The following is a 144,179-nucleotide window of genomic DNA, read 5'->3' on the forward strand; positions in this document are numbered from 1 at the left end:
ACATGCAAGAAGTTTATACAGAAAATAACTAAGATGACACTTACAGAATAGAGAAGCTCTAATACTGTATTAGAAGCAGAGGAAGAAGCCATGCACGTGAATGCACAGTACACAGTCACACACTACAGAACTCCAAGCCATTCTTGACCTTACTTGATAATCCACTATATGAAAGAAACAAACAGGGGTATCCCGTGAGAGTACCTACTACCTACAGCAGTAGATTTAGGACTTTTGATCTTATACAATTTCCGGCTATATATGTCACAGATTTTATGCAGCATTCTTTTCAAACTAACCCCATTGCAAGCTTCATTGCCCATGATGTCTTACAACTTATTTGATTATTCTTATGTTGGAATTTATTAGAATACATACACAGAGATTCTAAGCTTTACCCCATTTAAGAATGCCATTTAACTGGTAATAATGAAAAAAAAAGAGAGACGATGATGATATTATTGAAACTGTCCCTGAAGTAGAATTAAGAAATAATGTAATAAAGTAGAGACTAAAATTGTAACTTAACCATGATCCCATGAAAATTCATGCAATATTAGCCTCCAATTGTGGATCTGTTACCTGCATAAATAAAAAGCTCGGTTGCCTCTTCATAAAAAAGAACAGCACGAATAACACCAACCAAATGAATAACCCAACTAATTGTCCGTGTCTAGGAGCAGTACAGAAACAAACAAGGAGCTTATCAGGGATCCATGTACCTTACACTGGAAATTTTGAGACATATATATCATATAATCAAGTATTCGTAACAAGAACAAAAATGGGTTATCACGCTCATATCCGGCTTCACGTGAAAGCACAAGATCATTGAACCCAAAAAAAAACAACATACATACACAGTCGAGGGAATCATGAACATATGTACACTCCTAAGACGGTACAGCAACGAGCACCGAGAAAGCATGAGACTACAACCACATATGGGCTTTAAAAAAGAAACTGATAAGAGTTACAACGTTGGGTGTGCATCATATGAACATAAAATAGAGAACCTTGAGCAGATTCAATGAGCAAACATCTCTTAACTGAACAGGGAGGCTCAAAGAACAAGAGTTACCAGTTAAATCACACAACTGGCTTCTCATTCATCACGAACTCTTCCGCCGTGGGTGACTCAGCGTTGCAGGCACTCCTTCAAACAAATCCAACAGATAGTTTTCCAAATCCTCCGGTGTATACTTTATATATTTATCCGCATGCCTAGAGCTCTCCAAATGACTCCTGAACCTCCCCATGAATGACCGGTACGCCGGAATAACCTTCTCCGAAATCGAAATCCGGAGCTCCTCTCTCAGCTGTGGGTCAGGCACGTTCCAAGCTGTCTGATTCCTGTAAATATCTTCAAACCCCATATTGAAATTCTTGAACCGCTCCTTCAAAGCGACCTTAGAGACTGAACCGCCAGAAAACGAACCTCCAGAACCACTCCCAATCCCTTCATCCTTCAAACATGACAGCACCTTATTCCAGGCTGCCCGCAGGTAGCCGGTTGCGTACTGCCGGACCTGCCCCCTCCGTTTCTTCACCCAGTGGTCACCCAGGAGCACACTGAGCTCCGAATCCTTCACCCTCTGAACAATGTAGAGTATGTTGTTCATCAAGAAGATGTACTGCATCGCCTTGTCCTTGTAAAGTATCGATTTTTCGGCAATGTTGGCCTCGAGCAAAGATGTCAACGAGAACAGCCTCCTCGCCATCGGTGAATTGCTCCCCGAATACTTGATCTCCTCGTCCTCCTCTGAGACATCGATGCTCTCGTCCTCCATCAACACGTTCAGAGTATCACTGTAATCGACCAGCAACTTCAGATAATTCATCACGTATCGGACCAGCGGGTGAATCGCGCCTCCCTGGATCGGCGTCCTCGACGTCTCCCTCTGGATCGCGTTCTCGAACTCTGCAAACGTCCCTTTAGCCGCTTCCCCTAGGCTCACCAGCAAGCTCCTCGCCTCCTCGACCAAGGGCTCCCCAGCATCGCCAGAAAATAGAGCCCCTAGTTCCGGCAAGGCCTCTGAGAGGGCATCGTACATGTCCAGGATCCGCGACAGCTTCTCCGGCGACCTGCGCCCGATCGCGACGGCCTCGCCGAAGTTGAGGAGCTGCAGCACTGCACCCTTCGCCGTTTCCACGAAGCAGACATCCCGGACGTCCCCGCCGAGCTCTCCGAAGATCTGGTCACAGAGGCGGTGCTCGCCGGAGCTGATGCTACCGATGGTGGCCTTCACGGCCTGGATCCACTGTCGAATATTCCCGTCGAGGGTCTTCCACTCCATCCTCTGCACGTCGTCGATGCTGAGCTTGTCGACGCCGAGGATCGAGAGGCACTCCACGAGAACGTCCCGCCGGACGCTGCTGTAGATCTGGCAGCATTCCCCCGCATAGCCCGATCTGACCATCCGGTGAGCGATATCCCGGAGATCGGGGACTGCCTCCGGCCTGATCAAGTCCAGGGAGACCGCGCCGCCCTCGTCGCCCCGATCGGCCGCGGCATCTCCCTCCTCGCTCCCAAACTCGTGCTCGCCGGCGCCTCCGGAGCACTCCGACCCGCCGCCGTCGTCGTCCCGACGGATCGAGACGCTACCGTTGAGCCGATCGGCGTCGAGCGGCACCGTGTTTCGGATCAGGACGTGCCGGAACTCGTCCTCCAGGCGGTCCATGGCGACCTGGAGCACGGACTGCGCCCGCTCGAGGAGCTCTCGCTCGTCGTCGCTCGCGAGCGAGAGCTTCCCCAGGCTCTCCGTCAGCGCGGAGACCTCGTCGACGGCGCCAAGGAAGCCCTGAGCCTCATCGGGGAGGTCGCCCCAGAGGAAGCAGTGGTGCCGGGCCTCCGAGTTCAGGTCCCACTGCAGAATTCTCGCCTCGGCGGCGTCGAGGCGCTCCTCCATCTCGCCGGCGCCGGTTCCAGAGAGGAGCTCCGTCATGGTGGAGAGCCGGTTGTCGAAGCTCGAGAGGATCATGATCATGTCCTTGGTCGCGTTCTTCGTCGTCCCAAGGCTCTTCACAATCTGCTGCGCCGTGGCTATCACCCGCTCGTCGCCTTCCACGGCCGCCATCGATCCTCCTCCTCAGCCCGATCGGCGAACAAAGGAGAAACCCCAATCCTCAATCGACCAACTGAACCCTGAACCTGACCCCAATTCCCCTTATCGAGGGAAGCGCAGCAAGCGAGTCGTCTCCCTCCTTTCCTCCTTCCTTGCTCTTATTCTTCGCCTTGGCTGGATTTGCTGCGGAACAATTGAAGAAGTCTCTCCCTCTCTCTCTCTCTGAACAGCTTCGCCCCATCGTCTGCGTCGGCCGGCAAGTTTTCCTATCAGCTTTTCTCGCGTGGGCCCCACACACAAATTCTATCCCTCTTTTTCTTAATTAATTAAACGTTTTAAAGAAAAGAAAATAGGAAATTTTTAGGGGACACTCTTTTATCCTTAATCGCAAAAAAGAGCCTCACGTTTCTGAATTTCTTGGTATAAGCTTATGATTTCTTGAAATTGCCAAAAAACAAAAACTTTTTTTTTTTTTTAACTAATGGCAAGGAAAAACCCTTCTATCACTGACTGCACATCGGCATGCCTCTAATTAGTAAAATCCTTTATGGTCTTTTCTTCCTACCAAGTGTACCTTGTGGCAAAGAGTGCCACTTGTGGATTTCGAACTCGTCACCGCCACCAAACACCCAACAACCAAAACCGTTAATCCCGCCTAGTGTGACAAATATCGCGAGATTTACGAAAATCTCGCGATAATATCGTGGGAAATTGCCCGAAAGTTTAAAACGGCAATTTCTCGTGAGATTTTCAAAATATCACAAAATTTATGAAAAAACATAAATACCGTGTTTTAAACGCGATATTTACGTTTTAAACTGCTATTTATCGCGAAAAAATCATGTATTTTTATTTTTTTAATATTTTTTATTAATATTTTCTTATAAAAAATGATTTTTATATATTTTTTATTTGTTTTTTATTGCCAAAAAAATGCAAGATTTATGGATTTTTTTCAATTTCTCGTGAGTTTTTGAAAAACAAAAAATTGCCGATAAAAACATTTGTCACTATGATCCCGCCCCTCATAGCTCGGTTGGTGACATTGCTAATACCATCCATCGTTTTATACAATCAACTTCTTATACCAAATGAGTGGAACCTTGTGAGCAAACTGAAACTTATAATTGAGCATTAACTCGGCTTAAATCTCAATTAATTTGAGTCAATTAACAAAAATACTTTCAAATGAATAAAACAAAGTAAATAAATATCTTTTAACTTCAGTCAATTGGTTATCCATGTGGGCTCAGGATCGAATCCCGCTGGCATACAGGGGCTGTCATTGCTTCATCACAATTATGGCATGTAAGGTTAGGTGGTCGTGACCTCGAAACCAAAGATTTACCTCTCAAGAAGGTGAGCTTATTATGTGAAAAAAAAACTTTAAAAAAAATTTAAAAATTAAAAGGAATTATGTTTTCCAAGATGAGATATAGGTTAACCAAATGTTGCTGTTTGGGGCCATTTGGCAGTTTTATAGGGTCATACGAAGAAATTCAATCTGAAGAATTAAGAGCAAAAGGTTGGACTAAAATAGAAATTTCTTAAGAAAAATATTATTAAATCGGGGTTAAAACGAGGGATAGGAAAAAGGAAAAACACAGAGCTTTTGTGCCACTCGCAAGCGTGACTAGCTCAAGTGATCTGCCATATCACTTTAAGAAAGTGATTTGACATCTTCATCGTCCATTGCACAAGGACTTCATGATCTTCATCTTGTGTACATTGTGGACGGTGAGGATGCCAAATTACTTTTAGACTGATGACTCTCCTCGCAAGTAACAAAATGAGGACTGTCCCTATCGAGTTGGACTTTGGATATGAGAAAAGGGCTGGTCCACGTCTATGTTGACGGGTCAGGAGCCCGACCCATCAGGGTGTACCCGAACTCATACGAAAATAATGATCAGATTCGGGTTTACATTTGACAAAATACATATAAGACACTCGGATCGGGTCAGGTATCCAGCAAAAAAGTCAGGTTGGGTGGAAAAATTATAACCCAAACTTGACCCGCATATTGCTCAGATTGAGTTGAACATGGATGCTATTTGGGTTGGCACTTTTTATGCTTGTACTGAAAAAATTCAGGTTCAGATCAGTTCGGGCACTCGATACAAACCCAACCCATTGATAGACCTAATATTTTAAGCTAAGATAGGGTGGGTGGTGATGTTTATGGGTCAGATAAAACCCATATCTAAATATGTAAATCACCGGATCCATCCATATCCAACCCGCGCACGATTCTCATTCTTTCCTTTAATTTTTCTTTTTCTAAAGGCCCGTTTGTTTCAAGGCTCTTTCAGACAGCACCACCCCCTGGGAAACGCCTTCTCCAATGGGGGTATTAAGTCATTTTTGTAGGAAACAAATTGTTTTCTATGAAAACTTGAGACCCGTGTCGTGTTTCATGTGGGCTTACGCTTTCCCCCCATCCCAAATCTCCATTGATAAAATAATTAAAATATTTTTAATAATGTAATAAAATTTCTTCTCTCCCTTTTATATATATATATATATATATATATATATATATATATATTCTTAATTTCTAACCTTAAAGATGAAAAGACCTCTTTCTTTGGATCGTCGTTTTTCCAGTAAGCTCTCCTTGGTTGGTGTGGTCGACCCTTCTGGTTGGTGTGGTCGACCCTTAGACTTCCTTATTTATGGATGGCAGTGGAGCAGGGAGAATTCTACCATCGATAGCATCAACTTTGACGAGCACTGTCTTTGTGACCAGATCTTCGAAGAGCTCGGCGGGGGCGTTCGAGATCTCTGCTTCATGAAAATGACGAAGGGTGCGATGCTGCAACTCCTCAACTTTGGTGAGGCCGGCGCGATCGAGTGCAAGTTGCTAGAGAAGCTATCACAGATCCTGAACATGTATGATGCCCTCTCAGAGGCTATGTCGGAGCTAGGGCCTCTATTTTCTAACGATGTTGGGGCGCCCTTGGTCAAGGAGGCGAGGAGCTTGTTGGTGAGCCTAAGGGAAACGACAAAAGAGACGTTTGCCGAGTTTGAGAACGCGATCTAGAGGAAGACGTCAAGGATGCCGATCTAGGGAGGTATGATCCACCCACTGGTCCGATACGTTATGAATTATCTGAAGTTGTTGGTTGATTACAGTAATACTTTGAACGTGTTGACGGAGGATGAGAGCATCAATGTCTCAGAGGAGGATGAGGAGATCAAGTATTTGGGGAGGAATTCACCGATGGCGAGGAGGCAAGGATAAAGGGTTTGATTTTGAGAAGGGGCGGGGGTGGAGATCTTGTCCCCAACCCCCGCCCCGATCCATTGTCATCCCTAACCAAACTATTAATCATGGTTACCCGAAATGACAATTGTCTAAAATCATCTAATTTTATCTAGGAAAGCAAGAGAAAATTAAAAATAGCAAGAAATTCTCTCATTTCAATTTGAACTACCAAAATCCAAGATTTGTCAAATAAGTATAGATGAAAAATTTATAATTATGAAAACTTTAAATAAGATAAGTTTTCAGTTTATAATTCCAAGTAACTACTTTATTTTGATAATTTTTTTTATAGGCAAGCTAGGGCTAAGCATACCCCTATCTTTTATAGTAGGATACCATTGGGATTTGAACTTGCAACCTTCCAACACAAGGTGACGTGCACTAGCTGCTCCCACCAAACAAGTGGAACCCCCCTTGGTACTATTTTGATAACTTTTCAATCAAAACAAACTTATCCTAATGATATGAATCACATAGTGACTCAATATCCAAATACAAATATTCAAATTTTAATCAGAAAACATGGATTTAAATTGTTCTAATGGATCTCGGGTTGTTTGGCTTTGTTGTTGCATCATAATTCAAGTTGAAATCCAAACTAGATGGATATTTGGATCTGGTACATGACACTTTATTTAAACTAGTAGAATCCATATTTAGTATTGTATCTTGGATTAAAATACAGCTTTAATTCCAATTAGACTAAGAGCATGTTTGCAATGCCCTATGATTCTTGGATTTCATTGTGACCAACAATCGCAGCTTATACTTTATAAGGGTGAATGTTCATCTCCACTTGTGGCCAAAGTAAACAAACTCAAAGATTTTCTAAAAAAAAAAAAAATTTAATTTATTCAGAGAAAATTTCTTCGCAAAAAATGCAAGCATGAAATTTGTGACTATAGTCTGGACCAACATTTTTGGCACTTGATCGTGTAGATGACACACCTAGTTATCGAAATTGATGTGCCCGAGTTCGCAAACTTCATGGTCACTTGTGAAGTTCATGAACTTGGTTGTGTTCTGTTTGTTTTTTTCAAGAATATAATGGGATATCCTATTTTGGCTTTTATTTTGTAATAACAATTTAGTCTAATCGAATCGGATTTGGTGGTTGGATGGTAAAGTCACCCCATATCATCATCCATGGGTCTGGGGCTGAATACCACATGGTGTGTTCCCCAAATTTTACTTATCAAAAGGCAAACGAGGAAAACCAATCAAATAGTATGATTTTTACCGTGAAGCATATCCAGTGGACTTGGACCACTTCGGGTCCAAACCAAAGTTGTCAGCACCAAATCGAATCGAATCGAATCGGCCTTATTTGGATTTGATTAAGGAGCAGATTCAAGCTGCCAGCAAAATCGACCAATTCAACAAATATCTGGATTTGATGGATATCTGAATCCAATTGCATATGGTACGAGCTTTTCACTATCTGAACCCCTAATCCCATTCACCCAACATCTGGTTAGTCAAATTTGGTATTGGCCACATCCAATCCGAATCCGAATCCAAACTGTTTACATCCCTAATCATGTCAGATTTAATTCAAGACTAAAGAAGTCTCAAGCCAATCCCCTAGTCTAATTTGACTCACAAACCAAGCCACATTTTTAAGAACATGGATCACAGTTCCAGAGTAAGACCCGACCCGAACCACTGACGTCCCAACTGGCCATTAATTATGACTCAAAAGGTGTTTTGTAAGAAAAGCAACCACCCATGACCCAACAGTAAATGCACATGGGAATGTATCAAAATGAGCCCAAACAATGTGAACCAGACAAAGTCAGATGGAATTGAAAGATACACAAACAAACACTAGTTGAGGTAGGGCACCACCCGGTACAGGACTACCCCAGTTTTGGCCTTTTACCAAGGGAATAAAAATGAGGACTCAGGCTTAGCTTGCTGTGGTGAAAAAGACACTCCAAAATCTTCACTAATATGGGTTTCTTGTGAGGTGTGTAAGGTATTGTTCCTTGCCATTTCATTTGTTCACATAACTTCCTTTGTGTACGGTCTGTCATTGCCTGTCACAAGTAACGTGACTGCACCATTCACCCAAACCTTCGGGTTGACCCGCCTAACCCGTTTAATAAACGGGTTGACCCGCCTAACCCGTTTATTAAACGGGTCGGGTTCGGGTTGGGGGTATGCCAACCCATCAACTCGGCTGACCCGTTTAATAAACAGGTTAGGCGGGCGGGTTAACCCGCCAACCCGCTAACCCGACCTACGGACCCACCATCCCGTCTGCCAACCCGACCCACCAACTCGCCCACCAACCCGACCTGCCAACCGACCCGCTACCCGCCAACCCGTTTTCCCGACCCAACCCATTTATTAAGCGAGTTGGCGGGTCAAGTTCGGGTTGAGGTATGCTGACACGCCAACCCGACCCGCCAACCCGACCCGATTGCCACCCCTAATATATATGTATGGTAATGGGCCCATGCTAAACCACACCTCAGCTAAATCGGAGTTAAAACGCATTGACTGTCCATTGCGTGCGTTGATAAACGGCCAACAAACAAAAAATACAAAATTTTATGTTTTTGATGAGATTTTTTTTATAGAAAGACTTTTAGTGGCCCAATAAAAGCACCAGTAAAGGTCGGGTTGAAGGTCTGGAACCTTTCCCTGCGCTTTTAGTGCGCCTTTAAAAGCCAAAGCATATTTTTGAAAAAAATCTTTAGTATCACACTAAAAGCGCCAGTAAAGTTTCTAACCTTTACTTTTACTGATGCCAGTAAAGGGTTTTCGATATATTTTTTTTTGGGTGTTGAGTGTTCATTAATGTGCGCGATGGATGGTCATCACCCTTTTATAACCAAATGGGATTAGCAATGTAATAACCTCAACTCATCCCCTTTGAAAATGCGATTTTTTTTTTTTAAAACAGTGCGGAAAACTTCCCAGAGACCCGGGGTCCTCACAGTTCCAATTCCAACTGGATAGCCACAAACCACAAAAGAACTTGCAATTAACATCCATAAACTAACCAATACCTTTATTCATGAATTAAGAACTAGTCTCAAAACAAAATGTTTGACTCAACCGAACGTAACGTAAACACTGATGAAATTAAGCAAATGTCAAGAATACTAGACTGAAAAACCAAAATAAAGAGCCACTCTGTCCACAAAGGAAACTGTCAAAACTCATTGTGACTCCCGCGCCCTCGCAGTAGCTGTCGACTTCAATGATCACCTGTTTCTGCGAAAAACCAATGAAGTAGGGTGTCAGAATTGAAATCCTGAGCACAACTACTTCTTAATGAAACAAGTGAGATAAAGAGTTAAGATGAGATATCATACAACAATTGAGGGAAATACATACAAGACAGTTTATAGCATTTGAGAATTTATTCATGCAACAATCATAAATGCTAAACATGCAAAGACAGTAAAGCAGTAGCATGTACTAAAACTTCAGCATGCAACAAGAAATAAACATTCAACACTTACCATCATGTAATGATTAAGGAAATCATTAAAGTATGCAAGCACTAATGCATAACAGGAAAATGCATGTCTTTTGTGCAATGCATGAATCATTTTATTATCTTCCATTTAAGTCTTTTGTTTCCTTATGCATGTCCTATTAAATGCATACAACTTTAAGTTTCTCTTTTTAATTACCGTTGCCCGCGGATACACCAAACGGGTACAAACCCCGAGGTCAAGTTAGGTTCCGAGGGTAGCTTAACTCACAATTTGCATTTTATTACTGGGTCCCAACTTAGCCCTCGACCGAATCACCTTCGGAACATTATACCTCCACATCTAATGTCGGGGACACAAGGGACACCCCACGCCCACAAGTGTCACTTCCTTGGTACAAAAAACAACAGTTGTGTCAAACACAACACTCCCGGGTAAAGTGGCGGACTCTCCCTAAAACCGTGGCCAGGAGAAAGAACCTCAATATCGGGTTCAGGGGACCAAATTAAGCACACAGAGTTTTGTATCCTCACAGTCTCCCCAAGACCGGATTTCTAAGATCCCCATTCTCCAGATGGGTGATCCTAGAAGATATATTACACTGTGCTTTATTATTTCTTTTTTTATTAAAATTTAATTTCTTAAGTTTTGCAACGTCATATGCAAAAAGAAAGATAAAAGCTCGCCTCTATCTCGCGAGAGCCATCACAGGACTCTGGCATGTGGAAACATATAGAACAGTGCAATAAAACTGAGATATTAATAAAACATGATCTTTGAGATGCATTGAAATGAATAAGGAAAAACAATTCCACAGCTCGGGTTTACCAAACCCTCGATGATTCACTATGATCACCGAAGCACCAATGCAAGGATCATAATCATATGTGTGCAGTGGTATTAACATGCCTGCAAGGTATAGTCATATATGTACCAATTTAATCCATTGACAATGAACATGAAATATGACATTCCCATATGCAAATTGCACAACACACGTTATACCCCTTTCCCTGTGCATATGCATGGTATGCGCATGCATGCATCTTTATGCAATTATTACCACATATGGTTCTAACCATGAATTGTATTGAGATGAACAAAAGAGCATTCATGTATTTATGTATATGCAACAACACATGTTAAGTCCATCAATATGTAAGCACTCAAAACAACTTTATCATGGAATAATGTGTAAGCATGTTCCAACACACATATGAACCACATCAACTCCTAACATATGTGGAAATCAAAATTTCAGGTACATGACGTATTCCCAAAGTTTATCATACATCAAGAGATTTAAAATTCTAACTTTACTAATCGCGCAACCAGGCCCTGTTTTCATAATTTAACACACTTATGTTACTAGCATGCTACAGTATCCACATGAGAAAAATTATGTATTTAACAGCCCAGCTCAGCCGACCCTGTCGGCTGGGTCAGCATATACGCAGGCCCAAAACAGGGACTGCGTATGCTGCCCGAAAACATATCACAAAAGGGAAGCCATATGTTAACATCCCTTTATATATATATATATATATATATATATATATATATATATATATATATATATATATATATATATATATACATATATATATATACATATATATATGTGAAAAGGATCAAACCCAGCCCAGGCGACCCTGTCGGTTGGGTCTGACAGCATATTCACAGGCCCAGTTTGGGCCTGTGTATGCTGTCAGGAAGCCCACTTATACAGAAAATTTCTGTATACAGTAAAAAAAATATTTTTCCAAAGCCAAGGCCCAGGCCAGCACCCCACTGGGCCTGCCCCAGCACTGCCAAAACCACCCACACACCTAGCCAAGCACTTGGCTGGGCCTGTCGGCTGGGCCAGCAGCTGACAGTCAACCGAGTACCACTCGGCTGGCTGCCAGCCAGCCAATCCAACAGCTGATACTTCAAACAAAACAGATTTCAAAATTTTATTTTTTTGAAAGGACAATGCCCAGCCCAGCCGACCCTGTCGGCTAGGTCCAACAACATGTACACAGGTCCAGTTTGGACCTGTGTATGCTGTCAAAAACAACAACATACCACAGATTTTGCAAAACTTCCCACTAGTAATATCATATAAATATATCTATATATATTTTTTCTAAAACAATAAAAATACAACATATGCGAAAAGGGGTAACGGTGGAAATCGAGGGTCCACTGTTCCTCTATGGATTTCCATCAAAAGATGCATGGAAAATCCAATCTTTACCCTATTTCTCATTTGTTTCAAGAAGGAGTACCTGTACCTTTTTGGAAAAAGAGAATAGAGGCTGTGGAGGGCGTTTGGGCTGAGCTCCGATGCCTCCAACCTTCTTCTTCTACCTCCTTCACTCTTCCTTTCTTTCTCCCCTCTCTCTCTCTCTCTCTTCTTCTCTCCCCTCTTTTTTTTTTCTAGGGTGAAAAGTGAGGGAGAAGGGCTGCCCCCCCCTCTTTTCCTTACTAATATAGCTGGAAACTCTTTAGAGAGTTTCCAGACTTAGGTCTTTCTCTCTTTTGGGGAGTTTCCAAATTTTTTTTGGATTCCTTTACTAATTAATACTTGTTTGACTTTTTGACCTACCTTTCCTAAAAGGTATGGAAACCTCTATAACCTTTTTAATTAGGGAAGAGGGTTAACCCTAAACCCTCTTAACCCAAATCCCGAAATTAATAATATTAATTAAATTAATAAATTTATTTTTTTGAATTTACCTATTATTAGATATTCAAAGGTTCCCAAAATTGGTCATGTTGACCATGGAGACTTTTTACATGCTAATAACCCCAATTTAAAGCTCCCAGCTGAATTTAAAGTCATAAAAATGTTAAGCTTTGATTTTGGATCGGATCCGGATCCAAGATCCAAGATCCAAACCCATACTCATACAAAATTTGGATTAGGACTTCTATCAACTCCAGATTTTTATAGGACCTAACTAGGACCCAAATCCATAAAAATTTGGATCCTACACCTTGGATTCAATCCGATCCAATTTCGGATCCGTTTCAACAAACTGCTAAAATTTTAGAAAAACGTGATTTCTGGGCCAACCGGAACTCGGATTTGAAAAAGTAAAATACCATTGCGCTCAGAATTTTGAGATGCGTCCAATGATATATTACATGAATATCAAATTCCGAATTTCACCCGAAAATAAACCAAACTTCGCTTGAATTTAAAGGTTGAAATTAAAACTCTTTGCCACACATCGATTGGCTTGTCTAGACCCTGATGATGAGACTTGGGTCAAACCCAAACTCTAAGACCTTGGTCTAAAACTCGAGCCTCAAACGATTTTCTTACCAGATTTAGCCAAATTTCAAAATTTTCATGAAGTGACTAAGATCCGAAAACATGAGATCTTACATCCCTACCCCCTTAAAAGAATTTCGTCCTCGAAATTAGAACGTACCAAATAAAAGAGGATAGTGTTGACACATATCTGCCTCAGGCTCCCAAGTGCATTCATCTAGCCCATGATGCTGCCAACGCACCTTTACGAACGGAATCGTCCTACTGCGTAGTACCCTTTCCTGGCGTTCCACAATCTCTATCGGCTTCTCGTCCGTTGTTAAGTCAGGTTGTACCTCGATTGCCTCATAGTGAATTACATGTGAGCGGTCAGGTACGTACTTTCTCAACATCGAGACATGAAAAACATCGTGAATCTGCGAAAACTGAGGAGAAAGTGCTACCCGATATGCAGTCTCTCCGACACGTCCAAGAACTTCGAAGGGTCCCACATACCTAGGACTCAACTTTCCTTTCTTTCCAAACCGGAAGATACTTTTTGTAGGCGAGATTCGAACAAACACGTGATTGCCTACCTCAAAACTGAGCTCTCTACGCCGCTGATCGACATAACTCTTTTGCCTACTTTGAGCTACAATCAACCTTTGCCGAATTAAACGCACCTGATCCGCATAGTGCTGGACAATTTCTGGAGACTCTACTGCTCTCACTCCAACCTCATCCCAACAAACCGAAGATCTACACGGTCGGCCATACAATGCTTCATACGGGGCCATACCAATACTAGCATGAAAGCTATTGTTATAAGAAAACTCTGCAAGCTTCACATGTTTGTCCCAATCACCTGCCCAATCCAAAGCGCACGCTCTCAACATATCCTCGAGCGTTTGAATCGTTCGTTCTGACTGCTCATCTGTCTGCGGATAGAAAGCAATACTAAACTTCAAGGTAGTGCCAAGGGCTTTCTGAAGCTGGCGCCAGAATCGAGATGTGAACCTCAGATCCCGATCTGACACTATCGAACAAGGCACTCCATGAAGCCTAACAATCTCCTCTACGTAGAGATCGGCCAAGCTTTCCAAGCTTTGACTAATCCTGATCGGAAGAAAATGAGCACTCTTTGTCAAACGATCCACAATCACCCATATGACATCTCGTTGTCGTCGGGTCTTAGGCATCCCTACGATGAAGTCCATTGAGATATCATCCCACTTCAATTCTGGAATCTCAAGAGGCTGCAAAAGTCCACCCGGTCTCTGGTGTTCAATCTTCACTTGCTGGCAAGTAAGACACCGAGATACGAACTCCGCGATGTCCCGTTTCATCCCATTCCACCAATACGTCCTATGAAGATCTTTGAACATCTTGGTGGAACCAGGGTGAACGGAATACTTCGACCTGTGAGCTTCACTCATCAACTCTTCCCGTAACGCTTTTGGAACCCACCATCGGTCTCTGAACATGATGGTTCCGCCCTCCTCCCGGCGAAACTGCGCTTCTGGCTTCTGAGCACTTTCGCACAACTTTTCAAAGTCCGGATCTTCTGATTGGAGTTCCTCAATTCGATCTATGATCTCTGGTCGTGCCTGTATCCCGGCACAAAGGATGCGTTCAGAGTCATCAGAAAAAGGTTGCCATCGTACAAACTCCTCGACCAGATTCCAACTGCGTCCAATCAAGCTAGATGTTGTGACTGACGCCTTTCTACTAAGCGCATCAGCCACCACATTCGCCTTACCCGGATGGTAAGCGATGGAGAAGTATTAATCCTTTAGGAATTCCAACCACCTACGTTGCCTCAAATTCAAGTCCCTATGGGTGAAGATATATTTGAGGCTCTTGTGATCGGACATGACCTCAAACGTTTTCCCATAAAGGTAGTGGCGCCAAATCTTCAGCGCGTAAACTACTGCCGCTAACTCCAAGTCATGTGTGGGATAATTTTTCTCATGCACCTTTAGCTGTCGGGAAGCGTATGTTATGACCTTTCCATGCTGCATAAGAACGCAACCCAGTCCAGTCCCCGACGCATCACTGTATACCACAAAACCACTCGTACCGGAAGGCAATGTTAAAACCGGCGTTGTGGTCAACCTCTTCTTTAACTCTTGAAAACTGTCTTCGCAGCGAGAGGACCACTCAAACTTCACTCCTTTCTGCAACAACCGAGTCATCGGAGCAGCTATACGCGAGAAATCTTGAATGGATCGACGATAATAACCCGCCAATCTCAAGAAACTTCTAATGTCTGTCACCGTCTTCGGTTGTTCCCATGACAAAACGGCTTCCACCTTGGCTGGATCAACCTCTACACCCCTCTCGGATATCACGTGAACAAGAAACATCACCCTATCGATCCAAAACTCACACTTGGAGAATTTAGCGTAAAGCTGATGTTCTCTCAGTGTCTGCAGCACGAGTCGCAAATGCTCTCGGTGATCTTCCACACTCTCCGAATATATCAGGATGTCATCTATAAACACAATGATAAAAGAATCCAGCCACAACCTGAAAACCCGATTCATCAGATCCATAAATGTTGCAGGGGCATTTGTAAGTGCAAAGGACATCACTAGAAATTCATAATGCCATATCTGGACCTGAACGTTGTCTTAGGAATATCTTCGGTTTTAATCCTCAGCTGATGATATCCCGAACGAAGATCGATTTTCGAGAACACCTTGGCCCTTCTCAACTGATCAAACAAATCATCGATCCTAGACAAAGGGTACTTGTTCTTCACCGTTACTTGATTCAACATGCGATAGTCAATACAAAGTCGGATTGAACCATCCTTCTTCTTAACAAAGAGGACCGGGGCACCCCAAGGGGATACACTCGGTCTAATAAATCCTTTGTCAAGAAGCTCCTGCAACTGCTTTTTCAATTCCCCTAACTCAGCAGGTGCCATGCGATACGGAGCGCGAGAAACTGGTGCCGTACCAGGCACTAGCTCGATCGAAAACTCAATTTCTCGATGCGGAGGCAAACCCGGCAAATCCTCGAGAAAAACATCCGGGAATTCGCGGACAACATCTAACTGATCCAAGGGCGTCGCCTGACTGTCTTGAGCAGAAACACTGTCCAATAATACCATGCAACCCTTCTTATGGTACTTGGAGACCTTCAACGCTGACACGATCCTCACCCCATCGGTCGGTCTCTTCGAATGACACAACAATGCAGACAATTTGGGGTGCTCCAAGATTACCTTCTTGCCCCGACACTGAAGGGTCGCATTATGCTTGGACAACCAGTCCATACCCAAGATGACATCATAAAATGTCATATCCAAAATGACCAAATCGCCAGACAACTCATGGCTTTCTATCACCACGCATACTGATGGAAAATACTTCCCGCAGGAAGAGGATGCACCCATAGGTGACATCACATCAAGAGCCCTCTCGAGGCTAGATGGAACTAAATCAAGCAACTTTGCAAACGAGGAAGAAATAAAGCTGTGTGTTGCACCCGAATCAAACATAACACGTGCAAAGTGTTCGGCAACTAAAAATATACCTTCGATCAGATCAGCCTGATCATCCTGGGAGGTTGTTGTCGCTGCGTAGACCCGTCCATTGGTCTTGCGCTGACCCTGCTGCTGTTGAGGCCTCTGCTGCTGAGGTTGCTGAGGCTGTCCACCTTGAACCGCAGGCTTGTTCGGACAGAAGGGGGCAATGTGCCCTGGCTGCTGGCACTGATAGCAGACTCCCTTGAACGATGGACAAAAACCTAGTGGATGATTCTTGCCGCATCTGTGACATGCCAGCTGGGCCTTCTCTTGTTGTCTCCGCGGCTGAGGTCGGCCCTGTTGCACGCCCTGCTGTCGCTCATCACGGGTCCGCTGCTTCTTCCCGTTCTGCACCCCCCCTCCTGTTGGAGGATTCTTCCTGGTCCCGCCTGAAGAACCCCCTCCGTTGCCACCCCTCTTCTGAAAGCCACCTTTGGATCGTTCCCAGTCCTCGGTCAGTACGGTGGCCGACTCGATCGCCTCGGCCAGGGTAGAAGGACGACCCCCGAGCACACGAGTCCGTAACCCATCCTTCAGCACACGCACGAATCTAGCCGCCCTTTCCTTCTCATTCTTGAAGAGGTTTGGGCTATACTTCTCAAGGCTCCGGAACCTGGTAGTGTATTCCACGAGACTCATGGTCCCGAGAGTCAAATCGAGGAACTTTTGTTGCATCTGCTCCTCGGCGTAAGGGGGAAAGTATGCATCCAGAAACTTCTCTCTGAACGTCTCCCATGGAATTTCATCCCAATCAGCAAATTTCACCCTTTGCAGGGTGTCCCACCAGTTCTTGGCATCGCCCTTTAAGCGGTACGTGCCAAAAGGTGTCTTTCTCTCCTCAGGGACAAGTAAGACGTCGAACACCCTCTCTATCTCCGAGACCCAGCTTTCGGCAGCCTTTGGGTCTGCCTTTTCTGAAAAGGAAGGTGGGTCCAACTTCAGAAACCTTTCGAAAGAAATATCGCCTGCGTTTGAAACAATATTGACCGGAGGGTCACGAGTCGCTGCCTGCGCGGCTGCCTGTGCAGCCTGTGCCGCTTGGGCCGTTTGTGCAGCTTGTGCCGCCTGGAGGTTCTGAGTCGCTTGCAGCGCCTGCGCTGTTTGAGTCGCCTGAGCCGTCAAGGTTTACGTCAGGATATGGATGACGTCCATCATGAAATCTCTTTGCTCCTGCCAGTTCGTGGGAGCAACAGTAGAAGACGAAGCGCCTCTACGGGTATAATGCGACATCTACAATGCACATCATTTTACAAATTAGACTCTTATTGATACTAACCCCTTAGGGTTAATCACGAACAATAATCATCCCCGTAATCACATTGGACTTTTAATTCACACCAAAGAACATGGAATTATAATTACCACAATCACACAGAACTTATATAAATTAAGTAAAAGCATTAAACAACCATACCAGTGAAGAAGACTGCTTTGGAGGACAAGTCACAACTTGTTGACGCTTCAGGACAGGGCTCACATACCAATTATGAAAATTAAACACTCAAAGACGATAAAATTGCAAGTAATTGTGGTGGCTCTGATACCAAACCTGTAACGACCCCAACTCATCCCCTTTGAAAATGCGGATATTTTTTTTTCACTATCAATAAGCAAAAGGAGATCATACATTGTCAACTGCTTCAAAAATGCTGCCGCGCGTACCCTTGCTTTCCATTACTTGTATTGCCCTCATAGCCTTCTTCTTTGCAAGGAACAACCCATTTTGACCAAGGTTGGATATTGCAGCTATATCCAAGATGTTTTGATGAGAACCTGAAGCATAGAGATGGAGGATTTGAGCTAAGGTCGCAACAAATTGCACACAGTTCTTAGTCTACAGAGTGCTAAGAAACCTTCTATCAAATATTCGGGCATATTTCCATATCTCTGCTCGATGATTGCCATCTTTATTTCTGAGTAGTTGATTATAAATTACTTGTATAGCATCTAACTGTTTCTCATACTGAGCACAGGAGAGAATATTCAGCAGTTCTATGTTATCTACATTCAAAATCTCCAAACATATAGAGAAAAAAGTATATGCATGTAACCCTGTATAAGCTAAGTAAATCCCAAACAAAAAGTCCTTGAGATTAGTTTCAATATCAGAAGTGTTCCCGGAGTATAACAACTGATATAACGTATTTTTTATGGTTGTACTTGTATTGAAATCGTGATGGATGACCTTCACTGTATCCAGTTCTGGTGCAAAGTCTTTCACAGCAAGTTCAAATGAATAGAAATTAGTAAATCTGTCACGTAGATGATCCTGTATCTTGACAAAATTTTCAGGAGATTTAGTGAACAACCTAAGATAAGAGCAGGCCAAGTAACTATAAGAAATCGCCAGTTGAGATGTTCCATCAGCATCGAAGATAGAGATTGTTTCACTGATGTGAGCATCTTGTGCTTTGGAAATTAATATGTTTTCTGAAAGTTCATCTAATTCTATCATTATCAAATCTACTACATCATCCAAATCAGTAGAAAAAACACTCCTCCCATCTTCCTCTGTTAGATTAAACGCTAAAACAAAAAGTTCACCAATCGCATATTATGTCTGGTTTGATTGCAGACTCAAAAACACTCGCCTCCCTAAGTCAACTACTTCTTCAGGGATATACCAACCAATTTACCTAACTGAGTGTCAGACCATTCTTTTAGACATTCATCTCCTCTAATGAATTTCTTAGTTTCTGAATATTTAGTTGGTAATTGGGCAGGGAGAGGCAAGGTCCTTAACTTCTGTAATATTTCAAAATCTTCCTGGGTTTTGTGAATTATAGTCCTTGGTATTTCCAGGATCGAAGAACTCGGTTGTTCAGGATCAATCTCTAGTGCTGATTTTCCAAGATAAGCATCCTTCATTTGTTTTTCAAAGAAAGTTCTGAAAGCTCCAACCATTGCAAGGAATTGAATTGTCTGAGCGTTAAACTCTCTCAAGTATTTTTAATGGCAAAAGAGCGCCCTCAAAAACCTTCAGGTCCTGAGTGGCTTTTTTAGTTTTAAGCCTTGGCCGAATCTGACTCACGTCTGATTACCCGAATAGTTACAGAAATCTGTATTTAGGATTTGAGTGATCTTGCTCTCCCCTATTTTTTTCTCTAGGGTGAAAAGTGAGGGAGAAGGGCTGCCGCCCCCTGGCTGCTGGCACTGATAGCAGACTCCTTTGAACGATGGACAAAAACCTAGTTGATGATTCTTGCAGCATCTGCGACATGCCAGCTGGGCCTTCCCCTGTTGTCTCCGCGGCTGAGGTCGGCCCTGTTGCACGCGCTGCTGTCGTCCGTCACGGGTCCGCTGCTTCTTCCCGTTCTGCACCCCTCTCCTGTTGGAGGATTCTTCCTGGTTCCGCCTGAAGAGCCCCCTTCGTTGCCACCCTTCTCCTGAAAGCCACCTTTTGATCGTTCCCAGTCCTCGGTCAGTATGGTGGCCGACTCGATCACCTCGGCCAGGGTAGAAGGACGACCCCCGAGCACACGAGTCCGTAACCCATCCTTCAGCCCACGCACGAATCTAGCCGCCCTTGCCTTCTCATTCTTGAAGAGTTTTGGGCTATACTTCTCAAGACTCCGGAACCTGGTAGTGTATTCCACGAGACTCGTGGTCCCGAGAGTCAAATCGAGGAACTTTTGTTGCATCTGCTCCTCGGCGTAAGGGAGAAAGTATGCGTCCATAAACTCCTCTCTGAACGTCTCCCATGAAATTTCATCCCAATCAACAAATTTCACCCTTCGCAGGGTGTCCAACCAGTTCTTGGCATCGCCCTTCAAGCGGTACGTTCCAAAAGGTGTCTTTCTCTCATCAGGGACAAGTAAGACGTCAAACACCCTATCTATCTCCGAGACCCAGCTTTCGGCAGCCTCTAGGTCTGCCTTTTCTGAAAAGGAAGGCGGGTCCATCTTCAGAAACCTTTCGAAAGAAATGCTGCCTGCGTTTGGAACAATATTGACCGGAGGGTCACGAGTCGCTGCCTGCGCGGCTGCCTGTGCAGCCTGTGCCGCTTGGGCCGTTTTTGCAGCTTGTGCCGTCTGGAGGTTCTGAGTCGCTTGCAGCGCCTGCACTGTTTGAGTTGCCTTAGCCGTCATGGTTTCCGTCAGGGTATGGATGGCCTCCATCATGAAATCTCTTTGCTCCTGCCAGTTCGTGGGATCAGCAGTAGAAGACGAAGTGACTCTACGGGTATAATGCGACATCTACAATGCACATCCTTTTACAAATTAAACTCTTATTGATACTAACCCCTTAGGGTTGATCACGACCAATAATCGTCCCCGTAATCACACTGGACTTTTAATTCACACCAAAGAACATGGAATTATAATTACCATAATCACACAGAACTTATATAAATTAACTAAAAGCATTAAACAGCCATACCAGTGAACAAGACTGCTTTGGAGGACGAGTCACAACTTGTTGACGCTTCAGAACAGGGCTCACATACCAATTATGAAAATTAAACACTCAAAGACGATAAAATTGCAAGTAATTGTGGTGGCTCTGATACCAAACCTGTAACGACCCCAACGCATCCCCTTTGAAAATGCGGATTTTTTTTCACTATCAATAAGCAAAAGGAGATCATACATTGTCAACTCCTTCAAAAATGCTGCCGCACGTACACTTGCTTTCTATTACTTGTATTGCCCTCATAGCCTTCTTCTTTGTAAGGAACAGCCCATTTTGACCAAGGTCGGATATTGCAGCTATATCCAAGATGTTTTGATGAGAATCGAGAGAATAGAGATGGAGAATTTGAGCTAAGGTCGCAACAAATTGCACACAGTTCTTAGTCTCCACAGTGCTAAGAAACCTTCTATCAAATATTCGGGCATATTTCCACATCCCTGCTCGATGATTGCCATCTTTATTTCTGAGTAGTTGATTATAAATTACTTGTATAGCATCTAACTGTTTCTCATACTGTGCACATGAGAGAATATTCAGCAGTTCTATGTTATCTACATTCAAAATCTCCAAACATCTAGAGAAGAAAGTATATGCATGTAACCCCGTATAAGTTAAGTGAATCCCAAACAAAAAGTCCTTGAGATTAGTTCCAATATCAGAAGTGTTCCCGGAGTATAACAACTGATATAACGTATTTTTTATGGTTGTACTTGTATTAAAATGGTGATGAATGACCTTCACTGTATACAGTTCTGGTGCAAAGTCTTTCACAGCAAGTTCAAATGAATAGAAATTAGTAAATCTGTCACGTAGATGATCCTGTATCTTGACAAAATTTTTAGGAGATTTAGTGAACAACCTGAGATAAGAGCAGGCCAAGTAACTATAAGAAATCGTCAGTTGAGATGTTCCATCAACATCGAAGATAGAGATTGTTTCACTGATGTGAGCCTCTTGTGCTTTTGAAATTAATATGTTTTCTGGAAGTTCATCTAATTCTATCATTATCAAATCTACTACATCATCCAAATCAGAAGAAAAAACACTCCTCCCATCTTTCTCTGTTAGATTAAACGCTAAAACAAAAAGTCCACCGATCGCATATTGTGTCAGGTTAGATTGCAGACTCAAAAACACTCTCCTCCCTAAGTGAACTACTTCTTCAGGGATATACCAACCAATTTACCTAACTGAGTGTCAGACCATTCTTTTAGACAGTCATCTCCTCTAATGAATCTCTTAGTTTCTGAACATTTAGTTGGTAATTGGGCAGGGAGAGGCAAGGTCCTTAACTTCTGTAATATTTTAAAATCTTCCTGGGTTTTGTAAATTATAGTCCTTGGTATTTCCAGAATCGAAGAACTCGGTTGTTCAGGATCAATCTCTAGTGCTGATTTTCCAAGAGAAGCATCCTTCATTTGTTTTTCAAAGAAAGTCCTGAAAGCTCCAGCCTTTACAAGGAATTGAATTGTCTGAGTGTTAAACTCTCTCAAGGATTTTTAATGGCAAAAGAGCGCCCTCAAAAACCTTCAGGTCCTGAGTGGCTTTGTTAGTTTTAATCATTGGCCGAATCTGACTCACGTCTGATTACCCGAATAGTTACAAAAATCTGTATTTAGGATTTGAGTGATCTTGCTCTCCCATCTTTTTTTTCTCTAGGGTGAAAAGTGAGGGAGAAGGGCTGCCCCCCTGGCTGCTGGCACTGATAGCAGACTCCCTTGAACGATGGACAAAAACCTAGTGGATGATTCTTGCCGCATCTGCGACATGCCAGCTGGGCCTTCCTTTGTTGTCTCCGCGGCTGAGGTCGGCCCTGTTGCACGCCCTGCTGTCGCCCGTCACGGGTCCGCTGCTTCTTCCCGTTCTGCACCCCCCCCCCCCTCCTGTTGGAGGATTCTTCCTGGTCCTGCCTGAAGAACCCCCTCCGTTGCCACACTTCTTCTGAAAGCCACCTTTGAATCGTTCCCAGTCCTCGGTCAGTACGGTGGCCGACTCGATCGCCTCATCCAGAGTAGAAGGACGACCCCCGAGCACACGAGTCCGTAACCGATCCTTCAGCCCACGCACGAATCTAGCCGCCCTTGCCTTCTCATTCTTGAAGAGGTTTGCGCTATACTTCTCAAGGCTCCGGAACCTGGTAGTGTATTCCACGAGACTCATGGTCCCCAGATTTAAATGGAGGAACTTTTGTTGCTTCTGCTCCTCGGCGTAAGGGGGAAAGTATGCATCCAAGAACTCCTCTCTAAACGTCTCCCATGGAATTTCATCCCAATCAGCAAATTTCACCCTTCGCAGGGTGTCCCACCAGTTCTTGGCATCGCCCTTCAAGCGGTACGTGCCAAAAGGTGTCTTTCTCTCCTCAGGGACAAGTAAGACGTCGAACACCCTCTCTATCTCCGAGACCCAGCTTTCGGTAGCCTCTGGGTCTGCCTTTTCTGAAAAGGAAGGCAGGTCCAACAACAGAAACCTTTCGAAAGAAATGCCGCCTGCGTTTGGAACAATATTGACCGGAGGGTCACGAGTCGCCGCCTGCGCGGCTGCCTGTGCAGCCTGTGCCGCTTGGGCCGTTTGTGCAGCTTGTGCCGCCTAGAGGTTCTGAGTCGCTTGTAGCGCCTGCGCTGTTTGAGTCGCGTGAGCCGTCATGGTTTCCGTCTGGGTATGGATGGCCTCCATCATGAAATCTCTTTGCTCCTGCCAGTTCGTGGGAGCAGCAATAGAAGACGAAACGCCTCTACGGGTATAATGCGACATCTACAATGCACATCCTTTTACAAATTAGACTCTTATTGATACTAACCCCTTAGGGTTGATCACGAACAATAATCGTCTCCGTAATCACACTGGGCTTTTAATTCACACCAAAGAACATGGAATTATAATTACCATAATCACACAGAACTTATATAAATTAAGTAAAAGCATTAAACAGCCATACCAGTGAACAAGACTGCTTTGGAGGACGAGTCACAACTTTTTGACGCTTCAGGACAGAGCTCACATACCAATTATGAAAATTAAACACTCAAAGACGATAAAATTGCAAGTAATTGTGGTGGCTCTGATACCAAACCTGTGACGACCCCAACTCATCCCGTTTGAAAATGAGGATTTTTTTTCACTATCAATAAGCAAAAGGAGATCATACATTGTCAACTCCTTCAAAAATGTTGTCGCGCGTACCCTTGCTTTCTATTACTTGTATTGCCCTCATAGCCTTCTTCCTTGCAAGAAACAACCCATTTTGACCAAGGTCGGATATTGCAGCTATATCCAAGATGTTTTGATGAGAACCCGGAGCATAGAGATGGAGGATATGAGTTAAGGTCGCAACAAATTGCACACAGTTCTTAGTCTCCAGAGTGCTAAGAAACCTTCTATCAAATATTCGGGCATATTTCCACATCCCTGCTCGATGATTGCCATCTTTATTTCCGAGTAGTTGATTATAAATTACTTGTATAGCATCTAACTGTTTCTCATACTGTGCACATGAGACAATATTCAGCAGTTCTATGTTATCTATATTCAAAATCTCCAAACATCTAGAGAAGAGAGTATATGCATGTAACCCCGTATAAGCTAAGTGAATCCCAAACAAAAAGTCCTTGAGATTAGTTCCAGTATCAGAAGTGTTCCCGGAGTATAACAACTGATATAACGTATTTTTTATGGTTGTACTTGTATTAAAATGGTGATGGATGACCTTCACTGTATCCAGTTCTGGTGCAAAGTCTTTCACAGCAAATTCAAATGAATAGAAATTAGTAAATCGGTCACGTAGATGATCCTGTATCTTGACAAAATTTTCAGGAGATTTAGTGAACAACCTGAGATAGGAGCAGGCCAGGTAACTATAAGAAATCGTCAGTTGAGATGTTCCATCAGCATCGAAGATAGAGATTGTTTCCCTGATGTGAGCCTCTTGTGCTTTGGAAATTAATATGTTTTCTGGAAGTTCATCTAATTCTATCATTATCAAATCTACTACATCATCCAAATCAGTAGAAAAAATACTCCTCCCATCTTCCTCTGTTAGATTAAACGCTAAAACAAAAAGTCCACCAATCGCATATTGTGTCAGGTTAGATTGCAGACTCAAAAACGCTCTCCTCCATAAGTCAACTACTTCTTCAGGGATATACCAACAATTTTCCTAACTGAGTGTCAGACCATTCTTTTAGACAGTCATCTCCTCTAATGAATCTCTTAGTTTCTGAATATTTAGTTGGTAATTGGGCAGGGAGAGGCAAGGTCCATAACCTCTATAATATTTCAAAATCTTTCCGGGTTTTGTGAATTATAGTCCTTGGTATTTCGAGGATCGAAGAACTCGGTTGTTCAGGATCAATCTCTAGTGTTGATTTTCCAAGAGAAGCATCCTTCATTTGTTTTTCAAAGAAAGTTCTGAAAGCTCCAACCATTGCAAGGAATTGAATTGTCTGAGCGTTAAACTCTCTCAAGTATTTTTAATGGCAAAAGAGCGCCCTAAAAAACCTTCATGTTCTGAGTGACTTTGTTTGTTTTAAGCCTTTCGAATCTGACTCACGTCTGATTACCCGAATAGTTACAGAAATCTGTATTTAGGATTTGAGTGATCTTGCTCTCCTCTCTTTTTTTTTTCTCTAGGGTGAAAAGTTTGGGAGAAAGGCTGTCGCCCCCCTGGCTGCTGGCACTGATAGCAGACTCCCTTGAACGATGGATAAAAACTTAGTCGATGATTCTTGTCGCATCTGCGACATGCCAGCTAGGCATTCCCTTGTTGTCTCCGCGGCTGAGGTCGGCCCTGTTGCACGCCCTGCTGTCGCCTGTCACGGGTCCGCTGCTTCTTCCCGTTCTGCACCCCCCCCCCCCCCCCCCGTTGGAGGATTCTTCCTGGTCCCGCCTGAAGAACCCCCTCTGTTGCCACCCTTCTTCTGAAAGCCACCTTTGGATCGTTCCCAGTCCTCGGTCAGTACGGTGGCCGACTCGATCGCCTCGGCCAGGGTAGAAGGACGACCCCCGAGCACACGAGTCCGTAACCGATCTTTCAGCCCACGCACGAATCTAGCCGCCCTTGCCTTCTCATTCTTGAAGAAGTTTGGGCTATACTTCTCAAGGCTCCGGAACCTGGTAGTGTATTTCACGAGACTCATGGTCCCCAGAGTTAAATCGAGGAACTTTTGTTGCATCTGCTCCTCGGCGTAAGGGCGAAAGTATGCATCCAGAAACTCCTCTCTAAACGTCTCCCATGTAATTTCATCCCAATCAACAAATTTCACCCTTCGCAGGGTGTCCCACCAGTTTTTGTCATCACCCTTCAAGCGGTACGTGCCAAAAGGTGTCTTTCTCTCCTTAGGGACAAGTAAGACGTCGAACACCCTCTCTATCTTCGAGACCCAGTTTTCGGCAGCTTCTGAGTCTGCCTTTTCTGAAAACGAAGGCGGGTCCAACTTCAGAAACCTTTCGAAAGAAATGTCGCCTGCGTTTGGAACAATATTGACCGGAGGGTCACGAGTCACTGCCAGCGCGGCTGCCTATGCAGCCTGTGCCGCTTGTGCCGTTTGTGCAGCTTGTGCCGCCTGGAGGTTCTGAGTCGCTTGCAGCGCCTGCGTTGTTTGAGTCGCCTGAGCCGTCATGGTTTCCGTCAGGGTATGGATGGCCTCCATCATGAAATCTCTTTGCTCCTGCCAGATCGTGGGAGCACCAGTAGAAGACGAAGCGCCTCCACGGGTATAATGCGACATCTACAATGCACATCCTTTTACAAATTAGACTCTTATTGATACTAACCCCTTAGGGTTGATCACGAACAATAATCGTCTCCATAATCACACTGAACTTTTAATTCACACCAAAGAACATGGAATTATAATTACCATAATAACACAGAACTTATATAAATTAAGTAAAAACATTAAACAGTCATACCAGTGAAGAAGACTGATTTGGAGGACGAGTCACAACTTGTTGACGCTTCAGGACAGGGCTCACATACCAATTATGAAAATTAAACACTCAAAGACGATAAAATTGCAAGTAATTGTGGTGGCTCTGATACCAAACCTGTAACGACCCCAACGCATCCCCTTTGAAAATGCGGATTTTTTTTCACTATCAATAAGCAAAAGGAGATCATACTTTGTCAACTCCTTCAAAAATGTTGCCGCATGTACCCTTGCTTTCTATTACTTGTATTGCCCTCATAGCCTTCTTCTTTGTAAGGAACAACCATTTTGACCAAGGTCGGATATTGCAGCTATATCCAAGATGTTTTGATGAGAACCGAGAGCATAGAGATGGAGGATTTGAGCTAAGGTCGCAACAAATTGCACACAGTTCTTAGTCTCCACAGTGCTAAGAAACCTTCTATCAAATATTCGGGCATATTTCCACAACCCTGCTCGATGATTGCCATCTTTATTTCCGAGTAGTTGATTATAAATTACTTGTATAGCATCTAACTGTTTCTCATACTGTGCACATGAGAGAATATTCAGCAGTTCTATGTTATCTACATTCAAAATCTCCAAACATCTAGAGAAGAGAGTATATGCATGTAACCCCGTATAAGTTAAGTGAATCCCAAACAAAAAGTCCTTGAGATTAGTTCCAATATCAGAAGTGTTCCCGGAGTATAACAACTGATATAACGTATTTTTTATGATTGTACTTGTATTAAAATGGTGATGGATGACCTTCACTGTATCCAGTTCTGGTGCAAAGTCTTTCACAGCAAGTTCAAATGAATAGAAATTAGTAAATCTGTCACGTAGATGATCCTGTATCTTGATAAAATTTTCATGAGATTTAGTGAACAAACTGAGATAAGAGCAGGCCAAGTAACTATAAGAAATCGCCAGTTAAGATGTTCCATCAGCATCGAAGATAGAGATTGTTTCACTGATGTGAGCCTCTTGTGCTTTTGAAATTAATATGTTTTCTGGAAGTTCATCTAATTCTATCATTATCAAATCTACTACATCATCCAAATCAGTAGAAAAAATACTCCTCCCATCTTTCTCTGTTAGATTAAACGCTAAAACAAAAAATCCACCGATCGCATATTATGTCAGGTTAGATTGCAGACTCAAAAACACTCTCCTCCCTAAGTCAACTACTTCTTCACGGATATACCAACCAATTTACCTAACTGAGTGTCAGACCATTCTTTTAGACAGTCATCTCCTCTAATGAATCTCTTAGTTTATGAATATTTAGTTGGTAATTGGGCAGAGAGAGACAAGGTCCTTAACTTCTACAATATTTAAAAATTTTTCTGGGTTTTGTGAATTATAGTCCTTGGTATTTCGACGATCGAAGAACTCGGTTGTTCAGGATCAATCTCTAGTGCTGATTTTCCAAGAGAAGCATCCTTCATTTGTTTTTCAAAGAAAGTTTTGAAAGCTCCAGCCATTGCAAGGAATTGAACTGTCTGAGCGTTAAACTCTCTCAAGTATTTTTAATGGCAAAGGAGCGCCCTCAAAAACCTTCATGTTCTGAGTGGCTTTGTTAGTTTTAAGCCTTGGTCGAATCTGACTCACGTCTGATTACCCAAATAGTTACAGAAATCTGTATTTAGGATTTGAGTGATCTTGCTCTCCCCTCTTTTTTTTTCTCTAGGGTGAAAAGTTGGGGAGAAGGGTTGCCGCCCCCCTGGCTGCTGGCACTGATAGCAGACTCCCTTGAACGATGGACAAAAACCTAGTCGATGATTCTTGTCGCATCTGCGACATGCCAGCTAGGCCTTCCCCTGTTGTCTCCGCGACTGAGGTCGGCCCTGTTGCACGTCCTGCTGTCGCCCGTCACGTGTCCGCTGCTTCTTCCCGTTCTGCACCCCCCCTCTTGTTGGAGGATTCTTCCTGGTCCCGCCTGAAGAACCCCCTCCGTTGCCACCCTTCTTCTGAAAGCCACCTTTGGATCGTTCCCAGTCCTCGGTCAGTACGGTGGCCGACTCGATCGCCTCGGCCAGGGTAGAAGGACGACCCCCGAGCACACGAGTCCGTAACCGATCCTTCAGCCCACGCACGAATCTAGCCGCCCTTGCCTTCTCATTTTTGAAGAAGTTTGGTCTATACTTCTCAAGGCTCCGGAACTTGATAGTGTATTTCACGAGACTCATGGTCCCCAGAGTTAAATCGAGGAACTTTTGTTGCATCTGCTCCTCGGCGTAAGAGGGAAAGTATGCATCCAAAAACTCCTCTCTAAACGTCTCCCATGGAATTTCATCCCAATCAACAAATTTCACCCTTCGCAGGGTGTCCCACCAGTTTTTGGCATCACCCTTCAAGCGGTACGTGCCAAAAGGTGTCTTTCTCTCTTCAGGGACAAGTAAGACGTTGAACACCCACTCTATCTCCGAGACCCAGTTTTCGGCAGCTTCTGAGTCTGCCTTTTGTGAAAAGGAAGACGGGTCCAACTTCAGAAACCTTTCGAAAGAAATGTCGCTTGCATTTGGAACAATATTGACCGGAGGGTCACGAGTCGCTGCCTATGCAGCCTGTGCCGCTTGTGCCGTTTGTGCAGCTTGTGCCGCCTGGAGGTTCTGAGTCGCTTGCAGCGCCTGCGCTGTTTGAGTCGCCTGAGCCGTCATGGTTTCCGTCAGGGTATGGATGACCTCCATCATGAAATCTCTTTGCTCCTGCCAGTTCGTGGGAGCAGCAGTAGAAGACGAAGCACCTCCACGGGTATAATGCGACATCTACAATGCACATCCTTTTACAAATTAGACTCCTATTGATACTAACCCCTTAGGGTTGATCACGAACAATAATCGTCCCCATAATCACACTGGACTTTTAATTCACACCAAAGAACATGGAATTATAATTACCATAATCACACAAAACTTATATAAATTAAGTAAAAGCATTAAACAGTCATACCAGTGAAGAAGACTGATTTGGAGGACGAGTCACAACTTGTTGACGCTTCAGGACAGGGCTCACATACCAATTATGAAAATTAAACACTCAAAGACGATAAAATTGCAAGTAATTGTGGCGGCTCTGATACCAAACCTGTAACGACCCCAACGCATCCCCTTTGAAAATGCAGATTTTTTTTTCACTATCAATAAGCAAAAGGAGATCATACATTGTCAACTCCTTCAAAAATGCTGCCGCACGTACCCTTGCTTTCTATTACTTGTATTGCCCTCATAGCCTTCTTCTTTGTAAGGAACAACCCATTTTGACCAAGGTCGGATATTGCAGCTATATCCAAGATGTTTTGATGAGAACCGAGAGCATAGAGATGGAGAATTTGAGCTAAGGTCGCAACAAATTGCACACAGTTCTTAGTCTCCACAGTGCTAAGAAACCTTCTATCAAATATTCGGGCATATTTCCACATCCCTGCTCGATGATTGCCATCTTTATTTCCGAGTAGTTGATTATAAATTACTTGTATAGCAGTTAACTGTTTCTCATACTGTGCACATGAGAGAATATTCAGCAGTTCTATGTTATCTACATTCAAAATCTCCAAACATCTAGAGAAGAGAGTATATGCATGTAACCCCGTATAAGTTAAGTGAATCCCAAACAAAAAGTCCTTGAGATTAGTTTCAATATCAGAAGTATTCCCGGAGTATAACAACTGATATAACGTATTTTTTATGATTGTACTTGTATTGAAATGGTGATGAATGGCCTTCACTGTATCCAGTTCTGGTGCAAAGTCTTTCACAACAAGTTCAAATGAATAGAAATTAGTAAATCTGTCACGTAGATGATCCTGTATCTTGACAAAATTTTCAGGAGATTTAGTGAACAACCTGAGATAAGAGCAGGCCAAGTAACTATAAGAAATCGCCAGTTGAGATGTTCCATCAGCATCGAAGATAGAGATTGTTTCACTGATGTGAGTCTCTTGTGCTTTGGAAATTAATATGTTTTCTGGAAGTTCATCTAATTCTATCATTATCAAATCTACTACATCATCCAAATCAGTAGAAAAAACACTCCTCCCATCTTCCTCTGTTAGATTAAACGCTAAAACAAAAAGTTCACCGATCGCATATTGTGTCAGGTTAGATTGCAGACTCAAAAACACTCTCCTCCCTAAGTCAACTACTTCTTCAGGGATATACCAACCAATTTACCTAACTGAGTGTAAGACCATTCTTTTAGACAGTCATCTCCTCTAATGAATCTCTTAGTTTCTGAATATTTAGTTGGTAATTGGGCATGGAGAGGCAAGGTCCTTATCTTCTATAATATTTCAAAATCTTCCTGGGTTTTGTGAATTATAGTCCTTGGTATTTCGAGGATCGAAGAACTCGGTTGTTCAGGATCAATCTCTAGTGCTGATTTTCTAAGAGAAGCATCCTTCATTTGTTTTTCAAAGAAAGTTTTGAAAGCTCCAGCCATTGCAAGGAATTGAATTGTCTGAGCGTTAAACTCTCTCAAGTATTTTTAATGGCAAAAGAGCCCCCTAAAAAACCTTCATGTCCTGAGTGGCTTTGTTAGTTTTAAGCCTTGGCCGAATCTGACTCACGTCTAATTACCCGAATAGTTACAGAAATCTGTATTTAGGATTTGAGTGATCTTGCTCTCCCCTCTTTTTTTTTCTCTAGGGTGAAAAGTTGGGGAGAAGGGCTGCCGCCCGCCCTGGCTGCTGGCACTGATAGCAGACTCCCTTGAACGATGGACAAAAACCTAGTTGATGATTCTTGCCGCATCTGCGACATGCCAGCTGGGCCTTCTCCTGTTGTCTCCGCGGCTGAGGTCGGCTCTGTTGCACGCCCTGCTGTCGCCCGTCACGAGTCTGCTGCTTCTTCCCGTTCTGCACCCCCCCCTCCTGTTGGAGGATTCTTCCTAGTCCCGCCTGAAGAACCCCCTCCGTTGCCACCCATCTTCTGAAAGCTACCTTTGGATCGTTCCCAGTCCTCGGTCAGTATGGTGGCCGACTCGATCACCTCGGCCAGGGTAGAAGGACGACCCCCGAGCACACGAGTTCGTAACCCATCCTTCAGCCCACGCACGAATCTAGCCGCCCTTGCCTTCTCATTCTTGAAGATGTTTGGGCTATACTTCTCAAGGCTCCGGAACCTGGTAGCGTATTTCACGAGACTCATGGTCCCTAGAGTTAAATCGAGGAACTTTTGTTGCATCTGCTTCTCGGCGTAAGGGGAAAAGTATGCATCCAAAAACTCCTCTCTAAAAGTCTCCCATGAAATTTCATCCCAATCAGCAAATTTCACCCTTCGCAGGGTGTCCCACCAGTTCTTGGCATCGCCCTTCAAGCGGTACGTGCCAAAAGGTGTCTTTCTCTCCTCAGGGACAAGTAAGACGTCGAACACCCTCTCTATCTCCGAGACCCAGCTTTCGGGAGCCTCTGAGTCTGCCTTTTCTGAAAAGGAAGGCGGGTCCAACTTCAGAAACCTTTCGAAAGAAATGCCGCCTGCGTTTAGAACAATATTGACCAGAGGGTCACGAGTCGCTGCCTGCGCGGCTGCCTGTGCAGCCTGTGCCGCTTGGGCCATTTGTGCAGCTTGTGCCGCCTAGAGGTTTTGAGTCGCTTGCAGCGTCTGCGTTGTTTGAGTCGCCTGAGACGTCATGGTTTCCGTCTGGGTATGGATGACCTTCATCATGAAATCTCTTTGCTCCTGCCAGTTCATGGGAGCAACAGTAGAAGACGAAGAGCTTCCACGGGTATAATGCGACATTTACAATGCACATCCTTTTACAAATTAGACTCTTATTGATACTAACCCCTTAGGGTTGATCACGAACAATAATCGTCCTCGTAATCACACTGGACTTTTAATTCACACCAAAGAACATGGAATTATAATTACCATAATCACACAAAACTTATATAAATTAAGTAAAAGCATTAAACAATTATACCAGTGAAGAAGACTGCTTTGGAGGACGAGTCACAACTTGTTGACGCTTCAGGACAGGGCTCACATACCAATTATGAAAATTAAACACCCAAAGACGATAAAATTGCAAGTAATTGTGGTGGCTCTGATACCAAACCTTTAACGACCCCAACGCATCCCCTTTGAAAATGCGGATTTTTTTTTTCACTATCAATAAGCAAAAGGAGATCATACATTGTCAACTCCTTCAAAAATGTTGCCGCACGTACCCTTGCTTTCTATTACTTGTATTGCCCTCATAGCCTTCTTCTTTGTAAGAAACAACCCATTTTGACCAAGGTCGGATATGACAGCTATATCCAAGATGTTTTGATGAGAACCCAGAGCATAGAGATGGAGGATTTGAGCTAAGGTCGCAACAAATTGCAAACAGTTCTTAGTCTCCACAGTGGTAAGAAACCTTCTATCAAATATTCAGGCATATTTCCACATCCCTGCTCGATGATTGCCATCTTTATTTCTGAGTAGTTGATTATAAATTACTTGTATAACATCTAACTGTTTCTCATACTGTGCACATGAGAGAATATTCAGCAGTTCTATGTTATCTACATTCAAAATCTCCAAACATCTAGAGAAGCGAGTATATGCATGTAACCCCGTATAAGCTAAGTGAATCCCAAACAAAAAGTCCTTGAGATTAGTTCCAATATCAGAAGTGTTCCCGGAGTATAACAACTGATATAACATATTTTTTATGGTTGTACTTGTAATAAAATGGTGATGGATGACCTTCACTGTATCCAGTTCTGGTGCAAAGTCTTTCACAGCAAGTTCAAATGAATAGAAATTAGTGAATCTGTCACGTAGATGATCCTGTATCTTGACAAAATTTTCAGGAGATTTAGTGAACAACCTGAGATAAGAGCAAGTCAAGTAACTATAAGAAATCGCCAGTTGAGATGTTCCATCAGCATCGAAGATAGAGATTGTTTCACTGATGCGAGCCTCTTGTGCTTTGGAAATTAATATGTTTTCTGGAAGTTCATCTAATTCTATCATTATCAAATCTACTACATCATCCAAATCAGTAGAAAAAACACTCCTCCCATCTTCCTCTGTTAGATTAAACGCTAAAACAAAAAGTCCACCGATCGCATATTGTGTCAGGTTAGATTGCGGACTCAAAAACACTCTCCTCCCTAAGTCAACTACTTCTTCAGGGATGTACCAACCAATTTACCTAACTAAGTGTCAGACCATTCTTTTTAGACAGTCATCTCCTCTAATGAATCTCTTAGTTTCTGAATATTTAGTTGGTAGTTGGGCAAGGAGAGGCAAGGTCCTTAACTTCTGTAATATTTCAAAATCTTCCTGGGTTTTGTGACGTATAGTCTTTGGTATTTCTAGGATCGAAGAACTCGATTGTTCAGGATCAATCTCTAGTGCTGATTTTTCAAGAGAAGCATCCTTCATTTGTTTTTCAAAAAAAGTTCTGAAAGCTCCAGCCATTGCAAGGAATTGAATTGTCTGAGCGTTAAACTCTCTCAAGTTTTTTTAATGGCAAAAGAGCGCCCTAAAAAACCTTCAGGTCCTGGGTGGCTTTGTTAGTTTTAAGCCTTGGCCGAATCTGACTCACGTCTGATTACCCGAATAGTTACATAAATCTGTATTTAGGATTTGAGTGATCTTGCTCTCCCCTCTTTTTTTTTCTCTAGGGTGAAAAGTGAGGGAGAAGGACTGCCGCCCCCCCTGGCTGCTGGCACTGATAGCAGACTCCCTTGAACGATGGACAAAAACTTAGTGGATGATTCTTGCCGTATCTGCGACATGCAAGCTGGGCCTTCCCCTGTTGTCTCCGCGGCTGAGGTCGGCTCTGTTGCACGCCCTGCTGTCGCCCGTCACGAGTCTGCTGCTTCTTCCCGTTCTGCACCCCCCCCTCCTGTTGGAGGATTCTTCCTAGTCCCGCCTGAAGAACCCCCTCCGTTGCCACCCATCTTCTGAAAGCCACCTTTGGATCGTTCTCAGTCCTCGGTCAGTACGGTGGCCGACTCGATCGCCTCAGCCAGGATAGAAGGACCACCCCCGAGCACACGAGTCCGTAACCCATCCTTCAGCCCATGCACGAATCTAGCCGCCCTTGCCTTCTAATTCTTGAAGAGGTTTGGGCTATACTTCTCAAGGCTCCGGAACCTGGTAGTGTATTCCACGAGACTCATGGTCCCAAAAGTCAAATCGAGGAACTTTTGTTGTATCTGCTCTTTGGCGTAAGGGGGAAAGTATGCGTCCAGAAACTCCTCTCTAAACGTCTCCCATGGAATTTCATCCCAATCATCAAATTTCACCCTTCGCAGGGGGTCCCACCAGTTCTTGGCATCGCCCTTCAAGCGATACGTGCCAAAAGGTGTCATTCTCTCATCAGGGACAAGTAAGACGTCGAACACCCTCTCTATCTCCGAGACCCAGCTTTCGGTAGCCTCTGGGTCTGCCTTTTCTGAAAAGGAAGGCAGATCCAACTTGAGAAACCTTTCGAAAGAAATGCCGCATGCGTTTGGAACAATATTGACCGGAGGGTCACGAGTCGCTGCCTGTGCGGCTGCCTATATAGCCTGTTTTGCTTGGGCCGTTTTTGCAGCTTGTGCCGCCTGGAGGTTCTGAGTCGCTTGCAGCGCCTGCGCTGTTAAAGTCGCTTGAGCCGTCTTGCTCTCCCCTCTTTTTTTTCTCTAGGGTGAAAAGTGAGGGAGAAGGGCTCCCCCCTGGCTGCTGGCACTGATAGCAGACTCCCTTGAACGATGGACAAAAACCTAGTGGATGATTCTTGCCGCATCTGCGACATGCCAGCTGGGTCTTCCTTTGTTGTCTCCGCGGCTGAGGTCGGCCCTGTTGCACGCCCTGCTGTCGCCCGTCACGGGTCCGCTGCTTCTTCCCGTTCAGCACCCCCCCCCTCCTGTTGGAGGATTCTTCCTGGTTCTGCCTGAAAAACCCCCTCCGTTGCCACACTTCTTCTGAAAGCCACCTTTGAATCGTTCCCAGTCCTCGGTCAGTACGGTGGCCGACTCGATCGCCTCATCCAGGGTAGAAGGACGACCCCCGAGCACACGAGTCCGTAATCGATCCTTCAGCCCACGCACGAATCTAGCCGCCCTTGCCTTCTCATTCTTGAAGAGGTTTGCGCTATACTTCTCAAGGCTCCGGAACCTGGTAGTGTATTCCACGAGACTCATGGTCCCCAGATTTAAATTGAGGAACTTTTGTTGCTTCTGCTCCTCGGCGTAAGGGGGAAAGTATGCATCCAGGAACTCCTCTCTAAACGTCTCCCATGGAATTTCATCCCAATCAGCAAATTTCACCCTTCGCAGGGTGTCCCACCAGTTCTTGGCATCGCCCTTCAAGCGGTACGTGCCAAAAGGTGTCTTTCTCTCCTCAGGGACAAGTAAGACGTCGAACACCCTCTCTATCTCCGAGACCCAGCTTTCGGCAGCCTCTGGGTCTGCCTTTTCTGAAAAGGAAGGCAGGTCCAACAACAGAAACCTTTCAAAAGAAATGCCGCCTGCGTTTGGAACAATATTGACCGGAGGGTCACGAGTCGCCGCCTGCGCGGCTGCCTGTGCAGCCTGTGCCGCTTGGGCCGTTTGTGCAACTTGTGCCGCCTAGAGGTTCTTAGTCGCTTGTAGCGCCTGCGCTGTTTGAGTCGCGTGAGCCGTCATGGTTTCCGTCTGGGTATGGATGGCCTCCATCATGAAATCTCTTTGCTCCTACCAGTTCGTGGGAGCAGTAGTAGAAGACGAAGTGCCTCTACGGGTATAATGCGACATCTACAATGCACATCCTTTTACAAATTAGACTCTTATTGATACTAACCCCTTAGGGTTGATCACGAACAATAATCGTCCCCGTAATCACACTGGACTTTTAATTCACACCAAAGAACATGGAATTATAATTACCATAATCACACAGAACTTATATAAATTAAATAAAAGCATTAAACAACCATACCAGTGAAGAAGACTGCTTTGGAGGACGAGTCACAACTTGTTGACGCTTCAGGACAGGGCTCACATACCAATTATGAAAATTAAAAACTCAAAGATGATAAAATTGCAAGTAATTGTGGTGGCTCTGATACCAAACCTGTAACGACCCCAACTCTTCCCCTTTGAAAATGCGGATTTTTTTTTTCACTATCAATAAGCAAAAGGAGATCATACATTGTCAACTCTTTCAAAAATGCTGCAGCGCGTACCCTTGCTTTCTATTACTTGTATTGCCCTCATAGCCTTCTTCTTTGCAAGGAACAACCCATTTTGACCAAGGTCGGATATTGCAGCTATATCCAAGATGTTTTGATGAGAACCTGGAGCATAGAGATGGAAGATTTGAGCTAAGGTCGCAACAAATTGCACACAGTTCTTAGTCTGCAGAGTGCTACGAAACCTTCTATCAAATATTCAGGCATATTTCCACATCCATGCTCGATGATTGCCATCTTTATTTTCGAGTAGTTGATTATAAATTACTTGTATAGCATCTAACTGTTTCTCATACTGTGCACATGAAAATATTCAGCAGTTTTATGTTATCTACATTCAAAATCTCCAAACATCTAGAGAAGAGAGTATATGCATGTAACCCCGTATAAGCTAAGTAAATCTCAAACAAAAAGTCCTTGAGATTAGTTCTAATATCAGAAGTGTTCCCGGAGTATAACAACTGATATAACGTATTTTTTATGGTTGTACTTGTAATAAAATGATGATGGATGACCTTCACTGTATCCAGTTCTGGTGCAAAGTCTTTCACAGCAAGTTCAAATGAATAGAAATTAGTAAATCTGTCACGTAGATGATCCTGTATCTTGACAAAATTTTCAGGAGATTTAGTGAACAACCTGAGATAAGAGCACGCCAAATAACTATAAGAAATCGCCAGTTGAGATGTTCCATCAGCATCGAAGATAGAGATTGTTTCACTGATGTGAGCCTCTTGTGCTTTGAAAATTAATATATTTTCTGGAAGTTCATCTAATTCTATCATTATCAAATCTACTACATCATCCAAATCAGTAGAAAAAACACTCCTCCCATCTTCCTCTTTTAGATTAAATGCTAAAACAAAAAATCCACCGATCGCATATTGTGTCAGGTTAGATTGCAGACTCAAAAATACTCTCCTCCCTAAGTCAACTACTTCTCCAGGGATCTACCAACCAATTTACCTAACTGAGTGTCAGGCCATTCTTTTAGACAGTCATCTCCTCTAATGAATCTCTTAGTTTATGAATATTTAGTTGGTAATTGGGCAGGGAGAGGCAAGGTCCTTAACTTCTGTAATATTTCAAATCCTTCCTGAGTTGTGTGAATTATAGTCCTTGGTATTTCCAGGATCGAAGAACTCGGTTGTTCAGGATCAATCTCTAGTGCTGATTTTCCAAGAGAAGCCTCCTTCATTTGTTTTTCAAAAAAAGTTCTGAAAGCTCCAGCCATTGCAAGGAATTGAATTGTCTGAGCGTTAAACTCTCTCAAGTTTTTTTAATGGCAAAAGAGCGCCCTATAAAAACCTTCATGTCCAAGGTGACTTTGTTAGTTTTAAGCCTTGGCCGAATCTGACTCATGTCTGATTACCCGAATAGTTACAGAAATCTGTATTTAGGATTTGAGTGATCTTGCTCTCCCCTCTTTTTTTTCTCTAGGGTGAAAAGTGAGGGAGAAGGACTGCCGCCCCCCCTGGCTGCTGGCACTGATAGCAGACTCCCTTGAACGATGGACAAAAACTTAGTGGATGATTCTTGCCGCATCTGTGACATGCCAGCTGGGCCTTCCCCTGTTGTCTCTGCGGCTGAGGTCGACCCTGTTGCACGCCCTGCTGTCGCCCGTCACGGGTCCGCTGCTTCTTCCCGTTCTGCACCCCCCCTCCTGTTGGAGGATTCTTCCTGGTCCTGCCTCAAGAACCACCTCCGTTGCCACCCTTCTTCTGAAAGCCACCTTTGGATCGTTCCCAGTCCTCGGTCAGTACGGTGGCCGACTCGATCGCATCGGCCAGGGTAGAAAGACGACCCCCGAGCACACGAGTTCGTAACCCATCCTTCAGCCCACGCACGAATCTAGCCGCCCTTGCCTTCTCATTCTTGAAGAGGTTTGGGCTATACTTCTCAAGGCTCCGAAACCTGGTAGTATATTCCACGAGACTCATGGTCTCCAGAGTCAAATCGAGGAACTTTTGTTGAATCTGCTCCTCGGTGTAAGAAGGAAAGTATGCGTCCAGAAACTCCTCTCTGAACGTCTCCCATGGAATTTCATCCTAATCAGCAAATTTCACCCTTCGAAGGGTGTCCCACCAATTCTTGGCATCGCCCTTCAAGCGGTACGTGCCAAAAGGTGTCTTTCTCTCCTCAGGGACAAGTAAGACGTCGAACACCCTCTCTATCTCCGAGACCCAGCTTTCGGCAGCCTTTGGGTCTGCCTTTTCTGAAAAGGAAGGTGAGTCCAACTTCAGAAACCTTTCGAAAGAAATGTCGCCTGCGTTTGGAACAATATTGATCGGAGGGTCACGAGTCGCTGCCTGCGCGGCTGCCTGTGCAGCTTGTGCCGCTTGGGCCGTTTGTGCAGCTTGTGCCGCCTGGAGGTTCTGAGTCGCTTGCAGCGCCTGCGCTGTTTGAGTCGCCTGAGCCGTCATGGTTTCCGTCAGGGTATGGATGGCCTCCATCATGAAATCTCTTTGCTCCTGCCAGTTCGTGGGAGCAGCAGTAGAAGATGAAGCGCCTCCATGGGTATAATGCGACATCTACAATGCACATCCTTTTACAAATTAGACTCTTATTGATACTAACCCCTTAAGGTTGATCACGAACAATAATCATCTCCGTAATCACACTGGACTTTTAATTCACACCAAAGAACATGGAATTATAATTACCATAATCACACAAAACTTATATAAATTAAGTAAAAGCATAACACAGTCATACCAGTGAAGAAGACTGCTTTGGAAGACGAGTCACAACTTGTTGACGCTTCAGGACAGGGCTCACATACCAATTATGAAAATTAAACACTCAAAGACGATAAAATTGCAAGTAATTGTGGTGGCTCTGATACCAAACCTGTAACGACCCCAACTCATCCCCTTTGAAAATGCGGATTTTTTTTTCACTATCAATAAGTAAAAGGAGATCATACATTGTCAACTCCTTCAAAAATGCTGCCGCGCGTACCCTTATTTTCTATTACTTGTATTGCCCTCATAGCCTTCTTCTTTGCAAGGAACAACCCATTTTGACAAAGGTCGGATATTGCAGCTATATCCAAGATGTTTTGATGAGAACCCGGAGCATAGAGATTGAAGATTTGAGCTAAGGTCACAACAAATTGCACACAGTTTTTAGTCTGCAGAGTGCTAAGAAACCTTCTATCAAATATTCAGGCATATTTCCACATCCCTACTCGATGATTGCCATCTTTATTTCCGAGTAGTTGATTATAAATTACTTGTATAGCATCTACTTGTTTCTCATACTGTGCACAAGAGAGAATATTCAGCAGTTCTATGTTATCTACATTCAAAATCTCCAAATATCTAGAGAAGAGAGTATATGCATGTAACCCCGTATAAGTTAAGTGAATCCCAAACAAAAAGTCCTTGAGATTAGTTTCAATATCAGAAGTATTCCCGGAGTATAACAACTGATATAACGTATTTTTTATGATTGTACTTGTATTGAAATGGTGATGGATGGCCTTCATTGTATCCAGTTCTGGTGCAAAGTCTTTCACAACAAGTTCAAATGAATAGAAATTAGTAAATCTGTCACGTAGATGATCCTGTATCTTGACAAAATTTTCAGGAGATTTAGTGAACAACCTGAGGTAAGAGCAGACCAAGTAACTATAAGAAATCGCGAGTTGAGATGTTCCATCAGCATCGAAGATAGAGATTGTTTCACTGATGTGAGCCTCTTGTGCTTTGGAAATTAATATGTTTTCTGGAAGTTCGTCTAATTCTATCATTATCAAATCTACTACATCATCCAAATCAGTAGAAAAAACACTCCTCCCATCTTCCTCTTTTAGATTAAACGCTAAAACAAAAAGTCCACCGATCGCATATTGTGTCAGGTTAGATTACAGACTCAAAAACACTCTTCTCCCTAAGTCAACTACTTCTTCAGGGATATACCAACCAATTTACCTAACTGAGTGTCAGACCATTCTTTTAGACAGTCATCTCCTCTAATGAATCTCTTAGTTTCTGAATATTTAGTTGGTAATTGGGCAGGGAGAGGCAATGTCCTTAACTTCTGTAATATTTCAAAATCTTCCTGGGTTTTGTGAATTATAGTCCTTGGTATTTCCAGGATCGAAGAACTCGGTTGTTCAGGATCAATCTCTAGTGCTGATTTTTGAAGAGAAGCATCCTTCATTTGTTTTCAAAGAAAGTTCTGAAAGCTCCGGCCATTGCAAGGAATTGAATTGTCTGAGCGTTAAAGCTCCCAGCTGAATTTAAAGTCATAAAAATGTTAAGCTTTGATTTTGGATCAGATCCGGATCCAAGATCCAAGATCCAAACCCATACTCATACAAAATTTGGATTAGGACTTGTATCAACTCCAGATTTTTATAGGACCTAACTAGGACCCAAATCCATAAAAATTTGGATCCTACACCTTGGATTCAATCCGATCCAATTTCGGATCCGTTTCAACAAACTGCTAAAATTTTAGAAAAACGTGATTTCTGGGCCAACCGGAACTCGGATTTGAAAAAATAAAATACCATTGCGCTCAGAATTTTGAGACACATCCAATGATATATTACATGAATATCAAATTCCGAATTTCGCCTGAAAATAACCCAAACTTCGCTTGAATTTCGCTTGAATTTAAAGGTTGAAATTAAAACTCTTTGTCACACATCGATTGGCTTGTCTAGACCCTGATGATGAGACTTGGGTCAAACCCAAACTCTAAGACCTTGGTCTAAAACTCGAGCCTCAAACGATTTTCTTACCAGACTTAGCCAAATTTCAAAATTTTCATGAAGTGACTAAGATCCGAAAACACGAGATCTTACAAGCAAGCACCCATTTAACTATAACTATGTATAAGTGGTAGCTGTGAGATGCACAATTGCACTATCCATCTATCACTTGATTTGACAGACGACCAATGCAAAAAATGTTAAAAAGCTAAAGTATTTATAGTCATGGTTTTTTACCGTTGTTAAAGGTCGTAAGTAGAAATTTAGACCTTTTAGCAATGATGAAAAACATCTTTGTTAGTCTTATGAAAAGTGAGAAGCTTGTTAAGAATTTTATTGCATCAAAACCATTTTAAGTTGGTTATGGAGTTATTCAGTTATCTAGTTTGATCATACAATCTAAGATTCTCTCGAGAATCATGACAAAACAAAAGCAAAATGCTTAATACGAAAAGCTGAAAGCACGAGTGCATGAAGAAGGTATATTTTTTTATATTGACAATGATGAAAGTATTCAAATGAAAGAATGATTCTGAGTGTCAGATAATTCGGAGTTAAAGAAAGAAATTCTTAATGAACTTCATAAGACCAAATAAATCATTCATTCTGGAGGTATCAAGATATTCAAGGACTTGTAATGAAAATAATGATGAAATGACATAAAGTAAGAAGTAGCGGCATCTCAAGATGTTCGACTTGCCAGTAAATTAAGATCGAACATCAAAGACCTGACGGGGCAATACATAAAATTGAGATTCCTCAATGAAAATAAAAAGACATCATCGCTAAAGAGGCAAATAAAGCATTTTTACCCCATTTTTCATATTTTTTTTGTGGTTGTTGTGAGGGTAACTACCACTCATTCTCTCTCTCTCTCTCTCTCTCTCTCTCTATATATATATATATATATATATATATATATATATATATATATATATAGAGAGAGAGAGAGAGAGAGAGAGAGAGAGGTTGCATTCTTTCCTACAAGAACAAGTTCAAGCTCTTACAAGCAGAATGGAGAGGTTTTGAACCCATGATAGTCTCTTCCTAGCCTACTTAGCAGTTAGTTCAGTACCAACTAATTTAAGGCACTGTCTTGCCATTTTTCCAACCATTAGAGGTAAGATTCTTTATGAACTCATTGAAACCTACCAAAAGGCCTCACATGCATTCCAGAAGTCAAGGTCATATTGTCTTGCCACACATTTATAATAGTTCAATTATACAGGAAAATTGTTCATGTGATGAGGAAGTGGCTCAATTCCTATGAAAAACTTTCCTATAAAAAATGTTCCTACAAAAAAAAATTCCACAATTAACATTCATAGAAAAAACATGTATTTTTTTCGGTGAAAAAATGACGCAGACTCAGGATGGGATTTGCAAGAAATCCATACGAACTATGAATTTATCTAAAAAATATCTAAAATTATCTAGCTGTATCTAGAAAAAGCAGAAAATTAATTGAAAACTAGAAATAACTGAAATAATTTGTTACCATACCCGCGACTAGGGCGACACAACGATCCGAGCTACTTGTGTAAACCCGAGTCAGATTTGTTCGAGTAATTAAACGATCTGAGCTTCATTAAGCTCGATTAGCAAGATTAAGCTCGGCTAATAGAGACATATGGGGACTGCTTTTAGGTTATGTAATGTTTTTGTTGTCTAATAATCATAAAACTTGCCTTTAGCTAAGTGGGTAGCGTGTTTGCTGTCTATGTGTGAGGTGTTGGGCTCAAAACCCGTCCTTCTATACAATTTCTATTATTTTTTTAAATGTAAGTTAGTGTGGCTCGCCCCACAACGATGGTAAGTAAGGCAGGTTGAGACAGTACAACCAAATGTTCATGTCAAGTGTAGTTTCAAACTTAGTGTGGCTGGAGTAGAGCTGAGTTAAGCTCGAGCTTCAACTCGAGCTGAGTTTGCACACAACCTTTCAAGATCGGCTAGATTTGAGCCAAGCTTTTTGAGCCTGAACGCGGGTCGAGCCTGGCTCGTGTGCACCCCTATCCATGGCTCTATTGAGACAAATCCAGTGACCGACCCAATATACCACTGTGCATGGTAACATAAATGGAAATCAACAATTCTCAATTTTCAATCTAGGTTGCCTAATTCCATGAATCTCTCCATTATTTATAGGAGATGAATTCTAATCCTAGCAAATTTGGCTTACCTATTTTAACAAACATTGATCAAGAAACATCTTAATTCTAATGAACTACTAATATGAGATATGGATCAACTACTGTGATCCAATGTATTCATAAAAAAATCCCCCCCCAAAAAATTAAACTCAAAATTGGATCCTAAAAAGATCCAACAAAGCTGAATCACTTTGCTCCTACATCAAATATCATGAGAGGTGAGGTGAGGGTAGGGAAAATAAGGGGTCCAACATGGAATTTTAATCATGCTTTGCCTTATATTGTTAGACATTTATGTAGTGAATCTGGCTTTTAATTGTTTGTTAATTTGCAATTTATGTCCTTGCAAAATGTGAACATTAACAACTTTGTTAGATTAAATTTCTTTGCCCGTAAAACTGCTAGTGACATTAGGACTCTGTCTGCCAAAAATGTTGGCTTTTTACATGCTTTCTACACTTTTTTTTTTTTATATTTACATGAAGAAACTGCCACCAAGATCCGAGACCTAGCAGTGCTGGCTCTGTCTGTCGTACTTATGATCGTTGTTCTGACAGTATAAAACTCCGTGGGCATCGCCCTTACCCGGAGAGTCGTCACACTTTGGCTTGTGCAAGGAATGACACCCATGAGATTTGAACCTAAACCGCCAGCCTAGCAGCCTAGGCCCCATCCCACTACGTCAAACGCCTTTGAGGCACAAGTAGAAAGCACTCATCATTAATGTTTTAATGGCAGTGAGATACATAAATTACTTCAACTAACATAAATTTTTTTTTTTAGTGCAGCAGATTTCTGTGATGCTTTTTAAAGGGTAAATTGTGTGTATAGTCTGTTGCAATGTTGCTATCAATGTTCCTGATAGCAACATTTTCTGATTGTTGTTTGCTAGTGGGATATTTCACATTCTTTGTACTAGTGGAGATTGGATATTAAGTGTTTAAGGGACAAAAATTATGTATGATGAGCCTCTTGGACCCGTGCATATGTTTTGGTGGATAAGTTTACTAGATAATGCACAAAAGAAGAGGCCACCATTGTTTTGCTCGTTTGGTAGGGAAAACTTGTGAATCATATCTGGTTCTCAGGATATTCTCGGCTAGGGAATATCTCGGGATATTTTTAAAAAATGTGTTTTCTCGGAAAAAAAATCAGGAAAATATTGGCAAAATAAAATTTTACATTTTGAACCAAAGAAAAAAATATTTGTTTGGATTGGAGATAAAGAGAAAGAGGATGGAAAAAAAATAAAGAGTTTGGAGTTTTGGGGTGAGTACTTGTGGATTAGTTACTTGTGGAAGACAATGGGTGAGAGAACCCTCCCACATATGCATAGTGACAAATATCGTGAGATTTATGATAATCTTGCTATAATGTCGTGAGAAATTGCTTGAAAGTTTAAAATGGCAAATTCTAGTGAGATTTTCAAAATATAGCAAGATTTATGAAAAACATAAATACCACGATTTAAATGCGATATTTCAAAATGAAGCCAACTCTTATCACTAGGGGTGTCAATGGGTCTGGATTACCCGAACCCGACCTGGACCAAACCCTATAGGGTCCGAGTATGGTGACAAATAAGAAAACCCGATTAAGACTCAAGTTCGGAATCGAAGGTCCAATTAATACATGGACCCGGGTATAGTTTATGAAATTTTATACCTGACCCGAGTTCCAATTAAGACCCGCAATTTTTCAATGTAAAAATTATAAAAAATATTATTTTATCGGGTATGGTTCGGGTCTGGTTCATATAGTTTTTGTCGGGTCTGGGTATGGTTTCTCTTATAACAAACTTGATTAGACCCTGAACCTGATACCATACCCAAAAATCTGGTTAAGTCTGGTTTCACCAGTGTCCAAACCAAACCAAACCCATTGACACCCCTACCTATTATGTAGGTAGGCATTAAATGCCTCCCTTGTTTTAATATGGTGGTCTTTAAAAACTCTTTCTTGTTTTGGAAGGGAATCAAGAAAAGGTTTATATTTTTTAATGTTTTAGTTGTTTAACTGTTAACATAAACATGAAATACATGTATAATATCATGAGGTTTTGAAAATCCTGCAATATTATCGAGAATACTACGTCTTGTGAATATTTTGTGATAATATCATGAGATTTTGGAAATCTCAGCAATATTTGTGACTTATTTGTGAATGTCACCAAGTTGATAGGATGTCATGAGTTCAACACCTAGGGCGAGCATCCCTTGCAGTAAGAAGCTAGACATACTTTTCAGTGGAGAGGGATGTAAGAACACCATTTTTTTTTTCTTTCCTTAATTTCTCTTTTTTGAAAACACTATTTTAAGATTTACTCTTTTGAAACAAACACAGCAGAAGACACTTTCGTTAAATTTTTTTTCTTTCGAAACACATGTTCCAAACCAAGATCTAAATTCACAAAACAATTTGCATACTTACGCAAAACATAAAGATCATTCAATTCACAATTGTTGAGTTTATAAAATACATTATATTTGTACACGGTAGAGTTCAAAATTTCAAACCAACACCTAAAAATAGTCGGAGGTCTGTCATCCAAAAGTTTGTCTAGTTCAATGCTTTTCGCTGATCCGTTCTGCCAAGACATATTTTAAAAAATAATTCAAATAGTGGAGTGAGACAACACATGTTTCAGCATCATCTAACACTCAACACGGATCACAAGACTAGCATAACAAACATCTACAATAAAAAAGCCCATCATGACCAAAACTTAAGTCCTAACATGAAAAAATTGATATTTCACAAACAGGAGTCTACCTTTAAGTTAACTCACCCTCAAAAGAAGAAACTCAAAGGATTCGACCTTGCCTATATAGGGGTCAACCCTCAAAACTGAACCAACTATACTAAGCTTGAGTTTGAAGAACAACCCATTGGCCCAATGAGACAATGTGAAGCGAGTCCGTCCAAACCCAACTAATTAGGTAAATAATAAACAATTAACAAGTTCTCATGTGCTCAACTAATTATTTTTTTATGTTTTCATAAAATTAATGTAATTAATTGGATAAATAATAATAGTTATCAAGTTACTATGTAATTAATTATTTAAAAATAATAATTATTAATAATTAATTAATGACTCAAGCACGTCAGACTGGCCTGGTAGCTCGCGGGTCAACCCGAACCCAGCCCACGTATGTAAAGGGTTAGGTTTTGGCCTAGTATTTAACGAGCTCGAACCTAAAACCTTGACCCAAACCCGGCCCATGGAGCCACACACCACATTATATATGATTTGATGTGTTTCCTTGTAATATTAATAGTTGCAATGAATAAGATTCAATTAATATTAATCGTTGCAATAAATGCAATTCAATTCATAATTGACAACTTACACAACCACTGTCATTTTTAAAGCAAAATATTCTTTCACAATTCCATATAACCACTTTAACTGTACCTAGCTCTCCAGAAAAAGTTTTACAAAGTTTGACTGCGTATAATATATGCATAAATCTATACTTATAAAAATAGTTATCCAAACACTATATATTGTAATCTACATGGATATGTATGAAACTGGTGTAAGGTATGAGGTGGTTGACTCCAAATTTGACAATAGTGTAGAAATCATTCTTCACAAATTTAATTTAGTTTAGAAAGGTAGTTAATGATAATAAATGGAAGATATTGGCCTCTATCTATAAGCCTTATCTTAAATTATTTGATACCATAGTGACAAATATCGTGAGATTTATGAAAATCTTGTGATAATATCGCGAGAAATTGCCTGGAAGTTTAGAACTGCAATTGCTCTTGAGATTTTCAAAAGATCACAAGATTTATGAAAAAACATAAATACCTCGATTTAAAATGCGATATTGAGTTCTGCATTGAAAGCTGGATCCAAATCTGACTAAAACCCAAACCCGATTAAGTGTAAATATCGGGTCTTAAGGTAGTTGGATCCAGATTTCATTTTATCTTTTTTTATCTGACTCATAATCCAAATATGATCAAGTGAGGTCTGATTAAGTTCGATTGGGTAATGCCTAGATCCAACCCTAGTCCGACCAGTTGACATCACCTAAAGTTTGGGCATTAATAAAAAAACACTAAGTTTTGATTTTTTTTTTGAAAAAGGCACCTCAGCTTTTGCACCGCTAATCAAAAACAAACTTTCACCCATTTAACCTAGGTTATCACCGATCCAAGATGAGTTAAGAGAGTTAATTTACTTAGTTAACCTTTCAAAGACTCCTTCCCTCTATTTTATGTGAATTTTTAAAAATATGATGTGAAGGGTAAGGTGGTAATTCCATATCGCATTTAATAACAAGCAGCAGGAAACTTCTTGGTCTTTTTAATTAACCGTGATATTTTTTAAGTGCATTTTTTTGAAAATTTTTAAAACTTAGTTACCGTTTTCGTTAATTCACAAACTTTATGTGCCTTTTTTTGAAAATGTCCCTTCAAATAAATTAAAATCGAGGATATAAAATCGGTTGAATGCTCACGTCTACGGGCTAAGGTGTCATATACACGTTCTCCAAAGGAGTGGGTTTCAACTACATAAAATCTTCTTATAATATTATATTTTAGGCAGCGTGCATAGGTTGGCCAACTACTAAGGCTTTAATATCTTACTCTCAACGTACAAAATTCTCTCTCTATGATATATATATATATATAAAAAGAGAAGTGGGTAGGTGCAAAATTGATACTTGTTAAATGTGTGTTTCTGCCATCATGTGTTTTTTATGAAAAAAAAATTATATTTGAAACCTCTAAAATTTACAAAGATTTTGAATAGTTGATGTTTTGAACCTTATAAAAACTCACCCATGTGTTGGAATCAAACACTTCAAGAGCTGATTCCTATAAAATCAAGTACATAGATCACATTTGTATAGTCAGTATTTAAAAAAAAAAAAATCTGAAAAACTCATTTAGTAAGTATTATTTAGCACCTACCCCATTACTCTCTCTCTCTCTCTCTCTCTATATATATATATATATATATATATATATATATATATATATATATATAAAAGATGATTTTGTACCATGCCATCATTGATACACATTGTTGTTTGTATAGACCTAACCACCAAATGGTAGATCTAATGGTGCATATGCTTTTAACATGGTTTATTTATTATAGTAGAAAGTTTTATCATGTTTAATACATCATAAGATCCTATTTTTGAGGTAGTGAATATCATAACTCACAATTCATGAAAAATGGTGGTCTAGGTATAAAATATAAGTTTTCTGTCAACTTTCATATTTAGAAATGGTAAATAGAACATGATAAACATAATCCTAAGGTTAGATTTTACATTTTGGAGCTTAGATCTATCTAAATCAAGTGTGCACCACCATACCTCCAAAAAAACGATGTTTAGAGCTTCGAAAATTTACAAAAATTTTGAACTGTTGATTTTTTAAACTTTATAAAAATTTACCCATGTGTTGGAATAGAAGGCTTTGAGAGCTGATCCAAATAAAATCAAGTACATGGATCACATCTTTATGGTCAGAATTTAAAAATGAAATGAAAAAAGCCTGAAAAACCCATTTAACACACGGTTTAGCACCCATTACTCATATACCAAAATGGGTCCGTGCTAAACCGTGTGCTAAATGGGGTTTTCAGCTTCTCTCGTAGTTTTTCGTGGTTCCAGCCCTATACCCATTACTATATATATATATATATATATATATATAGAGAGAGAGAGAGAGAGAGAGAGAGAGAGAGAGAGGTGTGTAAAGCCTAAACACACTTATCTCATAAACCATCTTAAACAGCTTAAAAAACTATGTCTTAATCTGATCTTACATATCATCAAAATCTCATTTGGTTTAATCAGATATAGTGCACACATTTCAGATTCAGATCAAGCATTGTCTGACCCATATCCATATCCCATTCATTTGCTTCCCTACCAAACAGGTCAGACCTGGATTTGGCTAGATCCAAGCCAAAGCTGTGTCAAGTTTCCCACTTGAGCAGGTCCATCCTTATCACAGCTCATCACTGCTGCCATCCTCCTCTCCCTCTCGGTCTCTTCTCTCTGTTTTTTTTCATGTGTTGTATCTCATAATTGTCCTCTCCTCCAATATGCTAGTCCTCCGTTCTCATCCGAACCACGTAAATCTCTTGTGTGCTTTGCTTTCCGTTGAGTTCTCATGACACCATTTGACAAGGTGTTTGTCCTTGTCAAAACTTGTTCGTCAAGTTGTTTAGATTTTCGCCAAAGGGGTTTGGCGTATGGGACCTAGGCCGTTAGGCAGGTGATCAAAATTCAAATCCCATAGGTGTCACCCCTTGTGCAAGCCAAAGAGTGGCATGGCGACTCCTTGGAGGCAAGAGGTAAGCTCACAAAGTTTTATGCTGTCATGACAGCGACCAGGTGTACCCAGTGTGGGTCTCTGATCCTGGAAGTAGTTTTTCCGTGTAAAAAAAAAATATATATATATATATATATATATACATATATATATATATATATTTATTTATTTGGTTATGACAAAAAAATGAGATTATTTGGTTGTTGTAACCACCCATTTAGTACCTATGTGCTGCCTCTTGTTATTCATACAATAATTCCTCAGGTGGGTGTATGTGATTATGTTGCTGGATCTATGTGCACGTCTATTGCTTGGAACTGTGACAAATTATTTATTTAATATTTTAATCCCTCACCTCTCAAAGGTTTCTGCCTAAATATTATTTAAAATTCTAAAAAAAAATCAATTCAATTGTTTTTTCCCATTAATAAAGAACTTAGGGTGCATTTGGATTTACGATTGACTAGGGAAATGTGATTTTATTATCCTTTCGATCTTAGGTGTGCCTAAGGAGTATTTAAATTTTATATAAGATTTTTAAAGTCTCTTTTTAAAAAAAAAAGAGTTTGAATTTGGATTCATATCTAGCATGACCCAGGCCTCTATCTGATTCATTTGCATTCCTAAAACTAGGGCTGAGAAATGAGACAAAACCCTTGTAGCTTTTTTGGGGATTTATAACCGAAACAACCTGCACCCGGCATGAAGACCTGGTCGCGCTAGCTCAACCTGCCATACCTACGGTCATCATGCTGACAACGTAAAACTCCGAGGCTAAGATCCCTGCCCCCAAAAACCATGTCAAAATTATAATCGGATGCGGATATGGTTTTGATTTTTTACTACCGAATCTCACAAATATGTGAATCTGTTTACATCGCAAACAAGCGGATCGGATATAAGCTTTTCGCAGTCTGAATCCATTTATTTGGCATCTGATTAGTCAAATACGGTATTGGCCACATCAGATCCGAATCCAAACCATAACGGGTAGCCATGAGTTACTCATGTGGGGGCTCATAAGAAATAATAAAAAACTCAGGTGGCCCATGGTAATTTCCGTTTCTTTATTAATGTGGAGCTAAAAGGAAATAAACGAAGAAAATTTTTAAATTTTTAAATAGAAATTTCATTTTTAGGCCAATCTTTTGCCTTAATTTCAAATATGCTCCACATTTCTGAAATTCCAAATATGGCCCCTATATTTGTTGTTGGCCTTGTTAAATCATAAACTAAATTACAACAGTGAGATTAGGAGTTCAAACGTTTACTTAAAAAAAAAATACGTTTTTCCGAGATGATAGATATTGACTTGAGCTGTTTACAAGAAAAATAACATATGTTTGAAAATTGAGAAATATAAGACCCATATTTACAATTGAGAAAAAAATGGGCCCAAAACGAAAAGTTTCCTTTTTTAAAACGCGGGAGACTGGTTTTTTGTTTCTTCTTCCTCCCTCTCATTCTCATCTCAATGGCGCCCTCTTCCTCCCCTTCCGTCTCCAACTCGAGAGTTGCAGAGAGTTGAGTTAAAAGAGTCTTCATAGGCGTCCATCTTTGGGTGAGGAGGAGCGTTCGCCGACATGAGCGTCGATCGGAGCGGGTACTGCGTCGCCTTCGGGTCGCTCTCGAGCTCCGCGATCACGCGGTTTTCCTATGGGTCGAGTTCCTCTTCCTCCGGTAATACTTCTTCTTCTTCTTCTTCTTCTTCTCTCTTTTTTTCTTGTTTCGACAATCAGTTTGGGGTTTTCTTTACGATTCAAACGATCGTGTGGTGCTCCGATCTCGTTCTTGTTTTTTCTCGTTTTCTGGGTGAGTTTTTTGAGTTTTTCGTGGAATATTGGGGATGATGATGATTTTTTTTATGTTGCAATTTTGGCTTTGGAAGTTTTATGATTTGTTACGGTTGAATGCTGTTTTTGGTGTTCTTCGATCTTGCGTCGAACCCTTTCTGTCTGTTGATGCGGACAAATTTGAGCTTATGGTTTTTGTTTCGTTATGCTTCGAACGATCTTGTGGTGTTTCGTTCTTGTTTCCTTTTTTTTGTTGGGGGTTTTGATTTGTGGAATTAAGGGAATGTTGGTGAATTTTTTATGTTACTATTTTGGTTTTAATACGTCTTATTTGTTGTGGCTGAATGTAGTTTTGGGTTCTTTGATCCCTCATCTTGAATTCCCTCTGTACGGTGATGTGGATGACTTTGAATATATGGATTTGCTTTTTTTTTTGTTCTTCATTGATGTTTAATGATTTCGTTATTTTATTTGTTTGTTTTATTTGAAGATCTTGAGAAGAAAGAGGGAAGAAGGATTAGACTTTTGATTAGTTATTTGTTGTTCGTTTACTTCTATTTGTGTTTTTTCTTTATCTTCAGCGATATTTGTTTTCTGGAAAGGGTTTAAGAGCTTTTTGAGCGCACTTTTTTGGTTATGTGAATGAGGGAAGTAATGATTCATTGGAAAATTATGTTCCCTTTGGAACTGCATGTTGTGATTAACAAATATATTTATATTTTAGATACATTTTCTGCTTTGAATTATTTTATTTTTATTTTTTTGGTGGAGGAGAATATTGCCGAATTTCACAAGTTGTACATAAGATTAACTGCCTTTCTGGTCTGTTATTATTGAGAATGAATTTCCTATCGCTTGTGTATTATGTGATCTTTGTAGTCCGTCTATTGGGATCAAAGGCGCTTGCAATTGTTTTGAGATGGTTCATGAAGTTCCGTACGAAATATGTACACCAGTTAATTTCCAGATCCTGTGAAGCGATATTTGAAGCATTGTGCTAGTTTTTACAAGTTTGGAGCATCACGCGGCAAGTACACTCAAAAGTAGATGTACATTATGGGAGTTATGTGCATGAAGAATTGATCATGCTTTTCCAATGTTGGGAGCTGGGGTGCCAATATCTTAGGAATGTGGATGCCTTATTGGTCCTAGGCGGTTTCATGAAAAATTACCAGCTATTTATCATGTTGCAAAAAAATGTTTATCATGCCAAGGTGCTGTTTTTCATATTATATGGCATGTGTTTTGGTCCAACATATTTTCTACATATGTTAGCATCAACTGAGGAACGCCTCTGTGTTTTATTTTCCTTTTGCAAAAAAATTCTTTTCTTATTTTTGTACTATTTTTATTCATTTCAAATTTTAAAACACAGATTTTCCAGCTCTTTTTTGGAGATTGATTGAAAAAATTAAAATATCCTGATTTGCTTGTCGAGATACAGTTGAGATTGATATATGTGACTGAATAAACCAAATGACATTGCAGATGCCTACACAAAAGAGATTTTTAACAATAACCAACAATCTCCAATGCACACAACTGCCTAAAAACTGATAGAATGTGAGGCTTTATTTACACTGAAACCATGTTTGATTGTTACAAGTTCACAGCTTAATTGAAAACCTAAGTTATTTGTGTTGCAAAGTACTGCCTGTAACACTGTTTCGTTGAAGAATTTATCATTCGGTATTCATTGTGGTCCACCATTGGTGGATGCAATTTTGTTTGTATTATGAAAATTTTCCATGATCCAGTGATCATCTTGCTGAGATACAGGAGGAACAGCAGAATCTTGATTTTTGATCTGAGGTTGAATTCTGTGTAAATAGATCGTGATTGGTGAAGAGGGTGATCGAGGTTGAGTCCTATGTGGACTCAGAATGGAAGGAAAAAATACAGAATTTGTATGAGAAGTAGTAAGTTGAGGAATGGAAAGAGGCTAGTATCTACCGATGTTCATAATCCCACTATTTCTGGATTTATCAGTTGTAGCATTTGATACACTTGTTTAAAGGGTTTCTCTTCACCTACTCATGCTCATTTAAGGCAAAAGGTGAAATGCTTCCACCCATGGTACTTCCTATTAGGAGTCTGTTAGAGGCCTTCAGAATATGAAGTACTAGGTGCGACTATAACCATTCTTCCATCAAGGTGAACCCCTTATAAGTAGGGGTGTCAACGGGTCGGGTTTGGTTCGGACCCAGGTGATACCAAACCCAGACCTGATTTGAGATGATGGTACTGGGTCTGGCTCCAGGTCTAATTGGACTCACCATAAGAGAAACTGTACCTGGATTCTATATGGATTCCATGAACCAGACCCAGACTATATTTTTTTTATTCTTTTTTACATTGAAAATTTGCGGATCTTAGTCAGAACTCGGATCAGGCCTGGGTCTGGACTCTGGTATGAAATTTCACAAACCATACTCGGATCCATATACCTAGATTCTAATCGGACCTTCTTGTTTATCACCAAACCCTGACCCTTCAGGGTATGGTACAGGTCGGGTCCGGGTCAAACCTGGATCCATATACCCAGATTCTAATCGGACCTTCTTGTTTATCACTAAACCCTGACCCTACAGGGTATGGTACAGGTCGGGTCTGGGTCAAACCAGATCCATTGACACCCTACTTATAAGTGGGATGGAGGACCTACAGCTGCTTCTACTTGATGGAATATTCTGGACACCACCTATGACAGCTTAGATGGTTGGAATAGCTGTATTGCCCAGAGTTTGGTTTGGTAACCCAGGACTGTTACAGAGCAGCATTTCTTGGACCAGGTTCTACTTTTTCACAAGTTGCAGTACAAGAATCATCTTGGGCCTTTTATTTGCGATGGTCCTTGTATTTAAGGCACTAGATACTGCTGAGGAGTGAGGAATTTTTGATAACCTTGAGTAAGAACACCCATGCGTTGTGGCATAATCTTTGTGGTCTTCTAGTTGATTGTTATTGCTATCCCAGGGTGTTCTTGACATTTGTTATATAAGAACAATACTATTCTAAATATGTGAAAGCTCCTCATGTTGAGTGGACACTTGTTTTTCTTTGAAGGAATGGGTTCTTCTGGTGTAGGGGGCAACTGGGCAAGTGACCTGGGATGGGGTATGTGAGGTAAGCTGGTTGTTGCATTTAATTCGATGGAGGCTATTGTGATAGGATCTATGTCACACGGACTCGGCTAGGGAGGTGCCGCACCCGAGTCGACACGCCCCGACACGGGTGCGGACACAGGTGCGGCTTCGGACTCGGCCCGGACTCGGTCAACGCCGAGTCGGACTCGGTCAACGAGTCAAGGCCGAGTCCGTCCACATTTTGGACTCGGTCAACTTTGACCGAGTCCAAAAATGTCCATTTTTAAGACAAAAAAACATTTTTTATATATCTTTTTTTTTAATATATAACCAGACTGTGCAATGCAGTTGCACAGTCACAGTGCAACTGCAACTGCACAGTCACTGCACACTGTCTGTGACTGTGCACAGTCTGTGTGACTGTGCACAGTCTGCACAGTCACAGACTGCATTGCAAGACTGTGTGCACAGTCTGTGTGACTGTTTCACAACTTATGTAAAAATATGTATAAAACACGATTAAAGGTAACCCAACCATTTGAGGTAGCTAAATAAATGCTTTTCCAGTTTAAAAAAATACTAGTTTCACAAGTATTAGAAAAGCTAGCTTAAGAACTACCATAAAGAAATGAGAGTGCCAAATTGAAACTTTCGAAAAAATTAAGGTCATAGTTTTGGCTACTTAATTTACTGCAGACTTGAAGTTTACTATTACAAGTCAATTTAAATTATATCTGTACAATGATAATATCCTTTTATCTTATATAGTTTTGGCTACTTAATTTTAATTGTTTACTAGAATTATTGTTATATATATATATATATATATATATAGCCGAGTCCCCGTGTCCAAAAATTTTGAAATTGCGCCGCACCCGTGTCGCACCCGCACCCGCACCCGCACCCGCACCCATGTGACATAGGATAGGATTTAATCATATACCACTTGTATGATCAGAAACTTTGATAATCCGAAATCCAGCCCTCTGGTTATTCTTATTGTGATTATGATCCAGTGAGAAGCATGTTCATCCATAACTTTTGCTAACTGCTTACTAAATTGTTCCTTTTTCAGTATTAGTAGATTGTAGTAGAGTAGGATAGAAATCATGTCTTTAATACCTAGTCACTTGCATTACCAAATTACTCCTTTTCCATCCCTAGTCGATCTTATAACAGTAGCATAGAAATCACAAGCATCTTTAACACCTAGTCATTTCCTACATGCTAAATTTTTATGCTTTCATTTAAAACCAAACACATTCTTGGTCAACTCAGTCGTTTCTTTGTCATTTTAAGTCGTTGTTTTTGGCTTCATATGGCTTTTTTATCTCACGTTTTTTTATGGATTGACACCGAGTAAACTTATCTTCTGGTTATCATTTGGGTATAATAATATATCATTATATTGCACCATCATATTTTTAGAATTTATAAGATTAAATGATTCTCACAGCAGATGCAACAAACGGGACATTGGCGTGGCGTGGTAAAGGTGTTTGGTGCATCTGTATGCAACGAAAAGGGACTTATGAGCGTATATGTATTAATTTGACTCCATTACAGGTGAGTTTTGTTTGCAAGCCGCACATGATTAATGAACAATAGAACTAGGATTACGAGACATGATTTTTTGAATTTTCAACAATTGTTATTTAGGTAAATTTTGTTATATTTTTTCTTGCAATTTCCATTTCCAATAAGTGCAGTGCTGGTTCTGTATAGCACTGATCTGTTATTGTATTCTTGTGTGCTATTGAATAATTTATGAAAATCTCTCTCTCTTTCTCTCTCCCTCTTACACACACTCATTAACATATCCTTTTGCCTTTCTCTGTGGTGACCACTCTTTGCCGTATCATGTGAGCTTTCTTATGCTTTTTTTCAAATTTAAATCATGGTTTTCTTTTCTATTGCCTCAAAAAGGAAAAGTTAAAAGCGGAGATTATACTGTAAGTTGGTTGTGTTACCCTTGGTACTTATTTTTGGTATGTTTTGTGTTTATGATTGCTTTTCCTTTTCCCTATGTTACTACACCTTCTTGTCTTCTTCGAGGAGAGATATATGTATCATATGACATTGTTATTGTTGGAAATTGAATTGTGTCAGGGTTCATAGCTAAAACAAAATATGCTGAAATAAATGCGGCGATTTAAAATTTTATGCATGCATATGATAAAACTTTAATTGAGGAAGCAATAAGAGATTATAAGTTAGATAGAGATGCCATGGGCCCCTAATTGCCTCTTGCAGTCTTGTCTGTGAGGTGGCACACATCTTTTATTTGAAAACTAATTAAGGTTAACAACAAAGAACATGTAACAAAGGTTACACGGTTACCATACAAATGGCATGCAGACATAATACACAAAATAAAGAAATTATATCAATGCCACCACTGAATACATCATTTGTCAGGAGGAACTTGTATGTTTTCATATTGTGTGTTAGCCTAGTGATTGGTCATAAATACTATGAAAAATTTGTTAAAATACATGTATATATATATATATATATATATATATATATATATATATATATATATATATATATATATATATATATATATATATACCAAAATACCCAATAGGGGTATTTTGTTTTCTCTAAATATTGTATTTTTTCTTAGGTTTTTCTTTTTGCTATTTTCTGTTTTTTTCTTTTTTGTTTTTTGTATTTCAGCTGGAGCCTGGGACCATTGGGGACCCCACACTAATAGACGTTGGGGGTCCCCAGCGTCTGTAGTGGGAGCCCCAATGGCCCCCTCTCAATAGCTCTCCTCTTGTATAAATAGAGGACTCTCCCTCTAACATGTATAGTGTTCTAAGACTCCTTTTTTCTCAATAGAGTTCCTATTTTGCCTTTTGTCATTTTACCCCTTAGTGGGTTTTGTGTGTTGTGCACATTATGTGCTTATGCGTTTTGGTTCTTCATTGAACCCTTTTTGTGATATTTCTTGTACCTTGTATTTCTGCAATTCTCATTACAAAAATGCTGGCCATCAGATGCAACTATGGCACCATATCGTGTGGTAGCCTAGTGACCAAGGTTGTTAAATGCGATGAGGCGAAGCGAGGCGTTGAGCCTGTTATGAAGCGAGGCGTTGAAGCGTAAGCTTCATGATCAAAATAATAAAATATATAATATTAATAAAATAATGAAAATTTTAAATAAAAACTAATAATAAATAATAAATGACAGTATAAAATAAATTGTGTCCTCACAAGATCAATTAAGTTCCAAATCCATCAAGAACCACTAGAACTCCACCCTTAAGCGCAAGTGCTCCACTGCCGGCAACCCTCCAGCCAAGCGATCCAACAGCTCCAGAAAAGATAAGTAAAAAAAATAAATAGACAATTTCTTCTTTGAAGCACGTAAATAAACCGGTAGACAATTTCACCACCGCTCCCTCGCTGCGCTTCCTCTCGTTGAGTAATAATTACTTTTCCAGCGAGATTCCGCCAGGTTTCGGGACCAATTCCCAGCTCCTGGAGGCCATGGATTTGTCGTCGAACCTGCTCAATGGTTCGTTGCCGTCGGAGATCGGGACCGTACGGTACCTCAACCTCTCGTCCAACAGGTTCTCCGGCCCGATACCGCCGGAGCATCCCGTAGAATGGGACGCTCGACCTCTCCTACAACAACTTCTCTGGGCCGGTGCCGGAGGTCGGGGCGTTCCTGAACCAGAAGCCGCAGTGCTTCTTCGGGAACCCGGGCCTCTGCAGCGTCCTGACGACTCTCTCCAACCCACTGCCGAACACCACGACGTCGCCGCCGGCGATCGCGGCCATACCTGAGAGCCTGCCAGAGTAGCCGACGGAGAACGGGGGCCCTCAGCCGGAGAAGCCGCAGCAGAGGAGAGACGACCTGACTCCCGGAACTATCGTCGGAAACTTCGCGGCTTTGAGCCTCGTGTCTATGGTCTTCATCTACCGGTACCAGGTGAAGAGAAAGAAGGCCGACGCAGCGGCCGTGGCAGAAATTTCCGGAGACCGGAAGAAGAATGAAGACGCCGGGAGATGGTCGTGCCTGCGAGCCAGCCGGAAAGGGAGAGGTGACGACGACGACGGCGTCTCGGATAGCTCGAGCTCCGTCTCGGAATCGGAGGAAGAGTCGCGAGATCAGAAACCGGGACGCCTGGTGTTGGTGGACGTCGAGCCGCCGGAGCAGGAGCTGCATCGGCTGCTCAAGGCTTCGGCCTACATCCTAGGCGCGAGCGGAACGAGCATCGTCTACAACGCCATCGCTTCCTCACTGCAACAATTTCACCTCTTCTGATCTCTTTCGAAACAAAATCGAGAATCGGAGACGACATTCAACATGATGCGCACGCCTCAGAAGCGAAGCGCGTTTCGACTTGAGGCGTGCGCTTCACATGAGTGAAGCGTGCGTTTCAAGCCTGAAACGCTTCACTGCAACGCCTCAATACCTTGAGCATGCGCTTTGCCTCTGAGGCGTACGCTTTAGGTATTGAGGCGTACGCCTCTCACAACACTGCTAGTGACTGGTCATCTATGTCACACGGACCCTCCGTTTTGCCCTCCGTACCTTTGTCGACACGCATGTTCCCGTGTTGACACACGTTGACACCTGGACACACCATTTTACCCTCCATACATATAAGTTTGTATTCAATTTATAATTTATAATTATATTTTCAGTTTATAACTTTATATTTTCAGTATCATATAAGTTTGTATTCAATTTATAATTTATAATTATATTTTCAGTTTATAACTTTATATTTTCAGTATATAATATATATTTTAGATATAGCATATATATTTAAATTATATTCAGTTTATTTTGAATTTATTTGGTATTTATGTGATATATATATATAGTTGTACCCTCCGTACCCATGTGACATAGCTGGTCATAAATACTATGCGAAAACGCTGGTCATCAGATGCAACTATGGCACCATATCATGTGGTAGCCTAGTGACTGGTCATAAATGATTAAATACTATGAGAAAACGCTGGTCATCAGATGCAACCTTTTAGTGAGAAAAGCTCCACGCATGGTTTGCTCAACAGAATGGCCTCGTTTTCCCTAAATAATAATATTAAAGAAAAACGGGATAAGCAGGATTCTCCTAATTAAACTTTTATAAAATAAATGGAGCATTTTTACTTGGAAAAGTTAAAAATATTGATGTGCAAAACTGACACACGGACAGTTGGTTTGAATTAATAACGTGGGTATTACTATGAACATGCAACAACACATACTTATGCTGCATTCTCTTTGCAGTTTACACTCTCCCACATTTTTATGATAAGGGTGGTGTTACATTGTTAAACTATTGCAGGAAGAACGATTACGGCGTTTGAAGCATCGCATGAAAGCAAGCTTTGATTCCTCAAGATCGGAACACCAGGTGCAGTTATCATGGGTTTTATCTATAACGAGCCATTCATAGAATTTATACCGATTTGATGGATCAGATGTGATAGCTGGTTTGAGTTGCATTGACCAGCCAAGGGGTTGATGCTCCTATGAGGGGCTATTGGCAGGCCTGCCTTCAAAAGAGAAAAGGAAAAGAATTGTTATTTTGCTAATGCAACGACATGCTACTTTTGAGGAACTATAGGAGGTTTCTCTTAAGTTGATTGTCATGTATGCATCTGGAAGACAAGTCAACAAATTTGACATGCATCTGGATGTCCATATGTTCATCAATGCATCTATATGTAATGTTCAACAAAATCCTAGATTCTAAATGCAAAGAGAGAAGGGGGGGAAGAAAATTTTCAGTCATCATCATCGCCACCAGTCTTATCATAACTACATTGCAGCCAACTTTTTCCATCTTCTCTCTTTTCAAAGAGAGAGAGAGAGAGAGAGAGAGAGAGAGAGAGAGAGAGAGAGAGAGAGAGAGAGAGAGAGAGAGAGAGAGAGAGAGAGTTTGGTGACACAATTCTGTTTTGATTGCAGACCAAGAGAGTAACATTTTCTTGTTCATGATTGTTGACGTATACATATCATGGTTCAAGTTGTACACAAAGGTGTGCCAGGAGAATAAAAGTGTCATGGTTATGCAAAATTATTATTTATTAGATTAACTACACACATAAATTGGTCACAGTTTTCACTAGATCAAATGCATAACAAAAATGGTAAATTACAATCACATAAATATGCACTTGGCACATACTACAATGAGTACTAACACGTCACCCTCAAATCATATAATTTATTTAAATGTATGGCACTTGTATTCTAGGAACTCATGTATTTTTAGGAAGGCAACTTGTTTTTTGATTCTCAAAAACTGAGATTTGGTGACACGATTCGGGTTTGATTGTAAACTGACAAATAGGTAAGAGGGGATATCTGGATATCCTCTATCTGTAAGTTGTCTAGATTCCACTTCTATAGTTGGATATCAGTAAACCCACTTCTAATTAAATATCTCTTTATGTTTAATAGTATTACTATTATCAATCTAACAGAAAGAGATTGAGTGGAGGTTTTAAACTTGTCGACGGACCTACAGCTTCTTGGTTGGTTGATATTTTTTAACCTGTTTAAAATTGTGAAACTCCCACTTTATGCTTGCAGGAAGCTCTCAGAGCCCTTTGGTCTGCTGCATACCCTGGACAGGAGCTGAATGACTTAATATCTGAACAATGGAAAGAAATGGGATGGCAGGGAAGAGACCCATCAACAGATTTCAGGTTCTCCACTTGTTCATTTCATAGTTCTTTTGGGGTTTCTGCTTGGCAATCTTTAGCGACCCATTAACTGAAGAAAGAAAATTAATGTGTTTTACAGGGGAGCCGGTTTCATTGCTTTGGAGAACTTGCTTTTCTTTGCAAAAACTTTTTCTGTAAGGCTTTTTTCTGCCCAAGTAATTACACCATGTTTTTTTATTTCTGTCACTGATACACTATTTGGGTCCAGTGTTAGGGGACAGAGACAAGATTGGGGCACCTCTCATGACATGCTATGACACGTTTTGGGCACCAATAAAATTTTTAGTAGTTTTTTGAATTTTATTGTTTTTGTTTTTAATGATGTTTGAGTCTAATCCGTTACTTTTTACTGCACTTGATAAATATATTTTTATGCATTGAAAATTAACTGAAAATGCCGTGAGTCGGCATGGTATCCTTGTTTAGTTTAATTTGCTACTCTCAGAGTACAGTAAATTGTTTGTACATGTGCTCAGGCACGTTCACTTGCAATATATGCTTAAGTTAACATTGCCATGCCTAGCTAATGTGTGGGCTGTCCTTAATCTTTCTTGAAGATCTCTCAATTGTATAGGCAGTTGTCATTCATTCCTATACTCATCATTAGGCGAAATGGTATTCTTGAGGCATATAGTCCAGTATCAAATGGATGCTTATTAGTTTAAAATTTCTTCAAATTCCTATTTGTTCTGGAATACTGAAGGATAGATAAATATTGGGGAATTGCACAGAACACTTTATCTGAAAAATGCTAGGGAAAAAATAAGAACGTGCATTCAAGCTGAGATTTGGGACTTAAAGAACAAAAAAACTGACTAAAGATTCCTTTTTCCATTTTGATCAAGACTTCTAACATATCAAATTCTTATTAGATTTCTGATAAATGTTCTTACTAACATCTTTATTATATTGTTTAGTTGTTGCTATGCTAATTGATTGCAAGTTTCTTCAGAGTTAAAGGGTTTAGATTTGATTTTTGTTTTATTATTCATTTAGATAAAATGATTATTCACTGATCATGTAACTTCTACCTTTTTTAATGTTAATTCCTTTTTTTATACTTTTGCTCTGCTATGAAAATATACATGATTGCCAGCTCATTCATTTCTATTTTCTTACGCCTATTTTTGTATCAGTTCTTTTGTTGTATGGGCCTAATACTCACTTTCATGGTGTCCTATTAACTAAAACTGTTGATGACTTTCTTAAAAAAAAATTATCTAGTTATTTAGATATAAGAATTTATGTTTTTCATTCTCATTTAACTTTGAAACTCCACATATCTGTTTTATGCAGACATCCTTCCAACGTTTGTTGACCAAGCAGGGAGGAAAACGAGCCACTTGGGAGTATCCATTTGCTGTTGCTGGAGTAAACATTACATTTATGATCATCCAAATGCTTGACCTGCACTCCTGTAAGAATCCGATAACATGCACATGCATGCATAGACAATCACATATGCTAATGGTTATCATGCTTGCAATCTCTCTCTCTCTCTCTATATATATATATATATACTTATTTTGAGAAGCATTTTCACCTTCTGCTTGATATCTTTGTACTATTCCATGATCCGAGAAAAGATAGGACTGATGAGCTATCACCAGCTAGGCATGCAGTTCTTTTTATAGTTTTTATCTATTTGTTTGTTCTTGAATCTAGTCTGCATCTTTTTTGGTACAAAAGTTGTAACCTCTATATATATGCTTTTGTTTCACTGCCAAATAGAATTTTGACCGATAGCAGAATTTTAATATGGTCTTACGTTTTTTCACGTGTTTGCAGCAAAGCCAAGGACATTGATCGGTGCAGTGTTCATGCAAATGCTTTCAGGTCACTTGTCAAAGCTCATTTTAGCACTAATTTCTGTTTCCATTACAGACCCCTGATATAGCAGCCTGCTATCAGAAATTGGAAAGGTGGCAGATATCTTACTAACTTTGGTCATATCCCTGCTGCATGTTTTCAGAGGATGAATGGGCATTCGACTTGCTTTACTGCATTGCTTTTGTGGTTATGGATGCACAATGGCTGGCAAAGAATGCATCATACATGGATTTCAATGTAACGTGTTTGTGTGTGTGTGTGTGAGAGAGAGAGAGAGAGAGAGGCCAGATTGATGCTGAGAATTGATTATGATTTCTGAACACAGGATGTTTTGAAGTCAACTCGGGCTCAGCTGGAGAGGGAGTTTTTGTTGGAGGATGTATATCGGATTGAGGATATGCCATCATATAGCCTGCTTCTGTGAGCACTAGCAGCTTGTGAATTTATTTTGCTGTCGGTGCTCGTTCCTGCAGGCTCGCTTCAACAGTAACATAAACTAACACAATTGTGTTTCATGTATTGTTAAATTATTGTCAAGTCTTGTATCATCCTGGCATATTATACTACTGTGGCCCCTTTCAAGGGAAAGCATGTTCAAATGGAATTAATTTATTTTTTGTCACTGCCAAATAGACTTTTGACTGATAACAGAATTTTAATATGGTCTAAAGTTTTTTCATGTGTTAGCAGCAAAGCCAAGGACATTGATTGGTGCAGTCTTCGCTTTCAGGTAGGGACGGCAGTAGACTGGGGCGAATGCAAGGAACAAGGTCTCCACCCCCTCTCCATCTCAAAATTTTGCCCTCCATCCCTGCCTTCATCCCTGCACGGGTTTTGATTTTAATCTTCATCCTCGTTTCATGTCCATCCTCGATCCAAGCGGGGGGAGGCGGGGCAGGGCCCTGTTTCTCCTCGGTTTACTGTCATCGCTAAAGAAGAAGGTCGAATTGTCAAAGGATATTTTAATTATTTTATTAATGGGGATTGGGGACGAGCAGGGAGGGTGAGGGAACGTGTAAGTCCATCCTTGCCTTGATCTCCGCATGGGTTTTGATTTTAACCTCCATTCTCATTTCATGTCCTCCATCCCCAGTCTAAACAGGGCGAGGTGGGGCGAGGCCCCGTTTTCCCCTGGTCCACTGTCATCCCTACTTTTAAGTCACTTGTCAAGCTCATTTTTTGCGTTAATTTATGTCCCCATTACTATCTGAAATTGAAAAGATAGATATCTTACTTCCCTCCAATGTATGTAGGATTTTACATAAAAAAAAATACCATCCAAGAGTTGATTCCTATTATTTTGACCATGCCAAACTCATTTATGGGGTTTGATTTGGTCAAAATATGATCTCCCTCTATGAGTTCCAACTAGGGGGGTTCTATACCCATGAGGGTACCAAATCTAATCCTCCTCTTTTTTATGAGGAATCTTTGTTGAAGTGAGAAAAACCCTAGGTGGGGGCCCACGACCACCTTGCTTTACCTGACCACCTCTGAAAACTATGGACACACCCGTGTGCCAAAGGGGTTTGATCTTGACAAGTTTGACCCCTATTAAAATAGAGATCTCATTCAAGTAAACCTGACTCGATATCTGCACCTCAAACTCGGTGACCATTGAGAGCCTTCTCAGTTCAAGCTAAGCCATGAGCCAAATCAACAGTAGAAAGATCATTTCAAAACCACTGAAAATCATGACATAAATCATGTACTGCCATAACATATTCATTACCTACACTTTAGGATAAAGATCAATCAAGATAGATGGAACAAGATAGATCACATTTGATGATCGACTATCTTCTAGTTGGTTACCTACATCTTAGGAAAGGATTGACCAAGTGTAGTTGACATTTTGATGTTGTTATGTATTTTAACCTCTTGTAAAGATAATTATCATAATGAGAAAATTTGATTTTGTCTTCTATCATGGTATTAGAGCAAGGACATCTTTGACTGGTGGATCTTGCATTCCATCGTGGTAGACGATCTATTGTGCTGGCCAAATATCCCCAGAAGTGTCGTAGCCCATTTCTTCGACAAATCTCTTGAATAATTAGGAGGATCGATATTCTATCGGTCAGGTGAGATCGACTTTGTGTGTAGCGTCTCCAAGCTGTCCTCTATGGCTTCTGATAGCATCAACTGTGGTGCCGGTTCATTTGAAAACACACAAGAATCGACAACCAATCCTTTTTTTCTCTGTCACTTGAATAATCCAGGGATATCCCTAGTATCTCAACAGCTTATTGGCGACAACTACTCAATGTGGAGTAGAGCAATGATTATGGCACTAAGTGCCAAGAATAAATGGTGTTTCATCGATGGATCAATCACGAAACCTGAACCATCATCACCAAATGTTGCTATGTGGGAACGATGCAACAATATGGTACTATCATGATTACTCAATTTCATTCATAAAGACCTAGCAGCCAGCGTGAACTATGCGCAAACTGCAGCTGAGGTTTGGGCAGAGCTTCGCGAGAGGTTCTCCCAATCAAACGCTCTCAGAATATATCAAATTCAACAAGAGATAATCAATCTCAAGCAAGGACAATCTTCAGTAACAATGTATTTCACCAAATTGAATGGGTTATGAAACGAAATGTCCACATACATTGAGATTTTACCTTACTCATGCAGGGCCATGAAGGTCTTCAAGAACTCCAACAACACGAGAGGCTCATTCAATTTTTAATGGGCCTCAATGACAGCTTTAGTGCCATCAGGAGTTAATTACTCCTCATGATACCATTTCCATCTTCTCACACCAGCCCATGTTTCAGTTGCCGCATCAATCGATCGAAGCAATCAACCTATCAAAGCCTGCCCAGATGCTCACTAGACCGAAATGCGAACACTATAGGTGTTTGGGCCACATCAAGGCAAACTGTTATTATCTTCATAGTTTCTCTAACTGATCAAGGGTTTCTTCCAATGCTCTCTTCAACAGCCAGGCTAATGCCAATGCATGTTACCCTACAACTGAACCTAAAAAGCCAATGTCCAGTCCTTTTCTTCCCAAACTAATTCAAACATAATATGACAAGATCATGACCATTGTCAATCTAGGTAACCAAAACACTCCATTTATGGCCAACCTTGAAGGTAATATACCTAAACCATCAGTTTGTTTATCTACATCTTAATATTAGATTATAAATTCCCACATATGACATCACAACTCCATATCTAACCTTTTATCACTGATGTCGATTTCTTTTCCACCCATTGGCCTCCTTGATGGGGCGTTCGCCCCTGTCACTCACACTGGAAGCATCATATTTTCATCAACAATTACATTACATAATGTCTTATGTGTTCCTCATTTCAAATTTAGCCTCATCTCTATTAGTAAATTAATTTGTGATTTGAAATATGACATTGTATTTAAAGAAAATCATTGTGTATTTCAAGACCCACACTCAAAGATGAAGATTGGAATGGGTAGGCTGCAAAAGAATCTTTACATCTTTGAGAAAGGTGGTAACCATGCCTTAAATATTTCATCTCCTTCCGTTTGGTACCTTAGACTTGGACATTTATCAAATTCTCGACTTCAAGTTCTTGTTGATTCCAATAAAGTTAATGAAAAAATTTCTCATAAACATTGTTTTATTTGTTATAAAGTCAAACAAACCAGATTGTCATTTTTTCATGGAACCATATCATCTTCCAAGCCATTTGAGTTGCTACATTGCGATATATGGGGTGCATATCAAACTCTATCTATGTCAAGAGAGCATTTCTTCTTAACCATAGTAGATGACTACAATAGATGCACGTGTGTATATCTTATGAGGTATAAGTCTGAGACATTAAATATCATCAAATTTTTTATTACGCTAATTCAAATCAATTTCAAACAATTTTTTTGGGCATTTGATCGAATAATACAACTATTTTTTTTTCAAATGACATGCAAGTGTATCTTAAAGAAAATGAAATAAATCGGCAGCAACTCCACAACAAAACGAAGTTGTTGAACGCAAACATAGAGATTTATTGGATGTTGCTCGGGCCCTCTGATTTCAATCCAATTTACCAATCAAGTTTTGGGAGAAATGTATTCTTACAACACATATCTTATAAATCGACTCTCCTTAAAACCCTTGATGGGTAAAACTCCTTATAAGATGCTATACAACAAAGCACCTAAATATGACCATTTAAGAATATTTGGATGCTTATGTTAAGCCTTTAACATCAATCATACCTACAAATTTGACACCCTTGCCAAACAATGCATCTTTGTAGGATCCTATGGCCAAGTTGGTTATAAAGTTTATGATTTTGAATCTCAAAAAATATTTGTCAGTACAGATGTCAAATTTTATGAAAATATTTTCCCTTTTCAAGATCAAAAAGCTCCTTCTATCGATGATGGTAATGTTATATTCATACCAATATTTGAACCACAAGACTTTTCCCCACAGACTCAAGACCATAAGTCTTTGCCCACCAACCCGAATGACCCTCATGATCAAGAACCATCGTCCACTCCAGATGACCCGCCCAATCCTGTCACCGAATATAGTACTCCAGAAATGACTTAATTTCAAAGATCTGATCGTTCTAGCCAATCACCCTCTTACCTCAAGGATTTCAAATGTTACTCTGTAGCCCCCGTGTTCCAGTTGGATAAATGGTGTGATGTGGATCTAAATACTAACCGTCCACTTAGTCATTATCTTGCATATCAACGGTTTTCTCCTTCCTATAGAATTTTCTTGGTGAGAATCACTCAAAATTTGGAGCCAAAGACTTTTGTTCAAGCCATGAAATACCAACATTGGCGTGATGCCATGGCTGCTGAAATTCGAGCACTTGAAGAAAATAATACCTGGACAGTGATGAATTTACTTGAAGGTAAGTATCGTGTAGATTGCAAATGAGTTTATAAAGTTAAATATAGATCTGATGGTTTCATCAAACATCATAAGGCATGCTTGGTCGCTAAAGGGTATACACAAATCGAAGGTCTTGACTACAATGAGACGTATGCTCTAGTGACCAAGATGGTCACTGTTCGATGTCTTCTCACCATTGCTTCTATACACAATTGGCATCTTTTTCTAGTTGATGTCAACAATGCATTTCTTCATGGTAATCTAGATGAAGAAGTTTACATGCATTTACCTTCCAGATTTTTCAATCAGGGACACACTAAGTTTGCCGCTTAAATAAGTCTCTCTATGAACTCAAACAATCCTCACAGAATTCGTTTGAGAAGCTTTCAGCTTATTTAAGGAAAATCAGATTTGTTCAATCCAAGGCAGATTATTCTTTATTCTCACGTATAGGGAACAACCACAAAATGTTTATATTAGTATACGTGGATGACATAATCATCACATGAGATACTCTTGATCAGATTAGCGACCTCAAAAGGAAATTCGAAAAGAAAATTTGCTTTAAAGATCTCAGTCATCTAAAATATTTTTTGAGCATTGAAATGACTCGATCCAAGCAGGAGATATTTCTATCCCAACGAAAGTATGCCTTGGATATATTAAAGGACATGGGATATTTGGATTCGAGACCATGTTGCTTTTTCATTGAGCAAAATTTCATGTCCAATCATGAAGATGGATCCATTTTAGAAGATTCGAGCCTCTATCGATGACAGATTGGTCGACAGGTATATCTCACCATCATACGCCCTGATATCTCTTATGCATTCCATGTTCTAAGCTAATTCTTAAGCCAACCACACACTCCTTGTATGAATACAACTCTCTGAATTTTGTGATATCTCAAAGGTACCCCGGGCCAAGGGATTCTAATGCATTCTTTCAGTATGTTGACTATTCTTGGGTATTCTAATTCAGATTGAGCTTCATGCCCAATGACTCGCAGATCTACTTCTGGGTATTGCATCATGATCGACTCTGATATCTTGGAAATCAAAGAAATGGTCAACTATATCTCGATCATCTGCAGAGGCCAAGTGTTCTATGGTTTTAGCCACTTGTGAATTCACTTGGGTCAAATATTTGTTGGCAGATTTTGGGATCTCTCATTCTCAGCAGATGACTTTCTTTTGTGACAATCAAACAACACTGCATATTGTTGCTAATCTTGTTTACCATGAGCGCACCAAACACATTGAAATTGATTGTCACCTTATTCGAGAGAAAAATCAAAATGGGTTGATACACATTCAATTCATCTCCACCCATTCAGAGTGTGCAAGCATTTTCACCAAGGCCTTGGGTTGTGAGCAACTCTCTATTTTGATGGCCAAGTTAGGCATGCTCGATCCACATGCTCCAACTTGAGGGGGCGTATTAGTTGTTGTAATGTTGTAAAAATGTATTGTGTGTTTATTCTTATCATTACCTACTGATTTGTTACCTATATTTTAGGATAAAGATCAATCAAGATCAAGATAGATCGACCATGATAGATCACATTTGATGATCAACTATCCTCTAGTTAGTTACCTACATCTTAGGAAAGGATTGACCAAGTGTAGTCAACATTTTGATGTTGTTATGTATTTTAACCTCTTGTAAAGAGAATTATCATAATGAGAAATTTTGATTTGATCTTATATCACATAGGAAATCATATGCTGCCCAAACAAATTATTTCTTTATGCCCAAATATGAACTCAGAAGCAAAATCATAGGACTCATGATATGATTACTTAGATGAATATATCATAACGATTTTGATTAATATATTGCAGTTGTATCATATTATGCATTGTTTGTTGTTTAATTCATAAAGTATTGGGATATATAAAAAAATCAATTGTATATACAAAATATTCCAACATATAAATAAATATTTCAAGTTTTTATCTTGTTGATATTATGCTAAAAAAACCAGAAAATGATTGTACTATCCTTGCAAAAATGGCATGCTTCCCTCCCAAAATGCTTACCAATTTTACAAAACCCCCCACATATCCAAAATTGTCGATTCTTGTTTTTTTAAAGACATTTTTTCCTTTCACACATGTGAACATGTTGATGTTTGCGCCATATATAGATACATTGTATTAATTCCGTAACCATTTAATAAAAAAAGATTATGCAAACATCAACAAATATAGTACAACCTTCATGAAAATAACCTACGAACCTCATTTAAGTAAATACTCCTCAAAAAAGGTATGCAAATGTATGATGACATTCGCAAATACCTGTTGTGAATGTCTCTGACTTTCGCACTCTAATGAGACATCTGCAAATAAAGTACGACCTTCGCAAAGAACACTTGTGAACCTCCTTTAACTAAATATTCCTCAAAGAGGTTCACAAATGTCGGCTGACATTTGTAGCCATCCGTTGTGAATGTCTTCAACATTCACACTTTGATTCAACCTCCGAACTTCGTTAACTAAATACTCTTTACGTACATTCACAAATGTCTGCTGACATTCACAATTATCAGTTGCGATTGTTCATACCTTCACATGCTTGTCGATTCATATATAAAGTCATTGCAGTCATTTTTTTGTTTTTTTCTCGTTAGAACACTACCCCTATTTTCTCTTTCTTTTGCAATGAATTCACCTTGCAACATTTTGACGAGGTTGCGACATCTTTTTTGTCAACTTTTTCGTTTTTTGATTAAGTCAAAAAGTGAGTTTCAAACTATATACATAGTTTTCTTGCATGCTTAAGCTTTTTTAGATATATATTAAATACGGCCTTATAGTATTTGTGTCAGGTTGTTGTCGTTGAAGATTTATGTATCTTTGCTCTTGTTTTATTCAATATTTGGTATTGATTTTTTGTTTAGAGTTTTTTTTTCCATATATATATATATATATATATATATATGTGTGTGTGTGTGTGTGTGTGTGTGTGTGTGTTGCAGATGATTTATATTTGTTTTCTTATCATTTATTTAATATTTGGTGGTTTTGTCTTGAGATAATGAGGTTAAGGTTGACTTAAGTGAGATTCATAGGTTATTTGCGAATGTTTGTAGAATCTCTTTTTTATTGAAAAGTTGTGAACTTCCTACAACGTACAAATATATCGCGTGAACCTCAACAGGTTCGCATGTGCAAAAGACAAAATTGTCTTAAAAAAGTTAAGAATTGACAATTTTGAATATACAGGAGATTTTGTCAAATTGGTAGGCATTTAAGATCCAAAATATATAAATGTAATATCCAATCCATATCCAAAATATATATGGTGACACTGGATCCGGCAAAGAAGAACAAAAATCAAAGTTTTGACATGTAAAATTTGCAAAAACATCATAGTAGATCTAAATATAAACATAGATCTACTATGGAACATGGATCTGAATATGATCCAACTTCAAAAAACACTCCAAATACATTTGTGGATCTTACTTTGATGATCCACACCCAAAAATAAAGTGTTAGATCCAGATCAAAGATCTTATCCAACCCGTTTCCTCTGCACCCCTACTTAAAAGCCCAAAATTCTACAAATGACGTTTGTTACTTGACTTTTTTTTTTTTTCGACAGAGAAAGCTGGGGATAGGCAGAGCCTTCCAGTTATACAACTATACCATAGGGATTCGAACTTGCAACTTCTCAACATAAGGTGACGTGCACTAACTGCTGTTTACTATTGGTTTTTTGGGAAGGGTGTAAATGGTGCATTATATTAATACCAATTGGTTAAAAATTCAAGTGAAAGTTAGCATGGGTTTTAGGCAAAAAGCACTGTAATACAAATTCTCTTCTGGTTTTCCCAGTGTATTAAATCATGAACAAAAAAAAAAATGTTAATCAGGTTGTGTTTCCCAGGAAATGCTGAAGTAGGGTCTAAATGAGAAGAGGCAGGGGGGGGGGGGCTCTGTTTCTCTTCGGTTTACTGTCATCCCTAAAGGAGGTCGGACAGTCGAAGGATATTTTAATTATTTTACTAACCGGACGGGGCCTTGGTCCACTACCATCCCTACTTTCAGGTCACTTGTTAAGCTCATTTTTGCGTTAATTTCTATTGCTATCGGAAATTGAAACGATAGATATCTTACTTACCTCCAATGTGTATATAAGATTTTACATAAAAAAAATACATCCAAGAGTTTATTCCTACTATTTTGATCATGCCAAACTCATTTATGGGGTTTGATTGGGTCAAAATATGACCTGCTATGAGTTCCAACTAAGGGAGTTTCATTAGGGGTGGCAATCGGGTCGGGTTGGCGGGTCAGCATACCTCAACCCGAACCCGAACCGTTTATTAAACGGGTAACCCGACATGACCCGCCAACCCGTTTATAAACGGGTTGGGTCGGGTAAACGGGTTGGCGGGTTAGCGGGTCGGCAGGTTGACCCGCCCGCCTAACCCGTTTATTAAACGGGTCAGCCGGGTTGGCGGGTTGGCATACCCCTAACATGAACCCAACCCGTTTAATAAACGGGTTAGGTGGGTCGATCCGTTTATTAAACGGGTTCATTTAAGCCCAACCCGAACCCGCTTAAGAGGCGGGTTGGAGGGGGTTGGAGGGTCGGGTCAGGTTTTGCCACCCCTAAGTTTCATACCCATGAGGGTACCGAATCTAATCCTCATTTTTTTTATGAGGAACCCTTAACCTTGAGTGGGGCCCCACGACCACCTTGCCTTATGTGACCCACCTCCTAAAGCTAGGGACACACCCGTGTGCCAACTGGGTTTGATCTGGTGCGACCCCCTAATAAAATAGACAACTCATTCAAATGACCTTGGCTTTGATTTCACTACCTTAGCAGACCAGGACCTGGTCATGCCTATGACAAGTCCAAAATGGTTCCAGACCCGATATCTGCACCTCAAACTCGGTGACCATTGAGAGCCCTCTCAGTTCAAGCCGAGCCATGACCCAAATCAACGATAGAAAGATCATTTCAAAACCACCGGAAATCATGACATAAATATGGCATATGTTTGAGCCCAATTATTTTCTACTCTACGCCCAAACAGGAACTCAGAAGCAGAATCATAATAAATCATATGCTGCCCAAACAAATTATTTCTTCACCCCAAAATAGGAACTCGGAAGCAGAATCATAGGACTACTGATATGATTACTTGGATGACGATTAATATATCGCAATTGTATTATATTATGCCGCTTTTGTTGTTTAATTCATAAAGAATCAGGATATATAAAAAAATCAATTGTATATACAAAATATTCCAACATATAAATAAATATTTCAAGATTTTATCTTGTTGATATCATGCTAAAGAAATCAGAAAATGACTACTATCCTTGCAAAAATGGCATGCTTCCCTCCTGAAATGCCTACCAATTTTAAGAAACCCCATGCATATCCAAAATCATCGATTCTCAAATTTTTAAAAACATTTATGCCTTTTGTACATGTGAAGTTGTTGAGATTCACACAATATAGAGGTACGTTGTAAGAATTTTGTAACCATTTAATAAAAAAAGAGATTATGCAAACATTAGTACAACCTTTGTGAAAATAACCTACGAACCTCATTTAAGTAAATACTCCTCAAAAAAGTCTGCAAATGTGAGATAGACATTCGCAAATACCAGTTGCTAATGTCTCTCTGACTTTCGCACTCTGATGAGACCTTCACAAATAAAGTATGACCTTCGAAAGGAAAACTCATGAACTTTCTTTAACTAAATATTTCTCAAAGTGGTTCGTTGACATTCACAGTCATCCATTGTGAATGATCTCGACATTCGCACTTTGATTCAACCTTTGCAAATTCAGTATGACCCTTGCAAATTTAGCTTGTGAAGAAAACCTATGAACCTCCTTTAACTAAATACTCTTTACGTATATCTGCAAATGTATGTTAACATTCACAAATACCAGTTGCTTATGCTTGTTGATTCATATATAAAGTCATTGTAGCTATTTTTTTTGTTTTTTTTGTTTTTTTCTTGTTAGAACATTACCCCTGTTCCCTCTCTCTTTTGCAATGAATTCACCTTATAGCATTTTGACGTTGTTGCCATGAATGATTTATATATGTCTGGATTTTTTGTTTAGAATTTTTTTTATAAATATATATATATGTTGGTGTTGTAGATGATTTATATTTGTTTTTTTATCATTTATTTAATATTTGGTGATCTTATCTTAAGATAATGGGGTTAAGGTTGACTTAAGTAAGGTTGGCAGGTTATGTTCATGAAGGTTGTACTGTATTTGAGAATGTTTGTAGAATCTCTTTTTTTATTGAAAAGTTGTGAACTTCCTACAACGTACCAATATATTGCATGAACCTCAACAGGTTTCCCATGTGAAAAAAACAAAAATGTCTTAAAAAAGTTAAGAAATGACAATTTTATATGGGAGATTTTGTCAAATTGGTAGGCCCTTTATATCCAAAATATATAAATGTAATATCCAAGCCATAACCAAATTATATAAGGTGATATTGAATCTGGCAAAGAAGAACATAGATCAAAGTTTTGACATGTAAAATTTGCAAAAAACATCATAGTAGATCTAAATATGAACATGGATCTACTATGCAACGTGGATCTGAATATGACCCAACTTCAAAAAACACTCCAAATACATTTGTGGATCTTACTTTGATGATCCACACCCAAAAATAAAATGTTAGATCCAGATCAAAGATGTGATCCAACCCGTTTCCTCTGCACCCTTACTTAATAGCCCAAAATTCTACAAATGACGTTTGTTACTTGACTTTTGGTTTTTTTCGACAGCAAAAGCAGGGGTTAGGCAGACCCTTCCAGTTATACAACTATACCAAAGGGATTCGAACTTGCAACGACCCAACATAAGGTGAAGTGCACTAACGGCTCCTTACTATTGGTTTTTTTGGAAGGGTATAAATGGTGCATTATATTAATACCAATAGTTTAAAAATTCAAGTGAAAGTTAACATGAGTTTTAGGCAAAAAGCACGCACTGTAATAAAAGTTCTCTTCTGGTTTTTCCAGTGTCTCAAATCATGAACCAAAAAAAAATTTGTTAATCAGGTTGTGTTTCACTAGAAATGCTGAAGTATTAGATATGGCTCTCCACAACGTCACAAAATCAGTGTAGATGAGGGAAAAAATGTTGAGAAAATTATCATACATAGAAAAAGTATAAAACAACAAAAGCTCAAACATTAATATCAAACCTGATATTTTTTTTTTAAAAACTACTTTTAGAACATAGCCATTTTTCAACACCACCACTATGGTCACCCTCTAGAGGGTGTCAATGGGTCAGGTTTGACCCGAACCCGACATGTACCAAACCCTATAAGGTCAAGGTTTGGTGATAAGTAAAAAGGTACAATTATAGTTAGGTTTGTGAAATTTCATACCAGACTCCGGCTCGACCCAAGTTCCGACTAAGGGTATTTTCGGGTGCCTCAACTCGACGAGAATTGAAATCAGAACAATTTGATTTGAAATCTCATGGGTTGCCTTCACAGGCTGCCTAGAATCTCATGTTAGGTTGAACATGAGATTTCAGGTTCCGTGGGAAACAAACGGAACGTCCCCTAAGATCCACAGATTTTCAATGTAAAAAAGATTAAAAAAAAAAAATTATTTTACCAGGTATGCTCTAGGTTTGGTTCATTAGGGTTCGAGTATGGTTTCTCTCTCTTATGATTGTTCCAATTGAACCCAATTTCCGGGTACAACCATCAAATCAGATCTGGGTCTGGTTATACTTAGATCGAATCCAATCCCATCTGGGTCTGGTTATACTTAGATCGAATCCAAACCCGACCCGTTGATACCTAATCTAGAATCCTGGATATCCCCCTCCCCACTTTGACACACCTATACAAAACCCCAATCCCACTCTAAACTTTGAATACAAATAAACAAATCATCATTCAAGATAATAGGAAATTGATTGACTCACAAATGATCATTAACGCAATTACGAAAATAATCACAAAACGTTTATAAATTTCACAGATTGGTGGGGGCCGCGCGAACGCGTTCCCCCGCTGACACAAATTATGACGTCCACTCTCCCACTTGGGGAGATGGTAGCGAGACGCTCCTCCCAAGTGCAATGGAGGCCGCCCCCCTAGGCCATCAGCATTCTTGATAACCGATTGACCCCGCCCAGGTAAGTATGATAAAACCATGCCATCAAGCCTCTTTTATAACCACTCACTTCCACCATCTTTCTCCTCTCGCTTCGATATGGGACTAATTTTTCTTTGTCTTTTGTGTGGCATCGATAGAGAGGAGTTATTAAGTACCGAGGACGCTTCATATGCTCACAGTTTTCATTTATGCTTGTACGTGCGGTCAAGTCCAGCTCATAGTGACAAATATCGCGAGATTTATGAAAATCTCGTGATAATATCGTGAGAAATTGCTTGAAAATTTAAAACGGTATTTTTTGTGAGTTTTTCAAAATATCACAAGATTTATGAAAAAACATAAATACTGCAATTTAAACAAGATATTTAGATTTTAAATGGCTATTTATTGTGAAAAATATGTATTTTTGTTTTAAAATAATTTTTACTAATAATTTATTACAAAAAATATTTTTTATATTTTTAAATTTATGTTTTTATTAGCGAGATTTTGCTGGAAAATGCGACATTTATGAAAAAATTTCAAATTTTCACGAGTTTTTTAAAAACAAGATTTTGCGGTTTTTAACGTTTGTTACTATGGTCTAGCTCATAAAAACAGTTTATTATTTCTTGCTCTTGTATGTTGGATTGAGGGAAAAAAAATTAAAAATAAAAAAAGCTTTGGGTTTGGAAACAAGAAAGCAAATGGGTTGGAGTTTCTGGCCCTGGTCTTAACCCGATCCAATCCATATTGCCATGTTCAACTAGTATGCATTTGAATCTGAGTCGGATTTGTAACAAACATGGTCAGGTCCATTGTGACATGTGATAGAATTTGGTAAACGAATTTTTGTGATTAGATTTGGGTTAGAGTCGGACCCAACCCTATATCATTTACCTTTTTCACTTGTAGCTTTACCAATTTTCAACGGATATGATACCACAGGACTCTCGGATCATAACCAGATCCAAAAGTTCACTATAAGGTCAAGTTATACCCAATCTATAACCGGACCCACTAGTCAAAAATTAGATACAGCAGCAGGACCAACATCCGGCACAAAATTTTCACCCATGTCACATGGATGCGGCTGCGGATACGAAGATTCGACCATTTTTGTGAAGTTTCCAATATGACTAGTATTCAAATGGATACGGAATGACAGTCAAAACGGAGTATCCATGTGACAGTTTTTCACTGACCTTAATGCTGGGCCTCTTTTCATGGATGGTTGGCTCATGCCCGGATCACCCAGGCTCACGCGCTGCATCCTGCACAGTTGAATTTGGCGGGATGTGCGAGTCCAGGACAAATGTTGTGCATCCTCCCTGCACAACATTTGTCTTGCGTATCAAACACACCCTACATACACAACATGTAATCGGATCAGATTCTGATCTGAATTCGAATTAGATCTTACCTAAAATACTGCTTTGAATCTGATCTACATTTAAAAACAAAACCCATCTAATTAAGCAAATCCAAGTCCGATCCAAATGCATTGAGTACATTGGATTTTGATTGGATGTCCGATTGTATTTTATCTGTTTGCAACCCTAGACTGCACATAGGATTGGCAAACAAACTGAGCAGCTCATGGCTTGGCTCGGTTTGGTTCATCACGAACTTGTTTGTAGTCGGCTAGTGTAGCTGACAAGACAAGCCACAAGCAGCTCATTTAGCTTAAACCGGTCGAGCACGAGCAGAGGGTGTTCAACTCTAGTCCGCTCATGTGCGACTCACTTCTACTCATCCCCATCATCATACCCTATATTGGGATCTTTGCATGTTGTTTTGATCAAATATGGTTCACAGATATATTCAACATGGTCAACTTGATAGGAATCAACTCTTGAATATCATTTTTTTTTGACAAAAAACAGTTTTTTAAATCAATAAATCTTGAAATTTTTGTAGCCATTGATTTTTTAATAAGCTAGAATCCTGCGGCTAGCACGCGTGTGGATCACGTAATAAAAATAGAACAACCATATATGAAACCCATATGTGTCTGACCCACTAAAGCTGATAGGTCTAGCCGAGCTTAGGACTTGGGCTCGTCTATTCTACATTGTTTAGCACCACTAATATTGGCTTGAAGATGTACCTAAGGAGTCGAAAAAGAGTCAAAATGCTTGCTACAAGGTCGAAGCTAGGTGTACTCTCCATTGTGCAGGGAAGACCACAAGAGTTCTAGCAATCAGCGGGCTTCGCTTGTCTAGTAGGAGCAGCTAGTGCACGTCACCTTGTGTTGGGACATTGCAAGTTCAAATCCCAATGGTATCGTTGTATAACTGTTAGGGGTCTGCCTAACCCTAGCTTACCTTTAAAAAAAAAATAGAGCATTGCCAATATATGTTTTTTTTTCCTGGCTTAGTCTAAAAAAAAGACACCTCAATGCAATTATTCATTATACACCCAAACAGGAACTTTCAGTAAATAAAGCCCACAGCTTAGAGCCAAAGAGACCAAGCAAGGCATATTACATCCTGTGTAACAAATATCGCGAGATTTGTGAAAATCTTGCAATAATATCGCAATAAATTGCCTGAAAATTTAAAACGGCAATTTCTTGCGAGGTTTTCAAAATATAGCGAGATTTATGAAAAAAAACATACATACCATGATTTAAACGCAATATTTATGTTTTAAACGACTATTTATCAGGAAAAAATCATGTATTTTTTTAAATATTTTTTATTAATATTTTCTTATAAAAAATATTTTTTTCTAATTTTGAAATTATTTATTTATTGCTGAGATTTTGCCAAAAAAACACAAGTTTTATGAAATTTTTTAAATTTCTCGTGAGTTTTTGACAAACGGGATTTTGCTGAAAATAATGTGTCACTATGATTACATCTTGATTTTCCAAAACAAAGTCATTGTTTGGAGGACCTGAATAAATGGCCACAAACAAGTTTCAAAGGAGAAACCAGATTAAAATCACCTAAAATAATGACAATCATGGCATAAAATCACGTAATGCAATGCTTAATTAGGGGTGTCAATGGGTAGGGTTTGACCCAGACCTGACCCGTACCAAACCCTATAAGGTCAGGGTTTGATAATAAATGAGGTCTGATTAGAGTCTGGGTCGGAATTAATATATGGAGTCATGTATGGTCTGTGAAATTCCATACCAGACTCAGGCCCAACCTGAGTTCCAACTAAGATCCACAAATTTTCAATATAAAAAAATATATTTGACCAGATATGGTTCAGGTCTGGTTCATGTAATTCTTATAGGATCAGGGTATGGTTTCTCTTACGGTAAATCCAATTGAATCTAATTCTAGACCCAATACCACAACAACAACAACAACTAGGCCTTCATCCCAAAACAATTGGGGTCGGCGAGATACCATCATCTCAAATTAGGCCGGGGTCTAGTTCCACCTGACTCCAAAACAAACCTGGCCGGTTGACACCCCTAGGCTTAATGCCCTCAACTTCTTAAGCAGAATCATAGGTACTCACATACTGCCTATCAGATTTGAGAAGCTCCTCACTCAATTCTTTGCGAGTTGAGATCAGATGATATTGAAAATCGCCACGATATTTTCCAAAAAATCGGCCCCAAGGAGATATTGGAAATCACTACCAATGATGATATTTTTCAATATCCGCCCCCAGGAGATATTGAAAATCACCATCAATGGTGGGGGAGGATCATCACCACCATGGGGAGTTCTTTTAGGCTGCTCTCAAAGGCATTTTTGTACCACCAAGGCTTAGGCACAAGTTGTGGCTGATATTAAAATCACCACTCATGATCTCAACCAGCCCAAACATGAGACACCCAGAAACAGAACCATGTAATGGTTTAAAAACGGGTTTTACTGGAAAGAGTATAAATTTTACAAACAAGAATCATATAATCACAACATATATCACAAAAAAAAAATCACATTTAGGAATTACATCACAAAACATTTCAAAATTTAAGGAATTGATTGGGGCCGCACAAACACGTCTCCCCCGCTATCACAAATTATGACGTCCACTCTCCCACTTTCGTTCCTTCTTGATCGCCGATAAACACCGCTCAGGTAAGTATGACTTACTCAAGGTACCCTCGAGAGCATTTTATAGATTTTCCCCAGGTAAGTTTGATCTCATTTCTTGGATATAAGATTATTTTCTTCTTTGTCAAACCTCACGTTGCCATTTATTTCAGCATAAGAGATGGGTCCAAAGCCTATTATAAATTAAGAGTAATGCTACGGTGCTCCCCAAGTACTTACTCCCACATACTAGAAAGCATGGTTGTAGGTTGTATCTTCTCAATTAAACCTGATGATCATGTACTCAACATAGTTTATTTGATAGAAATCTTGTTTTTTTGACATAAAAATATGATATTTTAAGTCATGAAATTTTGATACATGGGCATTTAATTTTTAAAGGTCTTAAAAAACATACATGTATGTTATAATCACATGATCCAAAACTTGTACTGAACAATGCTGATATATCATACACTACAACAAAGCAGTAGATTAGCGACGACCATATTCCGTCGCTAACATGGTTAGCGACGGATTAGCGACAACGAGGCGACAGTATGCTTACGTCGCGAATATTTCGACGCTAACTGGCGACGGAATTATTTCGTCGCCAGGTCCGTCGCTAATTGCGACGGAATAACTAGCGCTATATTCCGTCGCCAATCCGCCGGTACTAAACGACGACCACGGCTTGGCGACGGATTTACTTCCGTCGCTATGCCGTCGCTAGATTAATACGAATAGCGACGGCTGGTTCCGTCGCTAATCCATCGCAAACACGAAAAAAAATTAAAAAAAATTAATTGAAAATTAAATACCGAGAACTGTACAATTTCTATTTCCTGTACAATTTATATTTCCTGTAAATAAAAAAAAACACAAAAAAATTCATATAACAAGAATCTACAACAATTAATCGTTCCACCTTAAAATTAAGAAGTTTAATTATTTACAGTTCAACAATTACAATTAGGAAAAATAAAAAAAATAGAACTTCTTTAACACAGTCCTCTAATCATCGCCAAGATTTTGTGCGTCTTCTTGTTTATTGTCTTTATCTGTCCCTTCAGCTCCACTACGCTGATTATCGCTAGCAGCCTACACAAGAAAAGAACAGTCAGTATTGATAAACAAAATATAATGAAATAAATTACACACTATATGTGATTCTATCATGTGCTCATGTGTGATCTAAGGCAATAAAAAAACTCTATATGTGATTCTATCATGCTCATATGTGCTCTAAGGCAGACAAAAAGTTTTATATATATATATATATATATATATATATATATATATATATATATATATATATATATATATATATATATGATTCTATCATGCTCATATGTGTGCTAAGACAGTCAAAAAAATGAATATGTGATTATAGCATGTTCATATGTGTTCTAAGGCATCTAGAAAAACTCTATATGTGATTCTACCATGCTCAGATGTGCTTTAAGGCAGGCAAAAAACTATATATGTAATTCGATCATGCTCGTATGTGTGCTAAGGCAGTAAAAAAATTGAATATGTGAATATAGCATGCTCATATATGCTCTAAGGCAGGCAAAGCAAAAAAATTTATATGTGATTCTATCATAAATGATATATAACACGTTCATATGTGTTATAAGGCAGTAAAAAAACTCTATATGTTATTATAGCATGCTCATATGTGTGCTATGGCAGTCAAAAAACTGAATATGTGATTATAATATGCTCATATGTGTTCTTAAGCAGTCAAAAAACTGAATATGTGATTATAGCATGCTCATATGTGTTCTAATGCAGTCAAAAAAACTTTATATGTGATTCTATCATGCTCATATGTGTTCTTAGGCAGGCAAAAAAACTTTATATGTGATTATAGCATGCTCATATGTGCTCTAATGCAATAAAAAAACTCTATATGTTATTATAGCATGCTCATATGTACTCTAAGGCAGTCAAAAAACTGAATATGTGATTATAACATGCTCATATGTGTTCTTAGGCAGGCAAAAAACTGAATATGTGATTCGAGCATGCTCATATGTGTTCTAATGCAGTCAAAAAAACTTTATATGTGATTCTATCATGCTCATATGTGCTCTAAGGCAGACAAAAAGTTATATATATATATATGTGATTCTATCATGCTCATATGTATGCTAAGGCAGTCAAAAAATTGAATATGTGATTATAGCATGTTCATATGTGTTCTAAGGCATCTAGAAAAACTCTATATGTGATTCTATCATGCTCAGATGTGCTTTAAGGCAGGCAAAAAACTATATATGTGATTCGATCATGCTCGTATGTGTGCTAAGGCAGTCAAAAAATTGAATATGTGAATATAGCATGCTCATATGTGCTCTAAGGCAGGCAAAGCAAAAAATTTTATATGTGATTCTATCATAAATGATATATAGATGTTCATATGTGCTCTAATGCAATAAAAAAAACTCTATATGTTATTATAGCATGCTCATATGTGCTCTAAGGCAGTCAAAAAACTGAATATGTGATTATAACATGCTCATATGTGTTCTTAGGCAGTCAAAAAACTGAATATGTGATTCGATTATGCTCATATGTGTTCTAAGGCAGACAAAAAACTGAATATGTGATTATACCTGAGAGGGACCTGAAATCGAAGATCCCCTATCCTGAACAGCGGCCTTAATCTCATTTCGGAGAAAGGGGGCGACGGTGTATTGGAAGTAGTTATTCAGTGATTCATTAATGATCTCGCGTAAATCATCACCGAAAAGAATAGTCGGCTGCTTGGAGCTTATGTCGGCGCAAGAAGTCGGTGAGCCGTAACTGGAAGAACCAATAACTAGTGAAGTGTTCATATTACTCCCAAACCCGAACACGTGACCTTTTTGGGTTCACCTGCTGCAATCACCTATGCTGTAGGATCAAATGATGGATGCTGACTAGCGTCATCGCCATATCGCTCTACCATCTGTTGCTCATATGCCTCCTACAAAATAATGTTTAAAGTATTCATTAATAATTAATGATAACATTATGATAACTTGCATATATATTGCAATGATTATTAATAGAATTAATACATACCGTTGTCGTTCTCGCCTTCTCTGATACGAAGACTCCCGTGGTCTTCCGTTTATGTGTTTCTACAAACACATCCTTATATGGTACACTGCCTCCTTTTTCTGCTTCCTGCGAAGTTAAATGACAAAAGATTTAGTACACAAGTTTGCAACAATACTTATAAAATTAATATTTTATATGGATGAGTTACCATTTTCTTTAGGTGGCTCCCAAATGTCTTAGATCCACCTGTGTGTAGATGGGCTTCGGGCATCTTCGATCGATTTTGTGCAGCCTTCGCAGAGCGATTTCTAAATGCATCTCCCGCCCACTTATCGCACATTTCATCCCAGTAATCTCTCCTGATAGTAATAGGACCATGGCCCTTCCACAGTAATGGATCATCTACTACACCAGATGTTTTTTTTGCTGCAGTCTTCATAGTGTGCAGCATGTCTGCAAATCGATTGGCAGCCACCTTCTGTCACACCTTCCTTGCATCATTTTCTTCCACCGTAGTTGCGAAGCGATTCGAAGCCTACAAATATTTTCAGAAAGTTAGTAGACATTGCTTAAATAAATTAAATATGAAACACATTAACTATGAGGAACAACTGTATACCATGAATGAGGACAACAATCTGTCTAACACCTCCTTTGGGTACTCTTTCCATTGAGCAACTGGTCCTGGTAGATGTTGAAGAAGTGAATTCTTAATCTCCCGTACTACTTCTTGTGGCTCAAACCTCGTGCTGCACATGAATTGTTACACAGTAAATATCAATATAAAATATTTAAAAGATATGCAATAATTGAAAACAAAATACTTACGGTCGATTATCGATATACATTATTCGAATGAGTCTTCTTGTGCCAGCCTAAGAAGACCCTGTTTCCTGTGTTGGTTGTTGACTTGTACGATCAACTGGTGTAGGTGGGCCGTGTACAGGCGCAACATCATCTGTAAAAAAATACATTAGAAATTCTCAGAATGCGCATTTGAACTAATCAAGCATCCAATTAGTTATATGATATACCTATCACAGGAGCCCGTGAAAATGAAGGCTGGGCCTGGCTACTACTGGATGAGCGACCACTATAACCTCCACGAACCATATTCTAACAAATAACATATGTCATACAATACATTCAAATAATTCACATCAAGTATTACAATGCATTCAAGTCATTCACATCAAGCATTGCAATGCATTCAAATAATTCAAATCATTCACATCAAGTATTGCATTAATTCAAATCATTCGTTAATTGCATAAATTATAATACATTCACATTAAGATGAAGGCCGTCGCTATGTTGCGACGAAATTTTAACCGTCGCAATTTCGTCGCTAACTGCTGTATTTATTGCGACAAAATATTCTCTCGTAAAATTCATCGCTACGTAGCGACGGATTTTGCGAGGGAATATAATCTGTCGCTAGTTTCATAAAATTCTCCAAATATAGCGACGGATTCATTTCTCTCGTTAATCCGTCGCTAAGTAGCGACAATATAACTCCGTCGCTAAATTCCGTCGCTAATTAACTGTTTTTTTGTAGTTATATCTATAGGGTCTGATCAACAAAAAAAAGTTTAAGAAAAATGAAAATCTAAAGTTTTTATTAGGTTGGAGTAGGTACTCCCGAGCACCTTATCATTACTAATAAATTAATACCACAACTTAAGCTTTGATGGCCTGGCTATTTCTTTCATGTTGCTTATCGTGGTTGGGTTTTTGGCTTACATTTTTTTTATAGGCAAGCTAGGGTTAGGTAGAACCCTACCAGTTATACAACTATTCCATTGGGTTTTGAACCTGCAACATCCCAACACAAGGTGACGTGTGCACGAGCTGCTTCTACCAGACAAGGGGATCACCCCGTTGGTGCCCACTCTCTTGTGCGGTAGACCCTCACATTGTTGATTTGTGCATTTTTTTTCTAACTAAAAGACTAAAATCTAGGTTCAAATCCCATGAGTGTCATCCCCTGCGTAAGCCGAAGCTTGTTGACTCCTTGGGGTCGAGGGTAAAGCTGTCGGAGTTTTACGTCGACAGGGACAGAGACCGTAAGTACGGCATGCTGAGCCAACACGGCTAAGTCTCTCAGCCAAAGGCAGTTTCTCTGAGTAAAAACAAATAAATTCTATTCCAAGTTAATGAAGTTAATACCACCAATAGATTCCTTGCTGCAGGTGCTTCAATTAGTGATGTATTCAGTTTGGATGTAAAGCATTATTGAATTAGACCTACTGTGCATATGGGTTCCTAGTCGACGTAATCTGATTGGTAACACGAATCTGATCACAATATAAAGTATATATATATATATATATATATATATATATATATATATATATATATATATATGATTAACCAGGAAGATCCAACGATTGACCCTTTTCTATTTAGCTCTGAATCTGACAAGACTATTTGATTAGGTTAGATTCATCAAAGATCCATATCCAAACCACTGACCCATATTGGCATCTATCAACCCATGTCACATGAATCAACAACGCTAATAGCCGACCAGTGGAAGACATCGGATACCCAAACGTAGGGGTGTCAATGGGTAAGGTTTGACCCAGACCAGACCCGTACAAAACCTTATAGGGTTTAGGGTTTGATGATAAATAAGAAGGTCTGATTAGAATCTGGGTCGGACCCTTCGGGTCCAATTAATATATAGGGCTAGGTATAGTTTATAAAATTTTATACCAGACCGGGCCTGACCCGAGTTTTGACTAATATTCATAAATTTTCAATATAAAAAGACAAAGAATATTATTTTACCGGTATGGTTTCATATAAACTTTATAGGATCCGGGTATGGTTTCTCTTATGGTGGGCAAGATTAAACCCGAGTCCAGACCAGGTACCATCATCTCAAATCAGGTCCGAGTCTGGTTTCAAACCAAACACGACCCATTGACACCGCTAACCATCCTGACGAACTAAATGGGCTTGAATCAGGCTTGACGCATTTACGAAATACATAAGGCCCAACACGGCCAGACCCATTAATTGGATGGGCCTAAAGGCCCCGGGTCCCATTATAATCAGACCGGGCTTATGTGTGAGGCTTGGGTTTGGGTTGGGCCCTTACCCGGCACTATTCAAGCTAACCCAATGTCCATTTTTAATGCCAAACGCAAAAATGGTCCACCCTGAACTCGAGTTGGTCAAATTACAGACTTGGCTTGGATTTAACTTAATCTAATTATTTTATAGGCTTTGGGCCCGTCTCTGATGCTGAAATAAGTGGCAACGTGAGGCTTGCACAAAGAAGAAAATAGTCCCATATCGAAGAAATGGTAAAAAACTTGCCCGGGGAGAGGCTACAAAAGGCTCTCGGGTTGCTTAACGTATTCATACTTACCTGGACGGGGTGCATCGGCGAACAAGAAGGCAGATTGCCTAGGGAGGCGGCCTCCATTGCACTTTGGAGGAGCGTTTCTCTACCATCTCCCCAAGTGGGAGAGTGGACGTCATAATTTGTGTTAGCGGGGGATACGCGTTCGCGCGGTCCCCACCAATTTAGAAAAATCGTTTAAGTTTCCGTGATATGATGATACTTCATAAATCCTAATACAACTTTCGTGATATATTTTGTGAAATGTATCGTTCTTCTGTTTACAAATCTTGGTTACTTCATAAATCCGATTCAATTTTCGTGATATATTTTGTGAAATGTATCGTTCTTCTGTTAACAAATCTTGGTATGGCTCTGTTTCTGGGTTCCCTTTTGGGCGTAGATGAGTTCCTGTTCGGGCGTGGAGGAGCCCATCTCAAATCAGTTTGTGACTTAGGATGGCAGTGGACTGAGGTGAAACGGGGCTCTGCCTTGCCTTATCAAAACCTGTGCGGGGATGGACTTATGCTTTTCCCCGCCCCGTCCTGATTCTCGCCTTGACCTGCCCTAACCTTCCCCATTCCTTCTAAGGATGGCAATTGACCGAGGAAAAATAGGGCCCCACTCCGCCTTGCCCTGTTTCAATGGAGGACATGAAACCGGGATGGAGGTCAAAATTCAAACCTGTGCAGGAGGTCCGGATTAATTGGACCTTTGGGTCCAGACTTCGATCTTAATCGGGTCTTCTTATTTGTCATCGTACCCGAATCCTATAAGGTTTTGTCCAGGCCGAGTTCGGGTAAACCCGACCGGTTGACACCCCTAGATTCAACCTTCTGGCAAGGGACACCCTGCTGGTTTCAAATGTGGTCAACTGGCCATCTTATGTCAGGTGACAAACTTAGCGGAGATGGCAAAAGCCTTGTGGATAGGGGTGCACACAAGCTGGACTCGAGCCGAGCTCAGGTTCGAAAAGTTTGGCTCGTATGAGCCAAGCTTGAAAGCCCTGTGTACAAAATTAGCTCGGGTTCAAGCTCAAGCCAGGCTGGGCTTGAGCCGAATTGAGTTCATAAAAAGAAATGGGATGAGCATATAAATGGTAGGATTTAAACCTCATGCCTCATAGACAAACGACAACATGCATCCTACCCACTTGGTTAAAACCTTTTTTTCTATTATTATTCAACAAAAAATCTAAATGTCCTGCAACTAGGGGTGGCAATCGGGTCGGGTTGGTGGGGGGGTTGGCGGGTTGACCCACCCGCCTAACCCGTTTATTAAACGGGTCAGCCGGGTTGGCGGGTTGGCATACCCCTAACACGAACCCGACCCATTTAATAAACGGGTAAGGCAGGTCGACCCGTTTATTAAACAGGTTAGTTTAAGCCCAACCCAAACCCGCCTAAGAGGCGGGTTGACGGGTCGTGTCAGGTTTTGCCACCCCTACCTACAACTAGCCACCATATGACTCCGTTAGCCGAGATTAATCAAGCTCGACTCATTTACTTATTCAGACAAGTCTGACCCGAGTTCCAACTAGCTTGGTTCGTTGTGTAGCTCTACTAATGGGCATTGAGGAGAATTAGTTATTATAGGTTACTCTTTGAGGTCTACTAGAATTTGAGAACTGAAATTTGAGAATTAGAAATGTGGGCATTTCTAACACTTTTTTTGCAAATTCAACCACGTGAATGTGATTGGCATGGTGAATTCGCTATGAATCAACCATTGGATCTGGATCATGTATTTTCGATGAAAAACTGTGATTTTTGAATGCTTGAATATTTATGAAGATTATCGGCCATTGATTTTAAAACTTTAAAAAAAATCATGTTTATGCATCAAAATCCGATGATTCTAAGACATGATTCTTATAAATCCATGCATGTTGATCACATTCACATGGTTAGATTCAAGAGAAAAGAACAAAAAATCCATGAAAATAGTGGTTCACACATTAGTTCTCATATTCTAGTGATTCGTTTTAGATAATGTTTTACAAAGTTGCGAACATTGGGCGGTGTACTTGGGCCTTGATCCAAAAAATTTGATGCACATATGCCTGAGTGATCCTGGCCTAACCCAACCACGCACGAAAAGAGGCCCAGCCTTAAGGTCAGTGAAAAATTTGTCTGATGATGGTTCGCATCTAGGCACGATAGGAGCCTATGTCACAAATATCATTGATATTTTAAAAATCATAATTTTAGCCTAAAGTTAACACGATAATGGAGTAACGTTTATGCTATTTATTTTTATTTTTATTTTTATTTTTTGTATTTTATATACCTTTTTTTTCGAATTTTTACATGTGCGGATATATTTTTCTAGACTTTCCTAAGAAAAACAAGAGCATTCAAGATATCATGAGATATTGTTACATTTGGGGGACAAGATTTGTTACATTTGCTTGTGCCAAAGTAGGGGTGTAAATGGGTCAGATCTGGTTCGGACCCAGGTGATCTGTCTTTGAAGTGCTGGTACCAAGTCTGGACACGGGTATGATCAGGTCCACTATAAGAAAAATCATACTTGATTCCTATAAGGATTTCATGAAGCAGACCTGGTCCATATCCAGTAAGATAATATATATTTTTTTATTTTTTTTTTCACATTGAAAATTCATGGATCTTAATCGAGACCTGGATCGAACCCAGGTTTGGTATGAAAATTAACAAATTATACCCAGCTCCATATATTAATCGAACCCATTGAGTCTGACTAAATTCTAATTGGACCTCCTTTATCACCAAAACCCTGACCCTATAGAGTTGCGGATAACCATTTTGTGAGAGAAGAAAAGAACTTCATTATAGCTCATGACCTGTTGGGACATCAATTCAGGTGTCCTTTCCAGAATGGAGACCAATGAGGTCATGACTTACACAAAGATGTATTATGGTTCTGATTTGGGTCGGATGTGGCTATTACCAGATCCGACGTATCCGAAATTGGCTAATGAAAATGGTACTCGGATTCGGATAGAGAAAAGTTGATTTTTTGCAAGTGACTGGATTCAGATATCTGCCAAATCCAGATATGCATCGGATTAGTAGCGAAACTAAAAACCAAATCCGAATTTGATTATTAATTGGATTCAAATTTGATTATTAATTGAATTCAATTTGACTTACTGAATCCAACTAATTTGAGTTAGATTCAGTCAGATATCAGATAAAATCATATCCATTGGCATCCCTACATACACACACAATTACAGATCTACAATGTCATGTCTCATCTGTTGGACGACCATTTGAAAATAGGGATTGAATAGGGATGGCAGTGGACAGGGGTGAGGGCGGGGGACAAGGTGTCCATCCCGGCTCCGTCTCAAAATCCTGCCCTCCATCCCCGCACGGGTTTTGATTTTAACCTTCATCTCTGCCTCCATTCCCGTTTCATGTCCTCCATCCCTGGTCCAAACGGGGCAAGGCGGGCCGGAGCCCCATTTTCCCTCGGTCCACTGCTATCCCTAAAGAAGGATCAGGGATGGAGCGAGGCGGGGATCGGAGGCAGGGCGGGATAAAGCATAAGTCCATCCCCGCACGGGTTTTGATTTTAACCTCCATCCACATTTCATGTCCTCCATCCTCGGTCCAAACGGGGCGTGGGGCGAGGGCCCGTTTCCCCGGGCCACTGCCATCCTTAAGATTGAAGTATGTCACATTAATATACGTTGGTCCTGCTTGTACTGGCACGGTATCTGACTTTTGAGGAGTGGGACTGGCTATATATTTGGGTCTAACTTGACATTACAGTTAAGTTTTGGATCTGGTTATGATCCGAGTCCCGTGGTATTGTATCAGTGAAAATCGGTAAAGCTAAACGTGAAAAAGGTAAATGACATAGGGTTGGGTCCCACTCTAACCAAAACCAAATCACAAAAATCTGTCTACAGATTCTCACATATCCGAGTGGACCTGACCATGTTTGTTTCAAATCCGACTCAGATTCAAATGAGTACTACTTGAACATGGCAATATGGGTCGGATCTGGTTAAGACCAAGGCCCGAAACTCCATCCTATTTACTTTCTTGTTTCCAAAATCCAAACTCAACTTTTTTTTTTTCCAAGCAAACTTACAGGTGCAATAAATAATAAATGGTCATAATGAGCTACTTGGCAGCATATATAAGGCATAAATGGAAAGTATGAGCATATGAGGAGTCCTCCCTCACTAATAGGGATGGCAGTGGACTGGGTGAAAATGGCCCCCCTGCCTAGTCTGGTTTGGATCAGGGATGGAGGACATAAAATGGAGATGGAGGTTAAAATCAAAACCTGTGCGGGGATGGACCTACGCTTTCTCTCGCCCTGCCTGATCACCATTAGTAAAATAACTAAAATACTTTTAGGGATGGCAGTGGACCGAGGAGAAACGGGGCCCTGCCCCACCTTGCCCTGTTTGGACCGGGGATGAAGGCAAGGATGGAGGTTAAAATCAAAACCAGTACCAGGATGAAGGTGAGAATGGAGAGCAGAATTTTGTGATGGGGAGGGGGTGGAGACCTTGTCCCCCACCTCGGCCGCAGCCCACTGCCATCCCTACTCAGCAAAGCTTATTATTTATCAACCCCTTTCTATATTCGGCACACAAAAGACAACAAAATGTGATGAAAAATAATCTCATATCGAACAGAGAAGAGGAAGATGGAGGAAGGAGTGGTTATAAAAGTAGCTTGATGGTATCTTCTTAATGATACTTACCTGGGCGTCGGCGATCAAGAAGGCCGATGACCTACGGAGGCGGCCTCCATTGCACTTGGGAGGAGCGTCTTTCTACCATCTCCCCATTTGGGAGAGTGGACGTCATAATTTGTTGCATTGGGGGACCGAGTTCGCGCGACCCCTACCAATCTCTAAAATTTAGATTTTTTTTTTGGCTTCAAGCTTTTCTTGATTTTGCATCATGACCATTGTCAAAGTTTCTAACTTTCTATATTACACTTTTTCCTGAATGATGATTTCTTGTTTTATAGTTTCAAAATAGGATTTTGTATGGCTGTGGCGAAGAGGGGAGGGGGGTCTAAGGTATTGTTTAGAGTACGGATGGCTGTGGATCGGGGCAGTGGCGGGGACAAGGTCTTCACCCTGCCCTGTCTCAAATTTCTGCCCTTCATCCCTGCACGGGTTTTGATTTTAACCACCATCCGCCTCCATCCCCATTTCATGTCATCCATCCCCGGTTCAAAGGGGGCGAGACGAGGTGGGGCCCGATTTCTCCCCTGTCCACTTCCATCCCTAAAGGTATTTTAGTTATTTTACTAATGGAGATCGAGGATCGGGGCTGGGGCGGAGAAAAGCGTTAGTCCATCCCCGCCTCCATCCCCGTACTGGTTTTGATTTAAACCTCTATCCCTGCCTCCATCCCCATTTCATATCCTCCATCCCCGGTCCAAACGAGCCCCCGGTTTACTGCCATCCCTAGTTTAGAGTGACCATGGTGATGGTGGTGGATAAATTGCCATGTTTTAAAAATGGCAGTCATTTTTAAAATTATCAAAATTGATATTAACGTTTGTATTTTTATACTTTTTCTGTACATGCTGATAATTTCTCAGCATTTTCCCCCTCATAGATACTGATTTTGTGACGTTGTGGCCACACATAACCACTTTTTTCTTCATGATTTGGAACACTGGAAAAACCAGAAGAGGACTTTTTTTTTAAAGGCAAGCTGGGGCAAATTATACAACATACCATTGGGTTTTGAACCTGCAACGTCCCAACACAAGGTGACGTACCCTAGCAGCTCAAATTTCACTTAAAAGTTTAACCAATTGTTAGTAACAAAATGCAACATTTATACCCTAGTAAAAAAAAACAAAAGTTTAAAGTAACAAAGGTCATTTGTAGAATTTTGGACTTTTAAGTAGGGGGTGCACACGAATCGGGTTGGATCTGATCTTTGATCTGAATCTGTCACTTTAGTTTTGGAAATGGATCGTCAAAGTAAGATCCAAAAGTGTTTTTGGATTTACACATTGGATTGTTTTTTGAACTCGAATCATATTCAGACCTATGTTCCATGGCAGATCTATGCCCATATTTAGACATAGTTTGATGCCTTTGCACATTTCACATGTAAGAACCTTGATTTAGTTCTCTGCCAGATCCAATATCGCCGTATATATTTGAGATCTAAATTAGATATTACATCATCAGATCTTATCCAGATTCCGATTCAGATCCAAATCAACTTCAGAAAATCTGGATTTGGATTAGGCAGGATCCAGCCCATATCTCACATTCTAGTGTTGGTTCTATCAATGCTTTTACGTGCCAACGTATTACTGCTCAAATGAGCATATATAGAGGCGAAAGCTTAAAAAACAGTAATTTTTCTGCTGTGAATATTTTAAATTATAATTTTTGAGTTTTTATATGGAAAATTTTGACAGAAACCAACAAGCTAAAAAAAACAATTGAATAAATATATCACAAATATTCATTTAAACGATAGTCAACAGTATTGCTGATATTTTCAAAGGCAGATGTTATACAAGGAAAAACACAATATTTTCAATATCATCTATTTTGAGAATATATATTTTGTTATCATGATATCAACAGGATAAAAATATTTGCTAGACTTTTTATATCGTTGAAATTTTATTTATATGCTTACATGTTTTTTTATATATCTCTATATTTTTTAAGAGAAATGCTAGTATACATGAGGTCAGATTTGGTTTAGATGACTATGATTTAAATTCTAAACAACAAAGGCTGCATAATCAGATAGAATTGCGATGTATTCATCTACATCATATATTCATGTAAATAATCATATCAAGATATTTTCAAAATATTGCAATATACGCCTTTGAGAGGCCCCCACCAATTCCTTAATTCTTGAAATTTTTTGTGATATTTTTTGTGATTGTCGTGATTTTTTTGGTCGTTGATCAACCAGCAATGATCATAATCTTAATTTGAATTTGAATTATTTGTTATATCAATAACTCTATGTATTGACCAGTGCAAATGAGTTGAGCTTCTGCTTTTTGTACATTTGTTCTGTTCAAGATCCTTGGGCCCCACAAGTGCCAATCCCTAAATTCGTTGTCAATGGGTTTGATTTGCTTGAATACCCTATCCGAACCCGACTATAAATATCTAGGTATATGAGCATAAAAATATGGGTCAATTCGAACTCAAACCAACCTATGGATCGGGTTTGGGCTATGATATTTCTTTGCCAAATATATGACCCAAGTGTTTTGTTATGTACTTTTCCTGTGAAAAAATGTATATTCTAAATATGCTTCAAATTATGTGGGTTGGATTCCACATTATATTTTCTCAACCCGAACACAAGTGCTTGTTATTTGCACAAGTTTGGGTGCGCCCTGATGGTTCAGATACCGAATCCATTGAACCTCTCTCTCTCTCTCTCTCTCTCTCTCTCTCTCTCTCTCTCTCTCTCTCTCTCTCTCTCTCTCTCTCTCTCTCTCTCTCTCTCTTCCACATTTTATTTTCTCGACCCGAAATAACCCGAACATAAGTGCTTGTTATTTGCACAAGTTTGGGTGCACCCTGATGGTTCAGATACCGAATCCATTGAAGCTCTCTCTCTCTCTCTCTCTCTCTCTCTCTCTCTCTCTCTCTCTCTCTCTTCCACATTTTATTTTCTCGACCCGAAATAACCCGAACACAAGTGCTTGTTATTTGCACAAGTTTGGGTGCACCCTGATGGTTCAGATACCGAATCCATTGAAGCTCTCTCTCTCTCTCTCTCTCTCTCTCTCTCTCTCTCTCTCTCTCTCTCTCTCTCTCTCTCTACAATTACATTAATATAAAGCACGCCCAGGCCTTCCACCTTTTCTCTTTTGTTTGTCATTGATCGATATGACACCACAATGGTTCTTGGTAGGGGTGTCAATGGGTGGGGTTTGACTCGGGCCCGACCCGTACCATACCCTATAGAGTCAGGGTTTGGTGATAAACATGAAGGTTCAATTACAATATGGGTCAAACCCAAAGGGTCCCATTAATATATGGAGGGTATGGTTTGTCAAATTTCATACCAAACCCGAGCCCGACCCAAGTTCTGACTAAGATCCGCAATTTTTCAATGTAAAAACCATAAAACATATTATTTTACCAGGTCTTGTTCATGAAATCCTTATAGTATCTGGGTATAGTTTCTTTTATAGTGAGTATAATTTGACCTGGGTCCGGACCCAATACCATCATCTCAAATCAGGTCAGGGTTTGGTTCCACCTGGATCTGAACCAAACCCGACCAGTTGACACTTCTTGGTGCTTCTCTTGGCCATACACTCTTGGAATAATTTTTTTCTTTTTATCACATGCACTATTTAGCTTTGCTTTTTTAGTTCCTTTATTTTGCAAAAGACTGCCAAATTCACTTGGGCACATGGTATTGTATTGATTTTTTTTCTTTATTTTTTATCCCTTCCCCAACTTTCGTTCAAAGACTACAAAATTTTAGGCTGGCATGAATATTCCCAATGTGAGCTCAAATCCCATAGATTTAGGGATGAAAATGAGTTGGATCCAGGATGGGGGTTTGGAATTTTTAGCTGCCCCGGATCCGACTTCCCTATGTATTTGGCTGTTCCACATCCGGACTGTTTGCATCCCTACATAGATCGTGATCTAGTTCATGAACTCTATCTCCTAATAATACAAACCTTCCAAGTATCACATAATGCTGCATAAAATACAATATGGGTTGTAACCATGGTGATAAAAGTTTAAAATGGGAAATTAATGGCCCACAATTTCACATGAAAAATTAAAAAACTAAAAAAATTCTCACATTTTTCATCAGCAAAAACAATTAAGTTAAAATATTAACAAAAATGTTTTTGAAAGGGAAAAATATGAAATATAAAATATAAAATATAAAATATAAAATAACCCATAACTATCCCCAAGAAACAACCAATATAGTTAGAAACTTATCATGATATTTTTGTTAAAATAACAATATCATGGTATTTTGAAAATATCATAATATTTTGGCTGTTTAACACTGCGATCAAAATAACATTTTTTTTTGTGATATTTTCAAAAATCACCAATATTTGTCACTGGACACACGGAGTATTAATGCTCCTAAACATGGAAGTCCCTTCATTACATTATAGCATTAGTCTAAGGAAGTGAACAAAAGAAAGATTAATGCCCTTGATCACTTTGGATTTTTAACCCGAAGATACCGCACCTGGCACGAAGACCTGGTCGTGCTGGCTCAGCCTGCCATACCTACTGTCGTCATGCCGGTGGCATAAAACTCCGAGGCTAGGACCCCTGCCCACAAGGCCTCCGCTATGCATTGGCTCGCGCAGAGGGGCGACGCCCATGGGAATCGATCCTTGACTGCCCGTCTAGCAGCCAAGGCCCCACCTCACTACGCCAACCCCCCTTGCGGCGCCCCTAAACGCTTGTGGAAGAAAAAATTTACAACTGAAGTTTATGAGAATTCTAATGAAGTTGAAACAGATCTTGGAATTTTGATAGTATAAAACTGGACAGCCATATCTGGGTCCACATTGCTAGATCAGTGGGGTACTTTTTGTTAATACAAAACTTGCCAAAAAATGCACTAGTGAGCCAACCAATTATAAAATATGTATAATTATGAGTTGGTTGCACCAAATGCTTGAAAGTAAAGAATTTCAATCATGTTATCTTGTCATATAATTGCTTTGCCACTAAGAGTTTTTTTTTTTTCCTTTTGATCGTTTTTTGTTTTTATCTATTCAGTTTATGTATGGAGCTGTCAATGGTCCACAGCCTAAATTTTTTAAGCCAAACCTGCTTGACACTGCATTAGGATCAGTGTAGCTGTTTGGTTCTATCTGAGAAACCAAGTAGGTCTCATAGCCAGCTTAACCTGGTCCACATTAGGATCTGAGCAGGGTCTGGTTTAACTTTACATTATAGTTAGGGGTGTCAACGGGTCGGGTTTACTAGGATCCGACCCAAATCCTATAGGGTCCCGGTTATGGTGATAAATAGTAAGACTTGATTAACACCCGGGTCTGGACCCAAAGGTCTGATTAAAACATGGACCTAGGTATAGTTTATAAAATTTTATACCAGACCCAGACCCGACCAGAGTTCCAGTTAATACCCATAATTTTTTAATGTAAAAATGATAGAAAAATTATGATTTTACTGGGTCTGGGTCTGGTTCATGTAGTTCTTATGGGGTCCAAGTATGTTTTTTCTTATAGTGGACCCAATTAGACCTGGGTCCAGACCTGATATGATACCCGAAAACCAGGTCCAAAACTGGTATCACCTGGGTCTGAACCAAACCCGAGTCGTTGACATGGCTAATTATAGTCTTGACCTGGAATGGAGCTCGTTGGAACCAACCCATTACAAACCCAAACTCTGCATGCTTGCATATTGCAAATGACTGGCCTTTCCAAAGAAAATTGCTCATGGTGTTTTAACAATGTTGTGTGGTTCAATTTAGAGCCTTGGACTGGAGCATGTATCTTTTGAAGATATACTATAAGCTGGATCTACTCGATCTTCAGTTGGATTATGAATATAGCTAGGGTCCGATGCTGAATGCACTAGCAGCCTAAGTCTATGGTCAAAACCTTTCCTCAAAAACATAAATTTTCCCTCAGAAAAAGAAAATTTGTGGTCAAAACCCAAAATCCTCTGAGGTAGAAATCATTTCATGTATTGTGATCAATCTCAATGTAGTAGCTGCAAGTGGGTCGGTTCGGTTCTACTACTTTCATAAGACTTGAAAAGTTAGACCCGAACCCAACCATATAAATTAGGTTGGATAGGGCATTAATTTTAGACCCATATATGTAATTAGGTTAAGGTATTTATCTGCTCGGGTATATATCGGGTCAAGTTGTTAAATGAACCAGGTTGGATTTTGTGTACACCACAACAAAGCAGTGGATTAGCGACGACCTCATTCCGTCGCTAACCGGCTTAGCGACGAAGAGGGGACATACAACTTACGTCGTGAATTTTTCGACACTAACTGGCGACGAAATAAATTCGTTGCCAGTTCCGTCGCTAATTGTGACAGAATAACGAACGACAGATTCCGTCGCAAATCTGCCAGAACTAAACGACGACCTCGGCTTGGCGACAAATTTACATCCGTCGCTAAATTATATGTATAGCGACAAATATATCCGTCGCGGACAAGAAAATAAAAAAAAAAAAAAAAAAAAAATTTATTTGAAAATTAAATATCGAGAACGCTACAATTTATATTTCCCGTACAATTTATATTTCCTGTAAATAAAAAACAAAGTACACATACAATTTCATATAAAAGGAATCTACAACAATTAATCGTTCCACTTTAAAATTAACAAGTTTAATTATTTACAATTCAACAATTACAATTTCGAAAAAAAAAAAAAACAGAACTTCTTCAACACATTAATCTAATCATCGCCAAGATTTTGTGTGTCTTCTTGTTCATTTCCTTGATCTGTCCCTTCAGCTCCGCTACGCTGATTATCGTTAGCAACCTACACAAGAAAAGAACAATCAATATTGATAAACAAAATATATTGAAATAAATTATACACTATATCTGATTCTATCATGTGCTCATATGTGTTCTAAGGCAGTAAAAAAACTTTATATGTGATTTTATCATGCTCATATGTGCTCTGAGGCAGGCAAAAAACTCTATATGTGATTCTATCATGAATGATATGCGTTCTAAAGCAGTAAAAAACTCTATATGTAATTATATCATGCTCATATGTGTTCTAAGACAGCTAGAAAAACTCTATATGTGATTCTATCATGCTCATATGTGCTCTAAGGCAGGCAAAAAGCTATATATGTGATTTAATCATGCTCATATGTGTTCTAAGGCAGTCAAAAAATTGAATGTGTGATTATAGCATGCTCATATGTGTTCTAAGGCAGTCAGAAAAACTCTATGTGTGATTCTATCATGCTCATATGTGCTCTAAGGTAGGCAAAGCAAAAAACTTTATATGTGATTCTATTATGAATGATATGTGTTATAAGGCAGTAAAAAAACTCTATATGTGATCCTAGCATGCTCATATATGTTTTAAGGCAGTCAAAAAACTGAATGTGTGATTATAGCATGCTCATATGTGTTCAAAGGCAGTAAAAAAACTAAATACGTGATTATAGCATGCTCATATGTGTTCTAAAGCAGTCAAAAAAACTTTATATGTGATTCTATCATGCTCATATGTGCTCTAAGGCAGACAAAAAACTTTATATGTGATTATAGCATGCTCATGTGTGCTCTAAGGCAGGCAAAAAACTCTATATGTGATTCTACTATGCTCATATATGCTCTAGGGCAGGCGAAAAGTTATATATGTGATTCGATCATGCTCATATGTGTTCTAAGGCAGTCAAAAAACTGAATATGTGATTATAGCATGCTCATATGTGTTCTAAGGCAGTCAGAAAAACTCTATATGTGATTCTATTATGCTCATATATGCTCTAAGGCATATGAAACTTTCATACCTGAGAGGGATCTACAATCGAAGTTCTCATGTTCAGCAAAAAATTGTTGAACTCAGCTCGGAGAACGTCGGCGACGGTTTCATGGAAGTAGTCACGCATTATGTCCTTAACGATCTAGCGTACATCTTCACCGGAAAGAATAGGCTGCTGTTTGGAGTTTATGTCGGCAGAAGAAGTCTGTGAGCCGTAACTGGAAGAAGCAATAACAGGTGAAGTGTTCATATTACTCCCAAACCCGAACACACGACCTTTTTTGGGTTCACCTGTTGTAGTCACCCATGCTGCAAGATCAAATGATGGATGCTGAGTAGCGTCATCGTCATATCGCTCTACCATCTGTTGCTCATATGCCTCCTACAAAATAATGTTTAAAGTATGCATTAATGATAACATTATGATAACTTACATATTGCAATGATTATTAATAGAATAAATACATATCGTTGTCGTTCTCGCCATCTTTGATATGAAGTCTCCCGTGGTCTTCCGTTTATGTGTTTCAACAAACACATCCTTATATGGTACAATGCCTCCTTTTTCTGCTTCCTGCGAAGTTAAATGATAAAAGATTTAGTTAACAAGTTTGCAACAATACTTATAAAATTAACATTATATATTAATGAGTTACAATTTTCTTCAGATGGCTCCCAAATGTCTTAGATCCATCTGTGTGTAGATGAGCTTCTAACATTTTTGCTCGATTTTGTGCGGCCTTTGCAGAGCAATTTTGAAATGCATCTCCCGCCCACTTATCGCACATTCCATCCAAATAATCTCTCCTGACAGTAATAGGGTCATGGCCCTTCCACTATAGTGGATCATCTATTTCGCCAGATATTTTTTTTGCTGCAGTCTTCATATTGTGCAGCATGTCTGCAAATCGATTGACAATCACCTTCTGCCACACCTTCCTTGCATCATTTTCCTCCACCATAGTTGCGAAGCGACTCGAAGCCTACAAATATTTTCAGAAAGTTAGTAGACATAACTAAATTTTTTTTAAATAGGAAACACATTAACTATGAGAAATAATTGAATATCGTGAATAAGGACCACAATCTATCTATCACCTCTTTTGGATACTCTTTCCATTGAGCGACTGGTCCTGGTAGATGTTGAAGAAGCGAATTCCTAATCTCGCATACTACTTTTTGTGGCTCAAACCTTATGCTGCACATGAATTGGTACACAGTAAATATCAATATAAAATATTTATAAGATATGCAATAATTGAAAACGAAATACTTACGATCGATTATCAATATACACTATTCGAATGAGTCTTCTTGTGCCAGACTGAGAAGACTCTGCTTCCTGTGTTGGCTTCTGACTTGTGTGATCAACTCATGTAGGTGGGTCGTGTATAGGCGAAACATCATCTGTAAAAAAATACGTTAGAAATTCTCCGAATGCGTATTTCAACTAATCAAGCATCCAATTAGTTAAATGATATACCTATCACAGGAGCCCGTGAAGATGAAGGTTGAGCTTGGCTACTACTGGATGAACGACTACTGTAACCTCCACGAACCATATTCTAACAAATAACATATGTCATACAATACATTCAAATAATTTGCATCAAGTATTACAATACATTCAAATCATTTGCATCAAACATTGCAATACATTCAAATGATTCGCAACAAGTATTACAATAATTCAAATCATTCACATTAAGTACAATACAACTCATTCATTTACATCAAGTATCATAATACATTTAAGTCATTCGCATCAAATCCATATACGGATTATCGTGCACCACATTCACCCGTGCATCAAAATTGTTTCTAAATTCTTCCCCATGAAACGTTCAATTCTGATAATCACTCACAAAACTCTTCCTGTATAGGTGATGTCTAACACCATGAGGTTGTACAAATTGACTATTCTTACAAATCTTGCAGGGACACCTAATCCGACCTGTGGGATCCACTGTACTGAAACTTACTGTTGCAAATTCAATAAAACTTTCAACACCATCCATATATTCATGCGATAACTCATTGTCCACTATCCTACAATACATTCATTCACGGTTTGCAGTCATTTTCTTATGATGTTACGAATAATAACCTAACCAATTAAAAGAGAAACATCAGAATGCTATGATGAAGAAAATATCAAATTTATCATGCAATATATGATGTCATACAATAACAAAAATTATGATTCATGCATTAATAACTTAATATTTTCATGTGCAAACTATTAATGACACAATACAATCATTTGAAGCATGCTTTCATTATACAATTTCACATGAAAGTCATAATCAAATTGAAAGTAACTACATGCAAGCATGAATACAATTACATCAAACATTGCAATACATCGTAATCATTCATATCAAACAAATGGCAAACATGTACCAGCAGCAAACACACTTCAATATTTCACTAACTACTACCATGCCTAGCATGGAATCTGTACTCCAAAAATAAGAACGCTTCCATATTCATACATTAAAATCATGTTCAGCATGATCTCCGAACTCCAACAAAGCAACCCTAAATATCAACAACTAAGTGAGTGTGTGAACAATAAAGTGTTACATCTAATAAATTAAATAACATGTGACACGCTTGCATCACTTACTCACCACGGGTATTTACCCGATTTGCATTGTTTTTGTCACTTACTTACCACGGGTGGCTGAGCACAAGCGAGTTCCGTTGAGAAATCTACAAAAAAACAATGTTTTAAAATGAATTCACCAAAAAAAAACCCGAGGCAAATGAAAACATTATTTTTCCGTTGAGAAACCTGCAGGAACACAGGGGGTCGACCCTATGCCGGAACAGCAGAGAGTCGACCCCCTGTCGTTCCGGCAGGGGGTCGACCCCGGCAGGGGGTTAACCCCCTACCTTTTCGGCATGGGTTTAACCCCCTGCCGGAACAGGCAAAGGGTCGACTCTCTGCCTGATCAGGCAGGGAGGCGACCCTCTGCTGTTCCGACAGGGGGTCGACTCACTGGCGGAAAGGCTGGTGGTCGACCCCCTGCCCGAACAGGGGGTCAGTTAACCCCCTATGTTCCGTAAGGGGATTAACCCCCTATGTTCCGTAAGGGGGTCGACCCCCTGCCGGAACAACAGGGGAGTCGACCCCTTGCCGGAACAACCTTTTTTTTTCATGGTGACTTCATTTTAAAACTGTGCTTTTTTCAGATTTTTCAACGGAACCAGCTCGTGGTCAACCACCTGTGGTAAGTAAGTGACAAAAACAATGCAAATCGGGTAAATACCCGTGGTAAGTAAGTGATGCAAGCGTATCACATGTTATTTAATTTATTAGATGTAACACTTTATTGTTCACACACTCACTTAGTTGTTGATATTTAGGGTTGCTTTATTGGAGTTCGGAGATCATGCTGAGCATGATTTTAATGTATGAATATTGAAGTGTTCTTATTTTTTTAGTATGGAGTCCATGCTAAGTATGGTAATAGTTAGTGAGATATTGAAGTGTGTTTGCTATAGGTACATGTTTGCCATTTGTTTGATATGAATGATTACGATGTATTGCAATGTTTGATGTAATTGTATCCATGCTTGCATGTAGTTACTTTCAATTTGATTATGACTTCCATGTGAAATTGTATAATGAATGCATGTTTCAAATGATTGTATCGTGTCATTAATAGTTTGCACATGAAAATATTAAGTTATCAATGCATGCATCAAAATTCTTGTTATTGCATGACATCATATATTGCATGATAAATTTGATATTTTCTTCATCGTAGCATTCTGATTGTTCTCTTTTAATTCGTTAGGCTATTATTCGTAACATCATAAGAAAATGACTGCAAATCATGAATGGATGTACCGTAGGATAGTGGACAATGAGTTATCGCATGAATGTATGGATGGTGTTGACAGTTTTATAGATTTTGCAACGGCAAGTGTCAGTACAATGGATCCCACAGGTCAGATTATGTGTCCCTGCAAGATTTGTAAGAATAATCGATTTGTAGAACCTCATAGCGTTAGACATCACCTATACAGGAAGGGTTTTGTGAGTGATTATCAGAACTGGATGTTTCATGGAGAAGAATTTAGAAACAATTTTGATGCACGGGTGAATGTGGTGCATGATAATCCATATATGGATTTGATATTTGATACTGCAGAAATAGAACTGGGTTCTGCTATAAGTTCTAGTGATGTAAGAATTGTCGTAGATGAAGAATCACCAAACAATGCAGCTGGTAGATTTTATGATTTACTTAGAGATGCTGATGAGCCACTTTGGAACGGTTGCGAAAGTCACACTATCTTGTCTGCAGTTCTTCAACTACTGAATTTGAAGTTCGAGTATAATTTGAGTCAATCATGTTTTGACTGTTTGTGCATGATTGTGAAGAGTATGTTGCCCAAAGATGATAAATTGCCACAAAATTTCTATCATGCGAAAGTTATGGTCAACGCTCTAGGTATGAGTTACAAAAAGATTGATGTTTGTCCAAATCACTGCATATTGTATTTCAAGGAGCAAGAAAACAATATATCATGTCCGTCATATAGGCATCCTCGGTTCAAGCCAAAGACAAGAGGCAATGGTAGCACGAGATCAAAGAAAGTTTCATACAAGTCGCTTCGCTACTTTCCTATCACTCTTAGATTGCAGTGATTGTATATGTCTTAAAGGACAGCTAAACACATGAGATAGCATGCAAATAAAGTTTGACACAATGAAAACAAGATCACGCATCTTGTTGATGTTGAAGCTTGGATGCACTTTGATCATACTCATCAGAACTTCGCAATGGAAGTGTGAAATGTTAGACTCGGTCTATGTACAGATGGATTTAATCCATTTGGGGGTAGATCAACTTCATACTCATGCTGGCCAATATTTGTAACTTCATACAACCTTCCACCAAGCTTGTGTATGAAATGTCCAAATCTTTTCTTGTCTCTGTTGATCCCTGGTCTGACCTCTCCTGGCCAAAATCTTGATGTATATTTAAGGCCATTGATTGATGAACTAAAAGTACTGTGGGATGATGGTGTTACCACGTATGATGCCCACCAAAAACAAAATTTCAACATGAAGGTCGTTGTTCTATGGACAATCAGTGACTTTCCTGCATATGATATGCTATATGGTTGGAGCACACATAGGAGGTTGGCATGTTTGTACTGCATGGAGGATTCCAAAGCTTTTAGATTGAGGCATGGAAGGAAGTCTTGCTGGTTTAAGTGTCATCGTTGATTTCTACCCAGCGACCATCCGTTTTGACGACAAAAGAATGCGTTTAAAGCAGACACAACTTAAACGGAAGGTCCATTCTCAAGATTGTCTGGCATAGAGATTCTAAGAAGATTGTGATACTTTTCAGATATATTAACAGATGCCCGCAGTTCTACACCCTTTCAAGGATTTGGGAATGATCACAATTGGACGAACAAATCTATTTTTTGGGAACTACCGTATTGGCCGACCTTATTGATACGACATAATTTGGATGGGATGCATGTGGAGAAAAATGTGTTTGATAATGTGTTCAATACAGTAATGAATGTTAAAGAAAAAACGAAGGATAATCCGAAGGCTCGTATGAATTTAAAATTAATATGTAAAAGACCAGAATTGGAACTCAAAGAGTATAATGGCAAAGTACTGAAACCAAAGGCAAAGTACATGCTCAGACCTGATCAAATAAAACATGTATGTCAATGGTTGAGACAATTGAGATTTTCAGATGGATATGTCTCTAACATTGCTTGAGCTGTGAAGATTGACGATGGACAGTTATATGGGTTGAAGAGCCATGATTGTCATATCTTTATGCAACGATTGATACCCCTAGCATTCCATGATATGTTAGACAAACCTATATGGGGGGTACTGTCTGAGTTGAGCGGATTTTTCAGAACATTGTGTGCATCGGAGGTCGTAGTATCAGATGTAAAGAATCTCGAGGACTCTATCATCACCACAGTTTGTCTGCTAGAAAAGATATTTCTGCCAGCATTTTTCGATGTTATGGAACATTTGATCATACATCTGCCATATGAACTAAGGGTTGGTGGCTCTGTGCAATATCGATGGATGTACCCATTTGAAAGGTATATGTTTTTTTTATATTTGTCTCTTTAATGACAGATATTTAAAATTTGAAATGTATATTTTTGCCAGATGCATGTTCGACCTCAAAAAAAAGGTTCGTAATAAAGCAAGAGTAGAAGGCTCTATTTGTGAGGCATACACTTTAGAAGAGATTTCAAATTTCTCATCTATGTACTTCGAACCTCATATTCCAACACGTTACACATGCCCGCCTCGTAACAATGATGGAGAACAAGTAACTGTAGCTGACAAGCTGTCGATATTTCAACCACTTGGGCATGCATTTGGTAGTTGCCGATCAAGGCTCTTGACAGATCGAGAGCAAGACGCAGCACACATCTATATTCTTTTTAATTGCTCAGTGATCGACCCATACATTGAGTAAGTATATGTAGACACAACACAATTATAAATTCTTTTATGTTTTATATGTGGATACATGGATCGGTAATATAAGTATTTGTGGTTTGCAGACGATTTGATCTGGAGTTACAAAGAGAAGTTTCACATCTCACTGATGCAGAAGTACAAAAAGAACGTGAAACTAAGTTTGTGGAGTGGTTGAAACATTTGGTAAAGAAGCTAACATAAATTTTGTACTTATAAACAACACTAAGTTACTTAATTGATCGTGATCACAATCATTGTTTATGTCTATGCGTAGGACCACCATGGTGATGTTAAAGATCAAGGAATATGTGATTTAGAAAATGGTCTGACCAAAGTTGTGCAATGCTACAATGGGTATATCGTAAATGGTTATCGATTCCATACAAAAGATTATGGTATAAATAAATCAACGATGAATAGTGGTGTGTGTGTCAAGGGTAGCAGCTACGGTGAAAATGAACATGATTACTACGGTGTTATAGAGGAAATAATAGAGTTGACTTACTTAGGCATAAATAACAGGATAACTTTATTCAAGTGCCATTGGTTTGATCCAACTGCAACAAGACTCGACAAAGCTTCAGGCATTGTAGAGGTGAATCATAAATCCAGGTTTGAAACATATGAACCATTCATATTAGCCTCGCAAGCTCAACAAGTTTATTATACTTCATATCCGAGTATAAAAAAGTCAGATAGAAATGAATGGTGGGCAATTTGCATGGTGAAGTCCAAACTATACCCTGAGTATGATCAGTTACAGGAAGATGAGTTAGCTGAAGACATCGATTACTATCAATCAGATGATGTCTATGACTTCGCTTATAGTCACGATGTTGCGCATGATATGCATGTCATATCTTCATTGGCCGATGAAACATTCATAGAGGAATGTGATCCAAATGATGTACCAAGTGGATGGGCAAATAATGAAGAAGAAGAAGAAAAAGAAAAAGAAGAAGAAGAAGAAAGTCAAACAAGTGACGAGGAAGAATTCTCAAGCTAGTGAGTGAGCAAAATCTTGTAATACAAACCTCTATTTAAATGCATTGTAATACTTGATGTAAATGATTTGAATTATTTGAATGTATTGTAATACTTGATGCGAATGAATGAGTTGTATTGTAATATTTGATGTGAATGATTAAAAATTTTATTTGAATGTATTGTAATACTTGAAACGAATTATTTGAATGCATTGTAATACTTGATGTAAATGATTTGAATTATTTGAATATATTGTAATACTTGATACGAATGATTCGAATGCATTGCAATACTTGATGTGAATGATTTGAATTATTTGAATATATTGTAATTTATGCAACGAATGATTTGAATTATTGCAATACTTGATATGAATGATTTGAATTATTTGAATGCATTGTAATACTTTATGTGAATGATTTAAACGCATTGCAATGCTTGATGTGAATTACTTGAATGCATTGCAGTACCTGATATGAATGATTTGAATGTATTGTAATACTTGATGTGAATCATTTGAATGTATTGCAATACTTGATGCGAATGATTTGAATTATTGTAATACTTGATGCGAATGACTTGAATGTATTGCAATACTTGATGCGAATTATTTGAATGTATTGTATGACATATGTTATTTGTTAGAATATGGTTCGTGGAGGTTACAGTGGTCGCTCATCCAGTAGTAGCCAGGCCCAACCTTCATCTTCACGGGCTTCTGTGATAGGTATATCATTTAACTAATTAGATGCTTGATTAATTTAAATGCGTATTCTGAGAAAGTCTAATGTATTTTTTTACAGATGATGTTTCGCCTGTACACGACCCACCTACACCAGTTGATCACACAAGTTATGAGCCAACACATGAAGCAGGGACTTCTCAGTCTCGCACAAGAAGACTCATTCGAATAGTGTATATCGATAATCGACCATAAGTATTTCGTTTTCAATTATTGCATATCTTATAAATATTTTATATTGATATTTACTGGGTACCAATTCATGTGCAGCACGAGGTTTGAGCCACAAGAAGTAGTATGGGAGATTAGGAATTCACTTCTTCAACATCGACCAGGACCGGTGGCTCAATGGAAAGAGTACCCAAAGGAGGTGTTAGACAAATTGTGGTCCTCATTCATGGTATACAGTTGTTTCTCATAGTTAATGTGTTTCATATTTAATTTATTTAAGTAATGTCTACTAACTTTCTGAAAATATTTATAGGCTTCAAATCGCTTCGCAACTACGGTGGAAGAAAATGATGCAAGGAAGGTGTGGCAGAAGGTGGTTGTCAATCGATTTGCAGACATGCTGAACAATATGAAGACTACAGCAAAAAAAGCATCTGGCGTAATAGATGATCCACTACAGTGGAAGGATCATGACCCTATTACTATCAGGAGAGATTATTGGGATGAAATGTGCGATAAGTGGGCGGGAGATGCATTTCGAAATCGCTCTGCGAAGGCTGCACAAAATCGAGCGAAAATGCCCGAAGCCCATCTACACACAGGTTGATCTAAGACATTTGAGAGCCACCTGAAGAAAATGGTAACTCATCAATATATCATATTAATTTTATAAGTATTGTTGCAAACTTGTGAACTAAATCTTTTGTCCTTTAACTTCGCAGGAAGCAGAAAAAGGAGGCATTGTACCATATAAGGATTTGTTTATTGAAACACATAAACGGAAGACCACGAGAGACTTCGTATCAAAGAAGGCGAGAACGACAACGGTATGTATTTATTCTATTAATAATCATTGCAATATGAAAGTTATCATAATGTTATCATTAATCATTAATGCATACTTTAAACATTATTTTGTAGGAGGCATATGAGCAACAGATGGTAGAGCGATATGGCGATGACGCTACTCAGCATCCATCATTCGATCCTGCAGCATGGGTGACTGCAACAGGTGAACCCAAAAAAGGTCGCGTGTTCGGGTTTGGGAGTAATCTGAACACTTCACCAGTTATTGCCTCTTCCAATTACGCCTCGCAGACATCTTCTGTCGACATAAGCTCCAAGCAGCAGCATATTCTTTCTGGTGATGATGTACGTCAGATCATTAAGGATACAATGAATGACTACTTCAATGACACCGTCGCTCCCTTTCTCCAAGATGAGATCAACAATCTTGTGCTGAACAGAGGATCTTCGATTGCAGGTCCCTCTCAGGTATAATCACATATTCAGTTTTTTGTTTGTCTGCCTTAGAACACATATGAGCATAATCGAATCACATATATAACTTTTTACCTGCTTTAGAGCACATATGAGAATGATAGAATCATATATAGAGTTTTTTTCCTGCCTTAGAGCACATATGAGCATGTTATAATCACATATAAAGTTTTTTGCCTGCCTTAGAGCACATATGAGCATGCTATAATCACATATAAAGTTTTTTTGACTGCCTTAGAGCACATATGAGCATGATAGAATCACATATAGAGTTTTTTGCCTGCCTTAGAGCACATATGAGCATGCTATAATCACATATAAAGTTTTTTGCCTGCCTTAGAGCACATATGAGCATGATAGAATCATATATAAAGTATTTTTGACTGCTTTAGAACACATATGAGCATGCTATAATCACATATTCAGTTTTTGACTGCCTGAGAACACATACGAGCATATTATAATCACATATTCAGTTTTTTGACTTCCTGAAAACACATATGAGCATGCCAAAATCACATATAGAATTTTTTTACTGCCTTAGAACATATATCATTCACGATATATTCACATATAAAGTTTTTTGCTTCGTCTGCCTTAGAGCACATATGAGCATGATAGAATCACATATAGAGTTTTTCTGTCTCCCTTAGAACACATGTGAGCATGCTATAATCACATATTTAATTTTTTGACTGCCTTAGCACACATTTAAGCATGATCGAATCACATATATAGTTTTTTGCCTGCCTTAGAGCACATATGAGCATGATAGAATCACATATAAAGTTTTTTATTGCCTTAGAACACATGATAGAATCAGATATAGTGTATAATTTATTTCATTATATTTTGTTTATCAATATTGACTGTCATTTTCTTGTGTAGGCTGCTAGCGATAATCAACGTAGCGGAGCTGAAAGGACAGATAAAGGCAATGAAGAAGAAGACGCACAAAATCTTGGCGATGATTAGAGAACTGTATTAAAGTTCTATTTTTTTTTGTTTCTTAAATGTAATTATTGAATTGTAGTTAATTGAACTTGTTAATTTTAAGGTGAAACGATTAATTGTTGTAGATTCCTTTTATATGGAATTTTTTGTGTGGTTTGTTTTTTATTTACAGGAAATATAAATTGTACCGTTCTCAATATTTAATTTTCAAATATTTTTTTTATTTTTTTTCGTGTTTGTGACGGATTAGCGACGGAACCATCCGTCGCTATGCATATAAATCTAGCGATGGCTTAGCGACGGACATAAATCTGTTGTCAAGCCGAGGTCGCCGTTTAGTACCGGCGGATTGGCGACAGAATATATCGCTCGTTATTCTGTCGCAATTAGCGACGGACCTGGCGACGAATTTATTCTGTCGCCAGTTAGCGTCAAAAAATTTGCGACGTAAGCATGTCGTCGCTAAGCCTGTTAGCGACGGAATGTGGTCGTCGCTAATCCACGGCTTTGTTGTGGTGAATAGGCAGAGGGTTAACCCCCTGCCGAAACAGGCAGGGGGTCGACCCCCTGCCGGAAAATGTGTGTGTGTGTGGGGGGGGGGGGGACCCCCTTAATACCTGTCTCCGGACAACGGGGCCGGCGGACGGTGGGGTCGGCGAACGGCGGAAGTGGCGAGAGCGGGCGAACGGTGGGAGCGGGAGCAGCGAAAGAAGAAAATGAAAAAAGGTCTGGGATTAGGTTTATCGACAATTCGCAACGGCTTAGCGACGGATTAATTTCATCGCTAAGCCGTCGTAAATCAAATTTACGAACATAGTGACGGAATATATTCTATCGCTAAATAGCGACAGAAAATTTTTCGTCGCAAAAGACGTCTCTAAATGGTGCGTCCATTACGATAAAATATTCCCTCACAAAATTCCTCGCTAATTATCGACGGATTTTGCAACGGGATATATTTCGTCGCTATTTTCGTAAATTTCATTGATTATAGCGACTGATGTGTTTCTCTCGTTAATCCGTCGCTAACTAGCGATGGAATTATTCTCTCGCTTATCACATATTTTCTTGTAGACGTATACTAGGTTTGGGTTATGAGCCAGTTCAGGCCATCGTATGTTATAGGTATAGGTATAAATGGGCTCAGACACAAGTCGGATTTGGGCTTGGGTCAGTTCAGGTGCATATTGTAAAGAATCAATTGGGTCAGGTTTAAAAACAGGTCTGGGTCAAGCCGTTAAATGAACCGGATCGGGTTGTGTGTAAACTAGGTTTGGGTTATGAGCCAGTTCTGGCCTTCGTATGTTGTAGGTACAGGTATAAATGGGCTCAGATACAAATTGCATTTGGGGTTGGGTCAGTTCAGGTGCATATTGTAAAGAACCAATTGGGTCAGATTTAAAAACAGGTCCGGGTCTTGAATTTTCGACCCAAAGAACTGATTCACTTTTTAAACGAGTCCAAGTTTTGGACCTGATATGACCCATGAGTCTATTAACATCGGATTGGTTAGGCCTAGTCAGTGTTTTCAGGTTTAGCAGACCCAATCAATGTGATGCAGATGGCTAAGTCATAGAGCAAAAAAGAGAGAGAGAAAGAGAGAGATCAAACCACTATCCATATGTGAAGAGCGATAGCGTAGGTGCTTGAACATTAGGTGTTTGCTATACGTACTTGATGGGTTTTTTTCAGTTTTGAACCCATAAATGTGTTGGGCATGGTCGATTTACAAGCAATCCATACCTGGTTTATGTACTTTCGATGAAGAAAATGATATTTGGAGACTCAAAATTTTATAAAGATTTTTACAATGTTGATTTTCAAATCTTATAAAAACCCACCCATGTGTAGGAATCCAATATTTCAAGAGTTGATTCCTATAAAATCAAGTAAAATTTAAAAATAAAATAAAAAAAACTTGAAAAACTTGAAAAAACTTAAGCACCTAATGTTCAAGCACGTACGTACGTACTCTCTCTCTCTCTCTCTCTCTCTCTCTCTCTCTCTCTCTCTCTCTCTATATATATATATATATATATATATATATATAGCTGCGAAATTGATATGTGCTAAATGATATGTGTTAAATGGGTTTTTCTGCCCTTTTTTCGCAGTTCGGACCCCATAAATGTATTAGGCATGGTCGATTAATGAGGAATCCACACCTGGATCATATGTTTTCAATGAAAAAATTGATATTTGGACCCTAAAAATTTTACAAAGATTTTAGACCACTGTTTTTTTAACCTTATAAAAACCCAGAGAGAGAGAGCAATCTTGACCCCCATCCTTGCCTGACCTGTACCTGATGGGTTTTGTTTCAAAATTTTGACCTTACGGATGTGTTCTGCATGATCAATTCACTAGAAATTGACTCTTGGATCGTGCATTTAGGATGAAAAAAATGATTTTTAGAGCCTAAAATGTTTTAAAAATTTGTACACCGTTGATTTTGATATATAGGAAAATGGGAAGATACCCGACCTGTACCATATGGGGGTTTTTCAAAAAAATTGATGTTTTTTTGAAGTTCTAACCTTACAGATGTGTTTTGCATGCTTGTTTTCATAGGAATCGGGTCTGGATCATTTGATTCATACGCGTGGATAGGTTTTCATAAGGTTCCAAAATTGATGGTCTACAATTTGTTAAGAATTTTGAGGCTCCAAAAACCATTTTTTCATAAAAAATGCATGATCCAAGAGTAGATTCCTATGAAAACAAGCACATAGAATACATCGGTTAGGTTGGATTTTTGAAGAAAAAAAAGTCCATCGGTCAGGTATATTACCATTGCTCATATATATATATATATAGGAAATGGGTCCCTACGGAACCTATTTGGTGGTAAACCGCATGCTAAATGGGTTTTTTTGCGCTTTTTTGCTGCTTTTTATGCAGTTCCAGCCCCATAAATGTGTTGGGCATGGTCGATTTACTAAGATTCCACACCTAGATCGTGTGTTTTTGATGAAAAAATGATGTTTTGAGTCTTGAAATTTTAAAAATATTTTGGACCATTGATATTTTGAACTTTATAAAAACCCACCCATGTGTTGGATTCAAAGGCTTCTAGAGCTGATCCCTTTAAAATCAGGGACATAGATCACATTTGTACAGTCAGAATTTAAAAATAAAATGAAAAAAAAACCCGCAAAACCCATTTAGCATGTAGTTTAGCACCACAAGGGTTTAGCATGGGACTCATTACTCTTTCTATATATATATATATATATATATATATATATATATATATATATATATATATATATATATATATATATATATAAGAGAAACTAGAATATGTAAACTAGTATGAACCAAGATTTTCATAGTTTTTTGTAAATCTAGGCCTGTAGATGCATTCGGCGTGGGCCATTGGATTGCAATAGACTGTTGGACTATGGTCAGATCAAGAAATGTGATTTTGTATGCTTGAATATTTACCAAAATTTTGAGCCATTGATTTTCATGTCTTAAAAGATCCTTCGATTATCTAAAAGTCTGTTTTTATACGGTCAAATTTTAGGAAAAAAAAACATGAAAATCACTATGCATACCAGTTTACATATTTTGCTGGTTTACACATTCGAGTTATGCCCCGACCCGTCGTATACATATAAAGAGAGATGTGTAGCTTTTGGACCATTTATGTCCGTACCCGTCGTAGACCCTTTTAAAAAATGTATTTGCATTTGTTTCATTGCTTAATCTATGGTAACGTTGGAGCCACCACAGCATATTAACTGAGCTTGGTGAATGAAAATTTAAGGTGAGGGAAATAACCGGATCAGATGCAACAAATTGCACACTTGTAATGTGCTACTGCACCTAATCACCCTCCATCATTGCTTGGGCCCCACAACTGACAGACTGTATTTCAAAGATGAGGGTGATCAGGTGCAACAGCACAATAAAGGTGTGCAAACACATTGCACCTTATCCTCCCTCCATGATAACTGGGGCCTTCAGACTTTATACACCCTAGCACTCACCCTAAATTGATCAACTTTATAGGTGGTAGCATAGTTTCCAGGGCTTAATATTGAAGCTGATCAAGTCAACATGAACCAAGGTCTCATTTTCCACATATCTTTTGTTGAGCAGATCAGGTGATCTGCCAAATCACTTTGAGGAAATTGATTTGGCATATGCACAAAGACCATGAGGTCCTTGTGAGATGAATCAATGAACGGTGAAGATGTTAAATCACTTTCTTAAAGTGATTTGACAGATCACCTGACCTGCACTCTATTTCCCAATCTAATAGAGATAGAAATGAATCATTCAAACGGTAAGGTCGCCACTGAATTTCAAATTCTAAGGCAACCGGAAGGGAGGGAATGGCCAAAGAGGGTGAGTTGTGATCCTTGAGGAGAAAGCAAAGCTTGGCACCCACCATCCCCCACTTTTCTGCCGTGTCATTCAAGCAAAACCCCATGCTCAACGAGCCCCACCTTTTTCCCTCCCCTCTCTTGTGCTCATCTCACAATTTAGTTTATATAACTACCCTCGCAATCCATGTAGGGGGCTTGTTTTTTAATGTTTTTCTGAAACTTAACAAGAGTTCCCACCTTCTATTTCCAGAAATTATTGCAAACACTAGGGATGGTTTCAATCCCCATTGCAGAGAAATTGAGGAATTCAACCGTGAATGAATCCTCAAGTGGGTATCTGCTGCAAGAATTGAAGGTTGGTCATTTATCTGATGACAATATATATATATATATATATATATATGTAATGATTAATGTTGATTTTTAGCATGTTTTGCATTTGGAATTCTTGGATGTTGGGTTTTTTATGTGATTCTGTTATTTATTACCATTTCATGGAATAGTTGATATGGGACGAAGTTGGGCAAGACCAGATAGAGAGAGGAAAGGTTCTGCTTGAGTTAGAACAAGAATGTCTAGAAATCTACAGGAGGAAAGTCGACAGTGCAAACATTTCCAGAGCCCGTTTGCATCAACAGCTGACGGAGTCAGAAGCAGAATACACCAACCTTCTTGTATCCTTGGGAGAAACACCATTTGCTAGCCAAGTGAGCTGATTTTTATCAGTTCTTTATTTTTAAACATTTAACACATTTTCTTTCAATGCATCGCATTCATAATTCAGATTGAATCCTGTTTTACTATGAGGATTCCTGTGATTGACTTCCAAGTTTTAATCTGGCAGCCTGACAAGCTGGTGGGAACACTAAAGCAACAGCTGGACGCTATCATGCCCGCCCTGCGCAAAAAGCAGAAGAGAAAGGATGACAGAATCAAGCAATTTCGAGATGTTCGAGATCAAATTCGGAGGATTTCTGCAGAAATATCTGGAAATGCAGTGGCAGGCTCTTTAGAGGAATGCATGGATATTAATCAAAATGATCTCTCACTGAAGAGGCTTGAAGAGTACAAAAATGAACTAGAACTGCTCCTCAAGGAAAAGGTAAACCACCATCTTCAGTCATTGTTCTTTCCCACAAAAATGTGAGACACTGATATGAAACTGTGCCTCTTTCTTGGTAGAATGATAGGATCAAGAAAGTCGACAACTATTTGAGGTCTGTAAACAGTCTCTGTGCTACTCTAGGGATGGATTCTTTCAAGATCATCACAGAAGTTCATACAAGCTTGGATGGTTCTTCTGAACCGCAGTCAAAGAACATAACTGATGATACTTTGGCCAAACTGAATCACACGGTGGAGTGGCTGAAAGAAGAGAAGCAGAAGAGACTTGAGAAGGTGACGTGCTTTTATGTTGTCTGATTGGAGTTCTTGGATCATGAAGCTTACTTTGATCTAGATCCACTTATGGTATTTCCAGACTGCAGATGGATCCAAATTGATGCTCACCATTTTAAAAGCAAAATTGATGGCAATTAAATTAAGTTGGAATAATGGCAATAGTCATGCATCATCTGTTGCGCCCTACTAATCCATTAAAAAAAAAGATAGTTGCAGGTGTTTTTTGCTTAATTAGAGCCTGTAGATGTGTCTATCATAGTTTACTGAGTAAAAAAACATGTATTAGATGCATTTTGCATGTTCAGATGTGTTTTTTAGAAAGACAAAAAAAATAATGGCTCATGTTACTATATATATACATAATTTATTTATTTATATGAGTCACTAGAATATGAGAACTACCTTGTGAACTGGGTATTTTCAACACTTTTTTTGCAAATCCACCCATGTAGATGTGTTTGGCATGGTGAATTTGCTATGAATCAATTGTTGGATCGTGTGTTTTTGATAAAAAAAATATGATTTTTTTTTACCAACAGGAGCAGTTAGTGTGTTGGGACGTTGCAAGTCCTAATCCCAATGGTATGGTTGTATAACTGGTAGGGGTCTGCTGTTTATATTTGTTGGATCGTGTGTTTTTGGCATGGTAGTTGTCCAATTACAAAGCATGTATACCATGTCCAATTATGATTTTTTGGATGCTTGAATATTTATGAAGATTATGAGCCATTGATTTAAAGCCTTAAAAAAACTTGTTTATGCATCATAATTGGACGATTCAATGTTGAAAAAAATTATGATTTTTTTGGATGCTTGAATATTTATGAAGATTACGAGCCATTGATTTAAAGCCTTAAAAAAACTTGTTTATACACCATGATTGGACGATTCAAGAGCTGACCCTTGTAAAACCAAGCATGTAGATCACAACATACGGTTAGAGTTAGGAGGAAAAGAACAAAAAATCCCTGAAAACCATGGTTCACATGGTAGTTTTCAAATTCTAGTGTGTGTATATATATAGAGAGAGAGAGAGAGGGAGAGAGAGATTACTAGGTCCTAAACAGTTTCATGTCCTAAACATGCTTAACGCTTCTGAAAACATAGTTGCAGGTGTGTTTTTTCTAAATCTAAATTTGTAAATGCATTTTAGCATTGCTTATATACTAACAGCAACTGAATCAATTTAGCAAGAATATTAATTTTTATATCATCAAGTTTTAGTAAAATATGAGCCATTGATTTTTTTTATCATGCTACAAATACATTTAAACATGAAAAATGCCTAATCTAATATATGTTTTCTGCTAAAATGCATCTGCAAGTTTAGACTAAGCAAGCACCCAAAACTTTGTTCTTTGAAGGCGGTTTAGAATATAAGACTGTTTAAGACCTACTTAATCCTCTCTCTCTCTCTCTCTCTCTCTCTCTCTCTCTCTCTCTCTCTCTCTCTCTATATATATATATATATATATATATATATATATATATATATATATATAGTTTAACTCTATTTGTTTGCCTTCTTTCTACAGCTTCAAAAGCTAGGAAAAACATTGAAGAGTTTGTGGAATCTCATGGACGCTTCATTTGAAGACCAGCGTTTATTTGCTCATGTGACTCGAATCCTGCCGTTATCATCTGATGTGTCAAATCCAGGAAGCCTGGCCCTCGAAGTAATCGGCAAGGTCTAAAAGAACATCAAGAATAACAGTTTCAGCAGAGTTGCTTTTAACCAATTGTTTATGCAATTACACAAATTATTTGGACGTTTTAATTACTAACCCTTTAAATTCTACTCAGGTTGAGGCAGAGGTCGAGAGACTCGATCAACTCAAAGCCACCAAGATGAAAGATCTATTCCAAAAGAAATGCATGGAGCTTGAGGAAATATGCAAGAAGAGCCACATGGGTGTTACCACATTATCAGAGATGGATTACTTGGTCGATCTTATAAACTCTGGTATGTTATACATTTGGGTAGCGTTTGCAATGCCTTATGATTCTTGGATCATGTGATTATAAATCACAATCACCATATTTTCTCAAGGTTAGTAGAACATGAAAAAGTAAAAGTTGTTATTGTTTTTGCCTGTTTCTGAGTTGAATCTTGTGAAAGCAAATCACAAGGTTGACCTTGTGATTCACAATCACAGCTTCTAATTTCTCATTTCTCACCTGTGACCAAAACAAGCATGCCCAATTCATAGGTTTTGGGAATCACACAAAATGAAACTGTCAAAGGCAAATTTGGAGTTTATGAACTGTCACATTCGCAAATTGCCAGACTAGACATACCGAAGCTCATTAACTTGGTAATATGTCATGTGAACATTAGAACATCTAAATTAGTGCTTAAAGTTGAATGTCCACCTAATGCATTTGAGAATAAGCATGTGGACTACACCAGTTCAACGCCAAGGTCAATCTGACATTCATGGGTTAGTCATCACAGAGTTTACCATGAAGAGAAAATCCATGGTTTTTGCAACCCCAGCATCCCCAGAAAATATTTACTCTGATAGGTCTTTAGGGTCAACCAAAGATTTTTCCATACACAACAAAGACCACCTTCCAATCATTGGACAATAGTGTATGCTAAAACGGATGAGAGTGTACCCTGATATATGCAGTGGGGACATAAGATTCCATGCAATGGCAGCATGGGATTTTCTGGGGAAGGGAAAATCTCACAATAAACTTATTTCTGGGAAAATCCAAAAATGTCAGCATACAACAGAAAATTATCATTTTCTTAATATATCATGACTAAAATCACAATATATTCAATCACTGATATTCGTAACTATGATGCCATGTGAGGGCAAAGTCATGTCGAGATTCGTCAATTTATAGACTGCTGGACGCAACAGTAAAGATGGAAAATGAAACTCTCCACCCAATAACCCCCCATAGTGGGATGCATACTCGCATAACATTTTTGCACCATTCATGATGGTCACACAGCATTGCTTTAGAAAATGTACTGACTTCATACCCCCAAAAAGGGGAGATCGACTATGCTGATCTTCTGTCAAGCATGGACGAGCAGATTTCCAAAGCAAAAGAAGAAGCTTACAGCAGAAAGGACATAATGGAGAAGGTTGAGAGATGGACGGTTGCCTGTGAAGAAGAACGGTGGCTGGAAGAATATAACAAGGTCAGGATTGCATTCTAAATTAAACACCATGAACATCATACATTCTGTTGTGAAGATTCAATCTCATAAAACCTTATTGGCTTTACAGGATGAAAACAGGTATACAGTGAGTAGAGGTGCTCACAAGTGCCTGCAACGAGCCGAGCGTGCCAGGATTATGGTTAACAAAATTCCTGGTATTTGAAAGCTAAAGAAAACTTTGAATATAAATTCTAAAATATAAAATGAGTGATCACGTGTTCATTTTTCCTGCAGCATTGGTGGAACTGTTGATTGTCAAGACTAGAAAGTGGGAAGCTGAAAGGAACAAAGTCTTCTTTTATGAAGATGTGAGCATTCTACAGATAGCAGTCTCTACTCTCAAAATTCTGAAAAGTAACTGAGGCTGTGAGAATCTACAGTGAAGAATGAAGCAAAAGTTGCTAACTCTCATAGGTCAAGCAAGTACAAGCCGATGTTGAGCTCGGTTCAAGGCATCCAGTCAACTGAATTGTTATCCCCAGTTGCTAGACCTTAGGTTTAGGTCAAGTTAATCTGAAATCAGTTCAAACAACTGATCATTGGTGTGCATGCACGTGTGTGTATGCGTGCAAGAGACATAACTACCTACTTTGTTTTCATCTATCACTTCCAATAAGAATTCCCTCCCACTATTTCTGTAGGTACCACTCTTGGCACTGTTCGATGAATACAACTTACTGAGGCATGAAAAAGAAGAAGAGAAACAAAGGGAAAGGGTAAGTAACATTTCTGTTTTCAGACGAGAAGCCTAGTGATGTTTCTCGAGGCTTCATTTCACTACAAAGCTCAATCTCCACCATCAATTAGAGAAATGGTTGTTAGTCCTGCTTCAGTCTCCCTATGCCCATTAATTGAACGGCTGACAGAGATGGGTTTTGGACCAAATTTTTCTAAACCATGAACAGATATTTAATATTTGTCTTGTTTACAGGAGAGAAAGAAGGTTCAGAGTCAAGTAATTGCCAATCAGGAGAATCTGTTCTCATCACACCCAAGCTCAAGCAGCAGACGACTTTGGACGAGATATTATAACACAAGTTTTGGTAGCACAATGTCAGTGCACAGAGGACTTTCCATAGGAACGAATACAGCAGCACAAGACCTGTCCTTCATCAAAGAAGGAAGCAAGCTGCAAAGACAAAAGATTCAGGTGCAATCAAGCTACATTTCTGACCTTGCAGACGACTATGCCTCCCAAGCTTCTGCATAATTTTTGGGTCCAACATCTCCTTAAGATAATGCACCTGACTGTACAACTTCAAGATTCTAAAAATACATGCATATACAAAATTAAGAGTTTAAAAGAAAAAAATTAGTGTGTTGATTGGAAACATCTGTTTTGCTAATATGTAATAAATCTTCATTGATAAATGACATTTCTGTCCATGGATCTTTTGCCAGCTATGCACAAGATATACAGTCATGACAATCAATATGAACCATCAACTCTTCTCCTTTCCCTCTTGTGAGGAACTCATGCACTTACTACAGCAACTGCCAATATTCACAAGATAACTAAGAAAAATTCCCCACCTTGCCTGCCAATGGGTGTGTCAACTTGCATGCTGCTTCTTGTGTTGTGGTATACAACCTGCAAAATGCAACTAGAGGACAGTACGAAAAAGGTGAGGACCACCTGTACAATCATTCTTTATTCTAGAACCTGGATCTTACATACTTTGCAAATGAAAATATTTACATATGCACTAAAATACCAGGAAATAGGAACTACACCACCTTCAGTTAAACATACAGTATCCTTTTATTTCCTTTACTATGTATGGTGTGTCACATTACTTGGAAATGGGTTATTGTGTGTCAGTTCCAAGGTTTTAAAAAAACCTTCCACTAAATTCTTCCACGCTATTGAAACTTTTGAGTTTGCATGTGTAATGAGTGAGAGTTTATACCTCTAGCTATGTAACATAGACACTTCAAATCAAAACTGTACCTTTCGGTGCTTGTGTATGCATATATTACACATTTTTACAAACAAACAAATATACATACATATCATGCTTCATATTTTTTAATATTTTTCCTCATTTCAGTGAAGCTCTCACCCTATGTGTGTGTGGACATACGATGGATTAACAGAAAGTTATGTGCTAAGCGAGTGCCTTTACATATACAGGGATGTTTCTCCAAGACTGTAAGAACAGCACTTCCATATATATGAGGTTAAATGTTGGACAACTAAGAACAGATAAGAAGAGAGAGTGCACGCAATTGAACATAAGTATAATACCATAGATATGTTAAAAAAACAAAAAATGCTCATAGTAGTAGTGACTGACTACCTATTAAGTACCATAAAAAAAGAAACAAATTTGAAGTGCTCATAAAGATAGTTCAAGGCTGCAAGCATGTTTCACAAAGATTAACCACAGCCCTTGCAGTATCATCCCATTCATCAAACTTTTAACACAATAGGATACCTAAACTCATGAGCGAAAATATTTCAGGAAAGAAAAAAATATTTTGGTAGGAGATTTATTAGGTAAAGCCTAAGTCCCTGAAATGTAAGGCTAAAAATGCCCGTCTCCATTAGTTTTTTTCTTCCTCCTTGAAAATAGGAAGCAAGTTAACCCCTCTCCTCCTTAAAACAGAAAACTACTTTTTCTCACATTCTCCTTTATTCTCAAACCATCAAAATATCACATTATAATAAATAAATAATTGCAATGTCTTCATGGCAGTAGCAACAAAATAGTAACATCCAAATGTACCCACAATTACAGGCATAATATATAGCAGAATGCTGTGAAACAGTATTAGACAAAAGTTTGTCCTCGCATTGAAGGAACAATTGAATCAAATACTTCATCAACAACATATGCAACATAAATGAACTAAACCCTAACATTCATGCAACAGAAGCCCAAAATTGAAATCATACGATTTAAATTCAGAAAAACAAATTATTATAAATCGAAGCAAGGAAACACTGAGAATAGCATAAAATCAAGAAAGCAAAGAAGACGGTATCACTATGGAAATGGGTTATCAGTAGTAATTATGGACAAACAACAGCAAAGAGGAGCAATTTGCGCCCTAGATGGAACCAAGAGGGCCACGAGAATCACCTTGGACCGTCGGATGAGCTTGTGGACGGAGGAGATACGCCGCCGGTAGAGAGACTCCCCGGATTCCGTCGGGAAACCGACTCCCGTGTGCTTAGATCCACGCCACCCGTCTAGTCCATCGTGACGTTCCACGGGCGAACGTCGGTCTCCCGAGCCTTCTCCTGCACCGCCGCAGGATCAGCATACGGAGGAAGCTCTCCGGAGAGCTCCGACGCCATCTCCCAACGCCCCCGTCCACGGCAAGACGATCAGACAAACACGTGCGCGCGCGCCAGAGAGAGAGGCGACCTCGGCCTTGGGCCTTTATATTGGGGTGCAAATGGATCGGGTTTGGTTGGACATCTTATCCGGGTCAGATTCACACTTTCTTAATCAGTACTAGGATGTCAATGGGTCAGATTTTATCCGATATCCGGTCGAATTCCATTCCATTTAGTTGCATTATAATTAGATTCAGATATTATTTGATTTTTTAGATGCAGATATTATTTGATTTTTGTTGCCGAATTCGATAAATATCCCGAATTTGATGGATATTTGGATCCGTTTACACATAAAAAAGCGGATCTGATACGAGCTTTTTACCATCTGAATTCAAATCCATTTAGCTAACATCTGATTAGTCGAATATGGTATTACATCCCTTTTAATAATCAGAAAATACTTTCAGGCTCGAATTAAATTATTATTAATACTTCATGTCAATATGCCCAGAATTAGATAAAAATCAGATCCTTTCGAACTTTTTACATGTAAATTTGTATCAGTTTATTGCTATGAGTATTTTAGATCTAGATTTAGCCCGGCTTCATCGTATCTTATTTGGATCTATTAGGTATAATTCACATTCAGATTTGATCAAGAGCATGATTAGGTCTGTATCTAATCCATATCAGATCCATTTGCAGCCCTTGGGGTAGATTTGTGCTCGCTCATAGATGGATCTGGTCTAGATCCATTTACAGGCTGCCAAATATCGCGAAGTAGCGTTTGGATCCTATTTGTGCACACCGTGGCTGGATTCGATTTGTACTGTATCCAGTTACCAGGATCCATGGGTCCTTTGGATACTAAGTGCAACCCCTAGCAAGATCTCGATTTGAATCTCGTGCTTTGTGTTAAGTGCTTATTGGGTGAGCATGGACTAAGAGTATTCTTACTTGGATTTGGATTGGACATTGAATTATATATCGGTCTTGGGCTTGAGAAAAGGAAAGTGTGTGCATGTGTAGGGATGGCAGGGGACCTGAAAAAAACGGGGATTCGCCCAAACCTGCTTTGTTTGTATGGGAGATGAAGGACATAAAACAGAGATTGAACCGGGGATGCGAAAAAACAAAACCCATACGGGGATGAAGGTGAGAATGGACTTACTCTTGCCCCCGCCCTGCCCCATCCCCATCTCCATCATCATCTCCGATACCCGATAATGAAAATATATTCTTATATATTATAAAATCTTTATATATATATATATATATATATTCTTAACCCTAAAACCTTTCTCTCATTTTTTTCTTAATCCTCTTAAAATAAGAATAAAGTTATTTTGAGATGGAGACGGGTACAGAAATGGGGATGGGGACTAAGACAAGGATGGAGATGGGGATAGGGCATTTTGAGACGGGGATGGAGGACAAAATTTTGAGATGGGTGGAGATGTAGACCTTGTCCCCCGCCCCTGGTCCACTGCCATCCCTATGTACAGTGGCGTAGCTAGGATTCATGTGAGGGGGGGGGGGAGCAAACAGGGGTGTAGCAAAAAAAAAGTTTGTGTGATAGTTGGGGGTTCGGGGGCAGCGCCCCTGAATTTTTTTTTTTGAGATAAAATAAAAAATGGCTACAATTATTAATAAAAATCTATTTCATATGGAGGAATCAAACTATTTGCTGATGTCAGGGTTGGGCTACAAAAATCGATAAAAATCTATTTCATATGGAATCAGGGCTGGGCTAGGACTGGGCTTTAAAAAAAAAAATTAACTGTTTCGGGAGGCAGCCCAGTCCTGCCCCCACCCCCCACCCCCAGCTACGCCTTTGCCTATGCATGTACTGTCCATAAACCAGCAGGTTTTTTTTCAGAAGTGCACAAAAACACATTTTTCATGGGCATTCCCACGTAAGAAGGGTCCAAAAAGGGATGTAAACGGGTCGGGCTCAGGTCAGATATAGGCATTTCCTAGTCTTGACATAATCGGGTCTGATTTAATCAGAATCAGATTCAAGCAGGGTTGGATGAAATCAGATAAAACTGAATCCGGATCCGACTAGCTTACACCCCGATATTTACACTTAATCATACTCAGGTTCGAGTTCAAATGCAAAACTCAATACTGAAACCAAATCTGACTATTACCCAGTTGGGGTCGCCGACACTCAAGCTCTTATAGAACCCACCAGTTAATGGTAATAGAAGTCGAACCTGAAACAAAGGGGGTCATCACCTTCTCTCCAAGCCCGCTGCCACTAGGCCGACCGCGGCGGGTGTAATGCTGATCTATACCTTTAATGGGTTTGATTACAAGGGAAATTGAACTCATGATGTCTAGCGCCTCCAAACATATCTAGGATTTTACATTCAAAGATAGAATTTTACATTGACCTTGCATGATGATACTTCACAAGTAGAATTACAAGCCTTTTATTTTTAAAGAGAGAATTACAAGCCAATATTACAAGCAGTTGTCCTATGACTCCTATGAAGGAGATGTACTGGAGTTTTTGTTTGGAGCAGTGCAAAAACCCTCTTGTTAGTCAAGCCTGGAGTACTTGGATACTCCCAAACATGACAATTCTGCATCAACCTTGCCGGATTCGGTCAAAATGGAACCAGATTCCGGCGAACTGCGCTACATGCTAGCGGCTTCTTCATCTCGAGCGACATGCGCAACTGTTCAGAAAGATTCACCGGCCGCCGTGGATCTGCATAAGGAGATGGAAGCCAGCTGAACTGGTGCAGCAGCCTAGCAAGCCATAGATGAACGGTAGCCAAGCCCAAGACCTTACCGGGGCACCCCCTCCGCCCTGACCCAAATGGTGCTAGCCTGAGGTCCGAACCCATGATGCTAATGTCCTCCTCCAGGAACCGGTCCGGCCTGAACAAGCCCGGGTCCTTCCAGATGGACCCGTCGTGGGTGATGGCCCACATGTTGACCATGGCCGTAGTGCCAGCAGGGATGAACCACTTGCCTATGTGGACGTCGTGCACGGCGAGGCGGGCCCACGAGAGAAGTGGACCCGGTGGGTGCAGGCGGAGTACTTCCTTGACAGTGGCATGGAGGAAGGTGAGCTGAGGGAGGTCCGAGTCTTCGACTCTCCGGGTCGAGCCTACGTGCGCATCGATCTCTCGTTGGACACGAGCCTGAATGTCCGGGTGGAGCACCATCCTCGCCATGATCCATTCCATGAGGATGGCCACTGTATCAGTACCTCGAAATATCATCTCCTAAAAAAAATAAAAACATTTAAAAAGAGAGAAAAAATCAGAATGACCCACTGAATATGAAGATTGGTGCTTGAGTTGCAGCCATACAACTACAGTTGATTCATTGTGCTTGACTGATCAAACTGACTTGACTAGGCAAAATCTAGCTTGACTGGTCAAGATTGACCCAACTACGCTAAGTCAAACCAAACCTACCTGAGACTGACTACTTTGAACTCAGCCAAATGCAGAGTAAGATAGGGACACGTCAGTCAATTTAAAAGATGATTATGGGTGTCCTCGACCATCTGCAATTATCCAAATGGCCGGAACGGGTCAATCACGTACCCAAAGAACCGCCACCATATCCGAGTCTGAAATCCGGTCCTCTTCTGGCAGAGCGAGCAACATGCTCAAAAAACAACCACCACCACCACCATCCTTCTTGCATTCAGCCACCATCCTACCAAGGAACTCAAAAACCCGAATCCACAACTTGTCGGATCTCTTACCTATGGATTGAAGATCCAAGATCCGAACAGGAAAATAGTCCCCCCAGTTGAACTTCCCCAGCAGCTCATACCCTTCCCTTACCATTCCCACCAACTCCCCTCTCTCTTCCTCCACCCACATCCCAAACACGGTCATCCAAACGCTCTTCAGGGAGGCCTCCTGTAGGGCCCACCTCAGCCCCACCACCCCATCCCTCTCCATTACCTTGCACACCCCCTCCATCACCTCACCGATACACCCTTGCCGATACGTCTCTGATCCGGCGATACGTTTCGGGCAGAAGAAGTTGGCGGCAGCGATGCGGCGGAGGTGGTGCCAGTGCTCGCCTGAGGGGGCGAACCCCACGGCACGGTGGAACATGAGACGCCGGGCCGAGTCCTTGATGGGCCGGTCCGTGAATGCGGAACCGGTTAGGATCTCCCGAGCCGTATCGGGGTGGCTGGTGATGACGAGTCGGGTGAGGCCAATGGAGAAGGCCATGAGACGGGTGGCGTCAAGGGCGGCTGAAACCTTGGCGAGGGCTTGGTGGGAGAGCGGGCTTGCGAGGAGCGAGGGGCTGCCAAGGAATGGGAGGCCGGCCGGGCCATGGATCGGTGGCGAGCCATGTCGGGGTACCGAGCGCCAAGCAAGACCGCCGGCCCACGGCCAGAAGTTGAGGAGGAAGAGGAGGAGGGAGGAGAGGAAGAGGAGGAACTGCCACTGCTCGAAGAATGAAAAAAGGAGGGTCGTCATGGTGGTGGTGGTGGTAGCGTCAAAGAATGGAGTGAAGAGTTGCTGATTCGTAATTCATATATAGCATGAGCAACCGGGGGCACGATCGTGATTTTCGGACTTTCTAGTGGTAGTTTCGGGTGCATGGCCTCACTTTTTGCCAAATATACGTCACAAACATGAGCGATACTTTGAAAATATCGACATTTTGTCGGGCAGATATTTTATTGTGCAATATTCTCAAAGGCCAAAACCTTCTCAAGAAGCGACACATTTTTTAAATATTATGTTTTCAATTATCCCTATATTACATGAAAAAGACAACTCTTTTATTTGTATACCGTTTATCATGAAGATGAACAGCAATTGTAAAAAGTTTGGACTATCAACCAAGTTGTCAGGACCATTGTCACAAATATCGGCCATTTTTGGAATTTTGTCATGATATTTTCAAAAACTGATATAATCCAAAAAAATGTGATATTTTCAGAATATGGCTTATTTTGAAAATGTCATATGTGTTTTATCAAGGTATTAATACAGTATTTATATTTTCATATTTTTAATGGGTTTTTTTATATTTTATATATACTTTTAAATATATGGACACTTTCTCGAGTGGAAAAGACATTTTAATTTATAGCAATATTTTGTTTTCCTCAGAAAATCACGTTAAACCAGATTTGTTACCATGGTTAGAACCTGATTGGGGTTCACTGTTTGTAGCAACAGAGTGAATGCTATTCAGCAATCTCAAAGTTTCTTTCTGGTCTGATTAAATAAGAAAAATGATTCTTTTCTTTTCATGCTTAGAAATATTCAAACTCGGTGTGTAAAGAAAAAGGTTGTTTGTGAAATGAACCCTCGATAAATAACATAAGAATAAGATCAAATCGGAACTAACCTTCTGTTTCACATGTCAGTAGCTTGGCCATTATGTGAACTAGAAAGGTTTCTATTAAAGAGATGCATTAACACTAGGATATAGGTTACAAGTTCAAATCCCACGGGTGGTGTCCTTTGCCGGAAGGTCGAAGTTGGGTGTACTCTCTGGTGGGCTGGGGGGCCTTAAAGGGTTTTACCAACCGGAGGCCAGCCAATGTGCAGATTGACTATCAAAAAAAAAACGTAACCTTTTAGATGTATCCATTATTTTGTAGTACATAGAAAACATTGGTAAATCATATTCTGACCAGACAGCTTCTCAAATGTGGGACCTAAGAGATTAATAGTGAACAGGCATGATTATAAGTTTGACTGACTTACAGAACATGTCCCTATATTAGCACAAACCTGTACATAATTTCCACTAGAATGCTCAAATGAATCTTCTTCTCTTTTTTTTTTGACAAAAGAAGTTGGGGTTAAGCAGACCCTCATCAGTTATACAACTCGTACCATTGGGTTTTGAACTTGCAACTTCCCAACATAAGGTGACCTTCACTAACTGCACCTACCAAACAAGCAGAGCCTCAAAGCTGGGGTTAGGCAGACCCCCATCAGTTATACAACTCATACCATTGGGTTTTGAACTTGCAACGCCCACCGCCCCAACACAAGGTGACCTGCACTAACTGCTCATACCAAACAAGCAGAGACCCCTTTGTTTGCCCAAATGAGGCTTTTAGATTCATGAAAGTGTTTTTTAATTATTGTAAGCATACCAAGTTTAAGTACCAACTTGTATAGCAGTACAATGATTGCAGACTTACATTTATATATGATCATGTTCATAGACAGAGATGATCTAGCTCAACTCTGTATTCCCATGTGGGTTCTTTTGTACCATAAATGGATTCAGAGTTGGTGCTAGACTGATAATGATTGAACTGTATCATGCAACATTCTTTGACTTGAGTTCATAAGCATAGTCTCACATTTATGAGGTGTTTTCTGATCATATATAAATAAACATTGAATCGAACTCGTCATTGGTGTCAATTTATCAGCTGTGAATAGCAATCGACTCTTTTTTTTTTACTCGGATAAACCGCTACAGGTGCAGAGACCTCAGCCTGACATACTTACAGTCGCTGTCCTATCAGTGTAAAACTCTGAGCGCTTACCCCTCGACGACCACAGAGAGTTGCCAAGTTTCAGCTTATGCAGGGGGTGATGCCCATGAAATTTGAACCTAGACTGTCTGTCAAACAGTCTAGGCCCCATCTCACTGCCTCAAACCCATGGCTGATTGCATGAAATGATTAATTGAACTTTTGATATTCTATATTTTGTTTTTTTGGAAGGATATCTAGGAAAAACCACGTCACTAACTCGCGAAGCTCATTGATATAAAAACCACAAGATGCCCATGCCCACCAGGGGGTACACCCAACTTCGGCTTTGCAGCAAGAGACATGCACCATATGGGGTTTTGAACTCGTGACATTCACGAGTTGCCCTGACTAGATGAGGGCACCGGGCATATTCCATATTATAGTTCACCTGGACTGTTGGTAAATTTCATTTTAACATTGAATAAGATGTATCCATAGATAATTTGTTTAACCTAGTATTAAATCTTTATAGATAAACCGAATGTTTATCTTATATAGATATTTAACCTTGTTTCTCTATTAGTCATTTGCTGTCTGAGAGGAGCTTTAGAAGCCAGTTGGGTTATCAGAGTAACCTAATTTCCATGAGTGCAGTGCAGTTAGGGAGGCTTCTCTTAAAGGTCACTTTTGGAAGCAAGAAAAAGAAAAAAAAATATTAGAAGTTTTGATATGATAATTTTTTTAAAATGAAATTTTTTCATTTGTTTGAGTAGCATGAGAAAAATAAAATGAAAAATCTTAAAAAAAAATGAGAGAGAAGAGGGGGGTGGATCTTCTCCAGCAGAGTTTTTGGGACCATGAGTGGTGGTGAGATTGATGGTGGTGGTGTAGTTTCTCTGGCACCGTTTTTTGAGACGGGGGTGATGGTGAGTGGTGATTGATGGTGGGAAGAGCAGTTTTTTTAGAAGTGGGTGGTGGTGAGATGAATGGTGGTAATGGTAGTGGTGGTGAGGTGGTAGTGGAGCTTCTGGGGCGCTATTTTTTGGTAGGTGAGTGATGGTGGATGGTAGTGATGACATGGATGTTGGTGATGATAATGAAAATTTATCATGGGGAGGATGATTTTTTATTTTCTAAAGGTGAGTAGATGGTGATTGGGTAGTGGTGGTGAGATGGGTGGTGAGGAGTGGACCTCATCATTTTCTTAGTACGGAACATTTGTCCACTTTTCCTCATAGAAGAATGTTTCTATCAAAAAAAATATACTTTTTTTAGAAAAACTCTTTCACAAATAAATTTTCTCACATTTAAAAGATCTAAAAAATCATAAGAATTTTCCATTTTGTATTACTTTTGCTACATCTTTTCCACTTTCAAACGTGCCCAAAAGCTATGGTATAATCTTTGAGTATTTATCATGGGTTCCAGCTTACATAACTTTCAAAATCATGATCACCAAATTTATCATGTTATCCAAACAGTATGGTGGGGATATTCATGATCATAGCAAATTTATATTCCAGATAAACCCTAGCTAGGCTCTTTAAGCTCACTAATGGACATGACTAGGGACGGAGGTCCTAATCAATCTTTTCATGGAGGGCTTAACAATAAGGAATGATTACACACACGTACTTCCAATTAGAGAACGGGTTTGGAGCATGTGGGTCCCGGGTCTGATACTAACATAACAGTATGACAGTGACATTTGAATGACATTGTGGTGGGCCCGGTCACCACTTTCCAAGGATATGGAGGGAATGGTCACACATGCTCCACCCACAGTAGTCTGTCGAACTATGCTCCCCGGACCCACCCAGTTGGATGGGACCCATCATTTGGTGAGTTTGACAATTGGTCGGGTTTGTGTCTGGTACCCCCAACCGACCCGAACATCAGGGTACGGGCATAAAAATGACAGCCCATTACTCGGGTGGACCCAAACACGACCCAGGTAATATGTGGTTCAGGTTCAGGCCGTGAGTTCTTATCGTTATCTGAGCCATCTCGGACTGACCCGAGTATTTTTGTATCTATCTGCAAGTAAAGAAAAAAAAATTACAAAAACCCATCTAAAGATACTGTTACTTGTTAAAAAATGTGATCTCTTAAACTTTTTTTATTTTTACTCGGATCAACCACCCCAAAATCATAGACCTAGACTCGCTGGTTCTGCCTGCGGTACTTACGGTCGCTGTTAAGTGTGTTTTTACCTCAAAATATTACAAATTTATATGCATCTGTTACTGTTCACTCAAAGTTTAGGTAAATTGTTGAATTTTTTTTTTCATAACAGATCTGAGGGAATTAAGAACCCTCACTTTTACAAAATGGGGTTAAGCCAACTCAAACAGGTGGGTTCGAGCTTGCAGCATCCCATCTCATGGTGACTTGAACAAACTGCTTAAACCGGACGGTCGGAGCCCCCGTTAAAAATTTTCAAAAAATATATATACTCTTTAAATTATGTGGATTGAGTTTTGGCTTCCATTTTTTAGTTTACTTAACCCTAAACAAAACCCAACTACTTTGTTATTTGGGTAGGTTCAGGTTTACCTTGATTTTCAAGTCAACCTTGGGAGAGTATTTTCATGAATTTCATTGTTAGCTTGCCGAAGACGAAGACTGAGAGGTGAGCATCATTTTTATTGTGGTTGACAGGTTCTTAAAATATTAAAATATGCAACTTTTGTTTTTGGCCACAACAATTGTTGTGGCTAAAGATATGGCTTGATTCTTCCTAAAGCATGTTGTTAAGTATTGGAGCATACCGAAGAGCATCATTACTGATCGTGATACCTAGATTTCAAGAACTTGTTTTTTTTTTTAAGGCAAGCTAAGATTAAGCATACTCCTACCAGTTATACAACTATACGGGTTTTGAACCTTCAACGTCCTAACACAAGGTGACGCGCACTAGCTGCTCTTACCAGATCGGAGCCCCCATTGGTCGGATTTCAGGAACTTGGCCCAAGTAACCAAAAATGGCCCCATGGGTGCTGCTCAACCTCACAATGAATGGCAGCAGCCATGGGACCATGCTATAATTAACAGCCCCACGATTCCGTCCATCTTGTCCACATGGCACCCATCCATTAAACAACACTTTGCATGATATGGCACTGGGAAATAGCAGAACTAGGTTGGATCCAGGAGACTATAACCACATGAAAGGAGGACTTTGTGTGGCATGATCTAGTCATGAGATCTCAATGCCAAATCCCATGCTCTCCAATCCATAGAAAGGTTAATGATCTCAACAGATATCTAACCAAATTCAAATCCCATTAGTTTCATTCAGTAAAGAAAACAGAATTCCATTAATAATCAGATTTGGATTTGATATACCGGTTTTTCACCCGACCCTGTTGTAAAATATATCAATTACTTAATCAGCATCGGGTTTTGGTATTGCTTTTTCCCATCTGACTCTGGATTCAATTAAGTCAGATTCAGTAATGCCTAGATCCAAACCGAATCTGGCAGTTTACATCCTAGGAAAAATTGTTCCTTTATTGGGGTTTTCTTTATGGACTATGACAAACAGCCATAAGCAATCTGTGCATGAACCCATGCCCCAATCTATCACTCTTTCCTTCTTTCTTTTCCTTTTGCCCTAATGCAACTTGGAACAAGCTGGAATTCAGTCACTCAAAAGTACTTCATTTCTTTCTCTAAAAAATTCACCCCAAGGGAACACAAATATGCATAATCATTTCATTGAATGAATAATTCCTGTTGTGGGTTAAAACATGCATCACACCCACACTCTCAAATGATCAATAACAGGTCAATGGTAGAGAGAGAAACAATTAGAGAGAGAATTCCAATGGTGGAAATAAAGAATTGCAGTCTACCAATTGGAGCAAAACAAGTCTGTCAACTCCATTTGTTTATTTTTGCTACCTTTACCCATAGTAGAAAGCAATGATATTCCCACAAGACCCCCTCGCTATAGCATTTTACTTTAAGGGGGGGGGGGGGGGGACACTCAAAGCAATCTTCAGCCAAAGTGTAAAGAACAACCCCTTTTATTCATTTCCTGTGATCCCCCAATCAACTGCCCTATTGTTTCATGTGAAACGTTGCCTCCCATTTGTTATACTCTACCTCTACCACACCAATGATTCAAAAGGATAGTAGACAACAAAATGCCATTAATCAATTCATCAAGCCCACAAGGGCTCCACTAATTTGATAGGGGCGACTTGTGAATGTCACCTTAAAACTCACGGGTGGCGACCCTTGCCGCAAGGTCGAAGCTGGGTGAACTCTCCGGTGGCCAGGGGGGACCTTAAGGGTTTTACCAACCAGAGGTCAGCCAAGGTGTGGTAGGTGATGGTGGTTTTTCCCTTTGGTTATCAAAAAAAAAAAATCATCATGCAATTGATGACCAACTATATTTTTTTACTCAGAGAAACCACCCCAGGTGCAGAGACCTAGCCGCGTTGTTTTAGCCTACCATAGTTATGGTATCTGTTTATGTCAGCGTAAAACTTTGAGGGCTTACCCCTCGAACCCAGGGAGTCACCAAGCTTCGGCTTATGCAGGAGGTGACGCCCATGAGATTTGAACATAAATTGCCCATCAAACGGTCTTGGTCCCATCCCACTATGCCAAACCCCTTGGGTCAGATTGATGACCAACTAATAATACAACAAGATTGCATGCGGGGCTCTCTTCGAACTTACAAGTGTTAAGACAGCCCCACCCCCAATTAAGGGACTAATCCTCCTTTCTTTTGCATCTTATAGTGATTTGGAGAGCTCTGTACTACAAGCTGAAAATTTGTGGATCGATAAGCAATGAACACTAGAGGGGGGTAAATAGTGTTCTTCAAGGATAATCGCAGAATAAAAAAAATTACAATAAAAGCAAACCATATGAAAACACACGATATATCCTGGTTCGGTCTAACCTAGACCTACATTCAGTCCTCAAGCAACCTGCTTGAGATTTTCACTAAATCAATCTTGCTTAACCTGACGAAGATCAATTTCATACCCACCCTTTGTCGAACACCCTCGTCAAAGTAAATAAATCTGCCTTAAAAAATTAAGCCTGTTGTTTCTTGTAGCTAGAGAAACCTTTACAAACCGTTGTTGAAGTTGAATACTTCAACTTAACTCCTATAAGCCTTGGAATCTTGAGTTCTCAGGAAAGTTGCAGGTTAAATATGTATCTCACGAAACTTAAAAAAAAATCTAAGGGGAGAGTTGGACCACAGAACATTTTAAGCATTGTAGTGAGAATTTTTTTAACAGAAATTTTCACTTCTTGAAAACTATATAAATCTGTCTAGATTCAAGAAACATAAAGACTCTATAAAGAGTAAGAAAGGTCATCATTGGAGTCAGTTCATCAAGAGTTAATTGTGACCTTTAAAAATAATCTAACAATAAAAAAAATGGTCACAAAAATTTTAAAACATGTCTTAACATTAGTTTGAAAATATACAGGGTGCTTGAAAAAAAAAATGACCAGGCTCTAACAGTCACAATCTTCCAATATCATTTTGAAAATTTTCAAGGTTTTTTCTTGACCAAGGCCAAACAGTCACAACGGTTTAACTGTCCCAACGTCATTTTGAAAATAGACTCTAACAATCACAAAATTCAAAAGATAACTGTTAATTTTAAATTCAGACTCAGATTATGAACAGTCAAAAAAAATATTTGAACTCAAACTCAAAAGGTCTTTCTCTCTTAAAACTTGTCTTTTTCAATTCTGTCTTTTTATCAAAATGTCATCAACGTCTTCTTCTTTCAAATTGTTTCAATGTCTCTTAAAAAATTATTTTATTCTCTAAAAAAATGTCTTTCTTAAAATCCTTTGAAAAAGAAACTGTCTTTTCCTAAAAAAAATGACTTTCTTTTAAAACATGTGAACAAAGATATCTCTTTTTTTTATTATAAACACATGAATCAGAATGTCTAAAATAAAAACATGTTAACAGAAATACATATATTATATAATTTTATAATAAAAAACATTTGTCAAAAAAAAATCTTAATCTACATATTCTAATAAAAATGACTAGGTCTGAGACAAAGAATTTCAGGCTCTTTTTACATACGATCTAAATCAAGATAAAATGCATTCGAGCCTTCCTTGTTGTCCCTTGATCATGTCTGAGCCTTCATTGGTGACCTTTGGATCACGTCCTTTCAATAAGCTTCAAGTCCTTATTTGAATAACTTAAAAATATCCTTGGGTGCATCACTTTGAGTTCATTGATGCAAATGTTTTGGATTCATCAAAACTTGTGGAGATAGTCATTTGCATGATTCAACACAAGCTAGGCTTCCTTTTAACCAAAAAGCAAGATATGCAAAGAGATACGAACAAAACCTCATTTGCATTGAGACAGCCATATATAGCCATGGCTAAAAGATTCAAGAGGGCAGATGTCGCATCATTCTACTGCCCTAGTCTTGCACATTGTGGGGGCAAAAGTTTTCGACACGTGTGCCACCTTCGCCGAGGGTGGCTCGAATGATACGTGTCATGAGTGGGTGATATTATTCAAAAGAGCACTCACAATATAGTGACTGTAGCATCTTTATGGTTGGTGCATTAGGGAAGATGCTTAATGGGGTCCATGAGCAAACCAATATGGATTAGTCAAAATGAGCACCACCAATGCATAAGTTCATCCAATTCATCATTAACAATATCATCACCATAATCATCTTCATTATCAGCATCAGCATCATTGCCTTGATGATCGTCATTTTATGTGTCTTGAATGCTGGGGTGAGGCAAGTGGGCTGCAACCAGTTCAGTGATTTTTTGGATGCCTTTTTTGGTTGAGATATAGGGAGCTAAACATGAAAGATGGACCATGGTCATGAGAAATTGCAAAGTTTGGATGGAATTTTTTTTCGGCCCTGTTTAATCATGATAGTTGGTTCCCCAGACTCACACCTAACAGCATTTTTTGTCAAATTGGATCCCAATGAGAGTATGGATCTTTAAGTTCATCTCATTCACAAATGCACATGAAATGATTGTGAGACACAACACTAGCGCAGTTTATCGAACCATGATCCTGAAATTTAAATATCCAAATTTCCTAAGATCCAATTTCTTGAAACCATGCAACTGTTTGTTACAGGAACATATACCCATCTCAAAAAACACCAACAAATGTTAGATAATTTACTACATCTAGCTGTCATATCATAATAGTCCATATCTTGAAGAATCACTTATACATCCCATGTTCACAATTAGGTGGTGTCATGCATTTCTCAGTGGGCAGAAGATGAATAGAGATGAATGATCTTATTAATAGCAGCACATTATAAATTATTTCCTTCTTGGAGGAAGTTTCACCTACACATTAACCTTGTTTCATGAATGTTGATCTTTGACACACTGCCTGCTTTTTGTTTGATATTACTTGGTGGTGATCTTATTGCTTTTTCTGTCTTATTTTGTTAATACATGCAAGTTTTACAAATTGCAACTTGGGGTTAAAGGGGCCACTTTGGGTCCAACCCGGATACATTACAATCTATTCTCAAGGTTTTTTATTGAAAGAAAAGGGAAAATGCACCCTCAAACAATAGATTATCAATGTGGGCATGTCAATTATTGGAAATAATGCTCAGAAACCTTATACCTAGAACTACAAGTGGGCAGGGGTCAGATTACGTCAAAGTATGCCTAAGACCTGGCCCAATTTTTCTACTTTTCTCGCGTGCCTTGTGTTGGTAAACCTACTTGCCAATTTCATGTCTTCGATTGGAGCACTGGCTCCCACATACATAATATAGGAAGCAAGCCATAACAGATCAAATCTAGATGTTATCTGGGTTGGCATGTGGCCTTTCCCTGGTAATAGCCAGGGCCCAAATCCATCTTGAAGGCTCTGTTTGGAAGGTAGGATTCATGAGGCTGGAGTATAGAGGTGTTTGACAAGAGATCCCTTCAAGAGGCCATAGTTGCTCAGTGTAAAGATTTTAGTTTGGAGACCCAAGGGGTTTGGGGTAGTGGGATGGGGCTTAGACCGTTTGACGGGCAGTCTAGGTTCAAATCCCATGGGTGTCACCCCCCAAGCATAAGCCGAAGCTTGATGACTCCTTGGGGTCGAGGGGTAAGCCCTCAGAGTTATACACCGACATAGACAGCGACCTTAAGTACAGCAAGCTAAGCCAGTGTGGCTAGGTCTCTGTGCCTGGGGTGGGTTCTCCGCGAGTAAAAAAGAAAAAGATTTTAGTTTGGGCGTAGATGCTTCGCTAACCATTTGAATAATTTACTCTCTCCAAGAGAGACCAACTGGGAGGGGGGGGGAGCAGTTAGTCCACATCACCTTGTGTTGGGACGTCACAAGTTCAAATCCTAATGGTATGGACCAGTGTTGTGAGAGGCGTACGCCTCAGTACCTGAAGCGTACGCCTCAAAGGCGAGGCGCATGCTCAAGGTACTGAGGCGTTGCTGTGATGCGCTTAAAGTAAATATAAAAAAAGTACCACGGATACTTGAGAAGTAAGATCACTTGAGAGTGTGATACAAGCCCTCCAAGAGAAGTAAGATCACTAGTGGAGGCGTTGAGTGTGATGCCACATATTTTTACGATATTTTAGATAATACCACGGATACTCATGTTGTGAAAGGCGTACGCCTCAGTACCTGAGGCGTATGCCTCAGAGGCGAAGCGCGGCTCAACGCCTCACTTCGCCTCATCACATTTAACAACCTTGGTATGGACCCCAGCTTGGTTATCAAGAAAAGGACTCCAAGAGACATATTTGCAAGGTGAGATGGGCCCCCTTTCTCCCTTTCCAAAACTCAATGCTCTCCTCCCACTTGGAACCTAGAAAGGCAACATCAGCGCCTAAGCGGGTCAGGTCAGGTCAGGTCAGGTCAGGTCAGGTCAGACCAGGTGGTCAGGTCAGACCAGGTTTAATCAGACATCAGACCATGTATTGAACAATGTTTGGAACTCAAACCAATATGAATCAAGAAAGGTTCAGCCCTGTCATGACTTTAACCTTTGATCCATTTGGATCATTAGATTCGAGTCAGTGTATGTTGACTATAAATGGTTGTCGTAAGCATCATATCCCGTTCAGGTCAAATGGATTTGCAACAGTTTAGTCTGGGATCAGTTTGGGTATGAATCGATTCAGGGCCATAACAGCTTAGGCCGAGTTCAGAAATAATATGAATTGGTACAAATGCCAATAGATAAGCCCGACATGAACTCTTACAAACTTGACCCATCAGGGTGTACCCAAACCCGGCCAAATAACAAGTTGTCAGATTTGGGTTAAAATCTCAAATCCATAATTTTATAGGTGAGCATTTACTAAAGATAAATATAAAATGATCAGGTCCGGTTGGATCTCCAGCAAAAACCATAACCCTTATCCGGCCAGCATATTACTTGGGTTGGGTTTCCAGAAATTCAGGTTTGGATCGGGTCAAGTAGGCAATACAAACCCAAGCCATTGACAGAGCCTTAGCAGGGCTGACAGTTGGGCATCCTCAAAAGGGGAAGTGGGAGCACCAAGTGCACCAACAAATATCAGCATATTGTTCCTTTTTTCCATTTCTTTTAGGGTGTGTTTGGATTCATGTGAATTCTGAAGAATAAGAATTCACATTTCCTCAAACACAGCATTCTCTTGTTAGAAAGCTGTGTTTTTTTAAGAGAATTTTAAAAGCTGTGTTTATGTTCCTTCCCCCCATCGTCCTCCCTCACTTTTGCATCCTCCGCGCCCCCCATCATCATTCCCTCCCTCCCATCCTTTTTTCGCTCTCTCCCTACCTCCCTCTCCCCTCAATGAGGGCTGGAGCTGCGAACTTCCGTCCTCCGAGGATCAGCCTCCCAAGGATCCTCAGCCAGTTGCCCATCACTGCCCCACAGCGATCATCCCCTCCTCGCTTTCCATTTGCCAGAATGGCGGACCCAGACCACCCAATCTGCCGGCACCACCTCACAAGGATCGCCTGGCTCCACCATGACTCCCCACGGGCGGTCATCGCCAAGGCAGAGTCGGCCGCCTCCTTGACAACCAGTGCACAGGACACTTGCTGTCGGAGCGGCACTCTGTCCAACGGATCAGAGCACCCTCAGAAGCCTCTGAGTGCAGCTCCTCCTCCTATGGCCCTTTCCGGCCACCGCCTATGCATCTTATGCATAGACAGTGGCCTATGCCATCTTATTGACATTTATTTTTTGTTTTTTGTATTTGTTCAAAAAATCTGTTTTCCTTATTTTTTATTATCTTTGTATTTTTCTGATTTTTTAAAATAGGAAAAACAGATAAACAGGAAGTGGAACTGCTGCAGCAGGGTTGTCAACGGTTGTCATAAGAAAATATATGAAATTAAAAAAAAAATAATAGAATTTGAGCATGCACGGGTTATCCAAACAAGAGAATTCTTAAGATTATGAATTCTTTCTTCACATTTCTACAGAATTAGAATTCTCTTTCCATGAGAATTCTTTTCAATTGAATCCAAACGCACCCTTATTGTTAAAGAAAACCTAGGCGCCAGTACCAATGAACCACTAAGAGGATCAATTGCCAAATTGGTAATAAACAATTCCCCAGGAGAAACTGCCAGTAAACACTTCTCCTGTATCCATTGAAGTCTTTGTGCCCCAATGGCCACACAAGAATGATAGCATAATGAAATTAATATCAGATTTAATCTCATAAACCAGGGGGGCATGCAACCATAAGCCCAATTGCCAACACAAAGTGGAGCACCAACCAGTTCATTGCCTGTAAGGAATTACAGTATGGTTTCCAACCAGGAAAAGGGATGCACAATTTACCAATCTGTGGGATCCACAGTCCCCACCAACAGCAGTCCAGAGAAAAAGATTCATATTAATCCTCATTTCAGCAAAGCGCATATATAGGGGATAAAGAGTCACAAACAGGAATTTTATACACTAAGATGATCATGTCTCTCAATCACTGTGCATGGTTCGAGTCTTATCCAGATTCATCTGAACTTGCAAAAGCCTTCATCTTAGTAAATCCCAAGTCCTTCCTTACAAGACCATTCAGCCAGAAATAGCCCAACCACAAACTCATGCTTGACTTACTGAATGTTAGACCGAGTTGCAAGTCCTTTACTACTTATACCTTGCTAACCAATACAAACAACAGCGATGAAAAGGAACATACCAACAAGGCAAGGTTGTGATTTTGCAAACCCTCGAGAGTACCTAATTATATGAAATCTCTCCATTTTACCATCATTATTGATGAAATATGCTCAGTGTGTGTGGATGTGCAACATGCATTGCTGAACTAGTGAATTTGTAGCAAAAAGAAAATGCCGGTGATGCTGAATCAGTAACTTGTAGCAAAAAAGCACCATGATGTTTTTTTTCGCTCAAGGAAGGTTTCCTTCACACACTCCCTGCATTTGTCTATCCTCTCATCCACGAACTACTATGGTCTTATACTATACTTTGACAGAGAACACAATGCACCTAATGAACAACAAAATATCCTTGTTAAACCTCATAGAAGAAGCAAGCCTACATAAAAAGAGGTTATGATGACAAAGGATAGCCTTATACAAACTATAAATTAGTATATACTAAGTTCCAACCATATACATGAAGAATTAAACTGATGGAACACCCCTGTTGCTGCAAGTTGAAAATGCGGTAGGTCTAGGAAGTTGGCGCTGGATGTGCCTGTTAGATGATTCACCCAGTTAACCCCCAAGATGCCTCTGCCTTTACAAGAGTCGGCAAAGTCAAGCATTCACTTGGATCTTCTAGCAACACATCCAAATTAAAGGATAATGATGGCCAATCAAAAACTGAACCAACAGGAATTTGGAAGAAGATAAAGGCAGGGAGGACTAAAGGGACTAACCATTAAGGCCCATTTGGTAGACACGCAGGTCATGAAGCTTTTTACAGAAGAGATTAAACCATCGTGACCCTATAGGCTCAACGACCCAACTACATTTTTCACTGAGTTGTGGACATGGTTGATCTGGTCATTCAGTCTTGCCCAGCTGACCAGAGCTAATTCAGCACTCCCTTTAGTTAACAGACAGTCCATTGACAGACCTCAACTGGCTTAAGCATAAGCTGCAGTAGTGCCAGAGTTAACTCAACACACAAAGTACAGGTAGCTACTACCTGTTAAAATGTATCTCATAAAGTCATTATTGTAAATATAAATATATATATTTATATACTTTTTTTATTTTCTTACCCGAAAAGGGTATTCTTGTAATTTCCTATCTTGCGCATATTCCATTTGGAATATGTTGTAATTTTCTTATTTATTTTTTGTAATTCTTTTTTTACTTTTTTCTTTTTATTTATTTTTATTTAAAGTGCATTGGGGGTCCCCCAATAGAGTCGTTGGGGGCTCCCCAACGACTCCTTTGGGAGCCCCACTTTTTGCACCTTTTGGCACTTGTATAAATAGGGGTGTTCCCCCTTTGTAATGCTCAAACTTGAGAGTCTCAAGCATTTGTTATTTTTATCAAATACATGCATTATTGCATGTTTGCTACTTTTACGCTTTTTGTGTATTTTGTTCAAGTGTTATGAGAGTGTTTTCGTACACTTTTTTTATAAAGTATTTATACTTGTATGCGTATTGTCTCTTTATAGACAATTTCACATGGTATCAGAGCTTGGTTGGTGATAGAGGATTGTGGGATTCTCTTCTTTTCAAGTGCCTCGAAAAGCGTGCCTTCAGATCTTTGGAGGTTGAAGTGGTGGATCTTGCTTCTCAAATATTTTAGAAGAATCTTGCGCAAGCTAGCATTTGGAATATTGTGTTGGTACGCCATTTCTCCCTTTCTCTCTACTTCATAATGGGCGAAAAAGAGTCTCACTTTACTCTTGGCTTCAAATTGAATGGGTCCAATTATCATATTTGGGCCGGAAACATAGAGGCTCACATAAAAAAGGGAAGGGGCTATGGGGTTATGTGCAAGGCACAATTCCGGAACTGGAACCCAAAATAACCGTGGTAAACGGAAGTGAAATCAAGATTCTTGAAGGAGAAGAAAGAGTTAGAGCCCTTGAAGAGTACTCTAAGAAGCACGATGAGTGGGAAATGAAGAATTTCAAGATTCTTTCTTGGTTCTTTTCATTCGTTGAAACTAAGATTAATGTCAAGATTATTAAGTTCAAAAAGGCATCGGAAGCTTGGCATTATCTTGAGAAAATGTATACATCAAGGGACCTATCTCATAAGTATTATCTTCAAAAGAAGGCTCTATCTCTTACTCAAGGTGAAATGACTATTAAAGAATATTTTGTCGACCTTTCCTCCATTTGGGATGAGCTTGCTATGCTTGAACCAAAATAGAGTGGAGAAGCAATTGAACTTCGTCACAAGCAACTTGAAGAAGATCGGTTCTTCAATTTTTTGAATGAGCTAAGGCCCGAATTTGAGCAAATAAGGTCTTCTCTTCTATCCTCTTTTACTCATGTCTCTCTTGAAGATGTACTCACCAAATTAAGTGGTGAGAAGACTCGTATGAGTTTATGTAAACAAGGATCAAGTGTTCTTGTGGTTCCTTGTAATCATGAAGAAAGTAATGAGGTCAATGTCGTATCAAGACCCAGGAACAATGTAAAAACCTATCGCCCCCCTCATTTTAAACCACAAAATCAATGTGAAAATGGTGGGCCAAGAGGAAAAAGGGTCTATAGCAAAATTATTTGTCATTTTTGTAAAGAACCCGGACATATCAAACTCATATGTCCTAAATAGAAAAAGCTTCTCGCAATGGCTACCACCGGTGTACCACAAAAGGAGGAGGTATCATCAAGTGGGTCACTCTCTTTAAATTAAATAGTGGAAGCCCTTCAACCTCTACTCAAGGGAGCTACCTCCGGTGCCGCCGTGTCCACTTTATCTCTTCCAGGTAAAGTCTCTTGGCTTTTGGACTCTGGTGCATCTTTTCAGATGTCCCCAAACATGTTTTCACTTTCCGATTTCTCAAAAAATGTTTCCCCCTCTTATGTTTCCACTGCGGATGGAACCTCTCTTGAAATTAAAGGTATAGGTAATTTTGAAACTCAAGATTTTTTTATTCCAAAAATTAGATTTATACATAAACTAAACTTAAATCTTCTCTCTGTTTCTCAACTCTCGAACCATGGTTGCGATATTAAGTTCTCTTGTGATAAATGTTTAATACAGAATCGTTGGTCCGGGAAATTGATTGGAGAAGGCTTTAGAAAATGAGACTTATACTATATGGAATCTCTTCAAGTTCCAAAATCTTTTTGTAATGTGGCCCAAAACAAAGATATAAATGTATGGCACAAAAGACTTGGTCATTCTAATATCACCAAGTTGTCTTATTTACATTTTGCAAAAGACCTATGTAAAAGTTCATTTTCTTGTAATGATTGTATTCTCGGAAAAATACAAAGTTTACCTTTTGAGCAAAGAACTATGTTCTCTTTTAAAACTTTCGAGATTGTTCATTCGGGTGTTTGGGGACCCGCACCTGTTTCTTCAAAATGAGGCTTTTCTTATTATGTCATTTTTGTGGATGATTTTTCCATATATTCGTGGATCTATTTTCTTAAGTTCAAACATAAAGTTTTTCCGTGTTTTAAAACCTTTCATTCAATGATCAAGAATCAATTCAAGAGTAATATAAAGATATTTAGAAGTGATTCTGGAGGGGAATATCTTTTCAATCAATTTAAAGTATTTCTTGAGGATCATGGAATTGTCCATCAAAGGTCTTGTCCTAAAACTCCTCAACAGAATGGGTTGGCTGAAAGAAAACATAGGCACATCATTGAGACTACTAGGACCCTTCTTATTTTCCAAAACATTCCTAAAAAATTTTGGGCAGAAGCAGCTCTTGCTTCTGTTTATCTGATAAATCGCTTGTCATTTAGGATATTAAGAAAAATATCCCCTTTTGAGATTTTATATAAGCTTGAACCTGATTATAATAGGTTACACGTTTTTGGGTGTAAGTGTTTTATACTTACGGATAAGAATGACAAACTATCTCCCAAGGCTATCCCTTGTGCTTTTCTTGGATATTCCGAAACTCAAAAAGGGTTTCGTTGTTATGATCTTCGAGATGATAAGTTATATGTCTCTAGAAATGTAACTATTTTGGAAAATGAAAGTGGCTTTGAAAAAAATGTCTCTCAACAAGAAAATTTTGATTATTCCTTCCTATTTGACCTATTGTCTAGTAATGATGATATATCTAGTGATGATGATGTATCATCAAATCATGATGAGGAAAATGATGGTGACATTGGTGAACATAACTCAATGAACAAGAAAGTAAATTTTCAAGTGATCCAATAACATACTCTCGTAGAAACCAAGACACCTTTAGAAGTGCTATTGACCAATATAGTGAGCTTGTTCCTACTATCGATCATTGAAGATCTGAAAGGAATAGAAGA

At 39.6% G+C, this 144,179-nt stretch overlaps 3 protein-coding genes, 1 long non-coding RNA gene, 2 other non-coding genes and 2 pseudogenes across 9 annotated transcripts in view; 4 read left to right on the forward strand and 4 right to left on the reverse strand.

Moving 5' to 3' along the window:
• Positions 1-3,304, reverse strand: part of LOC149851385 (exocyst complex component EXO70A1-like) — a 6,969-nt gene extending 3,665 nt beyond the window's left edge. The window contains exons 1-2 of one of the 3 annotated variants that reach the window (XM_090000541.1): positions 1,082-3,298; positions 486-582 (exon numbers count right to left, since the gene is read on the reverse strand). In XM_090000541.1, coding sequence (XP_089856667.1) covers positions 1,113-3,077 — 1,965 coding nt within the window. In that variant the 5' untranslated portion in view covers positions 3,078-3,298 and the 3' untranslated portion in view covers positions 486-582; positions 1,082-1,112. Of the gene's footprint in view, positions 1-485; positions 583-1,081 lie in introns of those variants that run through there. The other 2 variants (XM_090000534.1, XM_090000537.1) reach the window with 2 other exon arrangements.
• Positions 3,305-51,737: 48,433 nt separating this feature from the next.
• Positions 51,738-64,233, forward strand: LOC149851386 (uncharacterized). Of its 2 annotated transcripts, XM_090014886.1 has the most exons (9): positions 51,738-51,900; positions 56,556-56,665; positions 60,417-60,485; positions 61,670-61,785; positions 61,883-61,937; positions 63,100-63,220; positions 63,592-63,639; positions 63,776-63,870; positions 63,959-64,233. In XM_090014886.1, the coding sequence occupies exons 1-9, from the start codon at positions 51,804-51,806 to the stop codon at positions 64,055-64,057; spliced, it is 810 nt and encodes a 269-aa protein (XP_089871012.1). In that variant the 5' UTR covers positions 51,738-51,803; the 3' UTR covers positions 64,058-64,233. The 2 variants fall into 2 exon arrangements, with proteins under 2 accessions (XP_089871012.1, XP_089871020.1); XM_090014894.1 differs by lacking the exon at positions 60,417-60,485.
• A 12,272-nt stretch (positions 64,234-76,505) lies between these two features.
• On the reverse strand, positions 76,506-76,666 carry LOC149851387 (U1 spliceosomal RNA). Its single transcript, XR_016435389.1, has one exon. It is a non-coding gene; the product is annotated as a U1 spliceosomal RNA (small nuclear RNA).
• A 10,384-nt stretch (positions 76,667-87,050) lies between these two features.
• LOC149851388 (U1 spliceosomal RNA) lies at positions 87,051-87,212 on the forward strand. The gene has a single exon (XR_016435009.1). It is a non-coding gene; the product is annotated as a U1 spliceosomal RNA (small nuclear RNA).
• Positions 87,213-91,733: 4,521 nt separating this feature from the next.
• On the forward strand, positions 91,734-91,887 carry LOC149851389 (U1 spliceosomal RNA; annotated as a pseudogene).
• A 22,847-nt stretch (positions 91,888-114,734) lies between these two features.
• LOC149851390 (65-kDa microtubule-associated protein 8-like) lies at positions 114,735-120,431 on the forward strand. Its single transcript, XM_090014907.1, has 11 exons — positions 114,735-114,818; positions 114,967-115,170; positions 115,308-115,565; positions 115,646-115,861; positions 117,400-117,552; positions 117,668-117,827; positions 118,873-119,024; positions 119,113-119,200; positions 119,280-119,353; positions 119,687-119,761; positions 119,977-120,431. Exons 1-11 carry the CDS (start codon positions 114,735-114,737, stop codon positions 120,253-120,255), a joined length of 1,743 nt encoding a protein of 580 aa, XP_089871033.1. The 3' UTR covers positions 120,256-120,431.
• On the reverse strand, positions 120,383-122,371 carry LOC149851391 (uncharacterized). The gene is made up of 2 exons (XR_016433397.1): positions 122,132-122,371; positions 120,383-120,649 (listed from the first exon to the last, which is right to left on the reverse strand). It is a non-coding gene; the product is annotated as an uncharacterized LOC149851391 (long non-coding RNA).
• Positions 122,372-124,949: 2,578 nt separating this feature from the next.
• On the reverse strand, positions 124,950-126,800 carry LOC149851392 (cytochrome P450 78A5 pseudogene; annotated as a pseudogene).
• Positions 126,801-144,179: the final 17,379 nt, after the last annotated feature.

This window comes from Nuphar pumila, chromosome 1, assembly GCF_984573655.1.
Source record: "Nuphar pumila chromosome 1, dmNupPumi1.hap1.1, whole genome shotgun sequence".
Taxonomy (NCBI): Eukaryota; Viridiplantae; Streptophyta; class Magnoliopsida; order Nymphaeales; family Nymphaeaceae; genus Nuphar; species Nuphar pumila.

Excerpts from the sequence above, each read along its gene's own strand:
- LOC149851386 (XM_090014886.1), top strand. The coding sequence starts at position 51,804 with ATGAGCGTCGATCGGAGCGGGTACTGCGTCGCCTTCGGGTCGCTCTCG. Across the intron at positions 63,221-63,591 it reads AATGCTTGACCTGCACTCCT|CAAAGCCAAGGACATTGATC; the intron begins GTAAGAATCCGA and ends ACGTGTTTGCAG. Across the intron at positions 63,640-63,775 it reads GTTCATGCAAATGCTTTCAG|AGGATGAATGGGCATTCGAC; the intron begins GTCACTTGTCAA and ends GCATGTTTTCAG.
- LOC149851390 (XM_090014907.1), top strand. The coding sequence starts at position 114,735 with ATGGTTTCAATCCCCATTGCAGAGAAATTGAGGAATTCAACCGTGAAT. Across the intron at positions 115,566-115,645 it reads AACTGCTCCTCAAGGAAAAG|AATGATAGGATCAAGAAAGT; the intron begins GTAAACCACCAT and ends CTTTCTTGGTAG. Across the intron at positions 119,201-119,279 it reads TATGGTTAACAAAATTCCTG|CATTGGTGGAACTGTTGATT; the intron begins GTATTTGAAAGC and ends TTTTTCCTGCAG.